At 42.2% G+C, this 144,179-nt stretch overlaps 2 protein-coding genes across 3 annotated transcripts; both read right to left on the minus strand.

Moving 5' to 3' along the window:
* Positions 1–22,061: 22,061 nt before the first annotated feature.
* LOC147447999 (uncharacterized) lies at positions 22,062–23,827 on the minus strand. The gene is made up of 4 exons (XM_086524470.1): positions 23,726–23,827; positions 23,587–23,641; positions 22,250–22,905; positions 22,062–22,148 (listed from the first exon to the last, which is right to left on the minus strand). Exons 1-4 carry the CDS (start codon positions 23,825–23,827, stop codon positions 22,062–22,064), a joined length of 900 nt encoding a protein of 299 aa, XP_086380596.1.
* Positions 23,828–36,784: 12,957 nt separating this feature from the next.
* Positions 36,785–83,518, minus strand: LOC147448000 (E3 ubiquitin-protein ligase XB3-like). Of its 2 annotated transcripts, XM_086523899.1 has the most exons (9): positions 83,254–83,518; positions 82,649–82,835; positions 82,484–82,543; positions 82,290–82,361; positions 82,016–82,137; positions 81,702–81,848; positions 80,853–80,963; positions 38,021–38,339; positions 36,785–37,356 (listed from the first exon to the last, which is right to left on the minus strand). In XM_086523899.1, the coding sequence occupies exons 3-9, from the start codon at positions 82,520–82,522 to the stop codon at positions 37,003–37,005; spliced, it is 1,164 nt and encodes a 387-aa protein (XP_086380025.1). In that variant the 5' UTR covers positions 82,523–82,543; positions 82,649–82,835; positions 83,254–83,518; the 3' UTR covers positions 36,785–37,002. The 2 variants fall into 2 exon arrangements, with proteins under 2 accessions (XP_086380025.1, XP_086380024.1); XM_086523898.1 differs by lacking the exon at positions 83,254–83,518 and having other exon boundaries at positions 82,649–83,247.
* Positions 83,519–144,179: the final 60,661 nt, after the last annotated feature.

The raw sequence follows: 144,179 nt of genomic DNA on the forward strand, positions 1-144,179 counted from the left end.
ATTTTTATACAGTCGGGACACAGTATCAGTCCCCATTTTTGTATACACATCCAACTGTAGCATGTATTAGGAACGGCCATCAAGCCAACCATCATGTTCACAACCATATACAAACATACACATACTGCCATATATTCACAAGAAGCTTTATGCGGAGATGAAGTCCTGCAACGTTTTAATTTCCGAGCCTTTTACTCCTTAGTGAGGCTACCCCCATTGCAAAACAACCATTGACCAACGTTTTCTATGCACAAGGAACCAAGGCCAGCCAAAATGTCAAGGCTTTAGCAAAATAACCATTCAAGCTCATGAGCCTGCAACAATTTATAAGAATTGACATATCTTTCAGTAAACTACAGAGGCGACCTATTCAGTCCGAGGTCAGGAGATGCTTTTATACAAGGTGGGGGTGCAATATTCCTAGGATTACCATATCAAGCTATTTGAAAGAACATCAACAGAAAATAACATTTGTACACAGTCTGTAAGAATGCCATGGCCGAAAAAGACTGCACAATATGTGTGCTAGTACCAAACAAAAGGTAGGACCACCTTCCTTAATTAAAGAACCTTTTAGTGTTTATAAAAAGTGCAGTAAACCAGCAAACTCAGCAAGGGTAATTTTGAACACCTGAGTCACCTCGGAGGAGAGCTCCATTCTTCTTGGTAGTCAAAAGCAGACAAGAGGTGTTTCACAAAATAACTCAACACACCCACAATGGCTACGTGAGGGGCAGAGATGCGCCCTCACCTGTTTTTATAGCAGGAGGAGTCAAATCTTGCTCGTGTGTTGTGCCACGATATCAAGAGAGCTAGGCCGCGCTCCACCATGAGTGTGAGATAGCATCGAGCTGCACACTTATGGCCTTCAATGGGGATCGATAGTCAGGGATGAGGGACGCCTTCACTTCGCCATGAGAGCAGACGACATTGATCATGCTCGACAGAGCATCATAATACATTCAAGGGCTTGGCCCCCCGGTAATAGTGGTCCACTTTTTCTTAAAATAGCCAATTTCTTAAGTTTGACCCAGTATGGTCCATGCAAAAGGAGCCTAAAGGGGGGGGGGGGGGGGGGGGGGGGGGGGGGGGGGGGGGGGGGGGGGGGTTGTTGTTTTTTTTTTAAGGTTTTTCTTTTTAAACAAATATAACTAATGAACAGTATACCACTGTGTGTGTGTGTGTGTGTGTGTGTGTGTGTGTGTGTGTGTGTGTGTGTGTGTGTGTGTGTGTGTGTGTGTGTGTGTGTGTGTGTGTGTGTGTGTGTGTGTGTGTGTGTGTGTGTGTGTGTGTGTGTGTGTGTGTGTGTGTGTGTGTGTATCCGCCCTAACCCAGGCACCACACACAATGGGTCGTTAGTAGGCCCATTTTGTATGGGCCTACTACCTAATGAGAGAGATGAGGCTCTCTTTTTGAAACAATAGTCCAGGCCAGTTATGCCAAATAAGGGCTTGTACGATGGTGTTCCTGATCTGATTCTGGTTAAATCCGTTCTAGCAGTATTTTTTAATTAGTACAGATATCTCTTCCCAGACCAAAGAGGGGGTAGATGAAGAGTAGAAAATTAAGTACAGAAGGCCAATACAGGAGCAAATAGAGGCTTTGTATGGCCTATTGCTATTTTTTTTAATGATTTCTATATGGGGAAGCTTAAGAAGATCCTTTCTCCAGATAAATCTAAGGTCATATCCACCTGTAGATGGGGAGTGAAGGGAAATTGAAAGGTTAAGAAATTGGGTTGATTTGCAAAAGTTCTCAATATCAGTCGAATTATCTGGGAGGGAGGTAGGCTCAATTTTTAGGCAGTGGGGGTAGATTTGATCAATCTCTTTAGAGAATATTTTGTTAGTAACAAGCAGCAGGTCATCCATATATCTAAAAGTATGATTCAATAAAGGAAGTATTTTATGGTTAGTCTCCATGTTCTTGAGACACCATTTGTATTCAAAAAAAGCTAGGTAAATGTTACACATAAGTGGTGAGCAAGAGAAGCCCATACGGATGCCAAGGCATTGGTTAAAGCAACAGCCGCTTGCAATATCAGTGCAATTATTTAGCAGCCAGAAGATATAGGAGCAGAGCTTTGTTTCATTGAAGTGTAGAGGATGTATGGAATGAGATGCTTGAATCCATCTAGGTTTCTTGGATAGAGAGTTTTAATGATACTTTCTCTTTTTATCATTGGAAAAGGCTAAATTAATAACCTTAGCTAAAATAGTCTTAAGGCCCAGATCTCCACTAAGTGGAATGTTTTCATAGCATTGTGTAATGTCAGCTGAAAAGATGTGGAAGATATGTTGAGGAAGGTAAAGTGTGACTTCTGCAGCGTTTTTTGTTAACCAGAAGGGATTGTATTGGATATTTAGGAAATCTTTGCAAATTCTTTGCTTCTCTGCACAAATGAATTCAAATTCTGTGAGAATAATATCAAGGCAAAGAGTAATGTCTTTGGTGATATCTGTGAAGATGCAGTTAGAGGCATCACATATCCATCTGAATTTATGTTTGTGGTACTTATATGTAGTAAATAGTACAAGTAGACTGGTGTTATTAAGAGAATAACCAAGTTGTCCTAGATGTATAGAGATTTTGTTAGAGATCTCTTGCGGCGTATTGTTAGTATGAAAGAATTCTTTACCTGACACTCGATCCCGAGTGGCTTTCCAAGCAAGGTATTTGCACATAATAGTAGGACAGTTGGCACTTTTTTCAAGCCCGACCAATGGCCATTTATATGAGATTATTTGAAAATCAAGAGCTAGTTGAGGAGTAAGCCAAGGGCTATCAGAAGAAAGCCACTTCCTAGGAAGCAGAGAAATTTTATGAAGGAAGCCTTCCTTCACTAATTCCTTTAAGTCCGGTAGGACTGTCATCTCCAATCGGAGAGCACTGACAAGGTCAGTGAGGCAGCTAAGTAAAGCTAATAGAGCAAGGTAAGGGTTTTTTGGATAGTTGGGTATGTGATTAAGCCCTTTGACAAGTAACTTACGTATTGTGACATTATCGATAATGCTAAGATCCTGAGTACAGACATGGTTACCAAATCCTTCAAACTTTCTGCAAAATGAGGTAGATTGAATGCATCTACAGTAAGGGATTGTTTCTTGTCTAAGAAAGTCATTATTTAAGACTAATCCTTTTATAGGATGATGGTATTTCCACCCTATGAGAATTTTGTCAAGCAGTTTATGATTACCAAAAAATAAGTCAAAGCACTCACAAAAAAGATTTTTTGGTAAGATCCAATCGAGAAGGATATTGTGAAACAGACAGTGTATGTAGATAGCACCACAATTCGAATCATCTTTGCTGAGAATTCTTCTTCCACATGGGTTTGTAGAGACCTGCAATATATTCATGGATTAGATTTCAGGGAAGTTTCTGATTGCAGCGAATCTGCCTCTCCCTCTTGTAAAACTATGGGATTTTCCTCGATTAGACGAGGAGCTAGGTGTAAAAAAGAAGGTGAAGGAGCTAGGAGTAGCCAAAGAGTTAGCTCTTTTTAGAGCTGGAGAATCATCATCTTCAATACAAGGTTTAAGCATATTAGTGATGAACTTGACCCCTTTGAAGTTAGCATAAGTGGTGAGGTATAGACCGGGCTCATCTTCTTTAAGCTCTTTCAGAATATCATGCATAAGACCACGGAAGATATTAAAGGCAATTTGTGCAATCACAATCTGCTTAGCCTGTCCACCAAGCCAAGAGCAGATAAGGGATAGATGAAAGTCGACTCGTTTCTCTGGGAATAACATATCCAAATGGTTGAGGATAAACCATATTGCATGATCAAACCACATAATGCATGATTCACAGGTAGCTTTGGGGTCAAGAAACCTGCAAGCACATTTCACATAGGGGCGGAAGATATTCCAGATAGACTCTGTGTAGAAATCTGGGTTGCTTTTTGCAAATTCCATACTACCTTTAGTACGTATGTATAATCCAGCATTTGAGGGGCATTTGGAGTGGTCGATGAGGTGAAGGTTAAAGGGTGCTTTAATCAGTTCTCCCTTGTCCAAGAACTGCCCACCTTTGAGAATTTTAAGTTTACAGTCTTCCACTGTTGAGGAAGGAAGATTGGCCAAGTACACCCAGGTTTCACTAAGAATAGGGGCTAGAAATGCTTTGTTCGGCAGAACCCACAATTGATGGTCAACTCCAAGAGATTCGATTTCTATTTGTCTTATTGGTAAGACAGGGAACACTTTAGAGATTTTTGGTACCATCTCAAGGAGGTTAACATCATTGGGGGAGCAAAGATTATTTTGGAATTCTTTTACTGCTTCTAGTGCTGCACTATCCCTACAGAAAATTCCACCGGTTGGAGGGATGGAGAGGGTATTTGGGGTGCAGACAAACAAGGGGTTAAGCCCATAGAGTTTCCTAAGGAAGTTTGACAGCTCAGCTCCAGAAGAGGAGAACTGGGCAAGCTCTTGCTGATATTGTGAAGCAAGGACAGGTAGTTGGGAGATATATTGGGTCAACGAGTTAACACCTTCTAGGGAGTCTTTGTCCAATGTAGCCAAAAAATTTACCCAGTCATTAAATGACAACATATGCAAGATACACATTTTTTTATCCGAGACAAGAGCTGAATCATGAATAAGCTGTGAAGCATCCAAACTGGTAATACATCTGAGGACAAGAGATGAGGCCATAGAGAGGGGCTCTGAGGTAAGTTCCAATCCTTGAGATAAGGCAAGAGTCTGCAAAAACAGTGAGGTCAGGTTTACTTTTTCTTGCCATAGTATGTAATACATAATTTGGCTTTCCTAGCAAGGAAAGGTCTAGTTCTAGTAGCCAAGGTATTCTTTGGTGTTTTGTTTTTTATGTAAAGCTTAATCTGATCAAGAATCTTTGCATGATTCTCAGGGTTGTGATTAGTGCTCATGCGAGCTGTCATTCTATAACGTGAGCAATCCTGAAATAGAAGTGACATAAAGATTAGCAAAGTGTCTAGATTGTAAAGTATACTTGGTCCTGCAACCCTTCAACCGGCAAAGTCAGAGACTATGGTAGCCGTGAGCAGGGAACCAGAAAAAGAGTCTAAAAGGGGCCACCTAACACCAGTCTACCCATGAAGGATTTACCGACTGTGGGTCCAATTTAGAGCTCCATTCCTAAGATAATTTCCTAGGCCAGCATCCCGGTTTCCCCCGGAAAGAAGAAACCTTATGTATAGGATGTGTGTGTAGCTGTTTAAATCTTAACTAATAAGACATAATTGAATTTTTACATTCAAACTAAAGTGCTTCGTTAGCCTACATAATCGGAAGTGGATAACAAACTGGTATAACGGTGCAAGCCGTCAAGGGGATTGCAATTAGAGAGATCTTCCCTTTGGTACCTGGATGTTTATGGATTTGGTACCTGGATGTTTATGGAAATGAATGGAGAGCAAGGGCACCATTGTAATTACTATTTTTTTTGCATCGAATCATTGAGGAAGAGTATACATTAGTAAAAAGAACATAGAAGTGGAAAGCTGAGAGAGAGAGAGAGAGAGAGAGAGAGGGAGTGTGTGAGTGAGCTTATTTTACTTTCGACAGATCTTGTGAGCGTTAGTGAGCAGAAGTCACTCATATATACAGGAATTTATATACTGTTTTGTTCTCATGCAAGCACTGAACAAGAGTATACATCCGTAAAGAAGATTGTAGAAATGAAAGGTGAGAGAGAGAGAGAGAGAGAGAGAGAGAGAGAGAGAGAGAGGGAGTCAGGGCTTTTTTTTTTAAGAGAGAGAGAGAGAGTGCTTATTGTTTGTTTTGCACAAATCTTGTTACGCTAAGTGAGTGTAAGTCACTGGAACGATTTGATGTAAATAGTATGGCAAAAAGTTGATGAATTAAGAACGGAACTAAGCAAACGAGAGTTGGTAAGACTTTGAATGTAGCATGCAATGACTTCTTCACAATGAAACGGATAGAACTTCTGTGGAGAAGAGGAGGACTAGGTAACAACACATATCAGTGGGAGATTTTGATGCAGGAAGTAAGGGCTATATCGGTAAGATGCTCTTCAAAGTTGCGTGTGTGGCTAACTGGTTGACAGGAAAATAGCGCGAAACAAATTGTTTAGCTGACTGAAGGTGGTTGGGGACCACGTTAGAGTAATTCACTTCTATAGTCTCGAGTAGGCCGAGCACGTCCGCAATCTACACGAACAACATACAATGGTGTTTTGTGGAGCAACTAGCCAGCACGGCGATGTCGATGGTGATTTGTCTTCGGAGGATTGCGCTTGTGCTGGCCAACGCGTTTATGGATGTTATTCGTAACTCCGATATATCTCCTATCGTTTTTTGTGCAGCGTATACAATAGACTATGTTTTCTTCCCGCGACGTTGCTTTTTCTGGGGTGGAAGGCCGATGCTTGTCTCTGGTTGTTGATGAGTGTCTAAATCTGCAGTCCATGCAGATTGGTTACGTCAATAAAAAATGACGGTGCTATCGAGAAATGAATGGAAGCTAGTGACACTTGTTATCCATACTTGCCTTGGTCTACTCCAACTGGCTCGTATGGAGAGGCTGGTTGGCCATAATTTATTGCCTTGTGTTCGTTGTAGTGCCATGCTACCTTCTGGATTGTGATAGGTGGATTAGTTGCATCGTGCGTGTGGTTTGCCAAAGTCATGAAATTTGTCAAGATAGCGGCACAGTTTTCTTGAGTAGCTTTTGAAAGTTCAGCCAAATCTATGTTGTAACCAAACCGCGGCTGCTCCATCGTGTACAATGTAATTCCTTCAGTTTTTTTGTCGAGGAGTTGTTGTGCTTCAACATTACGCAACATACTCTCGTCATCCTCGTGCTGGATATCAAGCTCTTCAAGTATTTCCTTCATGAGACCTGCAGGATGTAGGAGCAAGCTGGTTAGCGTAACAGACAGAAGGCATTACATTTTTCTTTTTTAATAGTACATGTTGTCATCCTGTCTGTGTTTGGTGTGGCCATCGTTTGGTTTAGAGCTTTATATCTTGCGTCGCACTTATTCATGAAGTTGCGACGCTCTTGCAAAGTATGGAACCCGTCAATATACGCATGGGGTTTCTCGCCTGCTGAGTTAGCCAATCTCATCTGCTTAGCCGTGAGGTAAAATCTCTTAGGTTGTATAATTGGTTGCATTTCCTTTGCATTGTTCGTGTATTGCTTGAAGAGATGCACAGTAAGATAAGTGATTGTTTCGCATGTGTATACATAGGCAGATGCAAGATCAGACAAGCGTGCAAAATGTACCGTGTTGTGATCCATTGTTTAATTCAATTTTTTGCACATAAAAATAATTATTTTGATAATCTCTTACAGTATTTTTGAAGCATAAGATCCGACAAACGTTTAAACACAAACGAATGAAGTGAAAAAGAGAAGAGCAGTAAATTTACAAAAGGTGGTAGGGAAGATGTCTTAGCAATACAACATGTTGAACATGACAAGTCAATAGAAGAGAAGAAAAGCAGTTGAACTAAAATTTTTCCTTTATATACAAGGTAGTTACAAGGCGACTCAATCAGTTTAACACAAAGAGGAATTGATATTGAAGAGGGGGTAGGAAATATTCACGTTTAGAAGGTCAAAAATCTAGATGGTGTGAACATCTCTGGCGTAGGGAGTTGTAGTAAATGTAGCTGGGTTCGCTCAGTGACGCGTGATAGCATCACGTTTAAAAGGCCAGGGGCGAATACTTCTTTTACAATGAGCAAGACGTTGGTGTTGATTGTTGCACCTTGGGACTTGTGTCCAGTCATAGCATAGGTGAGAGCTATTGGGAATGTGGATTTATGGTACCAGTGCCCATTGAATGTCCGCCTACTATGCTTTGACCATCAAAGTGTAAGTTCCTGTTTGGATGTGTCCAGTGTGACTTTGATTGCTTTGATGCCTCCTTCTTCATCTTCAAGGATTTCGTCTACGCGACATATTGATCCATTGGTTGCTCCAATTGTTAAGTCTATGTTCTCTGTTATCAGCGCCTTTGCTCCTTCTGCTATTCTGTCAATTGTGTAGAAGTCGGGATCTGCAAGCCATGCTTGGAGCTCAGGGACGTTGTGTGCATTCGTCTTGAGGCTGATTTAGATGATGTGACTATGCCAATGGAAGCGTTCCAAGAGAAGGTTATTATAATATCGAACGTCACTCTTGTGTGTGCAAATGATTTTCATATTCCTATCCATGTGTTGCTCTATTTGATCCTGCTTTATGATGCGGTCACCGAGCGCATCGTGGATCTCTTTCTTTGTGTGGAGCCTGACTCTTATTGTATTGAGGAACTCTATGAAAGAGATATCTTTTGCATGGCGCACTGAGTATGACATAACGTACGTAGTAGCAATGGACCAATAAGTGGAGCTTGTGATGTGGCATGAGTAGCACTGATCACTTTGATGCCTGCATACTGGCGGCAACTGTGCCAAATCACCGAACAAGAAGACCTTTTTATCTTTGAATGGGTCTAGCAGTGTGCCATTGGTGACATTCACAATTTGTCGTACTATGAGATCAAAAGTTTGCTTTGTCAACATAGAAATCTCGTTTATGATAATCGTGTCTGCTTCTTTAATACTGATGTATCTGCCATTAGTTTCGAGGATTGACAGGGGATATTGTTGTGTGCGCACTGGTATCTTGAATTGGTAATGGACAATTGTTGCGATGTTGCTTAACCTCGTGGCTGTTGCACCAGTCGAAGCAACGAGTGTGACAGGATTCCCTTGCATTATGAGTTGGCTTGTGATATATCTTATGAGGAAGCTTTTGCCACTCCCAGGAGTGCCTGTGATGATCACATGCAGTCCACCCTTTGCTGTTGTGAGCTGCTTGAAGATCTCTGCTTGTTCAGATGTCAGTGACGCATTTTGGACGTTTTGAAGCTCGTTTAGAAGGGCAAAGATACGAGAAGATGTGTCATGTTGCTCATAGTCTGTTTGCACATCTGGAGATTGAAATGAGGCAGCCTTTGTTGAGGATGTCTTCTGTAGTATCATGTTGTGAAATTGGTGTGTTTGATCTATCGTGAGCATATTTTGTTGTGTGTACTCTGTGATGTACATCTCAAGGTCCTCATCTGTCAGTATCAAATTTCTAAGTTTGCACTCAAGATAGTATGACGTGGATGTGTTCTCCGGTGAGAGCAATTGGGATTCAGTTCTGAAGGTGATTCTCTTTAGCATCACGTTGTAAAAGAAAGCCTCTGAATGATGCCCTGGGTGAAAGTCTGTGAAACGGACCAGTCGATGTTTTCGCTGCAGCGATTGGCCGTAGGTATTCTCCTCTGAAATAATTTTTTTCCTTTGTTTTCCCTTCGTCACTATGTAATTCTTGTGGAAGTCATAGAATGTAAGCTTCTCCAGAGTTTGTGGTCGTGCATAATACAGATCAACAGGGTGCAGCACGACATCATTGTTGTGAGAAATGATTCGTTGTCATAGTGTCGGGGGTGATGAGTCGATGTATTGGACGCTATCGCTCTTTGAAATGATTGGGATTTGCAAACAATTTAATGCCACTTCTGTTGCTGAGATAGGTTTCGACAGTAAAGAGGCTGATCAGCTTCAATTTTACAATGTCAAGGCCACCTACGCCTAAGGGCTCTGCATCTTCTGAGCGGATGTTCAGATGGCCCATTGGTTCAGTTTTGAGTACATACTTCAAGAGGTAGTAGGACAGCGATGAATTGGTAACCCGCTGTATATTCATATGTGCTCCCCATAGCAAAAGCAGTGTAGGGTGGTACGGTGCGACATTTTTGTCTTCATGTCGGGGCCTGAAGTGTTGCCATCTATGATTTTGTTCGTTGAGGACTGGGTTTGGATTTGGTTGTGCATGAAATGGAAACCCGTGTTTACATACTCCATCTCTTTGACCGTGGTAACAACTTGTACGGCACTTGTGAAGTTGTTTCCTGAGTACGAGTTCTCGGAGCCGGCTTACTTCTGGCAAAACCACAGAGCTAGTTTCTATTGGGATGTATGCAGCTATTTCAGCAGATAGTTGCTCTTTGTCTTCTTCATGCATCCACAGTATGACATGAGCATGCAATGATCCTCTGTTTTGGACCTCATATCTAACCAAGTGGTGTTGCACACTACCCAACACACCTTTTGCAAGTATATATTTGGACATAAGCATTTGGAACTTAGAGTGGAAGGTGAGGGCGCATTCGACTGGGCAGACTGTCCAAGTGAAGGAGGCGTTCAACTGACGTGCAATTAGCTCAATCGTGTCAATCTCAGGCCATCTTGTATCTGTGACCTCATCGGCAGTGAAAGTCAAGAAGAAATCAGGCATTCCCAATTCGTCCACCATTGCTATCAAGTCCTTTAGAACCTGGCATGCTCGAAGGGATGTTGTACCGAAGCACATGTCTCACAGTATCTTCGTCAGTTGCTGTACGATTAGCCCTCTTGTAGTTGTCAATGTCCCTCTGCAACAAGCTCGTGTGTGTATTGTTAGCCAACATAAGTGTCTGCTTTAGTTGGTACATTATGAGAAGGTATGGCTTGTATAGGGTGTAAACGGAGAACAGAGTCAATGCACGTATCTTTACATATATACTGAAGTTGATTTTACCATCACACTAGCCTTTCCCAAAAGGGAACAGGAATGGAAATGTTGCTGTCTCTATTGTGATGTCGTTCACAGAGCTTGATGTGGCAGGCATGCCGTTGGGCTTGAAAGTAACTGTTCTCTCAAGCAATTGTTGACAGCCACGGAGCTGCAGAGAAGCAAATTTGTAAGTATCGCTAGGGGTGAATGCTCTTCTCCTGGCTAGTTCAACGATGTTTTCAATGATACTGAACATCAAACTTGTGTCAAGCTGCGCCATCAGTGCAAACGGTGCATTGTCTTGTTGTTGTTGAATGATCTTGCTCACACTCTCTTGACTTAGTATGCAGATTCCAAGCTTCTTATTCGGTCGTTCCGCCATCGACATGTACTTCTGTAGTACAAAGTTGTTCTCAAGATTGAATGCAAGTATGTCTGCCACTTGTGATGTAGCTAGATCTTGCTCTGTGAAGGTTGTTCTATGCTCTTTACTCCATGATAGCAGAGGGTTATCTACTATTGAACGTCTGTCTAGTGCACCTCGTGCAATTGTTGTCACTCTTGAGATGGCATTGACAGATATGTCAATGAAGCTCAGTAGCTGTATGTGAAGCTGATTTCCGTTCAATATTCTTCTTGTGTAGTCTGGAAGTAAGGGCACACAATATCTGGAAGTAAGGGCACACAATATCTGCGACGTGCGCTTGAGTTCTCACAAGTGGAGCATTGCACCCATTGCGTTTCTATTTGTGTAGCCTCTAAGATGGATACCAATAGAGTGCTAGCAAACATTGCAATCGATGTCTTGTCTGGAGCTCGAGTACAATCAAAAGAGGCACTTCTTTGGATGAAAACTACACCACAAACAAAGCATATGCTTAAAGGTCTGAATATCGCTGCAACATTTGAACTCCATCAGTATACTAAATTGACGATATCAATCCATGATTGTGAGCATGGTAGAAATCTAGCCTTCTTCTTGATTGAAGTGCGATGTCTCGCTTTCGATCTGCTGAGGTGTATCCTATGCTTTCGGTGATGGTCCATTGAAGGCTTAAGTCGGACTCATTCTTAATGATTCCAATGCGATGAGAACCTGGTGATATTTACTTACTATTCACATCTAAGCAACAAATAGTTCAAGCGTTTGAAACCACCATGTGCCTGGTGCTGGATTGTGTTGTTGTGGGTTTCGTTTTGGGAAGAGGCAAGCAGCTGATTTCTTGAATGTCCCTTGCAAAGAATAAGTACGAAGCATTAGACAATTAATAGCACAATGTTGAAGGTTCTGAGAGTAATCTCATTATTTGTATGTGTTCTTTACTTCTTATGTTATAGAAAAAAAGAAAACGTGATGGTGTCCCTGCACGGGGGAGTTTGCACAGTCCTCCCCAATTTTTATAATACGAGGAAACGTGTCATTCCCACGGCAGCATGCAATTTTCAGTGTGTTCCTTTTTATTGTGTCCTTATTGTTCAAGATTTAAATGTGGCACTTCTTACTCACCGCACGCTAGAATATGTCGTTGCTGCAATGTAGAGGTGATGTGTCCAAGTTTCTCTTGATCTGTTTGCAGTGAAACACGGTAGAGTTAGTCCCAAAGTAGTTGCACCTTCAGAAACGAGCTGAGTAAGGTTGTTGAAGATGGACATGCACACGAAGCTGCTATGATTGCTACGTTGGGAAGGCGCAGAGGCTATACTGCAGATGAAGGTCAATTCCAATATGGCGACGAGGCAAACAGTGACATTGTCGACCTTCTACTGCTGGAATGAATAGGGAGGAGCTTGGCCTACAGAATCTATGATATTGAAGAATGGTCTCGCCATGTCGACGAGGTAGGCTTCTTTTCTACGAGCGAGAAGGCAAAGTTATTATCGTGAACACTACTGCCATTCCTTCCAGTGAGACCCCTTTATCCTCAGCATGGACACCCCCTACTCATGCATAATAACTCTCCCCTCCTAGACGTTGCACAAGGTGGACATGGTCTCAAAACATCAAATAAGTTATCCATGCAAGATGCACTAGCAAGTAATGAAGATCTACAGGACAATTGGCAGCATTGTGAAACGAGTAATCAGCAACAAGTAAACAAGTAGAGCTGATAAGAGGGATTTTCTAGTAGTGTTGTGCGCTGTGACTAGCCCTGGTCTGCTAATGCCATATGTGTACTCCATGGCCCTCAAGGTCCTCCAACTACTCGTATGGACAGCATGCAGTAGATCGTATTGCATCAACGCTACTACCACACCCTGCATCATCGCCACAAACCCTGGAGCATTGAATTGTATATAGTGATTCATACATGGTAGAATGAGCAATCATGTGTGCTAGCTAAAGGTCAATTCTCTATGAGGAACTAGAAAAGAAATCACTAAACGATGTGACCTTTACAAGCTATGTGTATTCTACTTTACAATTGTGGGAGTAGACCTTTAGGCAAATAGCACTTGTTTGTCAATACCTACATGAATAGAACGATGGCCTTGGAGGCTTGGCACTAGAGTTTGATGATAGGCCCGGACCTTCATGTTTAGAGCAGTTGTATACCTACATGAACAGAACCACAGCCTTGCAGGCTTGGCACTAGAGTTTGATGATAGGCCCGGACCTTCGTGTTTAAAGATAAAGGTCAATTCTCTGTGAGGAACTAGAAAAGAAATCACCAAACAATGTGATCTTTACAAGCTATGTGTATTCTACTTTACAATTGTGGGAGTAGACCTTTAGGCAAATAGCACTTGTCTGTCAATACCTACATGAACAGAACCATGGCCTTGGAGGCTTGGCACTAGAGTTTGATGATAGTCCCGGACCGTCATGTTTAGAGCAGTTGTATACCTACATGAATAGAACCATGGCCTTGCAGGCTTGGCACTAGAGTTTGATGATAGGCCCGGACCTTCATGTTTAGAGTAGTTGTATACCTACATGAACAAAACCATGGCCTTGCAGGCTTGGCACTAGAGTTTGATGATAGGCCCGGACCTTCTTGTTTAGAGCAGTCGTATATTGTTTGGAGAAATTGTGGATAAGGGAGAGAGAGAGAGAGAGAGAGAGAGAGAGAGAGAGAGAGAGAGAGAGAGAGAGAGAGAGAGAGAGAGAGAGATAGAGAGAGAGAGAGAACCTGCGAACTGCTTGTGGAGAAGATCGCGTGAACTGCTTGCTGCTCCAATCGAGGGAAGTGCTTCTGCTGTTAACGCTTAACGCTTCTGCTATTCACTTCGCTTCTGCTGTTAACGCTTTGTACTTCGTTATTTTAATTTGAACGAGCTTTTGACGGCGTAGCTTTTGGCAACTCGCTATTTTTCTTTTTAGCATTGACGGCGTAGCTTTTTGGCAAGGCTGGCCACGTGGGTGAATGCCAGGGGAGGGATCCAAAAATCGCCACTACGCTAACGAAGTAAAGACAGCTGGCCAAGGAATAATGAGCTGATATGTACAAAAATAACTCAGTATTAGAATTATTTAGGTACAAGACTATAGGAAAGAGATCCTCTTTCAGTAAGACTAGAAGTAAAAGAACTTCCCCGTTCCTCATGTCATTATAGAAATGATGCTTGCCAAAGAAAAGAAAGCCATCCAAGATAAGATAGAGTCCTTACCTGCATCCATCCAAACAAGACAACAATTCTGTTAGCCTTGGATGTGTTTTACAGGTATCAATGGACTATATCAAATGTTATCCATGTCCATCTTATAGGTTTTAATTACTTTAGACAAGCAAGTTTATTCATTAGATTTGGTATGTTTAGCAGTCTTTCATATTACTTTATAGTCTATGGTGAAGTCCATCAGAAGTAAAACTACGAGCCATAGCTCAATAGCTATGTATAAAAGAAACCCAGTAGAACCCATGGTACAAAAAGGTATTTATTTAGACAAAGAGATGTGAAATCCGACTTCTTTTTGTCAACCAAAGATCACAGATGAGGGTGGTGACAACCTTTATGTTTAAAACCAATAAGACAACCATGTAACTGATCAAGAGAGTAGTAAGACTGCCCCCCTTTTTTTGTGGAACCTCTTTTTTTGGCAAAAGCTTGGGAGCTATACCCAAGCCAAAACAAACCCGGCCATATACTTACCTTCATATCCATCAGTCATTAGCAGGTTTCAAGAACAGTAATGTCCGGCCCTACCAACCATAGCTTTTTTCCAAAGCCAAAAAAATGTGAGTTGTTGTATACTTACCTTCACAAATTGCCAGGCTTATCACGGACTGTTAATAACCAGTGATAACCAGTTAATCACAGAAAAAAACCCAACCATTTTTGAAAACTTCCAGTTAATTAGATGCCTCTGTCTCCTTAGAGAGAGAGGAAAAAAACAACCAGTTATAACAGCGACAACGACCAGTCAAAAGCCTCTTTATTTTTGCCAGAGTCAGAGCTAAGTGACCCATTGGTCATAACCCCATGTTGCCAATTTTTATACAGTCGGGACACAGTATCAGTCCCCATTTTTGTATACACATCCAACTGTAGCATGTATTAGGAATGGCCATCAAGCCAACCATCATGTTCACAACCATATACAAACATACACATACTACCATATATGCACAAGAAGCTTTATGCAGAGATGAAGTCCTGCATGGTTTTAATTTCCGAGCCTTTTACTCCTTACTGAGGCTACCCCAATTGCAAAACAACCACCGACCAATGTTTTCTATGCACAAGAGACCCAAGGCCAGCCAAAATGTCAAGGCTTTAGCAAAATAACCAGTCAAGCTCATGAACCTGAAACAATTTATAAGAATCGACATATCCTTCAGTAAACTACAGAGGCGACCTATTCAGTACAAGGTAGGGAGACGCTTTTATACAAGGCGGGGGTGCAATATTCCTAGGATTACCATATCAAGCTTTTTGAAAGAACATCAAAAAATAACATTTGTACACATTCTGTAAGAATGCCATGGCCAAAAAAGACTGCACAATATGTTTGCTTGTACCAAACAAAAGGTAGGACCACCTTCCTTAATTAAAGAACCTTTTAGTGTTTATAAAAAGTGCAGTAAACCAGCAAACTCAGTAGGGGTAAGTTTGAACACCTGAGTCACCTCGGAGGAGAGCTCCATTCTTCTTGGTAGTCAAAATCAGACAAGAGGTGTTTCACAAAATAACTCAACACACCCACAATGGCTAAGTGAGGGGCAAAGATGCGCCCTCACCTGTTTTTATAGCAGGAGGAGGCAAATCTTGCTCGTGTGCTGTGCCACGGTATCAAGAGAGCTAGGCCGCGCTCCACCATGAGTGTGAGATAGCATCGAGCTGCACACCTATGGCCTTCAATGGGGATCAACAGTCAGGGAGGAGGGCCGCCTTCACTTCGCCATGAGAGCAGACGACATTGATCACGCTCGACAGAGCATCATAATACATTCAAGGGCTTGGCCCCCCGGTAGTAGTGGTCCACTTTTCTTTTTTTTAGCCAATTTCTTAAGTTTGACCCAGTATGGTCCATGCAAAAGGAGCCTAAAGGGAGAGGGGGGGGGGGGGGGGGGGGTGTTGTTTTTTTTGAAGGTTTTTCTTTTTAAACAAATATAACTAATGAACAGTATACATGTGTGTGTGTGTGTGTGTGTGTGTGTGTGTGTGTGTGTGTGTGTGTGTGTGTGTGTGTGTGTGTGTGTGTGTGTGTGTGTGTGTGTGTGTGTGTGTGTGTGTGTGTGTGTGTGTGTTTTTACTTTTATTTTCCCAACTGTACAAAACTGTATAGTGAATTGCACCATTGAACATAAACAGTAGACTTCAAAGCATGACGCAATCATACTTAGACAATAAGAGAATATGATCATAAATTATTGAATTAATTTATCAAGTATGAAGTACAATTGGCCACTCAGGAGGAGTAGGTACTTCCTTTGGTAGGTGAAGGTGAGATCGGTACCTGCCACCATCCAAACATCAAAGCTTATTAAGCTACAATGAATGGGTAGACAGGTACCAAGTGACCTTTGCCACTTGTTATTGTTGTCACACCCCTATAACAACCCCTTACTACTATTCTGAATTATGATTTTTTACAATGGTAGGTTCAAAAACCACTTTAGCTCTTCTAGGCAAGAATTCCCTAGTCGTATAGGGTTCTACTGTAGGTGATTTAAGCTCCAATCTGGCCATTTGTATCTTATTATTAATTTCCTTCATGTCTCTGTGTTATTATTCACCCTAATTCGTGCAGTCCCAGACAAGCATTCATTTCTTTAGCATTGGCAATCATTGTACTAAAAATTTGAAAAAATTGACAGAGTTTTGTTTAATTTTCCAAGCAATTTTCAAAAAAAACCATAACTTTACCAAGGTTCCAACTATTCCAATTACCTTCCCGAATATGTTTTCCATGTATTGAGTAATATGTTTTCCCTGTCCTAAGTAATATGTGATTCAAAACTACTCAAAAAAACCAATCATTATAGTATTCTTTCTTAACAAGCAACCAGTTGTCTTCCAAAAACTTTAACATTCATATCTTTGCAGAATTACTTTATCAAGACCTGCATATGATCGGGTAAGCATAACCCAGTTTTATCAACCGAAAGAATTTATTAATCAGATTATGTCTTCAAGACTGCAACCACCAAGTTCTTCCTACAACTAAGTGACACTTGAGCAAGCATGTGTATTCAACCATCCTAGTTCCAAAAACCCATTTTAATTATAGAGTTTGTATTGTTTTTTTGGACCAGCTAAGCCATCCCTACTGTATGTCTCTTTTCCCAACTCTTTTCCTGTGATATACTTTTGGATCAGAGATTAGATTGTGAAAGGATACCCTAAGTTCTATATAATATGTGATTCAAAACTACTCAAAAAAAGCCAGACATTATACTATTCCTTCCCGACAAGCAACCAGCTGTCTTCCAAAAACTTTAATATTCATATCTTACCAGAACTATCTTATCTAGACCTGCATATGATCGGGTAAGCATAACCCAGTTTTATCAACAAAAAGATTTTATTTATCCACATGCATTTTCATTTGTGTGCTTAGGTAGAAACTGCAAATCTGAGAAGCGGCCGATCATCCTAAGTATCAATACAATTAATTATGACAATTGATCAAGCATGTGTATGCCCATCAATAATCCTGCTTAAATCCTACAAGTTCCCAAAATCCCCTTTTTTTCGCCTGATTTTATGTTGTTCTTTCGGAAATTTCATCTTATTTGATTATACCCAATAAGCAAGTACTCCATCGAATCTTATCTGACTATACCCATTAAGCAAACCTTATTGCATAGATATCTTTTCAAAATACCTAGAGTTATTTAGTTTTTTTTTATCAAATGCGCAAGTAAAGACCAGTACGGTTTATGCAAAAAAAAATGGTGTTCTTTTAGGCATTAGCCACCAGAAGAGCTCGCATATTCCAGTATCTATTATGACCACCCTTACCACGTTCTTTTTACATGATTGGGGTTTTTTAGGATAAGAGGCAAAAATTTCCATGCTAAAAGACATTCAAATCTATAGTTTGCCCATCAGATGAGACCGTACATCTTATGATTCGGACCATTATGACCTTCATCCTTTATTGCTACTTCCCCAAGTCTATAGGTTCATACTCAAACAAAAAACCACATATCTATTAGGTCAATAATCCCTAGTTCGTCAGATTCTTTTGTGTCTGCAGCCCAATATTCTGTTTTTATTTACTTACTCTGTTTTTCTTAAAAAATTTGAAAACAGTTTCATGCGTCTTCATGCTATGCAGATCAGTAAATAGTTTCATGCGTCTTTATGCTATGCAAATCAGTATGATACAGATGCTATGTGTGCTTAAATATGCAGACCCTTGTATGCATAATCATCCCATATTGCCCCAATATCTGAACCCGCGTTTGTACCTCAGCAAATTGTATCAAGACAATGCATTATACACATGTGTGTGTTTATCAAAGTGCTAAGCTTAGTAGATCAAAGCGTGGATCTACATGCGAGGTCGTCATCATCTTGTTCTGATGTGGGAGATGTAGCTTCAGGGAGTGCTTACATTGAGTATCTTCTCTCTCCTTGGTTCGGGCCAGACCCTAAATGTATTCGTGCTCAGATGAATGTGTGTGCACGATGGGCAAGGGTGCAGGTTTGATGCATACTACTACTCGCGCTGTGTGTTTTTTTATGTACTATCATAAGAGCTTCATATTTATCACGCTCCCTGTGATTAAAGTGAGCCTATGTGTCCGCCTCAGCTCGGAGATATTCCCCTATGTACTATCATAAGAGCTTCATATTTCTCACGCTCCCTGTGATTAAAGTGAGCCTATGTGTCCGCCTCAGCTCGGAGATATTCCCCTATGCTTAGTATTATTACTAACCAATTTTAAAACCATTCCAATTAAGGTGTTATTCTTCACAACTCCAGCACATCAGATCATTAACTGTTACCATGTGCCCTAAGTACATTAGAACTTCTTCCCATGAAAACCATTGAGTACACTTGTGTTATGGCATTAGGGTGAAATGATTTATTGTGTGACAAAAAAAACTATGGATACAACCATATGCAGAACCATCTCCGCAAGTATGGCACGAAATCTTCCCAAAATCTTTCCGGGAATTGTTTTATATTGTTCCTCCACTGCTACCTTTGCCTGACAGGGTATGTCTGATTGATTTTTGCATGAGTAAAAATTTATAAGCATATTAACATGGTTCCATTACATTCCTGTAATGTGTGTGTGTGTGTGTGTGTGTGTGTGTGTGTGTGTGTGTGTGTGTGTGTGTGTGTGTGTGTGTGTGTGTGTGTGTGTGTGTGTGTGTGTGTGTGTGTGAGAGAGAGAGAGAGAGAGAGAGAGAGAGAGAGAGAGACATGGATAGTGGGAGGGAGTATTGATGTTGTCATTAAGAATAGCGAGCGATTTGGAGTCTGGAGTTAGAGATGATACTTCTTGAGGCATCCAAAAGGCCTTCTTAATTAGTAGGCAAGTAGGCATGCAGCTTCTGCAAGGGGAAATATTCCACGCTCTGAGAAGAGATCGAGCCCTCCATAGGGTAAGGGAACCATATTAAGCACACTTAAAGTGGAGGCCCTATCAAAGCACATATTGTAGGGTTTCTATCAAAGTGTGTGCTCAAACAGGGTCGCTATAGGCCCTTCTGCATGTGGCAATTAAAAAAACTAGGTTATGGGCTCCATTTTCCCCTCTTTTTTCCAGTTTTTTGATTTATAGTGTTACAATTTTTGGTACCATTAAAGCTACAATATCCACCCCTGCCACGTGCCAAGGATAAGCCCTTTCTGATCCTAAAGCTGTCCAATCACCAAGTGTGGCTCTTCAGTGAGAATGGGTCAAAAAGTCTTTTCCAAAACGGGTCTTCGTCACGTACAACATGGCTTGTCACCAATTGAAGAACTGGTGATGCTCTGTATGAGCTCTCCCTCAGTCTAGATGTGAGCTACACACGCATCGTTTTCTGTGGGGAATTTCCTGTAGTTTGGAGCGGGCAGGAAAGGCGCCCCCTGTTTCACATTCGTCATCATCTCCAAACAGCTTCACAGGCATCATGGCCATCTCCAAGGGACTTGCACAGGCTCTCAGGCGGTGAGCTTTTCCTGGATGTAGCATTTGTAATATGTTGCATTCCTTGATTCTGTAATATGTTGCATTCCTTACTTCTGTAATATGTTTTTGTTTTTGTATTCCTTGCTTCTATAATATGTTGCAGAAGACGTGAGGACTATTTTCTGTGCTACAAAATGTAGAGGACGTTGCACGCATGCAAGTTGAGCTTCACCTGCGAGATCCCTCTACCCGCATACTTGCATGGCACGCGATATTCCCGTCGAGGTTAAGCACACTCAGCTCTTCGTTGGAGGCAGATTTGTCGACTCCATCTCGGGTAAGATTCTCTCTCTCTCTCTCTCTCTCTCTCTCTCTCTCTCTCTCTCTCTCTCTCTCTCTCACACACACACACACACACACACACACACACACACACACACACACACACACACACACACACACACACACACCGTTCTTCATCCTCTGCGCACAATGTTTGATGCTGGTGGCTTTACATGGCAGAGGTGGAAAGTACTCTGAGGATGGTTCTTGTTGTTGCAGATGAGAGGCTAAACAACATAGTTGAAGTGCTTATTACGTTGCTCCAGAAGTTCTACATAGATCCTATAGTATCAAAGCGGAGAGCATTGGAGTAATTACGTATATATTACTATGTGGCAGCCGCCCATTTTGGGCATGTACAGAATCTGGTATCTTTAGATTTGTTTTGAAGTCTGAGCCAAGTTTCGATGAAGCACCATGGCCCATCTTGTCACCTGAAGCAAGGGACTTTGTGAAGAGGCTTCTCACGACAGATCGCCACAAAAGAATGACAGTTGCTCAAGCCCTGAGTAAGTCATTGTGTATCCAAGTATGCAGGACTTCAGGCCACTGGTTGTAAATTTATGAATGCTTTCTTGAAGGGCCTAGGTGTCTAAGTAAGTGTGTTTGTTGTGTTCTATTTGTCAGCACATCCGTGGATACGTGGATCAGAATGGTGAAAACGGAGATCTAAAGTGTTGATGGTGTTGCTACTCTAGTCTTTTTCAGGTGAGATAGCTTCACTGCAATGGTTCTCACTCAGCAATCATGACTACTGCTCACTTAGCTATGTTTCAATACTTCAATTAAAGTTTGTAAGTCGCATGAGTTTGGCTCTTGTTTGGTCTCGATTCATATATGTTTGTTTTGTATGTCACATACTTGCAAAAAGTTGTTTGATGTCTGCATTGTTTGACTACATTTGTTTACTCACCACGCTAAGAAATTGAAAGAGAGGAAAAATTAACTCTATGAAGGTAAGAGCACTTAGGGTAGGTACACTTGTGGTTTCAAGATATTACAAAACATGGCATTGTTGTGGATATAAAGGGAAAAGTTGTAAAAAGAAGGCATTCCTAACAAAAAGTAGGGTGGGATAAGCAAGATCTGATGTTTTTGCTGATTCACAAAATGTCACACTGAGAGGCTTATTGCAATTTATGTCGAGATCTTTGTAGTTTCTCCAAGCACAACTTCCTTGCCAATGCTGATCTTGGTGAAGAGACTTGATGACGACACCTTCAAGTGAACCATTCTCCCAAAGTATGGACCGCAACCGCTTCTCAAAGAGCTGTTGTTGTATCTCCCAGTCCTTTCTAGTTAGCTTAGCCTTAGCTGCATATGCTGTCCGTTGACGGCGCTCCTCTTTCTCAGCAAGAGATTGTAGCCGCTTCTTATCCTTTTCTACTTTTCGCTCTTCTCTTGCTTTGCTGATCTCCTCTTTTTTTGCATTGTTTGCTTTCATGTTTTCAACATACTGAGATGATGTGATGATCAAACTGTTTGTGTAATCCACAAAGGCTTCTCGTGGTGCTCGCCTCACACATACTTCTGTCACATAGGCACTCTCAAGAGATTAATTATTCTGTTCTGCTCATCTGATGGTTGTGTGCATGAGGATGGATTCATGTTTTCTTGCTAAAAAGTCAATAATGCTAGATTGTTTGCTCCATTTGTATGTTCAGTTGTCCCTTGCATGTTGTTGCAGCCTTCTGTTCTTTGTGTGCTTTCTTGTCCTTGGCCTTTTGATGGGAATTGTAGTGAAAACCTGTCATCATTTATGGGATCATCAAAGCTGAAAAGTTCTTCTCGTGAAAAATTTAATATGATGTCTTCGCTTTCAACATCATCCACAGTAGGAATCTGAACCTGATTATCAGCTGCCATGGCCTTCAAAGCATCAACTGCCTCACCTTCCATAGTTGGCAATTCACCTTCAATAGAAGGTAAAGTATTTGCTACGATTGAAGCTGATGGTAAATTCTCTGGAATGTCTGAAGTTGGAGTGTTAGGTACTTGAGACTCATCACCCACCTCATTGATGTTCTCCTCGATTATTTCGATGTGATTGCATGGAATACCTTCAAAGGTCACTGCATTAGCATCAAGTGGCCATATTCCTGTGGCCCTAAATCTCGCCTTGATGTTCTCTGCTGTAAATGATAATGTCAAAGCTTTGGATGCGATTGTGGCAAGTTCACCTTTACTGGCCTGAGAGCTTGCTGTCTTCTGTTGCCATATAGCTCGCTCCTTACGAAAATTGGCCTTTAGAGACTTGAAGACCGACACATCTAAAGGTTGTAACTTATGAGACGTATGTGCAGGTAAAGTAACAATGTCAATACCTGAGTCATAAGCCTTGGCAACCACCTCCAAGGACACATGGCTTCCGTGTCCATCCAAAATCCGCAAATGTCTATGCTCAAATCCCATATGTTCATTGATTGACTTTATTAAGTGATCCAGCCATGCTTGAAATAGCTCTCCCGTCATCCATGCCTTCCGTTGCATTGACATTGCTGCACCTGGTTCACAATGTTGAATGTAATCGCTTCCGATTTTGCTGCCTTTGAAAATGTAGTATGATGGGATTGATTGTCCAGCAGCATTTACACAGCACAAAACAGTCAGGAGAAAAGTGCGATGAAATGCTAGCTGCAAAGCATCTCCACTTGCCTTGCCTCAGGTGCCTACCTTATAATCATGCTCCTATAAAATCCCCGTCTCACCAAGCGGTCGCAGGAATTATAGAACAAGCAACCTATGCTCTACAAATTCCATCTTACTTCTCGATAATCATGGTGAGAATCCACGATTCCCCCCAATTATGGATCCGAATTTTCAATATGAGTCGGCTGCGCTCTAAGCTTTAACTATTTTCAAAATTTTAGTAGCGCTTGCAGCACAATCTTCATGTTCTGTGAGTCGGACAAGCAGATGGGTGTGACAACTGCTCTTGGAGGATTAGATTTGTTGTAACCCTTGGAGGTGCTGGGCGGGATGGGGCTCTAAGTCCTCTTTCCTTGCACAATCAAGGTGCCATGGTGCACCTCCATAATAGGATGTGAACCATTCTCAGGCCCCCTACCCACCAACCTTTTCAACAATCTCACAAATAAATGCAGGAAGAACATGAAGCAACTAGCCTACTGTAGCGGCCAGTGAGATGAGAGAGAGAGAGAGAGAGAGAGAGGCCTAGGCCCTACCATATCTACACCTTGGATGGTCAACCCAGTTATTTGGAGCACATAATATGTGACTCTCACAAACAGTCGAGCCACCATTACCCGCCAACCCTTTAGGCTAGCCGCCATTCCTTTTCCACATTTATGTAGTTCCAATTACAGCGAATCCTGGCTTTGGAAAGGGAAAATCCAAGCAAAAGAAAAGGAATGGATTGGGGTGCATGGAGGAAGCCAGGCAAGCAGTCTTCGCAGAGCTTGACATGCATTCGATGGCTCAGCAAGGCCAGGTGAAAGTGCCATGGTGGAACCACCTGCAAGGGCTAAGACGGTGCTGCATTTTCAACAGCAACCATCTTTTTTTTCCGCTGCTTTTTTTTCCAACAGTTGAGGGGCCAAGGCGGCAGAGCCAGAGCGGGACGCACATGGAGGCAAGGGCTTAGAGTGGACAAGGGAGAATGGTGTAGGAACAGAGGGCTGGGGAGGGCGGAGAGCGCACAGCCAAATGGTAGCAAAGGGGGGACAGAGGAGACGACATGTACATAGGGCATGGAGGGGGGGTAGAGGTGACGTTTAATTTTTGGGGTCTCACAAAGATTCCACATCAGTATTTTAACAGGCTAAAATCCCGGCTAGATTTTGAGCTTGCCTTGAAGAAAACTGGAAAGTTTTCACAAATTTTAGTGTAATTACCGGCAAAAGCTTTTAATTTTGACCTAAAAACCGGGAGCATTTCAAGCTTGCCCTTATTTTCTTCGGTTAGGAAAAATGTATTTTTCTAACCCTGTTCCACATCATAAAATACAAAAGGGAGCCATCAATACAACCTGCAAGTGTCACAAGCCTCCAAGTTCATGACTTTTTTATCTTAATGTGTAATCGATGTCCACTACCTCTATCTACTAATAAAATAGTAGTAAATTTTTTGTATTTTTTATTTAAAAATCTTTCCTTTTTTGTCAGCAACAAAAAGGGGAGGCATCACTAAGGCGTGACCCTTTGGAGTAGGCCAAATAGTAACTTTGATTTTCTAAGAGGATGTCAAAGAGTCCAAACTATGAGAGTATGAATGTGGGCATTTGGCCTCTTTTGGGATTTTTGAATAGACAAATGAACACTTCTACCCACTTTTGAGCCTCTTAAATTTATTGTTTAAACTTAAGAAAAAAAATTCATGCACTTATAAAGTAGCATTCATCTTTTGGCATGTCCTTAGCCTTTAATGTTCTTCCTTGCATACCTCATTGTATTTCTACATGTGATTTCTTGTGCTTTCCCTTTCTAGTGTAATTCTTTGATCCCAAAAAAAATGTGTTCAAACCCTTACAAGATTCGATAGGCACTTGTAAAGGTAGCATCAACATTTTGGAAACGCAAGGTCCTATGTGGCACCTTTCTACCATAATTGTAGCCCTAAATCTTTCCGTCTATCTTATTTTTTCTTAAATAGAATGACAATTCTAATGAGAGAAAATCATTTAAGTAGACCAGAAGTTAAATTTTGTGACACCATAGCTAAGCTCGAAACACTAAAAGTTCCTCATATATTCCAAAATATATATAGTGCCATGGCTTGTTAGTATACCTACAATGTCCACCTATCAATTTTTTCTCGTAGAAAAAATTTTAGGGAAGATTTGTCGAAATATTTCTTTTCGTCGGAATATTTTGGTCGAACAACGGACAAAAAGAGATCGAAAAAGGGCCAATCACTCGGTGGTCTTTGGCCACCAATGGCAGGCATTCAGCATCCGGTGGCTAAGTTCTACTGGACTTGTTTACACAAGGGCGGCTACACATGAGCGCATGGACGGTTATCTCTCATGAGAGAGGATAGCCCATAAATGCTCCCTTACATCTATAAAAGAAGGCCATCTCCATGAGCCATTACACACACATCCTTATTGAAGGATAGCCAGTCCCTTGTATTCCTACTTACTGTAGTTGTCTTTTAAGCTCTACCTTGAGAGCACATGGGTGGATGACGCCATCACTTTGATGTGTTAATCAAAAAATTTGATTTGCCACTAATCTTCTTTGCATCTTATCTCTCTCTACTCTCCTTGCTGCAAGATCCTTTTTTGTCCTTCATTTCTTACATGGCTCACCACAAATGTTTCTTCTAACCATAGAAAAAAATCACACATATAAAAATCTTCCAATTATCAGGTCAACATTTGATGGATTCCTCGATTTTTTTACTAAAACTTGTAAGATTTTATTAGTTTTCTTCAAGGCAAGCTCATGATGTGGCAAATATTTTTATTTTATTTTTTGGACATACAATTGTGAGTGATAGAGTTGTATTATCACAGCAAAGAATGTACATTAAGCCTAAAGCACATTATGTTCCTTGAGGAGCCAAGAGATACAGAAGGGTGATTAAAATCTTTTGTTATCCTCTTCTATAGAGCTTACTACAGTTTGCACTTCCTCTCATTTCTAGAAGTGCTTGCTTCGACTCTTCATATTCTTTGTGTTTCTCAATAGAGAGAATCCATTCCCTACTCTGCTGTATGATCTCTTCATACTTAGTCGTCACATGGTTCATCGATTTCTAGGTTTGTTTGAGATAGCAAAAGCGGATAATCTAGATACAAACCAAAGTGGCATGGTCCTTGATAATCATTTCTCCTATAATCATGTCTCTCTTGTAGAAGCGGATCTTCCAAGTCTTTTGTACCCATTTTCACATTCTATCTACGAGGGCCTTGTTTGTCAGGCAGTCTTTGAATGGATGGAGGGGTTCTTTGATTACCATTTTACAACTTGACCATAAGTCTATGCCTATCCCTCCGGAATTTAGTGCCCCCCACAATGCCTTCTAAACGAGGAACTTTCTTATGCTAGGCCATGGAAGATCCCATATGTTACCTGCAACTACCGCCGATTTTGCCTTCAGCCATAGTAGCCTCCACTATTTGTTAAGTGATGAGAACCAATCTTCTTTGTAGCTAAGATTTTTTTTTTTTACTTGTTTACCATTGGTTAGTAGGAAGAGCTTATACATGCATGTGAATTTACAAGCAGACTTGCTATACAAATCACACCCACAAGAAGCCATGAAGTGGGAACAAGTCCCCCAATGGAGAAGTGGGTAACACCCATTGAGTGTGAGCCTCAAATCTCAACCTTGGGGTTACATCATGAAGACTCAACCAATTGAGCTACACTCTTTGGGGGGCAAAGATTTTTGCAATTTAACCATTCAAAAATACACTTTAGGTTGATTTTCCCAAACATTGTGTAATACAGGGACAATAAACTAATGGCTTTCGTGTCTATCTAGGTCATAAATAGCCTCCAAGCATCCAAACACGATACATGCATCTAACTATCCGCAGAAAAGCTTGTTTTAACATTAAGTGTGAGAGTACAATCTCCTAGAAATTTTATGTCACAATCCAATCTCACCCAATATGCAAAATATATTGAACAATTACTAAAGCTTTCGATATTCCACTTATGGATGTGGATATACTAAATGTTTTTTTGGTAATACTCACACAAAGTGATTGAGATATCGAAAGCACCCAAAAAGAATTACATAGGTACCATGCCCCAAGCCATGGAGTCAACAAGTTTTTAATGTGAGGCTTTACAAGGAGCCACCCCATATATGAAGATCGAATAAAAACCATAGGGCCGATCAAAAGGAGAGGGCCTATGAAGAGGAGCCACCACACATGGGAACCTGCCACCTTGAAGAGGAGCCACCACACATGGGAACCTGCCACCTTGCCCATGCATGCTCCCATCACATCCGAGAAGAAGTGATTGTCCAATGTTTGGTGTGATAGAGGGTCGAAATCCTTGAGGGGCCCACGCACTTATAGTTTAGGATGGCCATAGTGTTGAGATTGGTTGCTTATTTTCAAGACCTCAATTCACTAAAAGGCCTTGCCAAAACTCCCCATTTTCCTAGACACGATTGCTAAAAGGGATAGCATCTTGAAATGAGAAGAATCAAAAGTAGCATGGGATGAGGACTCAATCATTTGTTATCTTCCTTCCCCAAGTCTTGTCCAAATTCTTGGGGAAGGAAGATAACAAATGATGGATCATGGATGGCTTGCTAAACTCGTACATGAATCCACCTCTCAACTTTTTTACACACCACACACTAGTTGTTATCAAGGCCATGTCTATTTAGGCACATATAGCTAATGGTCAAATTGTAGGAACAAATGGGTAGCCATTGTATGAATTTGGACAAGACTGAGTACTTAAGGAAGGACCCTTGGAGAATTGACCGGCTAAATAATTCAAACAAAGTTGGAGCTTAAAGTAAACCTAATCTCCAAAGGCAACCTCTCAATTGTTTTAATCTAAGAGGCCCACAACGCCATGAGGACTTTAGATCCAATGTGAGGACAAGGGTACTCCTACAAGGGATGCAACAAGGGCCCATGTTTACCTTTAAATAGGGTTTGTATGGGAGAAGGGCCAGTCCATCTAGACCCTTGTCCTATCTCCGTTATTAGAGCAAAGGGAAGGAAATAGGCATGGATTTTTTACATGTCCATGCACACTTGAGCCGTTCTCTCTCTCTCTCTCTCTCTCTCTCTCTCTCTCTCTCTCTCTCTCTCTCTCTCTCTCTTTCTTTCAAGGAGTGTGGAAACATGCGTTGCACACAATATGTTTTGGTAGTAATCTGCACCAAATGTGGCAAGGCCAGGCTTGAGCACCTTGGGAGTGGCTACACTTCTCGTACCTAGCTTGACCCCATTAGGGGATTAGCATACACTATAAGCTCTCTCTCTCTCTCTCTCTCTCTCTCTCTCTCTCTCTCTCTCTCTCTCTCTCTCTCTCTCTCTCTCGTTCAAGGAGTGTGGAAACATGCCTTGCACACAATATGTTTTGGTAGTAATCTGCACCAAATGTAGCAAGGCCAGGCTTGAGCACCTTGGGAGTGGCTACACTTCTCGTACCTAGCTTGACCCCATTAGGGGATCAGCATACACTATAAGCTCTCTCTCTCTCTCTCTCTCTCTCTCTCTCTCTCTCTCTCTCTATATATATATATATATATATATATATATATATATATATATATATATATATATATATATATATATATATATATATATATATATATATATATATATATATATATATATATATATATATATATATATATATATATATATATATGGCCGCCATCGCTAGAACACTAGTGAGTTCATTTTTTTTAATACTAGACACCAAATTGATGCCCTACGACCACCTTAGGAGCCCTCCCACAGGGGGATTTGAAAATCGATTTTCCAAGGCTTTACACATGATTGTATTTTTTTAAAATTATGATTCTACAAATTTATTTCAGCACTTTTGCATAAGTGGATCAATGAATTTTGTTTTTAGTGTAGCATATTATCTACAATCACACTCCTTGGTTTATTAAAAAATATTTAAAAAAATCGATTTGGTTTACTCAAGGTATGGAGAAGTCCCACTACCAAGTAAGAACCAAGTTTTTCTAGAACACTAAACATGGTGGAGGAGCTCATAAAGCTAATAGCTTTTTTGAAATATTCGAGTGTTTTTACATACAAGTGTGGCATATGACGAGATCACAAGAAGCAAAAATACTATTAGACAACTTTGATATTCCTAAAGCTATACAGAGAACTATGCAAAAAAGGAAAGATGCATACAATAGATCATCTGCAAGTGAAAGATTTTTACAATGGCTTGCCACTAGAGAGAGGCAAGGAAGTAAATACAAGAATCAATTTGGCTCCTTGAGCCAAAGTCCTTTTTTTCAAAGTTTTCCCTTTCATTTCAAGTACTCTTGCTTCTTGTAACTTTGTAATTGCTTGCCTTACCTTACATACTCCTCCTTCTTGTAACTCTATACTTGCTTGCCTTACCTTCCATACTCTTGCTTCTTGTAACTCTCTACTCGCTTTCCTTACCTTCCATGCTCTTGCTTCTTGTAACTCTATAATTGCTTGCCTTACCTTCCATACTCCTGCTTCTTGTAACTCTATACTTGCTTGCCTTACCTTCCATTTCAAGTACTCCTGCTTCTTGTACCTATGCTTGCCCATGTCACTTGAAGAGGCAAAGACATTGGCCTGCCATAGTAAATCCTCGAGCAAAAACTCTCTCTAATACCCTCTTGCTTTTTTAGAAGTATGATTTTATCCACTCTTGGACATATTGAATGTGAGCCTATCACCCTTGAGAGACCAAATACTGCAAACATGGGAGAGTGGATGATTGCGAGAGCTTCTTGTGGTAAATAGCCTTTGTCTCCTTATTGAGTTTCCCAATGTAAGGGCCTAAATCCTGGTCTCTCTTCAAATTGCGGGAGCTTCTTGTGGTAGATAACTTTTGTCTCCTTATTGAGCTTCACAATGTAATGGCCCAAACTCTGATCTCTCTTTTTAGATATAAAGGCCTTGATCCCTTCCCTCTCCCCAAAAATGTATCAGTGTCTACAATGTCAATCTATGTAAAGAAACAAAAACTAGTTATATGCAATTAAGCTTCATTGGCTAAAATTTATTCTTGCAAAATGTATGTCTTACCTTAGATTTCTCATCATCTTCAAGAAGGTCCTCTTTCCAAAGGTCAATGGAAAATCTTGGTTTTTTCTCTTTACTTTCTCTTGGACCTTCTCTACCCATGTGATCTATTTTCAATATTTTTTGTATTTGATGGAACTCTTCCTCGTGCAAAGCCCATGCTCTTCAAACTTTTGGACAACATCTAGTATATGATTTTCAATACTAGATTGACCAATGAATTTATCAGCCTCTGTATCAATTATTGATAGGGCCTTAAACGTTGTCACATCCAAGCTCTCTTTGCTTTGGATTTTTTCCATTTCTTTAAGTGTCTCTTTAATCTTTGTATGTAAGGTCAATGTACACCTTTTGAAGGTCTAAGAGATCATTACCAAACCCTTCAAGGAAGCTCACCGTTGGAAGGGAATATTCAAGATTTTCTTGACTTAGGAAAACTTTAACAATTGATTCACTTGGTATAGTAGGTTCATCAATCTATCATCAACCTGTCTATTCAACCTCCTCAATGTCCATGCCTTCCGGAATCCTCCTGTCATAAGAATTTCTTTAAAAAAGTGAAGTCAAAATTAGTATAATACTAATTCCAGCCATCCACCATAGTCATCACACCATCCTCCATATCCATCTCACCATCTTCCATTGTTAACTCACAACAAAGTATAGTTTGTGAAAGGAGTCCCCCTTATGCAATTTTCATATGAACAGAGGGTCATTCGTTAACGCTAAAATCGTGTGAGGAGGACATCCTTGAAGTTGGAGGACATCAACTCAATGTTTCATAAATTTAAAAAAGACTGTTCTCCTAACGTGAATTTAGCTTGCACGGATTAGCATTGGTTTACTTTAATTTCACGTAAGAAGGAAACTATTGATGTTTGAGAAGATTCGAACAAGCTTTCATAAATTTGAAGAAAGGTGTCCTCCTTATGGGAATCTAGCATGCTTGGATGGGCCTTCGTGAACATGAAATCAAGTAAGGAGAACATCCTTTGTTTTTTGACGCTCTTTATCCCTCCTTACCCGCTCAAGCTATATTTTTAATTGAAATTGAAGTGATTTTTTTGTAGTGGTGGCTATAATCAACCAAACCTCATATCAAGAGGATTTCTATAATGTTATACAACATCTACACAACTCTATAGGCATATTTGGTAAGGATTTTCTTTTTGAAAGCATTTTCCTTTAATGGTGTCGTCTCTACATGAAAATAGCTTACAGCATTGGGTCTCCACTTAGTCTATTTTTTCACAAGGGCGACACCCTTTGGTGAGGCCTAGAAAATTTTAATATGTTGAAATTGGCCTCAAATTACTCTATTTTCATGCAAGAGCAAAAACCTTTAGCAAGCACAACTTTCTTTTGAGGGTGTCATCTCTACATGAATTAAGTATACTAGGAGAATCTCCCATGTGCTCTATTTTTGCATAAGAACGTCACTCTTTAGCAAGTAAAACTTTTTTTTAAAAAAATATCATCCTTACGCAAATTTAGAATGCATAGATAGACTTTTGATTACTCTATTTTCACGTAAGGAGACCACCCATTAGCACTTATTATTTGTTCGCTTCTACTTTGATTGATGATGCAGGGATTGAAATGAATTGATGTCAAGAACACAACAAATCGCTAAAAAGGTCTCTCGAGAAGAGGTTAAGAAGGAGCCACTTAATGAGTCAAAAGCAAACCAAAGAGAAAGCTTAAAGAAAAAAGACTGCAGGTTTTAAAAAACCACTTTAAAAAAAGAGTTGATATCAAGCTTCCACTTCCAAAGAAGAGAAGATTTTCTCATAAAGTAAAATGCTTGCAAGAAATTAGGAGATCATAGAAATCTCTCATCGTGATAATTTCTAAGCTACTTTTCCAGAGGCTTTGTAAGCAATCTACAGAAGAGCTCAAGATTAATATGAAATGGACAAACGGTGCCTTGAATTACATACAAGAAGTTGTAGGTAATTCAAGTAGTCACAGAAATCTCTCACTATGACATTTTCTAAGCTACCTTTCCAAAGGCTTTGCGAGCAAGTTGCAAATGAGCTCAAGATATGTATGAGGTGGACAAGGAGTGCCTTGAATTACATACAAGAAGTTGCATGTAATTCAAGGAAGTCACAAAAATCTCTCACTGTGACAATTTCTAAGGTACCTTTCCAGAGGCTTTGCAAGCAAGTTGCAGAACAGCTCAAGATATATGAGAGGTGGACAAGCAGTGCCTTGAATTACATGCAAGCAATTGCTGAATACTTTTTTATTGATCTCTTCCAGAATTTGTACATTTTTGGATCTCACTCTCATAAAATTACACTAATGGACAAAATTATCTTGAAGAGGCTAAAGTATAAATATAGCAAAATTCTTGAGTTAGTACCACTACAAAATGAGAAAAACTACAATATCCTTAACATAGCACCATCAAAAAAAATCCAAAGATCCTAAAGTGGTGATTGAAGAGATCATAGAGTAGGAGGAGGTGAAGGAAGGGGAGGAAATGAACATTGACAAGAAGGAGCTGAAAACCAGAGAAATTAGGGAGATTGAAGTAGAGCTCTTAACATTATTGATAAATGTGAACTCCAAAGGCTTTGTGGTGGCAACCTTTTTAGATAATGACCTCCTACAAAGGAAAGACAGTGTGGCAAGGACGAGTCAAGCCTACAAAGGAGAAAAAGAGGAAGCAGAAGAAAAAGACAAAGTCTAAGGAGGAGGAGAAGAAGGAACCAAATATTGAAGAGAAGGAGTTAAAGAGGATAAGAAAAAAGAAGAGGAAGAGAAAAAGGATCAAAACAAGAAGGAATTAACGTCAAAGGAGGAGAAGAAAAAAGCTAAAGAGGATAAAAAGAAGGAGGAAGAAGAGGTAAACAAGCAGAAGAAGAGGGAACACAGCATTCCAAGAAAGAGCCCAAGGAGAAATCAAAAGGCCACTCTAAGGAAGAGTCTTAAATCTTTTGGTAGATTTTAGGTGGAACATTTTGTAAAGAGCACAAAACATTTTGTTAAGAATGTATAGTATCTCTTCTTACAAATCAAACCATACATCCCTTGTAAATCAAACATTTTGATTATAAACTAAAAAGATAGAGTAAGTAAATTGAGCCAAAGGCTTGAGCCAAAGGCTTCCACTGTTATAATTTCATTGACTCCAACTCTTGTGTAACTCCCAATATAATCTTTCTATTTTAAGTCACAATTGTGGCAGTCCTTCCGTCTATCTCTACACATTTAGTCCAATCTGATTGTGTTGAAAGTATCATATCAAGCTGCAAACCGTAATCCATGCCATCTTTAAGCTCTATACCCTAAAGGGCTTGAATACTCTGCCATCCATGTTGAAAGTTGTTTAAGGTAATTTGTGATTAAGAAAATTGACTCTGAGTTTGGCTTTACCTTCTCCTCTACTTCTTCCTTTTCCTTCTTCTCCTCTTTAATGGTCTTTTGCTCATGAACTTTTCTCTCTTTTTCCTTCTGACTCTTGCTCACAAAACGTGAGGAGGAGGAAGATGCATTCTTAGCCATATTTCTATTAGAATGATTCCATTCACTGTTTTCTGAGCCTAACCTTCATCCACAAATTATAATATATCTCCTATGTTTAGACACTTAGTTGATATCATTGTTTTAGATAATTTCACATCTACTTTTGCAAAAAAAATCCATAAATACAAAATGGATACTCTACTTCGTTTCCTTACAATATTAGTATCTAAACGTTTCTAGATTTCATAAAAGATCTCGCACCTATAGCTTTCACTTGTTGTCGAACTTGGTAGTGGCCACTCTCCACTCCTAAAATTTGGCAATGCAAACTTGGAAACACTAACCCAATCCTTCTTGTATCTTGATGGAATATAGAAATGATCAGAAAAGAATACCCTCTTCTCTGCCAGAGATCCATGAGTTCTCCCATTGTAAACCTCCATCCAAATGGAGCCATACCAAACATCCAAAAATGTCAATAACACACTCTACTCGTTGTCATTCCTCTATGCTTGAGGGATACAGGTCTGTAAGGGCATAGTAGCACAAAACAAACACAAAAAATATACTAATCATAGGAGCATAGTAGCACAATTTAGGAAAAGCAAACTAGAAAGAACAATCAATAATCTAGTCTAAAGATATGAATCACTTACAGTTATCTATGTGCAAAGGAAGAGTGGAGCTATCGGGACACAAGTAAAGCTCTTTGTGCATATAAACATGTTGCACTAAAAGTTCATTCATTGTCTTCTTGACTCGAGAAAGTTTGAAATCTTTCACTCTTCCTTTCCAGCATGACAAGAATTCAATTTCTGGAGGAGGCTTTCCTTCTCTTGCTCTACTGCATGATTATCATGGTCACGGATATTGGGATCCATCAATCGTGTTTGTTTAATGTGGCATAGATGGTGACATTTTTAATGGATGTGCTAGGGCATTTCAACCGAGCAGACTCAATTTCTCGAAGAAGATGACACACAAAAGTGAAGGTAAAGAGAGGGTAGCAAGAAGAGGAGGGAGATTGAAGGTGGTAGGAAGAGGAGGAAGGTGGAATTTTTTTTATTTTGTTTTTTTAAAGAAGGCTCTAAGAAGATTCAAAAACTTCTTTTGATGGATGAAATAGATCTTTTTGAGATAAAAGGATCGCGTAATGAAAAGTTCCCAAATTTTCTCTTCAAACAAAAAACATTCAAAGAATTCAAAAGCAATTTTCAAAATGAAAATTTCGTAATAGAAGCTCGCCCCATTGACGTAGAGCACACTCTTTCTAAATGTTAAAAGACCCAAAAAAAAAAAGACTTCAAACTTTCCCTAATGCTTATAAAGGTTCGAAGAACCCTTCATAAGCATAGAATATTTGAAGAACCATCTTCAAATCTTCTATAAACTCTATAATTGCACACATGTATAAATTTGTCATGGAAAAAAATTCTAGTGGCCTCTATCGTCTCATTGTAAAATTCTAGTGGCCTCTATCGTCTCATTGTAAAAATTTCTAGTGGACTCTTATCGTCTCATTGTAAAAATATGTGGCCAATAGCAAAGAAGACATCCACAAACAGAAGAAGAAAAGTTTTTAATGTCATAGGAAAATTTCTTAAGAGAGTAGTATATCCATCCGACACGGCTTGAACTCAAGATCTACTCAAGAGGAAACACACACAACACTCACACACACATCGTTCGTGCGTGCGAGCTAGGACATCCAAAGCTCGTTGAATTTGCTATCATTGTCGATCCCTTCTCCACGGTGCATGCTACTCCATGTGCAACCAACGCCACTCGCCCTGTCGAAGCTGATGCACACAATATATCCCCCCTCCTCGTCTTCGTCCTTCCTACCTTCTACTATCTACTAGTCCTACAAATGTTTACCCCTTTCTATTAAGTCCTTTATTTTTTCTTAATTTTTCTTAGTTTCTATTGTATTTTGCTTGTGTATTTGCGTACAGGTTTCTTTTGTATGCCTATGTGTGATTGCATGTGATGCATGTGGTTTACTTGTGCTTGTGTACGCACGTGAGGGGGGTGTGTGTGCTGCTTGTTATGCTTATCTGTACTTGTCTTTGTTACTTTTCCATGTTTGGAGGATACAAAAGGTTGCAAGGGGTGTTGGGTTGGGGCACAAGGCTTGGCAGTTCGAGGTGGCTTTAGCCTCATCTTTTTGTTCATGTTTATACTTGCAAGTTGAAGACACCCATAGCCTTGTTGATGGATAACAAGGATGGTTCAGGTTGGATATTGATGTGGGGCAATTTTGCATGGTGGTACTTATTCTGCTAGATGCACCATACAGCTTTGGAGTGTCGGAGTTTGACACTGGAAATTCTTTGGTGGAGTTTTCTCCATATTTATAGTTGCAAGTTGAAGACACCCATGGCCTTGTTGGTGAATGCCAAGGATGGTTTGAGGTTGGATATTGATGTGGGGCAATTTTGCATGGTGGCACTTCTTCTGCTAGATGCACTGTGAAGGCTTTGGAAAACCGGAGTTCGATATTGGAGATTCTTTGGTAAAGTTTTCAACCTCTTAGTCAAAGTCTAAGTGGCCTATCTCCACTTCAACTCTCTGTTACTTTCTTCTATTTTCTTAGTCAAAGTCTTAGGGGCCTATTTCCACTTAAGCTCTCTACTACTTTCTTCCATTATCTGCCTTGTTCTTAGCTTTTGATCTTTTGCAACTCCACGATTTTGTACCAACGGTAGTTTTTCCCTATGGTTTGAGGTTGTTGAATATTCAAGGGGTTTTTCACTACCAAATACATTATATTATGTGTGCCTACAGAGTGTTGTAATGCCTTCAAGCCTGTAATTTTGATTACATAACACAAAAGGGTACCAAGCCTCTCTATAGAGAGAGAGAGAGAGAGAGAGAGAGAGCACCAACATTACTACAAGGGAATTATGAATAGTAGCCGTCGACGCTTCTCCTTCCAATTTGCTATGAGTTGGCCATACCTTGAGGCAATGGAACTTATTAACAACCTTGGCATCTCATCCTCAATCAAGATTTTCAGGAATTGATGAAAACTCTTTTAGCTCCTGTCCACTCAAAAACGTGTTACAAGGCAGCCTGAGAGCACTTATCAAACGTAAGTCACAAAAGCTGTTATCTTACAAGTTTAAATCCGGGTTAAATTATAGGTACAAAATACAACATGGAGGTCAACATTTAGTATGCCTGCACTTGTGGCATGTACATAATCCACCATGTTACCCCTCCCAAATGCATGTTAAAAAATGAGCTTACACTTAAGACTGAGCGAGTGAGTGAGAACTCACACAATTATACCTCTATGCCAAATGACAGTGAGACCTACTCCGTAAAAATTGTTCCTTTTTGACAGGTTCAATATGAACCATCAGCTACAGGTTATCATTTCGCTGACTAAACTTAATTGCACTCAAGTACAAAACAAACCATGAAAGCACTAGAGGTACAAAGCCAATGATGAATGCTGCTTTGATGGCATCGATAAAGCCCTCTCCAGGCTCTTGGATCTTCTACCAGATGAGTGTGAAGTACAACAATCAGAGGTGCTTGGCAGTGGGTTTACTTTCTTGATAGAGGGTGCTTTGGCAAGCTTTAAGCGCGCAATATCACGGCGGCAGAAAGGACAGGAAGGTGTCGCAGCGGATGATGAGGATGGAAGGTTCGGCTTGTTGAGGCAGCACAAAGCCATTGTGCAAGCAGCACACATTTGGTGACCGCACACATCTACCTCGATCATCTTATGACAGTTTTCAAAACAGATACAGCAAGTGAAACATCCGCTGCCCACATCCTGCACAAAAAAAGTTTACTATATGAAACATGTATAAAATTCCCAAGAAAAACCAAGGTGGAAAGTCACGATGGCCTACATGATAAGATGAGTAGTGTGTGGCCCACTACTCAATGTCCCTCTCTTTATAGAAATTGGAAAACTAATGTCAACTCTCTCTCACAGTGGCCGCCTACATATACATATGACAAATCCAACAGTCTAGAATTTCTCCAAAGAGTTCCATGCTTTACTAAGCCCTTATGTAGGCCCAAAACAATAAATGGTTTGACAAAATCGTGCATAGCTTACTAATCCCCCCAATGCCCTTGAGCTTTTACACTTAATATGCAGCATCTACTACACTATCATGGCTTGTCATATTAAAAAGTCTCAATCTGCCACAAAGCCTAGCTCAAGAAAGAGATCGGCCGTTTCATTCCCACTATTCTCTCCACACTGACAGTCATGAATGCTAACGACCTTCTAGAGGCTTGCTCCTCAAGCTTACTCAAGGCCCAAGAAACACCCGCTCAATCTATATGGGATAGCTTTAAAAAATGTGAAATGAAAATGGTCGTTCAGAATAGGGAAGACTGACTACGTAGTGAAGAGGTCTCATACAGAAAGAGATTTCAAAGTTGTCAGTAAGAGAAATGTGATCTGCATTTTGTGTAGATATTACCTCCAGCTTAAGGGATGTCGACCGTTGCACATCGTCCTCACTATGATCCTCATAAAACCCAGCCTTGTTGAAGTTCCCAAAGCAAAAGCTGGTTAAGAATACTGTCGATTTTCTCTTCTTGGCCGAAAGTTGTGCCGACGCATTACGTGCATGGTTAGCCTGAGCAAGGGCTGCTTGGAGTATGCTGCGTGTCTCCGGCTCTAGTTCCTGCATGAATTTAAGTGGCGAAGGCCACACCATAGGTTCGGCTGCACTTGGGTTCAAGATCGTAGCACATGCCAAGTTTCCACGATGTGCAGCTACCATGTAAGGGGTATTCCTGCCCATCAATCCCAATTCAGTAGGTGAATTGAGTGTATTGCAAACGGACAAGATGAAAGACATGTTCACTTCCTCATTAACTCACTGTCATAAAGATGATACTTAACATGGCAGCTCCCTCACCATAAATCTTCATCCTTTTACTCATCTTACTTCTAAGAGTCTAAATTTTGATTCCGCATGCTGTAACGTCATATATCATTCTGGTTGATAGACCATGCAGTTTGACACACACCCACAAGTGCCTGTCTAGTAAAACACAATCCACCCTATAGAAACTCCCTCTCTCTCTCTCTCTCTCTCTCTCTCTCTCTCTCTCTCTCTCTCTCTCTCTCTCTCTCTCTCTCTCTCTCTCTCTCTCTCTCTCTCTCTCTCTCTCTCTCTCTCTCTCTCTTGTATCTCTCTCTCTCTCTCTCTCTCTCTCTCTCTCTCTCTCTCTCTCTCTCTCTCTCTCTCTCTCTCTCTCTCTCTCTCTCTCTCTCTGCGCGCACGTGTGTGTGTGTGCACAAAAAAAGGGAGACTTGGTACAATTACAGGCCCAAAGCATTACATCAGCCCGTAGGGTCACAGAATATAACAGATCTGAAAGTGAAAAAACCCCCGAAATATCCAACCACCACAAACCATAGGGGCAAAACTACCAGAGATACAGAGTTACAAAAGATGGGTGATACTACAAAGGCTAGGAGCAAGGGTCCTACACAAAACTTGTCTCTGAAGCATGGATGGGATTGAGCATCAAGCACATACTGATCATGCGAGCAAAAATCGTATAAACAGAGGACATCAGCGTGATCGGTCTCCATTGTCGGAGGGACGACGTATCTCCTCCTTTTGATATAAGAGAAATAAGTCCCGAACACTTGAGGCAGGCATCTCTCATGTGTCAAATATGTGCTGTAAACCTGAAACTATAATGGGACTCGGAGCATCCCAAAACTGCAAAAAGAATTGTATAGTCAACCCATCCTCTCCAAGACAAGAGGCATCATCTAGGCCAACCATTGCGTCACGCATCTCCTGCATAGAGAAGGGAGCTAGTAACTTATGGCACATAGCATCTGTAACCACAAGTTGTACATGAGACCAAACCTCTTCTCTGGCACGCAAAATATCATCAGTAAGCTGATCGACAATAAACAAATGCTCAAAATAATTTGAAGCAATGTCAAGGGCCTCATTAGGATTCAGATATAGCCTGTCTGCAAAATCACGTAAGGCTCTAATGGAAGTCCCCTTGGGACGCTCTCGGAAGTGTGCAAAGAAATCCTTATTCATCCTATCTGCTTTGGATATCCATGTCGAGACCGAAGAATGATAGACGAATTCGGATTTCTATGTCTAAATGTGGCTAAGTGTCTCTCTGGTGCCAACCTCGTGCTCACCCAGGAACTCATCACCCAGAAACTCCTCAATGCAACTTCAACGGTCTTGTAACTCACGCTCCCTGCGTTCATCACCGCTCTGCAGCTGTCTGTTTGCAAGCCTCACAAGACATAGTGATGCATGTAACCAGATGGGACGCGGGATTTGCAAAACCAATGCGAGTCCAAACATCCTGAATCAACTGGGACAATGAAGCATCCTCTAACACCAAGTCAGGTATGCATGATATAATCGACCTGTACGCAGTAGAGGGCATTACTAATTCAATTACCTGTTAACTTTGCACAGAGCACTGAGAAGAAAAGAGAGCACAGATGCACCCAGCGACTAGAATGTCACTGCACACATGAAGACCGACACCATGTAGGCCCCAAAGACTAGCATCCCTTTCGGTATTTCTTTACTCAATTAAGAACAGACAATCCGAACACATAGATCAAAATCTCACAAAGCTATCCAAACCTGGCGAGGGCTGAAATTGCAGATTTTTTACCCAATTTCGGCAACATAACAACAGATTCTCTCACAATTTAGAAGCTTTCTAGTGAGCTGTAAGAGAATTTCAGTGTGCTATGATTCCTTGTTTTGTCACTGCCAGGTGCCCAAAGCCCTGTGTAAGCATCCCAAGACCTTCCTGAGACTCCCCTTGTGATTTCCTGCAACTTAGGTGCGAATCCCTAAACCTGCAGCAAAACACAGCAGGCTGTAATTCTCTGTTTTGGATCTTTTTGAGTGGAGCGAACACGTCTAGGCGTATCCCAGGAGCTCCCGCACACAATGGGATAGTCCTCCTGTGATTTGGAAGATTTTTCACGCGAGAAAACTCTCCAAATTCGCAATCTTTCGCAATGGAACTCTGCGTACCCATGGGGGATTAGCAATTAGCTAATCTAGTATCTGTTCATAAGGTTCTTGCCTTGGCAAACACGCATAAAACCCTCAAACTGAACATGATCATCCGACTAGCCCAACTAGTGGGGCATTACCATGTGTGCAAAGGGGAGAGAGAGATATGCGAGAGAAAATCATCGCGCTACATGAGACAAAGGAGAAGGCAAGCTTTCCATTAAAGCTGTGAAACTGCACCCACTACTCACACACACATTGTATGTCACTTAAGAATAAAATCAGCCTCCACTCTGTTTTTGGGCACCCCCTCTTGAGATGAGACTTCTGGAGAGATGAGTTGACCTGCAGGTTGCTCTCCTACTGCCATGTGTCTAGTTTACCCCTTTTGGTTATATTCTTGAAACCCATCAACTTATAAAGTTGTAACTTTCCAAGTGGCCCAAATTCCACTTCGGCGCATAGAAGCTTCCATACTCGAATTCAGTGCTAACTGGCCCGACCAATCCCAGACTGATCAATCCAGATTCCCGATGTGAGAAACCTGTTCGGCCGCAACCATTTCACATTGGCCATGCATGTCCACTTGCACCTTTTCAAGGGTTCCGAGGAAAACAAGTAAAAATAAAATAAATAAAAATATGTAGTACATATTTAAAGAAGGCAACACGAAAAATACACTTCCTAGAGACACACAATCCTCGTCTAGGCATAGAGGAAGTCTCAAATCTCAAATGCAAAGAACCTGAGACATGATCAGAGAGCACTATGCCAAGCCAAATCGTATTTGTCCCAACGTGAGTAGCTGCCTAGGCGCCCACATAAAAATCTATCTAATCGTTCTAGCAAACGACCTAACTACCTTATAAAACCCCACAAAAACTGCAATGACTGTGGAGTGCGAGCCACAGAGGAAGTCTGCCAAGCATCTATACCATTAACTACAAAAACGAATCTCGCCCAAGCATCTCTCTCACACAGTGCTACATATGGTAAAGATGGGGGACTGAATGGCTCGCCAATCCTCAGTGGTCTCTACATCGTTGAAATCACCGCCAACAACCCATGAATCCACAATAGGCAATACATTTACAATCTGCCGCCAAAACTCTGCTCTCTTGGGCTGAAGTGCAGGCATAGATGCACATCACACCAACCAGGGTAAATCTCTACAGTAATCCACATCGCTCTGCTATGTACTAAAGTACAATGGTCATGTACACAATGGCGCCGACGAGGTCCCACAAAAATGCATACACCACTGCTAGAATATTGTTGTCCAATCGCAGTTTCCCAACATGTATGAAAATCCCAAGTAACAACTTGCCATATCTACGATAACTATCGATACATAGCTTGTGCTCTTGCACAAGAAGTATATCCACATCTCGATCTACATGAGAGTGCAAATCTCTATGAAGCAAATTCTTTCGAGGATCACTGATGCTAGTGTGATGCAAGCTATTGACATTCCAAGTGACAATATGTAAATCCATGAGTCAACCAATGATGAATCTGAAACCTCAGAGGCGTACATCAATCGTGTCAAGGCTACAAGACTGAGCATCAATGTCGAGCTCTTTTGATCCTTAACCGAAGCCGTGGAACAAGAGCTAATAGAAGCCCATCCTCATCATGTGGTAGTGGTCGTAGGAGTTGTCATGGGGCAAAGGAGCGAGCAGTTGTAAACCAAGAACCGAAGTAGTCGAAAGAGCATCCCAGTGTGGAGACTACTGGCACCTCCGACCATACTCGCGTGGTTCCTCTCTTTGACAAGCTCCCAAGCTAATCTGACAAAAGTGAGGCCCTGGGCAAATTACAAGAGCCCCTAGCCAATCCAAAAGCACTTACATGAAAAGCTTCACTTCTAAAAGTTGTAGGACCAAAACTGACATCCCAAAAAGCCCTACAAATAACTACAAGAAAAACATGTCAACACATAGTGGCCCACTCCTCAAAGAAATTATGGAAATCTCCATGAACCACACGCAAAGGAATGGGCAGGCAAGATCATGGATATCGAAACATTTGCCGATGATGCAAGACCTACTAAATAATCAAACTCCTACCCAACTGAAGAGACTCGCTTTCTTGCTCACCCCCAATAGTGCCTGCTGTAAGAGGCTATAACAAATTGTTGACGTGTCAAAGCCTAAAGAATGGAGCCAACTTGCAGATGTCGACCGAGGGGCCTAAACCCTAAGAAGAACAAGTAACAGAAGAAGTCCTACCAACTTATGGGAACCCCATTCGATGGGGCCCCAAGTGACATAAAGGAAGAAAATAAAGCAAGATCCGTACACACGCCAAAAACTGATGACGGGGCAGATTCCGAAAATTGCATTGGGATGATGACATGGCAGGCTGTATAGATTTCCGCGTTTTGCGCTGGCTGATGACGTGGCAAGCTATACGGATTTTCGAAAATTACGCTGGCAGCTTTTGGCATTGCTTTTTGGACCAGAAGCTTTTGAGCTTTAAAAGATTTTTACTGTAACTGCTTTTCAGGCCACGGGCCTTTAAATATGAGGCTAGGGCTCATTCTTTGGCATGCTTCCTGGAGAAGGTGCAGAGTCTGGAGTACCGGCTTGTACTGTGTGATGCAATATAAAGAAATGCCGAAAGGGGCGCCAAGGTTTAGGGCCAATACTCCGCCACTCCGTGTCGCGTGTCATCTCTCTCTTTAAGTTCAGTTGTTATTGAAGTGCCAAAAGTCTGTTCAGTCTGCTCTTTTCTATTGGCACGTGGTGCCCGTCTTGTGACAGAGGCACCTATGACTAGATCTTCAAAGAGTCCACAAACTGTTGCACTCGCCTACCCTGGGGCACCTCAGGCTGGTCCTGAGCAACCTCTGACTGCTAGTCTGCATGCACTATCTATCTATCAAATTGCCTCCTGTTGATCCTCATCTGGTAACCTAGTCTATATGGGGGCTGCTCTGCCTCATCCAATCGATCTCTCACTACCCGTCTCTAAACAAGCATAAGCTATGCCTATCTGTCTCTCTCTTTGTGTCTGCTCATCACTATGTTGCTACTAAACATTGTTGCTGCTGACTCTGACCCCCTTAAGTCTCTATCATGCTGTCGCGCATAATCCTGCTGTTGTACAAAACTCTGTTGGGTCTACTGTGGCTGTGAGGACCATCTTCTCCTACACTGGTTTGGTTTTCCTATAACCACAATAACCTGAGTCAAAGCAACCGTACTTGCTTGGAAGAGCGCCTTCGACGGCCTTTGATATGGGCCCCTACTTAGCACGGAGCATAAATATATATGCTAGATACTCAGCCACATGTAGCTTGGGCCCATGGCAACGGGACCAACTTAGAGTTTTGGAGATAGGAAGCAGTTTTGCGGCATGCCTGAGGATGAGCAGGCTGATAGGTTGAGCCTCATTCGGGGAGGTTGGCTATGCGCCAGGATATACAATTGTCACTTTCGGTTGATAAGCATATGTCGTTCGAGCTGCAGGCCCGAGTGTGGATGGGCGCTTTTACACAATTGGAGATTGTTTGAGCGTGGGTGCTTTTTCTTCGAGGTGCATGCGGAGGGTCGACTCTCCTACGTTTGAAGTGAGGCAGTTGTGGTCTCAGAGTGCACTTTTTACAGGATTAGAGTGCGTGCTTCACATGGATGTCAGTGGTTGCTTGATCCGATCTAGCAAGTAAAGTCATTGGGAATTGGTGGTTATGGGCTTTTGAAGCTTCAGTCATTAGCTCAACTACAGTGAGATCCTCGCGAGTGGCTTTGGTGAGATCATTTTGGCTCTCGCCACCTTGGAGGCTCCCTCTTTTTCAAGTACGCAACTCGGTTTGGGAAACACAATTTGATGTCAAGTGACAGGCTATCCCAAATACACTAGAGCATTGGCAGCAAGGGATCGCGGATGAGTTCTTGATGGACATTTGGACTCAACTTTGGGCTGAACACCAAGCTTGGTCTACTATGTTTCAGTGGTTGACAGCACACAGAGGGGTTGCAATGCGGGTCTGGCTTGCATATGGTTTGACACCCCTCATCTTGCCTTGGGTGTGGACATCCTCGAGAGACTTAGCAGCACTCCTTTGGAACTACCCTCAAGCCTAGCAAATTTGGCTCAGGATATTGAGAGTGATTGCACCCCTTCTACCCGGGGATAACTTTTACATGGGGGGCAGTTGCATGGTCAGCATGTTCGAGGCCTGCCCTTGTATATGAGACAGAGCATGGCAGTCTTGGGTTTCAGTTCATGGCAGGTCAACCCCAGCAATGCCTGATGCTTGACTTCTTGTCAACAGTTTGGACACAGGAGAGAGACCTCAGATGGGAGCTGAAAAGTAGTCTCGACCAGTGGTTTATATGGCGAGTGTGTTTCTTTAGAGTGTTTTGAGGGTAAACAGGATCCCCCACCTGTGACAGTGCGTTCCTTCTGGTTGGAGCTCATACACACGCTCCAAGGGTAATACAACAAGATTCAGGGCAGCTTTGACAGCACAAAGAGAGCGCTATGCTTTCATAGAGCTGTGGCAGCCAGGGCCTTTCTTTACGGTGGGCCAAGGCATCTAGTGGCACTATTGTCGTCTTGTGTGGCTCTTACCTCCTCCCATTCTACGACTTGACTGTTGTATGTTTATCTGTCCTTATGTGAGTCTCCCTTCCTTGTTCTCGCATCGTGTACCCTCGTGGTAGGGAAGTTGTAGCCAACTGGGCAGTTTCAAAAAACTAATATAAGAATTTTATTTATGGCAAAAAAAAAACATGGAGAGCAACAGTGAGAAATTTTTATAACACTCTCGCAAAGGTACCATGCCGTGAGAGAGTGGATGTGCACAAATAATATGTACACCACGGTGACATGTATGAAGAATGTAATATGAACCATTGAGGAGGTGTGGTGTGTAATGTGCCCCTACTCCAGACTGAAGAAAACTGAAGTGCGGGCCCACTGCCTAAAAAAGACTCCGAGAAGCTCTCTTGCTGCCCTAGAAGAGCCTGTTGCTGTAACCCACTAACTACGTTAAGTGTGCTGACACATATTAATGTTGTGGCATTATCTCACCAACCCGGATCAATGGGGGGGGGGGGGGGAGAGAGAGAGAGAGACTACAGGCAGGCCGTGATTTGCGACTATTGACATGACAATGGGCCAAATGCTTTTTAGTGCCCTTATGAAAGCAGTTCACTCTTCCACTATTTAGGGCAACTGCTTTTTGACTCGCAGAGCTTTTTGGGCATAACATGCTTTTAGCAAATTTGCTTTTGGGCCTCAATGCCTTCCGATATGAGCCTGGGGGCTCAGTTCTGGCAGATCATTGCATGGAAGCACGATTGCAAACTTCCCTTCACCGGTTGTATCTGTGATTTATTGATGTAAAAATAAGTTTCGAAAGGGGTGCCTGACTCTTATTTTTAAAGGGGCGCCAGACTCGGGGTGGAAGTCGACCACTCCGTGTCTCCCATCAACAGTGTAATGTTGTCTCTTTCCAGTTCAAATGTTTGCTATAGAAGGCAGGAACAACTCTTAGTAAACGACTGAAGGGAAACTGCGCCAGAAGCTTCCAGAGACGGTAGCCAGAGAGTTACCACGGTAACTGACACTACACAATCGGTCAGACACCACTCCGAGGGACTATAAATAGGACCCACTATTTCATTTTGTCTCTCTCGATATCTCTAGCTCCTGGAGTAGATCTCTTGCTATTATCTAAACCTAACCCAAGCCTTGTAATCATATCTTGAGCCATTGGCTAATGTACTTTGTAATCTCATTGCGATGAAGCTCTTTCAATACTGCTTCCAGTGTACTTTGTGCAGTCTCTGAATAATATAATTCCAGTTCCAGTACATGCTTCCAATGTCATTTCATTCCAGTTTTCATTATGTCTTCCAGTACTCTGTAATCTGATATGAAGTCCTTAAGTCCAATATCAACTAACTCTAACGACCACTCTGGAATAGCTATTTGAACACGTCCAGCTCATTCCATTTTGGCGATCACGATGGCTTAAGCTAAATTGCTCTAGACCGGCGAACTCTCTCCTAGTGGTGTTAATACGAAGCAAACATGTTGCCCAAACGAGGTCGATAGCCATCAACTAGATTCATGGAGGAGCCCATTCCTGTTAGCCCAATTCTAGAAGAGTCACAGTGAGGCTCTAATACTGACCAGGAACCTAGAAATGAGACAGATGTGGGACCAGGGCCACGTACAGCTCAAGAATCAAGGGATTCTCAGCATTCTGCTCATTCCCGACGTAAACAAGAAGAGTGGGCTGAAAGAAGGAATAGTTCCCATGGATCTTAGAGGAGCCATAGACATATTGAGGAAAGTGAGAGTGAAAAAAGAAGCCATAGATCAACACGGAAGTCAGCCAAGGAGGACACGGCCTCAGAAATAGAAACAAAGACTGTGATGATGACACTAACCATTATAATGAGAAGAAACTCAAGAACAGGAGACCAGCGCATAAAACCAGAGCCAATCATATCACTGGGCATTCCAGCAATCTGAAAATATCTTTTTCAGTATTCAAAGGCGGAAAAAGGGATGATATGAACCCCAGTTCAGAGAAATGGCAGAGATTCTGTTCGAGGCACACATCAAATGTAATCAGCCATTGCCTCCAAGGTGGATGCACACTGCATCCTATTGCCACAAGCTAGCCAAGGCTAGACAAACAAAGGGTAAATGCACTTTGTATGATACTGACACCAAGATATGGAATCCATGGAATCCACTAACGCCCTATGAAGTAGAAATGAAGACAACTAGGAAGGAGCAACTGGAGCAAGAGGCCATACTGCAAATCTCAGTGCTCTTGAACCTTTCAAAGTACTTCACCGACCTCCCAGAAAGAAGGCACCCGACAAGAAGGTCCGCTGGACAGACACTGGTTAAACCACTGAAGTGTCCTGGCATGGACACCACATTGGAGTCCTATGCGACATTGGAGGACTTCACACTGGAGTCCTATGCTGACATAGCAGAGCTTGATGCACAAACACAAGAAATAAAAGGAAGCAGTGGAGCTACCTTTGACACCAGCACTTTCTAAAAAAATTGGTATTATACCAAAATTCAAGAAAGGGGAAGAGAAATGTAGAAGGCGGGGAAAACTCTTAGTAAACGACTGGCGGGCAACTACACCAAAAGCTTCCAGAGGCAGTAACCAGAGAGTTACCACGGCAACTGACACTACACAGTCGGTCAGACACCAATCTGAGGGACTATAAATAGGACCCACAATTTCATTTTCTCTCTCTCAATATCTCTAGCTCCTAGAGTAGATCTCTTGCTATTATCTAGACCTAACCCAGCCTTGTGATCATACCTTGAGCAATTGGCTAATATACTTGGTAATCTCATTGAGCTGAAGCTCTTTCAATACTGCTTCCAATGTACTTTGGGCAGTCTCTGAATAACATAGTTCCAGTTTTAGTGCATGCTTCCAGTGTCATTTCATTTCCAGTTTCAGTTCTATCTTCAAGTACTTTGTAATCTAATCTGAAGTACTTAAGTCTGATATCGACTAACTCTAACGACCACTCTGAATAGTTGTTTGAACACGTCTAGCTCATTCCAATGTCAGCCTCATACTCACCCAAAAAGTCATCCCCTAGAAAATCCTCAAGACATTTCAAGAGAGGTGGTCTCCTTTGAAATTTCAATTCTTCTTTGAAATTTGAGGCCTTCTTTGAAATTTCAGGTCGCCTTTGAAATTTGAGGCTTCTATGAAAATTCAAGCCTTCTGTAACAAACTTGGACAAGTCAAGATTCTACCGCGACACGATAGAGATTTACTTCAAATCAGTTCACAATTCACAATTGATTCGACACGGCCCGACGGAGTTCCGTGCCTAGAGATATTGGCCCCAAAGATTGGAGTCCCTTTCATTATTTCTTTTTGTATGAATCTATGTTCAAAGTACAAGAGAGTGGGAGGGTCTCAGACTCTGCATCCAGATGCTCTGCAAAGTGGGAGCCCTACCCACTTATTTATAAGTTAAGGAATGCCAAAAGCAGAGCCCCAAAAGCTGCCATCTTTTTAAAATAAAGCAAAGCTTAAAATAAAGCTTCTTATCAAGAGCCTCTCAAAATTAAAGCAAAGCCCAAAAGTGCCCCAAAAAATTGTGTAGGTTTTTTTCTTTCAGCTTTTTGCGTAGGATTTCCCCTACACCCTGCCAACGCTTTTTTGCCGTAAATTGCAGGGGTCCGTACGACAGTGCCACGTCAGTCATTTCTGCGGGAAATCCGGGAGTTGTCCATACCAAGGGGAGGGTGTGTGTGTATACGGATTGCCACATCACTGGTTTGTGACATCCCCCCTCTTGAAAGCATTGTAATCGCCCTCGATTACGCCTGCAAAACAGACAGAGGCCATAAACTGTCTTAGCAAACACCAACTGTTAGTACCGACGCAATAGGAAAACAATCTAGCACATGTACCAATCGACGACATCACAGGAGATCACTTGACATCACAGGACAAATCACGTTCAAAATTTGTTCGAATCTCAAAACATGATTAATTGGCAACGTATTTAGCAATCGCATCTAGATCCACTCGAGACCTCATAGATGCCCCATTAACTAATTCTTATTGCAATCACGTCTAACGAGATCTTTCAAACCGAAATGTTGCAATCATTTCGTCTATTAGTTCCTACACTTAGACAAGTCAAGAACAAACCAATGTCATATTATCAGGAATTCCAGTTCATAAAGTCATACAGCAGAATACTGTCAGCTCACAATATCCCTGAAACTCAAAAGAGACATCAATGACTTTAGTATAAAAAATCGGGGCAATCTGTTGACAAAGAAGTGGAGCGACTTTCCTCTTGTGCATACCCGTTGCACCAAATTCCGCCCAGCTGAGTTCGGGTTTCAATTTTGGAATAGACTATGCTAAACCAAATGCTTCAAGGTAAAGGTTCACAATCTGAGGAGTATCTGCAAAGTCCTCCTGCTCCATCCACTTCGCATCCAATGCGGGATAGTTCTTGAATTTAACCAAGAACCGCCTTATCATTTTACCTTTCTTTGTTTATGTGCCAAAATCTGTTCCGGAACGAGTACCTCCTCGTTTTCCTCCACTTTGGGTTGCTCATCAGAATCCCCATCATCGGACACATCGCCTTTAAAAGGCTTCAGGAGACTCGCATAAAAAGCATTGTGAATCCTCCAAGTATCAGGCAGCTTCAGTCTAAAGGAGACATCATTTATCTTTTCGGAAATCTGGAAAGGTCCATAGTATCTCATGCTAAGCTTTGGAAAAAGCCGCTCCTTTCCCTTTTTCTTTCTCAGGCGTGCCTTCTCAAAACATAAGAGCACCCAATGATTCTCCTTTAATTTCAAATCGCGACGATATCGATCTGCTGCCTTTTTGTGTGTTTCTTGAGATTTCTGCAAAGCCTCCAGAACCTTGGCAAAAGTCATGTCCAAGTCCCGTGTGTACTCGTTAGCTTCAAACATCTTATCTTTCGTGCTTAGAAAGGGTGGAACCTTCGTAGCACCTTCAATAATCTCAAATAGCGCCTTCCCCGTCGAAGAGTGAATTGTGTTATTGTAGGCAAATTTCACCAAAGGCAAATACTTTTCCCATTGAGTCTCATCCGAGATGTAAGACTTCAATAAATCCAATACGACTGAATTTGCAATTTCCGGTTGCCCATCTGTCTGCTAGTAAAAAGATGACGAGAACTGCAACCGCGTGCCAATGTTCTCCCAAATAGCCTTCCACAACAAACTCGTGAATCTGGGGTCTCTGTCGGAGACAATTGTCTCAGGCATGCCATGCAATCTAAAGATCTGGGCCACAAACAGTCTCGCTAAGTGATCCAGCTTGACTATTTTCTTCACTGGAATGAAATTAGCTTGCTTGCTAAATCTGTCAATAACAATTCAGATACCATCGTGCCCACTCTGTGTTCTCGGGAGATCAAAAATTAAATTTATTGCAATACTTTCCTAGGGTCGGGTGGGTATGGGTAAAGGCTGTAACAATACATGTGCTTTATGTCTGTCAAACTTGACCTTCTGGCACACCAAGCAACTGCGTACATAATCGTCCACGTTCCTCTTGAGTCTCGGCCAGAAGAAGTATCTCTCCATACCTTTCAAGGTGGTAGCAATGCGGCGGTGACCTGTAAAAGGTGGACACTGACATTCGGTTAGAACCTTTTCACTTAACGGATGTGTAACGCACAACATGGTTTTTCTTCATCAAGTAGCCATCCCGAATGGAATATCCCGCTACTACCTCCCCATTCCCTATCCGAGTGAAAATATCTGCAAAATTTGTATCTGTGGCATATTGATCGAACATATCCTCGAAGCTCCTATGATGTATTGCGAAAATAGCCAGAACCAACTGCTTCCGAGACAAAGCATTTGCCACCAAGTTCTTATGTCCCTGAACATGGACAATCTGGAGGTGAAATTGTGACAAGATGTTCGCCCACCGCATCTGCTTTTCCGATAACTGCTTCTGTGACAAGAAGTAGCGTAAACTCTGGTGATTTGTGAAGACCGTAAAATCGAGTAGGTAATGTCGCCACTGAGTAAGAGCATGGACGACCGCCAAAAGCTCTTTCTCGAATATCTGTGCTGTCGATTCCGGCCATGAGAACAATCGGCTCTCGTAGGCAATGACATGGCCTTCTTGCATTAAGACTATAACCGGCCCGTACAACGTAGAGGGCGGTACTATTTCAATTACCTGTTAACTTTACACAGAGCACTGAGAAGGGAAGAGAACACAGTTGCGTCCAGCGACTAGAATGTCACTGCGCACACGAGACCGACACCCTGTAGGCCCCAAAGACTGGCGCCCCTTTCGGTATTTCTTTATTCAAATTAAGGTAGACGATCCGACCACTTAGCACAAGCTTTCACAAAGCTGTCCAAAACCTGGCGAGGGCTGAAAACGCAGCTTTTCGACCGGATTTCGACAGCATAACGACGCAAAAACCCCTGTAGGTCAAAAACACATGTCTAGGACGGATTCCCTCGATATCTGGAAGCTTTCTGGTGAGCTGTCACAGAAATTCAGCGGGCTGTAATTCTCTGTTTTTCACTGCCGGGAGCCCAAAAGCCTGTACACGCATCCCAAGGCTCTCACGAGGCTCCCCCGATGTTCCCTTGCAGTTTAGGTGCGAAACCCTAAACCTGCAGAAAAACACAGCAGGCTGTAATTCCCTGTTTCGGATCGTTTTTAGCGGAGCGAACACGCCTACGCATGTCCCAAGGGCTCCCGCACGCAATGGGACAGTTCCCCTGTGAATTGGACGAGTTTTCACGCGAGAAAACTCTCCAAACTCGCAATCTTTCGTGATGGAACTGTGCGTACCTGTGGGGGATTAGCAATTAGCTAATCCGGTTCCTGTTCAGAAGGCTCTTGCCTTGGCAAACGCGCATAAACCCCCAGAACTGTACATAGGTCAAATGAGAAGCCCACTAGTGGGGCATAACATACTGTACGTAGGGGAGAAAGAGAGCAATATGTAGCGTGCGGGGCATCACTCCCGTCACCATACTGTGCATAGAGGGCAAGGTAAGCATTCCATAGCTTCTGTACCTGCTACAATCCACCTCAGGCTGAAAATGGCGCCCCCTTTGTTGATATGCAACTCGTTTTTGCCTCCCAAAGTGGCAGAATCGCTCACAGGCTGACACGTCGCCCAGTTTCCAAGTTTGGGCTTTCCCTGCTAAAAATATCTCAACTGGTGCGTCAGTTGACTTGGCAGCAGAGCAATAAAATGTTCCCCTTGTCATTCCAGAGCTAATGACGCGAACACATTTTCCGGTCAAAAATAGCAGTTCCCTAAATTTTAGGAGATGCTTCCATGGCGTCCCATCATTGAAGACTACCATTTGACCAACATCTACAATGTGGGTTAATTTACTGGCCCCTTTCAACTTATAAAGTTGCAGTGACTTGACGAGTGGCCCAAATTCCAGTTTGGCGCACACGAGCTTCCATACTCATCAGAATTCAGTGCTAATTGGCCCGGGCAGTCCCTGTCTGACCGACCTAGATCCCCGATGTGAGAAACCCATTTGGCTGCAGCCGTTTCACACTGGCCATGCAATGTCCACTTGCACCTTTTCAAGGGTTCCGAGACAAACAAGTAAAAATAAAATAAATATATCTAATACTTATTTACGGAAGGCAACAGGAAAAATACACCTCGTGGTGACAAAGACCGCACCCAGACTACGACCACAAGCATCACAATATACTTTGAATGACTTCTGCAAATCCGGCAAAGTCAAAACTGGTCCTGTAGTCAATTTCTCTTTCAATGTCTGAAAGGCAGTCACCTATGTGGGTCCTCACGAGAAAGGAACTCCTTTCCCTATCAAGATATGCATCTGGAAGTGAAACTGTGACAAGTGTGTTATCTTGGCCGGGTCCATCTGCACTCCTGATGCTGAGACAATGTGTCCCAAAAACTTGTGATCTCGCAATCACCTATGTGGGTCTCCACGAGAAAGGGACCCCTTTCTATGTCAAGATATGCAAAGGGGAAGCAACCTCTGCAAACTTTCTAATGAACCGCCGATAGTAAGAACATAAGCCCAAGAAGCTTCTAACTTCATGGACATTCTTCAAATCGGGCCAGTCACGGATAGTCTCTATCTTGGCCGGGTCCATCTACACTCCTGCTGCTAAGACAATGTGTCCCAAAAAGTATATCTTGGGTAGGAAAAATTCACTTTTCTTTGCATTAATCACCAACTTGTGATCTCGTAATGCCGAAAAGACCTGTAGCAAATGTTCTCTATGTTCTGCCTCATCCTTGGAGAAGACAATAATGTCATCAAAGAAAGTGCCCACAAAAGATTTGTACTCTCTGAAAATCCAATCCATCATTTGGTTAAAATTCGTTGGAGCATTGGTAAGCCCAAAAGGCATAACCAAAAACTTGAATAAACCGGAGATCGATTCGGATCTAATGATATCCGCTCTTCAAATCGATCCTCCTGAAACAAGAGGATCCATGTAGTTGGTCTAGAATATCATCGATCATGGGAATCAGAAATTTGTTCTTGATGGTGATTTTGTTGAGAGCTCTATAGTGACTAGTCAATGCACATTATCCAAGATCCGTCTTTCTTCAAAACCAACAATACCGGAGAGCAGTAAGGTGAAGTACTCGGCTGGATAAGACCCTTTTCCAATTCGGTGGTGTGCTTCCAGGTATCAGATCAATGGTATGAAAAGACAAACTGGTGGCAACTCGCCTGGCAGGCCCTTAGAAAAGCAATCGACATGAGTGTGGAGAAGATCTTGGCATTCTTTTTCTAGATCAGAATGAAGAGATTATGATCTCCGTAAGAAGTCCCAAGGTAAACCGCTCAATCTGTTCTTTAAACGAGATCTTCTTAAATGAAGAAGCCGATAGAAAAGAGCTCCAAAATTTCTCGCTCAATCTGTTCTTTAAACGAGATCTTCTTAAATGAAGAAGCGAGTAGAAAAGAGCTCCAAAATTTCTCGCAATAAGGCTCGGATCATCCATCCATGATTTATATCAATTGGCCATTTTCCTTTTTGATAAAATCTCTTTAACATAAGGTTAATCTTTGACCCATGATCTATCAACGCAATATATGGCTCTTCTAAGTCTCCCACTTTTACCAGGGTCTCAGTAGTTGCTCTTGCCCAATGACTCTTAGAGAAATAACTCTTGTGAGTGGCCTCGAATTCATCTTCATCATCCAAGAAGTGAACCTGTTTTGCTCCTCCCCTAGACTTGTAGCATCCAACAATAGTTTGATCACCTTGCTCACCATAGACCTGTACTCCTTGTGCATTTAAAGTCTCTTCTTCACCATGTACATGGATAGATTCAGTAAGAGACTGTCACTTCCTCTTGATGATATCAATTATCTCTTCATGGAACTCCCTCTTTGCTATTCCAAGGACCTCACCCAATGTAAATTCCACCTTACTATTCAAAATCCTCTCTTCCAAAACCTTTTTGAGATCTGTTGCCACCTCTATGTCAGATTGGAGCTTGTAGGCCGGACCCTTTGCTTTAGCTTTTGTTGCGTCCTTCTTCTTTTCTTTAGAGGCTTCTTGCATAGGCACTTCGGGGACAGGCATCTGTTTTGCAGGGAAGGTGATCTACGAGGCACTGTGTCATTCTTGCCCCCACTCCTCGTCGCCCGTTTTGAAGGCCCTTCATCCCCATTCTCACGCCTACGTTTCTCTTCGACAACGGCCTCATTGGCTTGACATTTGGCAATGTATGCATGCACTAACAAAGAGTCTACACGGTCATTCCAACATGTTTCTAGCCGAATGCAATCTCCAGCTTCATGTAAGACCTCTTTAGTCATTTTACCCTTCATAGAAGATTCTATTGCACATGGCCATAGCTCTCCAATCCCATAAGATTCCTCTTCTCCAGTCTTGAATCGTCCCTTTTGCTTAATAGGCTCCACCTTCAGTCCATAGGCGACTGCTTCAACCATTGAAATAGCATGGCTAATAGCCATGTCCTCAACTAGCTTCTTCATCCCGCCTTTGCCAAAGTTTGTTCCCAAGAGCTTACCTCTTTCACTTGAGTGAATCTTGCCATCATAAAAGAAAACAAGCTCCTTTGTCAAAGCATCTTTGGAACTTTCACAATCCCTCCTTCCATGGTCGGTACTATCACACCATATGCATCTATTTACAATCCTTCTCTGTTTTGAGGTCTTCGCCCTATAGATTGGCTTGACGGTTGTCCCTTTTCTTCTAGCCTTGCAAGCTTTAACTTCAATTCTTGCATTCCCTTAACAATATCATCGAGGATCGATTTGTCACTCTTTGGAACCACAATAATTGGCTTTATAGGACTCTCGGGAACACTTGGGGCTTGAGTAGAATTGACTATCATCTTGTCTCTTCGTCGTTGTCTCTTAGTTAGCAGTGAAATGGCATCTTCGACCTCATTCCAATCAATCTTTAAGCCTTGTTCCGCATCCTTATCCTCAAGTAGTAACTCTAGCTTCTCTTGAATCTCTTTACCTGCTGCCTGCAGAAATAGCTTTGTCTTCTCCGAGTTAAGGGTAGCCTTTTCAGTCCTTGAAAGTTGATTATAACGGCGTTCAAATTCCCTTAGCAGTTCGGTAGGGGAAAGTCCCTCTTTTGGCCGAACTACCCACTCTAAAAAAGTCCTCTTTGTCACCCTTTCGGAGTCTTCCATGAAATACTCTTCTTTCAAGGCTAATTTGAATGGTTCCCAAGTTGCCCCATGCTCATTTCTAGTTCCCTTTACATACTCTCCGATCTCGCGAACCACTGCTAGTTCAAAACTTTGCACCATCTCTGCTTCGGGTACTCGATGAAGCTCCATCTCCTTTACATATCCACAAAGATACTTTGTTACACTTTACCTTTAAATTGGTCCATTTTCTTCACCACAGATTGAAGCGCTTTGATTGAGGAAAGCTCCCTCCTTTCCGCAGCTTGCTGTTGCTGCATAAACACCGCAAAAGCTTGAAACATTTGCATTGTGACTGGATCAAACCGAACCCCCTGTTGCTCTTGTAACCTTTTTTTTGATACCTTCAATGAAGCTTTTGAACCCTCACCCTAGCCTTCTTCGCGTCGGGTTCACCAAACTTGTGTCAAGAAGTGCGGAGTGCGGCTAGGAAAGCACCGGGCCTCTGACTGTGAGAGTTCGCAGTAAAATCAAGCAAGTCGTAGAAGATTTGAGGCTAAAACCACACTCAAAAAGAACAAAACTACAGCCATGAAAGCTTCCCTTTTGAAAAAGAAACAAGATAAACTCAAAACTCTTGTGTGTGTGATGATTTGGTGTAGCCTCACTGCCAATTACAGAGTTGCAGTGCTCTTTCGGCTTGATAAAACCCCTACACAAACGCTTCAATTCTCCGTCATAGTCATTTCATGGAAGCTTCATAACTTTATTAGTCATTCCCAAGTAGGTATTTGAACAGGAGAAAAGCCTAATTGGTGGCCTCACAGCCTCGAATACAGGGTTGAAACAGCACGTGACTACACTAGAACCTTAGGTGCAGGCTTTGTATCCCTTTACAGAGAGGCTTATAATGCTAAGATATTGTACTTCTAAAATGTTCCCTCACTCCTCATAGTCATGTCACCATGAGTGATGTGGCATTTTGTGCCATTTTTTACCAATTTTTGGTCATTTTTTACCATTTCATGACCATTTTTGATCATTTTTAGCCCAAAACTGCCCTTTTTTGCCCGTAGAAAGCCCAAACGAGCTAGGAAAATCCCTAAAATTGTGAAAAAATCCCATCAGGCTTAAATTTCATCTTGAATCTCATTTTACCACTTGGCAAGCACTCTGGATGCATCTCTTCCGTCCACGCATGAAACCTGCTATTTTTGGCCGAGATCACCCACATTGAACTTTCTAGACAAAACAAGCGTGCCACTTCGATACACTTGAAATTTGTACATCCCTAAAGCAATTTAGGCATATATTTATGTGAAAAAAAAACATGCCGTAGTGCCATGTTGAGGGCCTTGCTGTCCCCGCAAGGTATATACAGAGCTGCAACCGTGGCATCTATTTTCGCATATATCACACTATGTACATCATAGCATTTGGTCCCACATAGCAAAAGCATTGAGAGTGAAGTAGATAATTTAGTTTCAAATTATGCACGTGCCACAGCACGACAATGTAAGTTGTTTCTGTGTTTTTCTAAGGCACACATGTAAAAGCCTTCAAGTTTTATTATCTTGGGTACATGTTAAGTGACCCTAGGGGTGGTTCACACCTAAAGTGTAAAAGAATAAAAAATATGTATGAGAGGTGCCCAAAAGGGCCTTTAGACCCAACACATTTGGCATCAAGGGCTGAATAATTAAACTTCATCAAGAATTTCCTGATAATCTTGCCTTTGGACCCTTTCTTTTCTTTGTGAAATACAATCTGTTTTGGTTGTTGCACTTCAATAGATTCTTCATGTGGTTCTTTTCCATGGTAGGACTTCAAAAAACTCACATGAAAAGCATTGTAAATTTTCCAATGAGGCGGCAATTCAAGTCGAATTGCTACTTCATTGATCATTTGTTTAATTTTGAAGGGTCCATAATACCTGATACCTGTTTGAGAGCTTGATTTAATGGCAATAGATGTGGTTGCCCATAGATCGCTCCAAAGTTGCTTTTCCTGTATAGCAGAATATACAGTATTGTTATATGCAAACTTAAGAAGAGATAGGTACTTTTCCCAAGTGATCTTCTGCTTAGCACAAAAGCACTTCAATAAATCCAAGATTTGAAGATTGACATTTTCACTTTGTTTGTATGTTTGAGGATGATAAGAAGCTGAGAAATTCAGCTTAGTGCCGATATTTTCAAATAGTGCTCTCCAAAATAGGCTTATCGTTCTAGGATCTCTGTCTCCCATTATAGACTTTGGAAGCCCATGGTGCTTGAATACTTGAGATGGATAAATGGCTTCCATTTGTTTTGCTCCCATTGTCTTCTTTACTGGAATGAAGTGTGCCATCTTGCTAAACCTATCCACAATGGTCCATATAGCATCATTTCCCTTTTGGGGCTATGGAAAACTTGTAATAAAATTCATTGCGATGCTTTCCCATGGTCTGCGTGGAATAGGCAATGACTATAATAAACCTTGTGATTTTCCTAGATCAAATTTTACCTTCTGACATGTTATGCATTGTTGAACAAATGCATCAATGTCCTTTCGTAAAGTTGGCCAATAGAAATATCTTTCAACCATTTGAGTAGTTCAAAGAATACGCATGTGTCCCGCAAATGGAGGTGCATGACATTTCTCCATAACTGGTTGCCTTACTTGCTTCACAACACAAAGTTGATCCTTCATCGTCAAGAAACCTTCTCATATTGAGTATGGCATCTTAATGTCTCCTCACTGCAAACAATACCATGCTTGAGCAAAGTCTTTATCTACTTGCATAAATCACACATGGCTGTGAATCAGTGTGATATCCAATAGTGATGGCTCCAATTTGAGGTCTTCTTGACAAAGCATCGGCCACCATGTTGTCTTTACCCTTCATGTTTTCAAGAGTGAAATGAAAAGTAGATAAGAAATTCGCCCACCGCATTTGCATTGGTGACAACTTCTTTTGTGTGAAGAAATACTTTAAGCTTTGGTGATTGCTTTTGACCACAAAAGTAGTGCCCAAAAGATAGTGCTTCCATATGGTTAATGCATGAACCACAGCAAGAAATTCCTATTGATAGGTGGAGTGATTCTTCTCTCCATCCCGCAACTTCCGACTCTCATAAGCAATTGGCCTTCTATCATGCATCAATACAACACCAATGCCTACACCTGAAGTGTCACGGGGACGTGGCAACTGTTGACTATGTCACGAGGACGTGGCAACTGCTAACTTTAGTTTTTGGGTTCTTTCCAATGGGCTTTGTTTTATTTTTGAGACCCTCTTCTTGAAGTAGCAAACGGTCGGACATTGTATGGCCAATGTCACTACAACACTAAATGAAGATATCGACGTGCCTATATCGACGGCCATGCCTTTCCACGCGTATATCGACGACATTAGCGGGCGTCGCTATACACGCGTATATCGACAACATTAGCGGGCGTCGCTATACGCGTCGCAATGTGCGTCGATATACGCGTGGAAAGGCTTTATTTGCCACGCGCATAGCGACGCGTATATCGACGCCAAAAAAATTGGTGGAAAAAAGCGAAACCCGCGCGCAGGAGCCATTTTCGCCTGCTCGGGTCTTGGCCGAAACCTGCTGCGCAAGTATTATGTCCATCTCCACCCTCTCTCTCTCTCTCTCTCTCTCTCTCTCTCTCTACATCGTGTGTGTATAGGAAAGAGAGAGAGAGAGAGAGAGAGAGAGAGAGAGAGAGAGGTGTGTGTGTAGGAAAGAGAGAGAGAGAGAGAGAGAGAGAGAAATGTGTGTGTGTGTGTGTGTAGGAAAGAGAGAGAGAGAGAGAGAGAGAGAGAGAGAGAGAGAGAGAGAGAAATGTGTGTGTGTGTGTGTGTGTAGGAAAGAGAGAGAGAGAGAGAGAGAGAGAGAGAGAGAGAGAGAGAGAGAGAGATGTGTGTGTGTGTAGGAAAGAGAGAGAGAGAGAGAGAGAGAGAGAGAGAGAGAGAGAGAGAGAGAGAGAGAGAGAGAGAGAAATGTGTGTGTAGGTAATCAAAGAGAGAGAGAGAGAGAGAGAGAGAGAATTAATGTATGCTTAGGAAACTAAAACTAAAGAAAAAAAATTAAAGAGAAATGAAATGAAATGTTATATTAACGTCTTCGAAAGGCCAAAGTGACCTATGAGACATGAGACAAGAAAGTTACAATGTGATGAATCTGATACAAAGTCAGAGTAAGAAGATGACAAAATAAAATATTATGGAATCCTAAACTGCTGGGTGTGGACTAAACGGCTAAACGAGCTAGTTGGGATAGGTAGATCTCCTCCATGGTCAGTACTCTGACCGGACGTTGTGCATGTCGAGCCAAAGTGACCTAGCTAGATCCTCTGATACAGCCTCTGTCGATGTTGTGTAGTCCGCAGCAGTCGTGGACGTCTAGATCTCCCTAGATACGTCGCTCGTTCGATCATTAGAGAGATAGGGAAGTAGAGAGCGAGAGAGAGAGAGAGAGGTAAGTAGAGAGAGAGAGAGAGAGAGAGAGATAGGAAATAGAGAGATAGAGAAAGAGAGTTATATATATATATATATATATATAGAGAGAGAGAGAGAGAGAGAGAGACAGAGAGAGAGAGAGATAGGGAAGTGGAGCTCCAGGAGTTATGGCAGAGAAATAGGAAAATAGAGAAATAGAGAGCGATAGGAAAATAGAGAAAGAGAGATAGCGAGAGCGAGATCGAGAGAGAGAGAGAGAGAGAGAGAGAGAGAGAGAGAGAGAGAGAGAGAGAGAAAGAAAGAAAGATAGCGAGAGCGAGATCGAGAGAGAAAGAACGAGAGATAGGGTACGTAGACAGAGAAGAAACTATGGAACTAAAAGAGGCAAAGGGGTTTTGCCTGCTACATGCATTGCCATGTACACCTGGGAGTGCACGTATGTGTCTACCCATATAGGATTTGACCAATAAAGACGAGATTTTGACCCGGTGGTCCTGATCTCCGTACACCTCTGGACCGAGGTGTACGGAGATTGGGCAAGACTAGAGAATGCGAGGTAGTTTACATTGTGAGGAGTATATATATATATATATATATATATATATATATATATATATATATATATATATATATATATATATATATATAATATATATATATATATTAAAACAACATTCATAATCATTGTAGATGGCAACGTCATCAACTAACATGGAGGAAAAGATTGCATGCTCGTGCACGCTCTGCAAGTATCAAATCCTGCGCAAGCGTAGGATATGTAATGAGCATGTGCACAAGTACGGAGAGTTTGCTAGAGAAACCGTACAGAATCTGCGATACAACTCCTACGGAACGGGCATTGATTTCCGTGACATAGCACCTACATCTGAGAGAGAAAAAAGATTATGCGTGAAGGTCCGACCAATATAGAGCCACGGATGGAAGCAGAAAAGGGCTTACAGACAGAAGACGACGGCATGGAGGAGATGCTGGATGCCTTCTTCCAGACAAGCGAGGAGAACGCGAACGAAGCAGCACCAGAAGCCGTGCGCCTATCTCCTGAAGACATGTTGAGAAAGTTGGCACGTCAACCAATCTATGAAGGCGCCAAAATATTTGTGCTTCGTACTTGTCTGGCGTTTTTGAATCTTCAGTAAGTGTACGGGTGGTCAGATGCAAGCGTCACTGCTTTGTTTAGATACGTAATTTACAAAAGAGATTTTCTGATTACAACGGTGATGTGCTCGGAGAGCTTTAATTTTAATTTAATGTGGCTTAAACAGGTTATTGCGGGAGCAACTTCTCCCGGCTGGCAATGAAATGTCCCCCTCCACGCCAGACGCAAAGCAACTTCTGACCTCAGTTGGCTTGGACTACAACAAGATTCATGCATGTCCAAATGATTGCATTCTTTTTCGCAATGAATTCGCAGATTGTCTGTCGTGTCCCAAGTGCGGAGCAATGCGCTACAAACAAGATGCAGTTGGCGAGACAGTGCCAGCTAAAGTGTTGCGGCATTTCCCTATTATTCCTAGGATAAAAAGCATGTTTCGTTGTGGTTCCATTGCAAAGTTGATGCGGTGGCATTCTACGAATAGATCCAATGACGCAACATTTAGGGTGCCCGCTAATTCGAAGGCTTGGAGGCACATTGAAGATACCTGGCCACATTTTAAGAGTGAACCACGCAATTTGCGTTTGGGCATTGGCAATGGATGGAGTCAATCCATTTGGCTTGAGAAGCTCGTCATGGAGCACTTGGCTTGTGTGCCTTATCAATTACAACCTCCTGCCGTGGCTTGCTATCAAGAAGGGTCATTTGATTTTAAGCTTGATTGTACCTGGTAAGTTCAAAGCAAAAAACATGGATGTTTATCTAGCTCCACTAGTTGACGAGCTCCAGGAGTTATGGCATGGGATTGACATAGCAAATGCGGTTGAACCAGTAGGACAACAACATGCAAGGATCCATGGACTTCTTATGTGGACTATGCATGATTGGCCAGGATACGGAGAAGCTTCTGGTAATGGTTATTGATTTACAAAATTCTCGCTATTCGCAAGCCCTTTGCCTTGGCCTGATTCATGATTTGATATATGCAGGACTAACAACTTCGGGATACAATGCATGTCCAATTTGCGGACAGTCTTTGGATGTGCGCTATTCTACCTCTCTTCGAAAGACAATTTATCAAGGCCACCACCGTTATCTTCCTGATGGCCATCACTTGCGCGAAGGCCAACTTGGTCGCGTCGAATGTCGTCCTATGCATGTACAAGAGTGGCGTCGCCGATGGGAGCAACATGAGGGGCAACCTGTTCCAGGAATGAAACGTTTGTCCATTCTCCATACGTTGCCGTACTGGGGTGATCTACTAATTAACCATTTGCTGGATCCAATGCATATATTCAAGAATGTGGGAAAGCTCCCTTGGAAGACAATCATGGGAATGAAAGACAATCGAGCTTCACGAGATGATTTGCAGTCGGTTGGAAAGATGCCAGAGCTGTGGCCTTTCACCAATGCAGCTGGTCAAACAAAACTTCCAAGAGCGCCATGGGTATTGCTAAAAAACGAAGAGCGACAAGTGAAAAGGGTGATTTCAGAGTTCAGGACGCCAACAGGATATATGCGATGTCCCAAGACAGCATTCACCCGTGACGATCAACTGTCAGGGTTGAAATCGCACGACTGACATAAGTTGTTGCAATTCATTCTTCCAATTGCGATCAAGGGGTGTTAAACGGAGGAAGTGCGGACCTGCATATACAAGATTTCAGAGCTAGTGCGGTGGATCTCTTCCAAGGAGATACGGGAGGAATCTATTGCAGTCGCAAGGGCTAACTCCATTGAGGCAGTTTGCATGATTGAGAAGTATCTACCCATGAGCTGCCTAACTATCCAAATGCACTTGCTCGTCCATGTAGTAGATGAGGTTGCAGTGGCAGGTACAGTCCACAGCCGTTGGATGTTCTTTCTAGAGCGGTTCATGAAAACACTTAAGGGTTTTGTTCACCAAAAAGCGCGTCCAGAAGAGAGCATGGCAGAAGGATGGTTGGTGCAAGAGTCTCTTGTATTGACGACCGAATTTCTATCCGTTTCTGACCCAGAAATGCCTCGACTGTGGAGCGATGAGGAGGATGCAAGACTGGTGGGAGAGGAGCCGTAAGGGCAAGGGGTACCGAAGAAAATGAACCTAGCCATGCGAGAAAAGATCATGAAGTTTTGTATACTAAATTCAGCGCCGATGCAAAAATGGCTTGAAAGGTACGAAGAAGAGAAAGAGAGACGCAATCTAGAGCGACAGGATTTCAGGTGAAGTCAAACGACTAGAGGCTTACCCTTGCCAAACTATCTCGCTCCTCTACCTGAATTCCCTACAATGGCATGGTTGGACAAGACAGTGAGAGCAGCTCGACAGATCGGAGAACCCATATCTCTAGAAGAGGAAGAGCTGGCTATTGGATGTGACTGGAAGTATCATACATACATGGCACTGTGGTCGCATGGAAAGCATTTCAGAACACAACAAATTGACAGCAGAAGAAACACGTTTGACAGTGGGGTAATGGTTAGTTTCATGCAAAAGAGCAAGGCCAGTGCTAGAGACACGAATGAGAGCACTAGCAACCTGGATTACTGTGGTCTGGTGTCAGATATCTTGAAAGTAAGCTTCAGGCGGTTTGAGATGTTTTTGTTGGATGTGAAGTGGTTCAAGGTGATTACTTATGGTCGCAATGCAACGGTACGCAGAGATGGAAACAAACTTGTGCAAATAGATTCTACAAAGACTTGGACAGATGAGAGCAACACATTTGCTCTCCCCGAACATTGCGAGCAAGTGGTCTTTGTACCGGACCCTTGAGAGCGACAATGGTGGTTTGTGGTTCAGGTTGCTCCAAGAAATAAACAAGTATTTGAAGGGCAAGATCTCCTGAAGGAAAGTCAGTCAGACGACGTCCATACTACTATGACATTAGATGAGATGGACGAAGGTATGGCAGAGGAAGCTGACAGATATACGAGGGATGACGCAGACGAGCCAGAATTGACACTTGTAGATGAAGATGCAATGGATGAAGACAATCTGTCAGAACGAGTTGGGACAGAGTTATGTTTGCAATTAGAGGTAGACGATGATACGGTGCAAGATCTTATCGATGATGCCTCACTCGTCGAGCCTAGGCCTGTAAGTGTTTGTGTGAAGACTTTGATTTAAAATTAAGCTTAAAGTTAATTTAAACAACTGTGTTCTAACGCTTTATTTTACTTTCTTTGTGCAGGACTTTAGTATGGCAGACGAGATTCCAGATCCCGCTTCCATGAGTGCAGATGCATTCATGGGCTTCGTTACACGGATGACGCCTGATCAGATGGCAGAGGCTTCTCAGTACTGGGTAGCCAGAGGCACGGGTACTATGCCTCCGGGCTTCACACCTGAGGGTCCGACGCCTAGGGGGGGGGACGCCTACGGGGTTCAAGACGCCTATGGGTACGACGCCTTCTTCTCCCATCACGGCCGCTTCGACACCTAGGGGTGGGGCAGAGGCGGGTACGTCCTCATCTCCGCAGCACAGGCGCACTCGCCGATCTTGGCGATCGTCAGGTGGAGGTGGTGGTTGCTATGGAGGAGGATCCACAGATGCTTCGACCCCTCCTCGCTCACGACCCCCGTCTTACCCAGGCACACCTCTCGACACACCTCTTGGCACACCTCGGACACCTTGGGAGGCACACGATCCTAGTGCCTCCAAGCTCTATACTATACGGGGAGATGGTTCTGTTGATATAGATAGAGTTGGGACTGAGATGCGACAACGGATTCGCCAGCTCATGGAGCTGCAGTTTTCAACCAGCATTCTGACGTCTTGGGATCAGCAAGAAAAGGAAAAAGTCACTTACATAGTGGAGACCATCCTGAGAGAGTACCAGCCTGCTCCGGGTTCTTCCGTTGTTTCGGCGCGGTGAATCAAGGGTGTTGCACGGGACACCATCAAACATCGACGAGATGCAGCCGAAGCCTTCGGGCATCCCACACGAGACGTGGCTGCAGATCAGGGAGGATGAGCGGACAGCGGCCACGCGGTTCAGACAGCAGCGTGAGGCCGGGCAGGTACGACAGATGACTAGGGGGACATCTCATCTTGGTAGCGGAGGCTTCGACACCTTTCGCTATGAGTTTGTGAGTTTCTAATCCAATCTTAACTATGGCGTTTTTTAAAACGCGATGAATCATGTATTCTTATTACTTTGATTTTTGTATAAACGCAGAATCTTGCGATGCATCAAGCTCCATCACGTGAGGAGGAATCAAATGGATATCGCAGAGGTATCTATGAAGTACCGAATGATCTTGAAGCTTCAGGAGAGCCTGTAGACTGGGAGGCCTTACAATCTCGCTGATCGCTTGAGGTGAGACGTTAATATGTGTGAGTTGATTTAATTAAGTCAGTATATGTGAAGTAATATCAATACTAATTTTGTGAGTTGTCCTATGTGCAGGTTGCGACGCCTAGTCATTAGTGGACCAGATTTCATCTATATGCTTTGTGAGACACAGACACGCTTCTGTGTCTCTTTTTTGTACTAACAGTTAGTGTTCAGACAGTTATTGTTTCCCTTATGGTTATGATTATTGTCATTGTCATTGTATAGACAGTTATTGTTTCTCTTTCTGGTTATGCTTATGGTTATTGTTAATTTTGTTTATGGTTATGGTTATCTGCATTATGGTTTTGATCAAAGTGGTTATAGCCGGTTATGGTTTTAAGTTATGGTTATGCTTTTAAGTTATGGTTATGCTTCGTTATGGTTATGCTTTTAAGTTATGGTTATGCTTTTAAGTTATGGCTATGCTTTTCAGTTGGTACGGTTGTCTTTCATTGGCCTTAAATCTCATGTGAGATCCTACATGGATAGCATGTAGGAGGCGTATACATGATATGGTTTTTTTGGAAAAGTTGATGTAAAAACAAAGGGAACTCTGCCGAAATTTCGGCGCGCAGGAGCATGGTTGATATTTTGGTGCTGCTCGCTTTCTTGGGCAGAGGACAGGAAGTCTGGTTGTGGCTGTGTCCATCTTTTAACTGGGCACAGGCCAGGCTACCTGCCCTCTGTCTAGGAAAAAAAATTTCTGCTATGGTCGTCTCTATGTGCGTCGCTATGCGCGTCGCTAATAGCGACTGGTTTCACAGCGACGCGGATAGCGACGCGCATAGCGACGATATCTGCGTCGATAACACGTTTTTTTGTTGTAGTGTGTGAACGGTAGTTTCACCCGCAAATGGGTAGTGGTCGGCACTGGAATTCGTATGGTAAGAGGATATCTACGCTCAGAGCAAGATCATACAGGTCCCCCCGTCGCACTTAGCAAGGTGGTGGATACTAGGAAGTGAACTCAATAAAGGCCTAAAGTCAAGGTGTGACTACCAACAGAAAGTATCCGACTGTTGGGCCACATTGCCCTTTTGGATGCGGTCCCAATGAGGATAGATGGTCAGATGACCACAGGGAGCCCAACAGAATCATTTCCTAAAATTTAGGGAACTGCTATTTTGGGTCACGAAATGTGTTCGCGTCATTACCTCCAGTATGACTAGGGGAACACTTTACAACTCTGTCGCGAAGTCAACTGGGCGACCAGTCGTGATGTTTTTAAGCGGCAAATGCAAAACGGGCAAAGGCTTGTAAATGCGCCAAGTGTCATTTTTTCATTACCCTGCCTCATACAGAAAAAAGGGCGCTGAATTTTATGCAGGGAAGGGCCTTCATTTGCAATCTGCCACCACAGGTTAAGAGCTATGGAGTGCTTCCTTTCCCCCTTATGTACAGTGCGGTGTCAGGAGTGATGCCCTGCACGCTACGCACTGCTCTCTCTCCCCTACGAGCACTATGTTATGCCCCACTAGTGGGCTTTTCATTTGACCAATGTACAGTTATGTGGGTTCATGCGCGATTGCCGAGGCAAGAGCCTCTTGCACAGGTACTGGATTGGCTAGTGGCTAATCCCCCGCAGGTACAAGTGAATTCGGAGAGGTTTCACGTCAGAAATCTCGTCCGATTCAAAGGGCAAGTAGCCCTACACGTGCGGGACCTCAAGGTCTTGCTACAGATGCGATCGGCATGCAAAACAAAGCCCAAAACAGGGAATTACAGCCTGCTGTGTATTTTTGCAGATTTAGGGTTTCGGCCCTAAACAGGCCCTAACACCCCCAGGAGGTGAGGGGACGCGAGGGGACCGTTGTACAGGTGAACTGGTGCATTTTCAGGGCAGAAAACAGAGAATTCAGCATGCTGCGGATTTTCGCCAGGTTTTGCAAGGTGTCCGTATGCGTCGAGAAAGTCACCTATTGCGTGGGGATACTGACTGTGAAGCGTCCTAGTACAGTTATGGTGCCGAAATCGGGCGAGAACAGGTGTTTCTTAGCCTAGATTGTGCGGGGCAGCTTGTAGGAGATCACAGGTTTTATTCCCTCTGTTAAAGAATAAAGAAATAACGAAAGGGGCGCCAATTTTGGGGCCTACATGTTGTCGGCATCTGCTCGGAGCATTCTAGCTTCCGAGCCGTGTGTGTACTTAGGTGTTAATCCCCGTTATAGGTTACCTTTGCAAAGTACTTTGTGTGTGTCTAAAGTGAAGAATTTCGGGTGATAGCCAACGCCTACCGCCCCACGGGCCGGTTTCATGGTTCCATTGCCGGGATATCAATCACTTTTTCCTTAAAGAGTGAGCCTGGATTGTTTTGGGTAAAGACACAGAGTGCAGGAACGCGGGATTACACTATGGCCGACAAGGGGAAGGGCATTATGGAAGAGGGTTCCTCTTCAAAGGACAGGCAGGAGATCCCTATGGTTTTCGAGATTGGCAAGAGCTCACGGCCACGTCAGTCTGTACCTCCTATCAACGTGAATGTCCCTCCAGTAGTACAGGGCTTTATGACTGGGCAACTTGAGGATGATGCGTTCAAGACTCAGTTAGTTACCGCGGTGAATATCTTTTCGCAGCTGGTGCAAAATCCAAGGTTTATGGAGTTCTTGCAAGCGCCACCGGTGCAACAGCAAAATAGGCAACCTACACCGCGTACGGAGCTTGTTGATGCTCAGGCCCAGGTACTTCATGCAGCTCAAGAGAAAAGGGAACACTCGCATGTTGCGGAGTCAGGGGCTCCAAAACAAGTTCCTCCTGTGCTTGAACAGGTGGCTAGAGCGCCTATTCCACGGGTTATGCCAGTTCAGCCCGCCACCTTTCAGAGCCAGCATGCTGTCTTGAATGGACAAGGAACTGGATACCAGGCTATGCACTCAGTTTTTCCACCACCCACGGTACATCCGGGGGTGGATCAGTGTTCCAAAGTATGGCTGGTTATGCGCCTGGAAGTCAGCCGTACATGCCAGGAACAGTGTTTGGGGGTATGCAAGGCATCATGCCAAACCCCATGTATGGTAGTATCGACATGCAGCAAGGTTTTCACTGCAACCGGGGCCAGTTTGGGGTGCCACAGGGTCATTTTGGCATGGCTGGTTTTTCTGGACAGCAGCCAGATATCGCACCTCTGACGCAAAATGTGAATGGCCAAGATGTGCTCATCATGCCTACTATAGTGCCCATGTTGCAGACCATCCCTTATGACAACTTGGGGGCACTAGAGAAGCCGAAGGCTTACAAAGAAGGTGGTGCAGCTGTAAAGTTCAGTACCTTGGGTGGTTTCGAGGATAAGACAAAGGCCCTCACTTTCCTCCAACAGTTTGATACAGCTTATGCGGGAGGGAATTTTACAGAGGCCTCGAAGGTCAGGAAAGCTGCCACTTTCTTAAAGGACAATGCGCTTACATGGTGGACGACATTGTTAATGTAAGGACAGGCACCTGCCACTTGGGTTTACTTCAAGCACATGTTTGCATCTGCGTGGCTATCAAATGAATTTGAAGCCGACGTCATGACAGATTGGCACCAGCTTACTTCAGCTTCGTGCAAGAGCTTGCTGGAGTATAATAGGAGGTTTGTAAAGCGTTACTCTCAGTGACCTCCTACACATTTGTGCCATTGACAGAGCAGATAGAGAAGTACTGTTGTGGGCTGCCTTAAGAGCTTCGCGATTACTGTACAAAGAACAGAGTGGCTACCCTCACTCAGCTTATGGAAGTTGTGAACACTGGTCTTGCCTTGTTGAAAGGAGAGGACAGTGGATTTTCGAGCAACGACAAAGGAGGGCAGCAAAAGAAAAATTCAGCGAAGAAGCCCTTTGTGAAAACGGCTCATGATGCGTCATAGGGGTCAGAAAAGGCCACCAAAGACAAGGATTCAGCCGGGACTTCTGGAGCGCAGGCAAAGAAACAGAAAAGGAAGCCTTTTGTGCGCAAGTCGCTCGAGGAAAAGAAGGTCCTAATGGCTGAGAACAAATGCTTTATATGCGAGAAGCCTGGTCACTTTTCTATCAATTGTCCACCAAGGAAGAGACCAGCTAACTCAGAGGATAAAGAAGACCAGAAAGGCAAGAAGCCTAAACCCACGGAAGGTTTAGTGCCAGACATGGTGGGTGACAGGCCCAGCACAGATGCCAGTGAGTTATGCAGGGCATGGGGTAAAGTTAGGGATCAGACGACACTCGTCTTCTTTGATCAAGGTGCCAAAGCCAACTTATCTCACCAGAGTTAGCTATGAAGCTGGGCATCAGAGCTAAAGAGATGGGGTACACAGCAGAGGCAGGGTTGGCATGTCCCGGCCACTCAGAGTGTGTTACTCCCATCATTGGAAAGCTGCGTCTGCATATCCAGTCATATGTGGACACAAAGAGTTCTACATCATGCCGTTGGAAGGATGTGACGCCTTATTGGGGATCCCGTGGATGTTCCGAGTGCATGGAGTCTTGGATGCCTACAACAAAAAGATCACTGTACAGCATAGGGACAAAACTCACATCTTGGATGTAAAGCTTAAAGGAGAGTCAGTCCCTATTGTATCTCCTTCTGCTATCACTTCTGTAATAAAGAATCATCTTTCTGTGTACTTGATTTTTGCACGTGATATCTCAGATAGTGATCAGTCAAATTTATAATTGTTAGATAAAGAAAGGTCAGCATTTTTGCAAAAGTTTAGTGACTGTTTTTGTGATTCATTACCGCCGCAATTGCCGCCAGAGAGACCTGAGGACCATCAGATAGATTTGGCACCAGGGTGTAGCCCACCAAATAGACCTCCCTACAAGGTTAGTGCGGCGCAGCAGAGAGAGATTATAGGCCAGGTTGAGGAGTTATTAGAGAAGGGGCTGATTCAGCCTAGTTCTTCACCCTTTTGCTCCCCAGTGCTCCTAGTGCAGAAGAAGGATGGCTCATGGCGCATGTGTATTGATTATCATGCGTTGAATAAGAATACCATCAAGAATAGGTTTCCTATTCCTAGAATTAATGATATTCTCGATCGTTTAGAGGGTGCTGCAATTTTCAGCAGGATAGACCTTAAGAGTGGGTACCATCAGATTCGTATAAGGCCAAAGGATGTGCACAAGACTGCGTTTAGAACAACATTTGGTCTTTATGAGTTTCTAGTGATGCCGTTTGGGCTAACAAATGCTCCTGCCACGTTCAACAGAATGATGGACCGGATTTTCCACTCGCATCAACAGTTTGTTGGGACGTTCTTCGATGACATGATAGTGTATTCGAAGAATGAAGAGGAGCATAGGCGTCACTTGACCATTGTGTTCGAAGAGCTGCGTAGTCACAGGTTACTTGTCAATCCTAAGAAAAGTGAATTCTTCCTCGAAGAGATCCACTTTCTGGGCCACATAGTCTCAAAGGATGGTGTTAGAATGGATCCCGTAAAGGTCGAAGCTATCAAGACATGGCCAGACTTGAAGACTGTGCGATGTCAGAAGCTTCTTGGGATTGTGTTCCTACTATAGAAGGTTTATCAGAAATTTTGCAGAGATAGCATCGCCTCTTCACGCTTTGCAAAAGAAAGAGGTCACTTTCAGATGGACCCAAAAAGAGATTTCAGCTTTTAGTCTCTTAAAGGAAAAGTTGAATTCAAATCCAGTTATTGTTTTGCCAGATCTCAGGAAGTCATTTGTGGTCCAGTGTGACGCGTGTGGCAATAGCATCGGAGTAGTGCTAATGCAAGATGGACGGGTAGTAGCTTATGAAAGCCGAATTTTGCAAGGGCCAGAGAGGACTATGCAAGTCTATGAGAAAGAGCTCTTGGCCGTGATTCATGCGCTTTCCAGCTGGGAGCACTACCTCTTAGGTGCTGATTTTGTTGTGCAAACAGATCATCGAACCTTGCGATACTTCTTGACACAGTCAAAGTTATCCGAAAAGCATATGCAATGGGCAAACATTCTTTCCATGTTCCACTTCCAGATTATGCATGTGGAAGGCAAGAAGAATGTTGTGGCTGATGCGTTATCAAGAAAGCCACAAATTTCAGCTATGTCAATTCCTTATCATCATGAGTTAGATGACATGAAGGAACAATATACAAGAGGGGCAACATCACAAGCACTACCTCCTCAGAGATGGGTTTATGATGATGCATGGCAGACTGTCACTAGGCCACTGCAACATAAGGTCATGGAAGAGAGTCATGTCCCACCATATGCAGAGCATCGTTGCATTGATGCGACAGTTAAAGCGGTAGAGACATTCTTCTATTGGCCTACCTTGAGGAGAGATATGGATGCCTTTGTGCGAGCATGCATAGTTTGCCAAAAGGTCAAGTTTGACAAGCAAAAGGCACCAGGGTTGTTACAACCACTGCCGATTCCGGATAAGCCATGGGGAAGCATTGCTATGGACTTTATCTTTGATCTTCCAAGGACGCCAACAGGGAATGATGGTATATGGACCATTATCTGCAGGTTCAGCAAGCAGGCCATTTTATCCCTGTCAGGAAGAAGATAAAATCTGATCAGATGGCACGCTTGTTCATGTACAATGTGTTTAAGTACCATGGTATGCCACAATCGATTATCAATGATCGTGATCCTCGCATGACCAGTTTGTTCTGGAGAGGATTGTTTGAGAACATGGACACTACGCTCAAGTTCTCGTCTTCGTTTCATCCACAAACTGATGGACAGTCAGAAGAGGCTAATTCTACAGTCTTAGATCTGCTGAAATGCTATGTGTCAGATAATAAGGGCAAGTGGGAACGGTATTTGCCTATGCTTGAGTATGCGTACAATAATACAATGCATTCGTCTACTGGCAACGCACCTTTTGAGATTGTTGAAGGCGGCAAAAAAGTTCCTCCGATTCTGCATACAAAGGACAAGATCTTTGAGGCAAATCAATATGTTGATAACATGGATGAGATGTATAAGAAAATTAAAGTTGCCTTGGAGAAGACTCAGGCAGAGCAGAAAAAGGTTGCTGATCGTCATCGTCGTGTATTGATGTTATCACCTGGTGATTGGGTTCGGTTAAGGTCCGAAAAGGCAAGGTTAAAGAAGATGAAGGGCAAGGAACGGCTCTTTCCTAAGCTCAGCATGCGTTACTATGGGCCTTTTCAAGTGCTTGACAAGATCAGCAATGTGGCTTACAGGCTGAAATTGCCTGATGCGTGGAAGATTCATAATGCATTTCACGTGAGTCTTCTAAGACCCTTCGTGGGTGATGTGCCAGAAGATATGCCAGATGAGGATCAACCAGAAGTTGAGGAACTTGATGAGATCCTGGTACCTGAGCAAATTTTGGCACATAAGGACAGAAAAGTTAAAGGACAAGTTGCAAGACGCTATTTGGTGAAGTTCAAGAACTATCCGCCTATGGATGCAAAGTGGATGGAAGAGCATGAACTGTCAGAGTCACCAAATGTATTGTAGCTTTACCTTGAAGCCTTTGGGTTACAACCTACTTATGCCCCAACCCAACGTGTGCAAAGGAAGGGTAATGATAGAGCTAGTACATCAAATGTACATATGAATTCATTGTAATAGATAGAAATGACAAAAGTATGAAGGTCTCATTAAGTCATTTGTATCTATGTGTTATGACCTTTCTTGCGGATACATGCAATGATAAAAGAGTGTTAATAGCACAAGATCATCAGTGGCGTGTATTTATGGTATGCAATCGAGGACGTTTGTGATTTCAAGAGGGGGGTATGTCACGAGGACGTGGCAACTGTTAACTATGTCACGAGGACGTGGCAACTGCTAACTTTAGTTGTTGGTTTCTTTCCAATGGGTTTTGTTTTATTTTTGGGACCCTCTTCTTGAAGTAGCAAACGGTCGGACATTGTATGGCCAATGTGAACAGTAGTTTCACCCGCAGATGGGTAGTGGTCGGCACTGGAATTCGTATGGTAAGAGGATGTCTAAGCTCAGAGCAAGATCATACAGGTCCTCCCGTTGCACTTAGCAAGGTAGTGGATACTAGGAAGTGAACTCAATAAAGGCCTAAAGTGAATGTGTGACTACCAACAGCAAGTATCCGACTGTTGGGCCACATTGCACTTTTGGATGCGGTCCTAATGAGGATAGATGGTCAAATGACCACAGGGAGCCCAACGGAATCATTTCCTAAAATTTAGGGAACTGCTATTTTGGGCCACGAAATGTGTTCGCGTCATTACCTCCGGTATGACTAGGGGAACACTTTACAACTCTGCCACGAAGTCAACTGGGCGACCGGTCGGGATATTTTTAAGCGGCAAACCCGAAACGGGCAAATGCTTGTAAACGCGCCTAAGTGTCATTTTTTCATGAACCTGCCTCATACAGAAAAAAGGGCGCTGAATTTTATGCAGGGAAGGGCCTTCATTTGCAATCTGCCACAGGTTAAGAGCTATGGAGTGCTTCCTTTCCCCCTTATGTACAGTGCGGTGTCAGGAGTGATGCCCTGCACGCTACGCACTGCTCTCTCTCCCCTACGAGCACTATGTTATGCCCCACTAGTGGGCTTTTCATTTGACCAAAGTACAGTAATGTGGGTTCATGCGCGATTGCCGAGGCAAGAGCCTTTTGCACAGGTACTGGATTAGCTAGCGGCTAATCCCCCGCAGGTACAGGTGAATTCGGAGAGGTTTCACGTCAGAAATCTCGTCAGATTCAAAGGGCAAGTAGCCCTACATGTGCGGGACCTCGAGGTCTTGCTACAGATGCGACCGGCACGCAAAACGAAGCCCAAAACAGGGAATTACAGTCTGCTGTGTATTTTTGCAGGTTTAGGGTTTCGGCCCTAAACAGACCCTAATACCCCCAGGAGGTTCGGGGACGTGAGGGGACCGTTGTACAGGTGAACTGGCACATTTTCGGGGCAGAAAACAAAGAATTCAGCGTGCTGCAGATTCTCGCCAGGTTTTGCAAAGTGTCCGTATGCGTCGGGAAAGTCACCTATTGCATGGGGATACTGACTGTGAAGCATCCTAGTACAGTTATGCTTCCGAAATCGGGCAAGAACAGGTGTTTCTTAGCCTAGATTGTGCGGGGCAGCTTGTAGGAGATCACATGTTTTATTCCCTCTGTTAAAGAATAAAGAAAGACCGAAAGGGACGCCAATTTTGGGGCCTACAGGTTGTCGGCATCTGCTCGGAGCATTCTAGCTTCTGAGCCGTGTGTGTACTTAGGTGTTAATCCCCGTTACAGGTTACCTTTGCAAAGTACTTTGTGTGTGTCTAAAGTAAAGAATTTCGGGTGAAAGCCAACGCCTACCGCCAAGCATCACAATGTATTACAAAATCTTTGTTTAAATCAGGAGCCCTATGCAATAGCCTCTTCGCATCATTCATCAACGGAGCTACGTGCAAAGGAAATATTCAAATCAGAAAATAAGAAGAATAAGAAAGAAACCTGCAAGCTTGGAGACGAGTGTAAAACTTCCTTACTTTGATGGAAAGGGCATGGACATTGCAAAGGCGCTTGCCTTCATCAGAGAATTTGATTTAGCCTTCAAGAATCGTACGTTCTCTAAAGAATCTATGCTTCATCAAGTCTCTGTGCATCTTAAAGAAGTTGCTAGTAATTGGTATCTAACCCATGTAACCAAGAACACAAGTCCTAAAACTTGGGAGGAATTTAAAGAGATCTTTACATCTCAATTTCTGTCTACAAACTTCAAGAAGGACGTATGCACAGACTGGGATAAGCTGGATCAAAAAGAGGATAATGTGCAAGGGTATATTGACCGCTTTTGGGATACATACCTCAAGGTACCCAATATATCAATGTAAGTGACGATGAAGTTATCTGCAAGTTTGAAGGCCGTCTACATCCACTTTTGAAGCCTCTTATGCATATCTCTAGAAAGGACACTCTGAAAGATTGCATGGAATCAGCATTGATTGCAGAAGCTCGTGATATGAAGTGGATGTTGAAGAGAAAAAGTTCTTCAACAAATGAAGGGCCACTGAAGATTGAGGAGAATCAAGGAAAGAAGTCTTTAGAATCTTTACCATCAAGTTCTAAAGATCAACCCAAGCAAGAAAGACCAACCTACAACAAACTGTCAAAAGAAGAAATGGAGAGACGACTCAAGGAAGAAAGGTGTTTCAAATGCGATGGCAAAGGACACATGGCATCGGAGTGTAAGAAGAAGAATGGTGACAAGAAAATTACAGAAGAGTCAACCAAACCCAACGTTGCTACCATTACAGACGTCCAAGCTCCTGAATGTAGTATTGATGCTAAAGCAAGGCAACCATGGCAAGCTTTTGGAAAGCTGAGAGACCTACCTGTTGTAATTATGATTGACTCTAAATCAACTCATAATTTCATCTTTGAGGAAGCAGCCAAATCTATTGGTCTCACTAATCAAGACAAAGGTATGCTAACAATTGTTGACACTCTCTTTGGACAGCAACAAGCACAATTCACATTGGGGGGATATTTAGATCATGTGGACTTTCTAATAGGTCCTACTCAAGGCTGCGATGTAATGCTAGGCATGCCTTGGATGCGCAAAGTAAGGCAATTCCTATTTATGACAAAGATACAAACAAATGTAAGCTCACACAAAGGCAAGAATCTTGTGATTGATGTGAAGATACAAACAAACGTAAGCTCACACAAAGGCAAGAATCTTGTGATTGATGTAGGGGTTCAAGGTAACTCCATTCCTCTTGTTGCTCATGTACAAATCAAGAAAGATATAGATGCATAGAAGTGTATGGAACGGATGGAATCTACCTAAGACGCACGCACAGTGAAACGTGCATGATGGAAAATGCATGAGTCTTATGTATTCTGCTCGAAAAGAGCTTTCATTAGATACCCCATATTGATACTTCATGATAGTTAACAATTTTCCACCAAACGGCCACAATGGCCTCGATGCCAGATTGCTAGTCAAAGGGTAGTTGCCGCCACTAGCTTCAACCAAAGAGAGGCCTGTGAGTGGCAGAGAGGGGCAAACAGTGCTCCGTATAATTAATTTGGACCCTTGTGTTGGAGTTCAAGTTATCGGTGATTAGACCCGTAGGTCCGAGTTCAAGGCACATGCATCTGGCAGAGAACCAATCAAACGTATCTAAAACACTATGGATGAGTGCACCATAGTTACCCGAAACACGGAACGGGAACGACGACAGGCCTCCTTGCGGAACGGGGGAACAGCAAGGAGTACAAAACAGGAACGGCGCGGAACGGGAGGCATAAATAACACCCAAATACTGAAATTTTTAGCGTTATGTGTTTGAATACAAGTAGTACTAGAATCCTTTGACTCTAATACCCACAAAAAACACGATTTGAATACCATTCAACCTTATTATGATTGCGGTCATACAATGTACACAATAGACACAATGCCCAAACACAATAACGCATGCAAGTACAAATAGAGCTCTCAAATAATTGCAAGGGGTAGAAGAAGAGGCCATGAATTATCCGAGAAATAGAGAGAGCTTGATCCTTAAGGGTTTGAGAGAGAGCGCTTGAGAGAGGGGGCTTGAGAGAGTGTTGCTAAATTGGCTTTATCTATCAGAAAAATAATTCTAAACGAATTATTGGATTTATAAGTGAGGGTTTTCTCGCTTGGAACAAAAGGAAAAATAATTCTAAATGAATTATTGGAATTTTAAGTGAGAGGGTTTTTCTCACTGGAGACATCCGAGTACAGAGTATTCCTGGTGCGTCATTCAAAGTAATGACGGGAGCACTGTGAACGAGAATATCTGTAAGGCCACCAAGAACGGGTACTTCTAATGCGTCACATTGGATGGGTGACAGGGAGCATCGGAAAGATGTATCCGACCATCCGGGAACGGACATCTCTGATGCGTCATAGGATGGGTGACATAGAGCATCGTGAAGGAGATTGTACCGTAAGTTCGGTAGGAAAGGACTAGGTGATGGGTATTCCTGATGCGTCACAAGGTGGGTGACGGGTACATCGGAAAGGGACTATCCATAGTCGGGAGGAAATTCCGAACTGTGTTAGAATTGTGCACAAGGAAAAGCAAGCACTTGAATGAAGATGGGTTCAGAGGAAACTTTGAGGAAAAACAGATGCTTTTTGAGAAAGCGGGATTGCTTTTCGGGAAAGCAGATGCTTTCCAGCGAGGAAGTTTATGTTTGCATTGCAATTGTGCGTGTGATTGCATCCAGGGACGCCTGGGAAGTGCTATAAAAGCATTGTTTTTAACTTATAAGGTTTTATTGAGTTTTTGGGCAGGTTCAGACTATTTTTAAAATACGCCGGCCGCCCACTTAATAAGTGGGCAGCCATCTGATAAATAAGGCAACAGATCAGCCAGCGTTTTCTCTCTCTCTTTTTCTGGCAGAACGGGAAAAAAAACATGAAGAAAAAAAATTTATTAAAAAAAAAAAAAACCGGCCGCGATCTCTACGCAAGCAGCTATTCGTGCCCGTGGCTAGGAGCTATAAAAGCATCACATGCCCTCACTCAGAGGGGAGGACCAATCTTTGCAAGGAGGAGATGCTACTGCAGATTTCAACCGTAAAGAAGACGTTGCCGGTGATGCCCATGGCTGCCCCAAGTGTACCAGATGTCGCCAAGACCCAGTGCGCGAGTTCCCTCGCGAAGAAGTGCCTACGAAGCGTGTTTCCATCGCGACAAGTTGCTGTTTTTCTCTGTTTTCAGCCCATAAACGTCGTAGACGGGGCTGATTTACGAGAAGGAACCCGAGAACACACCTCTTTTGTGTGTAGGATTGGAAGAGAGGATTTTTCTATGTAAAGATCTCTTTTGGGGAATTGCTTTTCGAGAACGGAGTTGCGTTTCGAGCGTCGAGACTTTGAAGGTAACATTTTTCATGTTATGATCTTTGAGTATTTGATTGCAGGTGTACTTCCTCTTCGTGAGGGAGTAGGAGCAGAGGAAGGCATGAGCCTCTGCAGGAGAAAAGCGCTCTGAGGAACTAGAGCCAGATCAGCCCAAGGGTTTCGTACCCGAGTTTGGGAAGTAGATCCATGGATCGGAGAGAGGTAGTCTCTCAAGTTGTGATATGGAAGTTGGGATTCCCAAGTAAGGACTTCGTGTCCGGGAAAGGAGAGTTGTTCTGCGGGAAGAGGACTCTGAAAAGAGAGTTGCAGGGATGTCATGCCCTGAGTCTGGAAGGTGAGATCCAGAGGCGAGAACCTTGATTCTCGAGGAATTGGAATAAGGAACGGAAGTTCCTTGGAATAGGGTTTTGCCCTAGGAATCGGAAGTTGAGGCTTCTGGGAACCATCAAGTCTTATTCTAGAACGAACGTGGTAATACGTTCGGTTCAAGTGCTTGTATAGACTTCTCCTCAGTAATAAAGATACTATTACGAGGGGGGGACCAGCCCATCTTCTGGTCCCCAGTACTGTGTCGATCTTCTCACTCTCTATCTCTCTCTCTATTTATTTCTCTCTATATCCTCTGGCTTCAATAATAAGTGATAAATCCTATTTATCCGAATGTATTTTATATTGTTATGCGCTCCCGTTTGTGACAGAGAGAGGCTTGACTCCTTGAGAGATTGAGATAGAGAGCTTGAGAAAGTGGCTTCACTTTTGGAGACTAAGAGGGAGAGAGCTTGAGGGCAAGCCCAACGGAGAGAGCTTGAGAGCTTGAGGGTAGAGCTTGAGAGCAAGGGAGAGAGAGAGAGAGAGCTTGAGTGCTTGAGGGTAGAGCTTGAGAACAAGGGAGAGATAGAGAGCCTTGAGGCTTGTTGCAACTGTGAAGGAAAGGGGTGAGGGGGGAGCATTTTATAACGGTTGCCAAGAAACAAAACCCCCCAGAATCTGCCCCTTTGTGACCATTGGAGCTTGGGAAAATCTGCCCATTTTCTACCGTTCCGGCCGTCCCACCCCGTTCCGGTCCAAACGTTCCGGTCCAAGCTTGTCATCTGGAACGCCCTATCGTTCCGAGACGTTCTCTGCAACTTTGACCGGCCAGAACGCCATTCCAACGTTCCAGATCCAATGGAGTGTACCAATCCATTGTTGTTGGTCGGATCATGGACAGGATGTGTTCCACAGTTCATTATCTAGGAAAAAAGTATTATATTTCGAACGTGATGTGCTCACAGTTCACAAATAGGGATTCTTGGACGTAGTGTGGTCTACAGTTCAAAGTTTCTATAAAGGCAACTGATGTTCAAGATGGTATTCTCGAGTACAAAGTTGAGGGTAGCGAATCCGAGGTGTATCCAGCATTACCGGTGTTGCTGGGGTGTCCATGGTAGCTTCTTCATCGACTTGGTCTCACTATTGATGAAGGTGTTAGAATTTTGGCATCTCAAGTGAACTGCCCAATGCAATCCCATTATTTCGTTTGGCTTTTAGATATTTATTTTACTTATTTGTCAAAGTCTAGGTAGGGCAATTTACTAAGGTTGCTATATAAGCAACCCCTTGCCTCCATTGTATACACATTCAGTAATTCATTGCCAAGGTTGATTGGTTCAAGAGACTCTCCTTGGTCTCTACGCTTCCGCATCGTCGACTTTGACAGTTGTGGCTCAAGAGGTGACGAGGAGGGTAGGAAGGGCAGTCTCTCACCATGTGATGGCACATGAGACATTGATCCAAGCGACCAATAACCACCACCCTCTGTAGACAAACCTACTTGTGGTGGGATCGCGGAGTCGTACTATATTCGAGAAATAGGTGTCTCCAGATGTATAGACCTGTATCCATGGTGTGCTGATCATTGTAGCCAATGAACCTGGTATAGCCAAGCCCCACCTAGCGGCTACACCAATAACACATAGACCGTGAGCAATGGGAAGGAGAGAGTGACCGGAAAACGAGGGATCCCTTGCTAGCGATCAAACTTCTCAACATTGAAGTCTGGTGTCCATCGCTCTAAAACCAATAGCTGGTTTCTTGCGACGATAGTAGAACGACTGTAGAGAGACTCGACACAATGATCGTCTGAAAGTTGCACCTGAAGATGCCACGGCCCACCATGATGAGCTCCAAGATGCTACCTTCGGAGCCACCGAGGGCTGTGCCGCGTAAAGGGGAGAGGCCCACCATGCCATCAACAAGTGTTCAGCCCAAGTAATGTCTAGTGGCCGCCGCGATATTGGCTAGGTCCTCCGTAGTCAGGTCATATGTCCAGGTGAAGGGTGCAAGGGCAGTCGTCCCGACACTTGATGAAGGTGTGGTGACCACCATGGAGAAAGAACTGATTAACGGTAGAAGTCCAAGATGTCGAAGACTCGAAGCCCTCTCTCTCTCTCTCTCTCTCTCTCTCACACACACACACACACACACACACACACACACAAATTCTTTGATAAGCAAACTCAGTTATTTACCCCATAATATCCTGCCGAGTCCTGTCTGCACCCCATGCTAGAAGCTCCTCCACACAACTTAAGGATCCGCTCTTTGCAGCGCAATGCAAAGGTGTGCTTCCATGTCCAGGGCTGCTCAGGCATCATGACAACATGTTTTCAGTCACAATCAACTTCTTTCCCTCCCTATTTTCTAGATCATGTTACAATGAAAAGTCAAAGAGAAAACCAATCACACATGCACTTACACACACGCACGCACACAGTTTCTTTATGCATAAGCCACTTACATTGCAGAAATGAGAACATAAAACGTCACCCGTAAATTGAACAACTGGTCAGTCATGTTGCTGCTTATATGTCATGTTTTGAGAACCCAGTGTCAAGCAGAGATTTGCACAAACTTATTTAGATAATGCATTACAAAATAGTCAAGCTCAATTGTGGTAGCTCTCAATTGTCTGCGCACAACATTGTGACCCCATCTACAAGCCGAGGGAATCATACATTCTTCTCAGAATCAGATGGTACACAAACGGGAACAGGCATTGCCTGTTGGATGAAGAAGATTGACAACCCTTAAAAAAGAAGTTCTTCATTATGATTCCAAACTACAGACTTGATCTTCCTGTTTGCCAACATCTGAACCAGCGCCCCATTCACCTCTTCGCTAAGAGATACTCAGTTTTTAATGGTTAATTATTCTTGACGTTGAAAAAGACAACCTCTTCAACACTTGAAAGGCATACTCATACTGAAGAGCTTATTACATGATGTTGCTTCATGTTAAAGTACCATTTGCAACATGAGGAGAGAATAATCTTAAGCCATGTGTCAAGTAAGGAGGATGGACATGTAACTAGGACTCACCCATAAGTAGAGGTACAAGTAACAGCAGATATCAATGCACCGTGATTTAGAAGCAGCCTAACAATCTCTGCATGACCAGCCCGAGCTGCCATGTGCAAAGGAATTGCACCATTCTGATCTCTCACATTAACAAAACTGGTGAATCCCCTGCATGAAACCAAAATAAGGTGGTGTTTTGTATTCAAAAGCAGCATCAACTACTAACATGCACTAACACATAGTTCCCATCCACTGAATACAGATGAGATCAGATACTCAATCTTCATCCACTGGATACAGATGAGATCAGGTATGCATTCTTCAAGGTAATTCACCATGTTGCGCTGATGGGGCCATTCCGTGCTGCTTCCAAGACCTTCACAACACATTCATGATGACCTTGCCGGCATGCAATGTGCAAGCATGTCCGCCCACTCACCGCTTCAAATGCCAAAGCCTATAATATTTTGAAATAAAGAAAGTACGAATCATTACATCTTCATATCCAATAGCCCTTGGTCATATTTGATATGGCTTTTCTATATTCACAAGCATGAACATGTGACATGCACACACACAACATATCAACTAGCTTAAGGACAAACTCACATCTGCACTATGATGTAAAAGTTGTTCCACACAAAGCGCATTGCCCCCTTTACAAGCGAACATTAGTGGAGTCTGCAAGCAATAAACTGACCAAATGCATCATCACCAAAAACTCAACAGAGCAGACTCAAAAGAGGTTACTGTCCAAAACGTCACAGTCAAAGCCTGAAAATTGGCACTAAATGTGAGCCCACCTGCCCATAGGCGTTGCGAGCATTAGACTCTGCGCCCATTTCAAGTAGAAGCGTAAGCACCTGGACAACAAATTTGGTGATTTGCATCCTCACATGAAAACAATATGTAAATCGCAATTTGAGTATGCAGAAACTTTTGTTTTGGCAGCACTTCCAAAAGCTTACATCAACATTTCCAAGATATGCTGCAATTTGTAGGGGTGAAGTTTTCTGATACAAGTATCCCTGGTTGACAGAATAATTTACGGATTTGGTCAACTCCAAAGCCCTCCTCACATTATCGATGTCTCCTCTCTTTATAGCCTCATACAGCTGATGTTCCTCATCGTGCCTTGCCGAACCACAAGTGACTCTGCAAAATAAGCTCGTTCCATTACCCATATCTTCAACGGCTCTCCCACAAGGCTAAACCTTCATAGGGGAGTAAAACTGTCTCAACAAAAGCTACATTTGATCGCAGTTGTATACACATAGCGTTGGTGTTAGGCTTTTCCTTCTTATATATCTGCCGCGTGCAGAGTATTTAAGCATAATAAGTAATGGGCGGCTTAACACAAAGAAAACTACTGTACAGAATGATGATCGAGTCCATGTGTCTGTGCAAGAAGATTAAACACACAGATGTTCAAATAGAACTCAAGCTTCGTTATACAACTGGTAGTTTTCAGAGCCCTCGACAGACTTCAAAGCTTCTTTGAATTCAATTCAAGAAACGAAAGTGTCAATTCTGAACAAGAAACCAGCAGAGATTTGGGTGAAGAGGTACTTACAAGTAACAAGATATTGAATGGACAAGTGGCCCGAAAAAGGGAATAAAAAGGCGCTGGTTGAAATTTCGTGTTGAGGGGAGTGTGGGGCAGAGCAGCAGGGCATGATTGTCACGCAGATCGGGCCAAGTGGAGACTTGGGTAGGTAGGCGTGTCGAAACCCACACGTTACCTCATGTACCCTCGCCCGCCGCTGCTACAGCTCCTAGAAAGCAAGCTCATCTCGTGCGTGCCCACTTGTGTGCGCGTACGCGTGTGTGTGTGTGTGTGTGTTGGGGGGGGGGGGGGGGGGGGGGGGGGAGAGAGCGCGCGAGTGTGTGGGCTCACTTGCTAGGATTTGAGACCAGGAAGAATTCCCACGTCTTTGGGTTCAATCAAATGAAGGTGTCATGTGCCTTCAGTGTGTGGGTTCTAACGTCTGAGGGTCACTGGATCGTGACGGAGAGAGCGAAAGCAAAACTTTCGACGACTTGACTTTGACCTCCACCTCTCACAGTGACTCACACCACACTACCTACCTACACTTTTGGCTTGAGCCTTGCACAAACTCACATCCTTAGGAGTAGTAGGTTGTTATCATTCAATACCCCTCGTTTCAGTTGGTATCTACCACGCACGATTCTCAGACCAGGTAAGCTCTAGAATTCTTTTCAAGCAAAAAGAAAACGTGGGCTCCATTCCGGTCCCAAGCTTATACTCGAGGACATTACTCTATCATTACGCTTTCATGGTGTCGTGTTGCTTCACGTCTATGGGGTGAACTAGCAAGGAAAGTAACGCTTATTGTACTCTAAATCGGTAGAGTTTTGGTCGAAGTGTATGCCTAATGTGGTGTTTGCATGGAAGCTCAAAAGGTACCTGAGGAACATCTTGAATCAAATGAAGGTGTCATGTTACTTCATTGTGTGGGTTCTAACATCTATGGGCCACTAAATTGTGACCTAGAGAGCGGAAGAAGAACTTTCAGGTCCCACTATCCCACTTGCTTACGTTATGACTTGACTTTTCACCTCCACCTTTCACACCACACTACCCACCTACACTTTTGGTTGTCATCGGGAGGTGCAGGCTGTTATCATTTGACACTCCTCGTTTTAGTTGGGGTTGACACCCCACGATTCTCGTTGGCGAGGTAAGCTGTGGAATTCTTTTCAAGAATAAAGAAAATGCGAGCTCAATTCTTGTCCCAACCTCACTCTCGAGCGCATTGCTCTACCATTAAGCTTTCGCGTTGTCATGTCACTTCGCTTCCACGAATTTGCCTCGTAGTACGACAAAAGTCCAATACATTGTAAACACTTGCAAACTAAGGGTATCTTGCCCTGGGTTGCAATGATCACTTTTGATTTTACAGGTGATTTTGATACCACAGTGAGATAAAAACTCATCATGAATGGCAAATGATCGTGCTGAGAAGCTATATCTGGGAAATTTCTTTTCTCAAAATATACACAAATCCCTTCTCGATGACAATTCTTAATGGGAAATTTTGTAAAAGAAACTTTATATTTTTACATATTTACACTAGTTTCAATCAAAAACAAATTGGATATTTTCCTCCTCTTGCATCGCACAATTGGTTATTATGAATTCATAATTGGCTCAAGGCTAAGCTAAGAATAGTGTTGCTATGGATGTCGGTGCAAAAAGAAATAAGCAGAGCTCCAAGATAATATAAAGAATTGCTCTTCTTCACAAGGGCATCAACCTTGAGAACTTGAGTTGTTCAATGTTTACCTAGGGATTGTTGCACGTGTCATGAAACATGGATATTTTGTGCAGCTTGTGCATTGCGTGATTGAAAGGACAGAGTTGAGTACTTGTCAAAAATTGCCACAGGCCGATGATTGCTAAGGCAAAAGATGATCTAAAGAGAGATCAAGAGGTAACATGAGTTTTTTTATGACAGGTAATGGAATTAGCATAAGGTATGTGGACCAAACGACAGCGCAAGATCTTCTACCACTAAAAGGGAGGAGTCGAGGGTGTTATATGATTAAAAATTAAGAAATTTTGGGAGTGAAAGACGGGTCGAGTGTGGCACATGAAATTTTGGGAGGAAAGACGGCACTATTGAAGTTGTGTGTGGTTTGAGGTAGTTGGATGCCACCTCATCCCTCTTTTTGTGGTTTCTAGTTCAGTAATGCACACAACATTTGGGTGGGAAATGCGGCACTATGGCATGCCTAAAAAATTGTGTGAGGGGTTGTAGCTTGCATGCAATATTTGGTGGTTGGCGTGGCGTCGCGCCTAGTGCATTGCATGACAAGGATTGGCTATTGTTGGATGGCAGTGACAATTGTTGTACTCTCACCTTTACACCATTTGTTGATGTGGAAATTGAACGGTGGCTATCTGACCTCTTATTGTTGCTTGCTAACGATGGTAGCTTACGTGCCCTCTTCTCACATGATTTGCTATGGTAGGGAGCATGATATTTGAGACGCAACAAGGTCCTTGCCATGGCTTTTCCAATAGTTGGTGGCTCCCTTTCAGGATGCTTCATCAACCATTGCTCTCACTATGTGTCATTCAAGAAATAATTACATACATGCTTCATCAACCATTGCTCTCACTATGTGTCATTCAAGAAATAATTTTAAAGGGTCGTGAAGTGTGTGGTCTCGATTTCCAACATTGCATGGGCACGCTATTTCTAGCGGCTCTCTTCATGGCCATGAGATAAAAGAAGACCTAAATTTATAATAGTGACCCCCCCAAAAAAACACGAGTGCACATGTGATATGATAGTAAAACTAGAGTTCACAGTGATAGGGAATGCGAGCTTTCAAGAGTAGGCATGAGCAATCAAGGAAGTGTGGGTTGTACAGCACACACTAAAGCCGAAAAGTAGGGGAGGGGAGCAAGGCAGTTGGAGCTTTACACTCAAAGATTTTATTTTTTATTTTTTGGGTGTTCCAAAAAATAGTGAGGGAGAAAGAAGGTGCATTCACAGCTTTGCATGGTGGGCTACCATGCATGGGTGGGGAAGAGTTGCATGGCGATTTGAGGTGGAGCTTAGGATAGGTTGTGCGTGAGTGGTCGGGTGAGGAGTTGGTGCACGTCAGAGGTGGCCAATAGTATTGGTGGTGAGAAGGGTCTCTCCTTTGTAGTTGACTGTGTGTTCGATGTGTCTGTGGGGTTGAAAGTGCACGCATGAGCTACCATGCACTATTGGTCCTATTGCCCACGTGTGGCTCAACATGGTAGTGGTAGGTGAGTTTTCATGGTGAAAGTTTAGTGCTCCTAGCTAGCTACGGTAGGCCCACGACGTCTCGGCAAGCCCTTCACAAGGATGCCCACCTACTTCTATTGCGTGTTGTAGTAAGCCAAGCCCACGGTAAAAAGGAAATTGTATGTTAAATTCCAAAGCTTTGTATGATCATGTTGGGGTTGGTTCCAATGCCGACAGAAGTTCACCTCTTCTTTCAATGTAACTTCATGTGCAAGCTCCTTTTGCACATCTTTGATCCTCCCTATAATGTTACATCTTATTCTTTTTCTACGAATAAGTCATTGGCACTAAGTTGGTAGAGAGATCAAGGGATTATTTCAAAATACAATGCTCAAATTTGGATATCAAGCCTTTGAATAATGTGATTAGCAAACCTAAGTTGTCTCTTGGAGAGGTCTCTAAATCGTCCCTTGGAGAGAAGTGAAGGTTCAAGCCCATCAATTATTTCCTACGACTCTAAAGCTTGCAGGATATACCTCCTACGAGGTCTTCTTCTTCTTTTTTGAGAGGGTGTTCCGAATTGAACTTAGAAACTCTTGAAGATTGACTCTCTCAGTCATAACTATATTTACATTCACAACATATGTCCTTCTAATCACATAGTAATCACATTCTTAGTGTTTTAACAAAGATAATTTGCTCTTCTTCCTACACTCAGAATTCAACGTCACCTTCTTGCGTCTAACCTGAAAGGGCGGTGGTAATGCGTGTGCTAGTCTCTACCCAACCGTGCTATCTTATAGCCTCCTCTTAGCGTACACACTGTCTGGCCGTGCCGGTGGCCTTGCCCGTAGGACCCATGTCCTTACATTACCCCCCCCCCTTTGGAGAATCGTTTTCATCCTCGAAAATGAATGTAGGAAAATGTTTCTTAAGTGCGGAGACATTCTCCCATGTAGAACCTTCTGCATGTCTATCTAGCCATTTTACCAACACTTGTCGTCTGGCATGATGTTTGGTGCAAAGCTCATGAGAATCTAAAATCTTTTCGGGCTCACGAGGGGTGCTTGGCGGTTCGATAAGGTCAACTAACACACCTGTGTCAATGACATTATCATTCTGTCCTAGCTGTTTTCGTAAACGGCTAACATGAAAAACAAGATGAACTCGTGAGTGTTATGGAAGAGCTTACTTATAGGTCACTTGACCTATACGTTTGAGAATGGTAAATGATCCACAATAGCGTGGTGAAAGTTTAGTAACTTTTCCCGTCTCTTCAGACTTTCTAAATGCTCTGGAACCTTGAGGAAAACCTTGTCTCCTTCTTCGGAAGTAGCAAGACGATGATGCTCATTTGCGTACTTCTTATATCGATCTTGAGCTTGCTTAACATTCTATCTAGCAACTCGAAGCATGTCAAAATGGTCTTGGAGAAAATCCTTTGCTTGTTGTATCTTCTCCTTAGCCAACCACACCGTAACAGGTGATCTAGGTTGAAATCCATATAAAAGCATAAATGGACTAAACCTTGTAGTCACATGCTTTGAATTATTATAAGCAAATTCCAATATATGTAAGTATTCTTCCCAATTGGTTTGCTTCTTGCTAATGTACGCTCATAGCATATACTTTAGCACTTGATTAACTCTTTCGATTTGACCATGTCATAATAATCATATCTAATTCTCCTAAATGATTTTCTCATGTTAAACTGATCATTTAATATGGGGAACTGCCAGGGGAGAAAAAGCTAGAATATTGGTTAAGCTAGCAGACCGGCCACAATAGGGATCCAAAGGAGGGAAAATAGGGATCCAAAGGGGGGGGGCCATCTGCAAAAGAGCCATGTGCAACAATGGGCTAAAAAGACCCTAAGGTTCAGCCCATTAAGACTTCCAAAATGCTAAGGTTCCAAAATTCAAAGGTTGTGTCCAAAGGTCAACCATGGGGGGAATTGGATGCTTTGTGTGTGTCCCAAAAGTCTTTTCAAATCCCTATATAGGAGGGGGCGAGCCTAGCTTGTAGGGGATGAGAGAGAAAGTCACACACACACACAAGCTCCCTTTACACAAAGGGAATGAGGGACACATGACAACTCCCTAGCCCAGATGCCCACAAGGTGTACCCAATTCCTATTGGATGGCCTTGGAGGTGGACCAATGAGAATTAGGCTAGAGTAAATCTAGTTTAATTAATTTAAAAACACTTAATGAAAGAACCAATGAGAATTAAGTCCTCTAGAAGACTATTGGACAGTCTCCCAAGGGGTCCAATGAGCATTCAACAGCCCAATGGCTTGCCTGATTCCTATTGGCCAGGAGGCAAAGGGGTCCAATGAGAGTTTAGTTGAATTATTAAATTACCTAAAGCTCTCACAAAAGAGGAAAGGGGGACACATGTCAGAAGGCTATCACTTATGATGCTTAATTGTCATTGGCTAGCCCTAGGGAGGTCCAATGAGAGGATAGCAAGAGCAAATAGCAAGAGGGGTCGCCCAAGAGAGACAGGGGGCTGATTTTTGCAAGGATTATCACACACACACTCACACAATCTCATGTGTGAAGTAAAGAAGACTCTCTCTCCTTCTCACGCTTTAATGGAAAGCTTACCACCTACTCCAAGCTTGTGAGAAGGGAGGCCTACACTAACAACTCTTGGCTTTGTGATGCAAATCCAACCAAGAGCCGAGATTCAATGCATGCTCATCTCCTCTACCATGCTAATTACTAAGATAAGCTATGCTAATATGAGTGATTATGTGAGGAGGTGTACATCTTTCTCGTAAGAATACTCCTTTTTCCTCTCATTCTACTCTCATATCCTGCTAGTTCTCACCATCTTTGAAGGTGTGTGAGGTCTTGGGTCTGAGACCGGAGATAATTGATGTTGTGTTTGCTAAGTGTTTTTCTTAGTGCATGTGTTTGCTAAGTGTTTTGCTTAGTGCATGAAGCTTTCATCTTCATTGCACTAGCTAGTATTGAAGGAACACAAAGAATTGTATTGTATAATGTCTCTCTTGATGGGAGAAACCATAATACAAAACCTTTTGGAGGGGGGACCGGCTCCATGCAAATCCGGTCCTCAACTGTTGTCAATAGCTTAATTTCTCTCTCTTTTGAAAGTATTGTTCATGCTATCTAACTAGGTGTTATGCTTTTTGTTGCTCTCTCCACCCAAGCACTCTTGTAATTCTCATTAAGAATCTATTCTAATGAAATGCCCACTATGTTCATGCTAATTTCCGCTACACACAAGTTTTTAGGCCATTAAATGTTACATTGGTATCAGAGCACAAGGTTTCTCTTTTCTTGCTCAAGAAGGGAGGTACTCAAGCTAGCTATGAATGGTTGGTATTATTAGTTGCCTATGAGTAAGTAGAATAGGGATTTTTCAGCCTTGCAGTGCGCCTACCTTCGTGCAGTTAACGGGGCATCACCGTTGAGAGCTATGGTCTTAATAGTGGAGTCGTACGGGGCTTGCCTACGGCTTTTGCCTACGGCTTAACCACTATTGAGCTATTAGAAGCTTGACAGGAGCCGGTGCTGTTTTGGTGTTGAATGACCCTCTCTTCTATTCCTTGCAATTAATGATATTCGAGCCATGGGTACAATAGCTTGAGTGGTTTTTCTGAAGGGGTAAAGAGGAGTAGCAACTAGGGCTTGAAGTGCCAAAGTACACCTAAAAAGTTTACACCTAAAAGTTGTTAGAATGGCTGACAATAGCAAAGAGAGTGAAATTAATGTTGATAACTTTGATTTTGCTAATGAGAAAGCTACTAATGATGCTCCGATGCTTGTTAAGTATCTTGTTTCTAGGCTTCAACAAGCCATGGGCAATACATCTCTCCAAAGTGAAGTGCAACGGCAGCTCCGTGCTCATGGGATTCTCCAAGCTCACCACCATGACGAGAGAACACCTAGGAAGCCTCCTTGTGAGACTTCCAAAAGAGGTCTCTCTTCGATTCGGGAAGAAGAGGAGAATCCATACGAATGGCTCAAGAATTTACTTCTTGATGATGCATCTCCTTCCAAAAGGAGAACTCAAGAGCCTCCATCGAAGGAACAAGAAAGAAGTGAGTCTCCTGCCACCTCGGCGGAGATGGCTCCAGGAAGACGGCAGGCTAAACGCTCTCCATCACCACCAAAGCGGAGAAGACCATCGCACCCTTCTCCACACCATAATTCAAAGAGGGATGATAAAAAGCAAGAGAAGAAAAAGGCGAGAAAGAGGACACCCTCTTCTCCATCTTCTTCATCCTCTTCCTCTTATGAAAGTGATGGTGAAGATGACGAAGATCAAGACAAGAAAAAGGCAAGAAAGACGTCACCCTCTTCTCCACCTTCTTCAAATTCTTCACCTTCTAAAGAAAGTGATGGTGCAACCTTTGAACCATCAAAAAGAAGAGGCCATAGAAAATCCTATGCCGCATGGAAGAGGTCATCCAAGCTCAAGAAGTTCAAAGAGGGAGGGAAGAGCATCTCTTTCCTTACCTATGATGGCACCTTTGGTGCTACGGACAAAGTCTTGTTGGCCTTTATCCAACAATTTGATGCGGCGTTTGGAGATGAGGGCTTCACGGAGTCCTCTAAGCTACGCCATGTAGCTATGCACTTTCAAAAGTCCGCCAGGCAATGGTGGTCTAGCCTACGAGCCAACGGTGAAGCTCCGCGAACATGGAAAGCTTGAAGAGCTTCCATTATGAAGCAGTTTTTGGCCATCGATGCCAAAGACAAAGTACTCACCGAATGGCGAAGCTTAAAGCTCTCTCCATATGAATCCATCCACAAATATGTAGACAAGTTTTGGGACCTACAACTGAAAGCCACTCTCTTCAAAAATTTGGATTTTGGAGAGCAAAAGCAACAATTTTGTGCGGACTTTAACCGAAGAAATTGTAGACATGTAGTAGTGTTAGTGTGTATACGCGCTTCACCAGGGGCACTTTTCTCCCACTGGGTTTTTCCCCCTGGACATCCGGTGTGAAAGGACACCTTATCTCTTAGGGTTTCATATAAGCTTTGTAGCTCTGAGTTTGTATACATTATTATTCCAATACAGAGAGAGAGACTACAGAGATCTCGTACGCAAGCTCTGTGTCTTCTCCTTCTCCATCTTCTTCCTACTCTGAGTTGCTGTCTTCCTTCTGTTTCCTGTTTCATCATCTTCAACAATTGGTATCAGAGATTGTTGAAGATGATGAAACAGGAAACAGAAGGAAGACAGCAACTCAGAGTAGGAAGAAGATGGAGAAGGAGAAGACACAGAGCTTGTGTACGAGATCTCTGTGTCTTCTCCTTCTCCATCTTCTTCCTACTCTGAGTTGCTGTCTTCCTTCTGTTTCCTGTTTCATCATCTTCAACAATTGGTATCAGAGCCAGGTTATTTCCAGAGCCTCTACTTGCGTTTTCGCGTCCGCGCGCGCAATCGCAGTTTTCAGGCAGTTTTCGAAAAATTTGCTCGTGGGAGCATCCTCGACGTTCTGGGAGTATTCTGAGTAGGCGACCTGGGGTTTTACCCCCCTTTCGAAGCCGTTCGAGCCCTCAGAATTTTGTTCTGAGCAGCGTAGCAGAAGTTACTTTTCGGAGGCGTTTAGATCAAGAGGGTGTGCTTTTTGACAGATTTTCTTCAGGTAAACAGTTCTTTTGGGAAGCAGCTTGTCTTAGCTTTGTGCTGAGATTTTGTGTAGAGTTTTTCTTGGATTGGAGAGGAGATTTGTGAATCTCTTGGAGGTTCTTTTGCTCTCTTGTGTGCATCTACAGTATGGCTCAATCTACGGAGAAAGAGATTTTTGGTGCGTTTACATCCGAAGACAAATTGGATGGTACCAACTATTCTCTTTGGTCTTTTATGGCCAAAAATGTTTTGGTTGGTAAAGGATTGTGGGATTATGTATCTAGAGATGAAGTTCGTCCAGGTAGCATTGCACCTGCCACGCCTGGTCGTGGTGCAGCTGTTGGTGCAGGACCCTCACTAGTCACTCCAGAGCAAAAGAGATGGGATACTAAAGATGCACAAGCTATGGCTGTGATTGCCTTAACCATAAAGAGGACAATCACACCACATATCAGATCTTGCAGAACTTCTGAGGATGCTTGGAACACTCTGCAAGCTATGTTTGGAGGAAGAAACGCTGCCAGAATAGAGTTTTTGAAGAAACAACTTGACAAAATATAGATGGACGAAGGTGACGATATTGTCGAGCATCTTACAAAAATCAGGGATCTTAAAGAGCAATTGCTTAGCATTGATGAAGTGATTCCAGAGAAGGACTTGGTTTCCAAAACACTCAATTCACTACCACCATCTTATTTGACTTTTCAGACTTCTTTGCTCTGTCTTTGCGAGCTAATCCTGACCCTCTTCATTTTGAAGAGTTAGTGGCTTTGCTATTGCAGGAGGATCAATCACGTAAGAACAAGTCTTTACAGGTGGATGGTATGGATCATGCTCTTGTTGTACAGAACAAAAACAAGGGTAAAGAGAGTGCTCATCACTCCAAGTCTCAGTCTTCAGAGAAGTTTAAAGGTGATTCCGACAACTCCAAGAAGAAAGGTAAATGTCACTACTGCAAGAAACCTGGTCACTACATTAGTGAGTGTAAAAAGCGAATTGCTAAAGAAAAGAAGAAAGAGTCAAGTTTTGGTTGTTTCAGCTTCTGGTGATTCTTCTACAGCTAAAGAAGAGTCTGCAAACTTTGTGCAGGATTCTTATGCTTTTGTAGTATGTTCAGATTTTTCTGCTTACAGTGTTGACAAGACACAAATGATTTGGTACTTTGATAGTGGTGCATCCAGGCATATTACTTCAAGGAAGGATTTGTTTTGTTCATTGGATGCAGTTCCAGCAGGAAAGAAGGTGACATGTGCAAATAATGCTTCTTATCCAATCAAAGGCGTTGGTAAGATTTTGATTACCATTTCAGATGGTTCAGATTTATGCTTGCCAGATGTCTTATATGTTCCAGGGATCAAGAAGAATTTGTTGTCTGTATCTTCTCTTGCAAAAAATGGTCTTCGGGTCATTTTTTAGGATGACAGATGTGTTGTACGAGATCGAGAGAATGGTTATTCTCTTATCACTACAGGTACGCTGGAAAATGGACTATTTGTGCTAGATCGTTATGGAAAGCAGATTCAGGTATGTATTGCAGAAACAAAGACTCAGGCCATGCAGGATGCTGAGTTGTGGCATGCTAGATTTGGGCATGTTAGTTATGGCAGTTTGATGACTTTACAACGTCATAATATGGTGCATGATTTGTCTTTATTGGAGATGCCACCAAGACATGTATGTGAAGGTTGCGTTCTTGGAAAGATGCACAGATTTGCATTTTCGCAGGATGGTTCAGTTAGAGCGACACGAAAGTTGCAGCTTGTACACAGTGATGTATGTGGTCCTATGAGGACGCCATCTATAGGAAACAGCCTTTATTTTGTGACCTTCATTGATGACTTTTCCAGGTTTTGTTGGGTGTATCCACTCAAAGCAAAGTCAGATGTGTTTGCAGTTTTTCAACATTATGTCGCCATGGTTGAAAATGAAACAGGTTGCAAAGTACACTCTTCGTACAGATCGAGGAGGTGAATACATGTCAGGTGCATTTAAGGATTTTTTGGGAAAGAAAGGCATTAAACACCAATGCACTATGCCATACACACCACAACAGAATGGTGTTGCAGAAAGGAAGAACAGGTCTTTAATGGAGACGGCTACATGTATGCTCAAGGCTAAGAGTTTGCCTCATAAGCTATGGATGGAGGCAGTTGCTTGTGCAGCACATGTTTTGAACAGGTGTCCTACTCGTGCCTTGAAGACCATTACTGCATATGAAGCTTGGTATGACAAAAAACCTTCAGTCAGTTATCTTCGTGTTTTTGGTTGTCTTGCTTATGCTCACATCCCTCAGCAGTTACGTGGGAAGCTTGATGATAAGGCAATCAAATGTATATTTGTGGGGTACAGTAGTGGAAGTAAAGGTTATAGACTTTACAATCCTGCTACAAACAAGATTTTTGAAAGTCGTGATGTAATTTTTGCAGAAACTACTGCTCAACCTATGGTTGCTTTTGATGTACCTCATATGCAGACACATGATGTATTTGAAGGTTTGCTTCCTTCTTTTGTGGAGAATCAAGAATCACAACAGGTTGATAATCTTGATCAATCTTTTGATCAGCATGTGACACCTCATGATGTAGAGGAAATTGTGCGTGAAGAGCAAGAAGTTCTCAGGGAAGAAAGAACCTTGCCTAAATGGGTTCAGAAAACTTTGCAGGATAGCAAGTTGGATGCACCGTTGCCACGAAAAACACGTGCTGGTACTACTTTTGGCAGAGAGCAAGTAGATTTGGCTTGCTTTAGCACTCTTTGTGATGCAGATGAGCCTGATTCATTTGAACAAGCTTTAGAGTGTGTTCAGTGGAAAGATGCTATGCAGCAAGAAATTGATTCTATTCATAAGAATCATACATGGGATCTAGTGGACTTGCCTACAGGTAAAAAGCCTATTGGTACAAAGTGGGTTTTTAAGGTAAAAAGGAAACAAGATGGTATTGTTGACAGGTACAAAGCAAGGCTTGTGGCAAAAGGCTATGCGCAACAGAAAGGCATAGATTATGATGAAACCTTTGCTCCTACTTCTCGTGCATCCACAGTTAGATCACTAGTTGCAATTGCTGCTCATCATGGTTGGAAAGTGCATCAGTTGGATATCAAAACTGCTTTTTTGAATGGTGATTTGCAAGAAGAAGTTTATGTAAGTCAACCAAGTGGTTTTGTTGTAAAAGGTCAAGAGCAAAAGGTATGTAGATTGCGTAAAGCTTTGTATGGTCTCAAACAGGCTCCAAGAGCATGGTATGAGAAGATACATACTTATTTGATTGGCCAGGGATTTCAGAATAGTCCAGCAGAAAGTACTTTGTATGTCAAAAAGAGAGATGGAGTTCTCATTATGCTAACACTTTATGTGGATGATATGCTTCTTACAGGCAATAGTGCAGATGAAATTGAAGCGTTTAAAGATGCTTTGAGAAAAACCTTTGAGATGTCTGATCTTGGTTTGCTACATTATTACTTGGGTATTCAGTTTGTGCAATCAGAGGATGGCATATACATGTTGCAGGCAAAATATTTGCATAAAATTTTGGACAAGTTTGGTATGCAAAATTGTAAGCCCCCCGGTAGAAACTGGATCAAAGTTGAGCATGCATGATGCTGGAGAAACTTTTGATGTACATACTTATGCAGCAGCGGTTGGTTGCTTGATATATTTGGCAGGCAACACTCGTCCAGACATTCAATTTGGGGTTTCACAAGCAAACAGATTTATGCACAGCCCAGGTATGCATCATTGGCAAGCTGTGAAGCGCATACTTCGTTACCTTTCAGGTACCCCTAATCTTGCCATGTTCTTTCCAAGGGGGGATATGTATGGAAAGCACAGTTCTATGCAGCTTCTTGGTTACAGCGATTCAGATTGGGCTGGTGATTTTGACACACGACATTCCACAAGTGGCAATTGTTTTTTCTTGGGAAATGCATGTATATCTTGGCTAAGCAAGAAGCAACCCACAGTGGCTACATCAACTTGTGAAGCTGAGTACAGGGCAGCTTTCATGGCAACAGTTGATTGTGTATGGATACGCAGGTTATTGGCAGATCTTTGTGAGTGTCAACAGGCACCCACTACCATTTTCACTGACAGTCAGAGTGCTATGGCAGTTGCAAGGAATCCAGTATTTCATGCAAGAACAAAGCACATAGAGGTTCACTACCACTATGTCAGGGAAAGGCTACATGCAAGGGAGATCACACTAACTTACTGTCCTACACAGGATAACATTGCAGATCTATTTACGAACGCGTTATCACGAGAAAAGTTTGAAGCTTTCCGAAAAGCTTTGGGCTTACTCTCATACACATGATGATCTGCTACCTTGTACGGATTCACACTATCACTACAGGGGGGATTTGTAGACATGTAGTAGTGTTAGTGTGTATACGCGCTTCACCAGGGGCACTTTTCTCCCACTGGGTTTTTCCCCCTGGACATCCGGTGTGAAAGGACACCTTATCTCTTAGGGTTTCATATAAGCTTTGTAGCTCTGAGTTTGTATACATTATTATTCCAATACAAAGAGAGAGACTACAGAGATCTCGTACGCAAGCTCTGTGTCTTCTCCTTCTCCATCTTCTTCCTACTCTGAGTTGCTGTCTTCCTTCTGTTTCCTGTTTCATCATCTTCAAAAGAAATGGCGGAGTATGTTAACTCCCAAAGGCCACGTACCATATCGGCGGTAATACACCATACTATGGTGGCCTCTCGAATCAATTTCCAAACGGGGGCTAAAAGAAATAATAAGCCCACGGAAAACAAGGGTTCCAACGAGCCTAAGGGGAAGGACAATGTCCAAAAGTCTCCTAAGGGCAACTCCAACAAAGCTAAAGAGAAGGGAGTTTACAAAGGTAAAAACAAACTCTCTCCCGAAGAGCTTGAGCGTCATCGCAAGGATAACCGGTGTTTCAAGTGCGCCGAACAAGGGCATGCGTACCGTGCTTGTCCCCAAAAGAACAACCGCCAAGATCCTCCTAGAGCTACCTTGGTTGAAATCCAAGAGGAGGAGACTCACCAAACTCACCACAAAGGATCTCTTCTATGCCATGCTTGGGGAAAGGTAAGAGAACATGATGCTTTTATTCTCTTTGACCCCGGTTCTACTCACAATTTTACATCTATAGAGTTGGCCACCAAGCTAGGCATACAAGCCTACGAGATGGGAGATGTCCTACCCACAGAGAGTGCTTTCAAGGGGCAAGAAGCTTCAATCACTCCCTTAATCGGGAAATTGAGGCTTCATGTCCAAAGCTATGTGGACAAAGAGGACTTCTTTATCTCTCTCTTAAGCATGAGGATGTAATCCTAGGGGCACCATGGTTTGATCGCCTGGCTGCCAATGTTAAATTCCCTGAAAGGAGAATCTCCTTTAAGTTCAGGGAAAAAGACATGTATATAGATGCTAAGGAAATGGGTAACACTATCCCCATTGTACATACACCAGCTTTCAACAAGTCAGTAAAGAGCTCTATTTCCGTGTACATGATTTTTGTTAAAGATTCTCAAAATGAACCTAATGCTTTAGCAAAAGAAAATAAAAGCAACCAACAGGAATTAGAGTTATCCAAATTTCTCAAGGGGTTTCGAGATGTCTTTATTGACGACATCCCTTGTGAGTTACCTCCTAAACGAGGTAATGATGACCATGCAATTGAACTTCTTCCAGGAAGTTCACCGCCTAACAAACCTCCTTATAGAGTTTCTCAAGCTCAACAAGAGGAGATTATGCGGCAAGTGCATGAGTTAGTTGAGAAGGGCATGGTTAGGCCTAGCTCATCTCCATTTTGCTCACCTATGCTATTAGTGCAAAAGAAAGATGGCACATATCGTATGCGTGTCGACTATAGAGCACTAAATAGGATCACTATCAAGAATAGGTTTCCTGTTCCACGGGTAGAAGACCTATTTGATAAGCTACAAGGATCGACCTACTTTAGTAGGATTGACCTAAAAAGTGGCTATCATCAAATAAGGATAGTTGATCAAGACATAGTAAAGACCGCATTTCGGACCACATTTGGTCTTTACGAATACATTGTCATGCCTAGTGTCTGAGTCCTTTGGCACACATACACTACCCTTGTGGAGTAAGTAGCCATCATGAATGGAAAAATTCTTCCATCGCTTAAGCTCTTCCTGAGTAGGGGTGGAGCTCTGTGCGTTGGAGTTTTTATTTGCACCGGTAGAGACATGTTGATCTGGCTATACAGAGACATGTCAGTGTGAGGGATCCCTTTTGAAAACTGCACTCCACACTTTAGAATATGATTGATCTTGTGCACACTTGCCATGTAATGACTTTAAAAATTCACTCTTTATTTTTGTGAAAGCAAGTGAATTAATCCGAGGCATCCGACTTAGTGCATCCGCTACTACATTATATCGCCCCTTGCAATCTTGTAGCTTATAATCATAATCTTGATGGATTTTTGCCCATCTAGCTTTACGGCCCTTCAAGTCCGTTTGAGTAGTAAACCATTTGATACACTCATGGTCAAAAACTACTTCAAACTTGTCGCCATATAAATAGTGTCGCCACTTTCGTAAAGCGTGAAATATGGCATAGAGCTCTCTCTCATAGACATAATAATTCTGTTGAGCTCTATCTAACTTTTTATTTTCAAAGGCTATAGGTCTTCCCTCATGGAGAAGTACCACACCAATTGCTTTATCACTAGCATCAGTCTTTACCACAAATGGCTTAAGTGGGTCAACGATTGCTAGGATGGGAGCAGTGACTATAGCGACCTTCATAGGAACAACGATTTTGACACAATCACGGATATAATGTTGATAAAATCCAGCCATGCCTAAGAATGTTTGAAGCTCCTCAACCATGTTAGGATGTGGCCATCGAAGAATGGCATCGACCTTGTCCGTGTCCATCTTGATGCCAAAATAAAAGCTCACATGATCGAGGTAATGTATCTCTGTTTTAAAGAAATCGCACTTGCTTTGCTTAGCATACAGAGCATGAGCTCGTAGCTGTTCAAACATTTAATCGTAAGTGTTCTATGTGTTCATCTTCAGTCTTATTATAAATGAGAATGTCATCAAGGAAAACCACAAGAAATTTTCCAAGATAGGGACGTAAGACACTATCCATGAGTGTCATAAATGTAGCTGGAGCATTGGTTAAACCAAAAGGCATAATCAAAAAGTCAAAATGCCCGAATCGTGTTCTAAAAGCAGTTTTGGAAAGGATATGCACTTGGTGGTATCCTGAACGATCTTTGTATAGCATCTTGCCCCATGAAGTTGATCAAACAACTCATCCACTCTAGGCAGAGGATACTTGTTCTTGATGGTTATGGCGTTTAATCCCCGATAATCTACACACATGCGCATAATACCATCTTTCTTTTTTACCAATAGAATTGGTGATGCCCAAGGCGACGTGCTAGGTCTAATGAAACCACGGGCGAGGTAGTCAGCCAACTGACTCTCAACCTCCTTGGATTCCTAGCACTCATATGATGATAAGGTGGTTTACTCACCGGTTTAGTGCCTGGCAGGACATCTAGGCCATGCTGCACGCTATGTATAAGGGGTAAACCTGACGGTAAATCACTTGAGAATACATCACTATACTCTGTGAGTAAGTGAGTCAGCTTTTGCCGTGCAAAAGGAGAACGTAAACTAGAGTTGTGCTGGATGGAGAAACTTGTAATTCTTGTAATGTTTGTTTTACAACAGTTGCACGTTGCTCAATAGAAAAAAGTTGAGATAACTTTGCTTGTTAGATTTTTTAACGCTTTGCTTATCATTAGAATTCATTGCATTTTGCATACCATTACTAGAATTCACAACACATTGCTCTTGAGAATTCATAATACTTGGAGACAAGCAATAACACAAAAAGACTTCATCTATTAAAATTTCTTTTTGTAAAATAGAAATCTTGGTTGTACATATAAGAGGTGTAGATGGTATATTTTTATCACCAAGAAAAATCACATGTTTACCATTGGCCATAAAGGATAAGGAGTTGTGTTCATAACTAGTTTGCAATGTGTTTCCTAAAGCATGCAGCCACTCCCATCCTAAAACTACATCAGCATGGTCCGTGTGCATAACTTGAAAGTCAAGGGTCATCGTATGATCTTGAACAATAAGCTCAACCCCTTGATCTACCATGACCCATACTTCTTTATCATTCCCATACATCTACTCTACCACATACTTGTGGGAGCAGGGAGTCTATGTGAGCTTCAATTTCTTGACTAGCTTATAGTTCAGGAAGTTATGAGTTGCACCATCATCCACTAAAATACGAACACGTTGTCCGTTAATAGTGCCATGCATGCGAATCAAATCATGGGGGCCAAAGGTGGGCTGCCACATTGAAGCAGGCACACAACACTTATGCTTTTCTTCCATATGAAGACCCTCTACAACACAATATTTAGGAGATGAATCTAATGTGAGGCATTGCACTGTGTGCATGGCCTTTTCTTTGCCTTGCAAAAGAGGACATTCCTTCTTGTTATGTTGATCCGAAAGACATTTGAAACATAAATTGTGTTTCTTTGCACGCTCAAAATCAGCAGTGCTCACAGACCCACGTGGAGTATCTCGTGATTGCTTAGGCTTCTTAGCCTCTTGTGGGCGTGGAGAGGTAGATTGTCTCTTATTCCTCTTGGAACGTGTGGGAGATCTACCTTGCCATTGGCTCTTAGACACATTGCTCTTAGCAGAATTATTCTTAGAGTAGGGAACATTTCCCTTCCTCTCTTGGTCATCATCATATCTTTGGGCATGACTGATGGCTTCTTCCAAAGTTTTTGGATGGTGGGTCTTGACATGAAGACGATAGTCTTTGTCAAGACCCCTATTAAATTGCCCTATCTTTTGGAATTCATCTAGACCTTCTACTTTTTGGGTTCTTTTATCCATATCTATTTAGGATAGCTTAACTTTGTCGTTGAAGACTTTGAATTGTTTGAGTCCTCACACGTTCATTTTCGGGTTCAATCGGTATGTGATGCTTTCTTTTAATAATATCAATGATTTCCCCATGAAATTCCTCCTTCTTTATACCCAAAATCTGACCTAAAGTGAATTTCACTTTGTTATTAAGGGTCCTTTCTTCCAACACCTTCTTTGGAGCTAAGCTAGTTCAATGTTAGACTTTAATTTATAAGCAATTTGATTAGATTTACCCTACTTTTTCTCCTTCTGAAATCTTCCATCATGAATTTAAGCAAATATCTTGTGAATTGTTTCTCCTCTCTGTGTTTCCTCTTCGCTGCTATTGCTTTGTTGTTTTGCCTATTTGCAATATAGGCATAAATTGAGAGAATCAATAGGATCCTCCCAACACAGTGTCTTCTTAATACAATTGCCCACTTGACATAGTGTTTGATAAGCAACCTTTCCTTTTTCAGTAGTTCACGTAGCGTAACCTATTAAAACAAAATCTTCCTTAATACAATCTATCGCTAACCATAAGTAGATGCTTCAACAAAGTTATTGTTACTAGCCATCATCTCTTGCATAAGCTTTTTCATGCTCCCTTTTTTGAAGTTCATTTTGAAAGGTAAGCATGTTTCCCTGTAGTGAGGTAGGCTCTGCGAGAGAGAGAGAGAGAGAGAGAGAGAGAGAGAGAGAGAGAGAGAGAGAGAGAGAGAGAGAGAGAGAGAGAGAGAGAGAGAGAGAGAGAGAGAGAGAGAGAGAGAGAGAGAGAGAGAGAGAGAGAGAGAGAGAGAGAGAGAGAGAGAGAGAGAGTTTCAAGTGGAGGTACGTCATGGGCTTATAAGATGTGGTCTATGCATCATGGATGGCATGTATGCCTCATGAGAGAAGAGTAGAGGTCAATCCAAAGGATGGCATGTTTGCCTCGTGAGAGAAGAGTAGAGGGCAATCTAATGGCTAGGGCTTATCGTGCAATCTCATCAAGGGGCAAAGGTAAATCATCCCTTGAAAGTTGTCAAACAGCTTGAAATCGGGCTAATGAGACTTACAACATTTATGGATTAGAAATTGGATTTTCCATTAAAACAAACCTCAAAAGAGATGAATAAGAAGAAATGAGTAGACCATCTTCAAAAGTAGCAAACCAAGGTACACTAGAAAATATAAATATTATGTGTCATCATGTCAATAAGAGTGGAAGGTTGAAATGGGCTTAAAGATTTTTAAATACTTCAATTTTCACAAGTTGCTTAGGACTAACACAAGGAGAACACAAGCTTGCAGCTAAAGACTAGCCTTGAAGCAAAACTCATGACATCCTTTTTTAGTAGACACTTGCTACAAATATGATCACCCATGTGATCGTTTTGCATCATCTTTGATAAGAAGGTCCTCAAGCACTTGTCATGTTTGAAGGGTATTAAAATTGACATACACGTCCCCATTTTTTTTTCAACGTCTTACGAGCAATGTTTTCATCAATTTTGTAACCTATGTCAATGTCTTGCATAATGATATAATGCTTTTCACTTGGGCATCTCCCCAAATTACAAAACATAGTACTTTTTATCTTAGCATATTATAGATAACCCTTATGTTGGATGTTCTTTTTTGAACGATTTATGCATACGATTGAGCAATTGCACTTCAATATACCAAACACGTGGCTAGGTCAAGTGTGGTGATATGTGTGCTTCATGGTGGGTTAGGAACACTCAGAGTGTGTGGACATGCCAAATGCAATTCGCCATTGAAGCTCTTAGACCTACAACATAAGAGTTTTTCAAGGTGGTTGTTGGTGCGCTTCATCCATAAAGATCACACAATGCCAAAAAAAACAATCAAATTGCAATGTACCTCATACAACAGGTTTTTGTAAAAGAGATATTGAGACAGGGTGGATTGGGCAAGAAAACCACACGATGCAGGTGTGGGTTTGGAAAGGGCCAAGGAAAGGTCCCAACAATGAAGAGAAGATGCACTAGTTAGAGTTCATGCATCTCTTTGGAGTCGGTTCACGTTTCTCCGAGGAAGGTCTTAGGGAGTGAGTTGTTTTGTGGCTTTGCCCGAACAGTGTGAGGTTGTTTTCTCATGTCCGGATATGTCTAGCCATGTTTAGCCTTGAGTTTTGGCTTGGTTCCATGGACATTGTGTCTTCTACAATCTTAGGGTATTTATACCTAGGTGCCCATTTTTCTCTTAGAGCCCTAGGGGCTATCTAGCCCATTTCCCCAACCTTTCCCTATTTTGCCATGTCATGGAGGTATAGAGCTGGGTCGGGTAGGGTGGATTTGGGCCTATATATGTAGGGGGGTGCCCTCCCTTAGGTGCCCCAAGTGGGCTTATAGCATGTATAAGGAAGCCAATGTTTTGTTGTAGATCAGCCCAAGTTTGTGCTCAGTAGATCAGCCCCATTGTTTTTCATGGGCAGTATAGCTGAAGTGCTTCGAGATCATCTCTATGGTGTGTAGCGTCTCCTCAAGGTGGCTTTTAATAGGCCTTGTGATCATGTAGTGGCACGGTTTCTCATCCGAGATCCAGATCCAAATCTAGGTCTACTAGCTAGGAGGAGGTGCACTAGATCTATGTTCTCAGAGCAAGTTGGGGGTATGTGGAGATCGTGTCAATGGTCTCATGTGTAGGATCAATTGTGTGTACCTTAGGTCTATCCATTGGGAATGATAGTTTTATGTTGGACCACCCTTGGTCACACTTGTATGAGAAGCTTATAATGAGCATGGAGAGCTAGATCTCTCTCTCTCTCTCTCTCTCTCTCTCTCTACGGAGTAGCGGACACCTGGTTTGCCAGAGTAGCTAGGTTCTTTTTGGACCCTGATGACTTCTTTGGTAAACATGCTCCTCAGGTGATGACCTTTAAGGTATTCCTATTCTTAGCACTCTGAGTTTATTGATGGTGTGATTATCTTTGTTCCTTGAAATTCAGTTACAAAGGAAGCAATTTTACTCCAAGTTGTCTCATATTTCTTTTAGTGGTACTTATTCTCTTTTCCCAAGTTTGTTGTTGCCTTAGAGTGTACTTTTGAGGATACTTCTCTTTCAGAGAAGGCTTCCATGCTATTATCTTTCATTGACTACTAGTGCTCCATTCAGTGGAGTACCCATGCACAATGTCTTCTAGTCTTGAAGTACACCATCCAAATCCATTTCTAGTGGCTTTGGTGGTGTGCTTTAGCCCACAATGCAATATCTTGGAAGATTTTTTTCTTTAGCCATTTTGGTGGTTGCTTTGTCTTTTGGATTTGTGGTGTGTTGGTTGCTCTTCTTAGTGCATCCAAGGAGTCATTCCTATGCCTTACCTTCCAAATTGATCCCTAGAGATTGTACCATTCAAGACACACCTACTTCTCTTATCCTTAGACTGGCATGTTGTTTCATATAGGTGGATAGTTGTCCTTCTTGGACTAGGAACCAGTTACAATTAGCCAACATTCTTCAAAGTGGGGAGATGCTCTTCTCAATTATCCCAAGTTTAGTTCCAAGTTCCACAAATATATTTTCTTTTGGATTCACCTACCTTGGGTGATCCAGTTACACGAGTAGATACTGTTGGAGAATTGTGGCAGCTATCTGGCCGGAGTGTTCTCCCTTCAAAGGGGGATGTGGCAAGCTTGGGAGTCAGTTTTCGCAAACTACTTCCTTTCAGTTCTAGTGGTTCCATGTGCAATAGATAGGATTGACAGTCTATTTGGTGGATTTCTATTGCACCTTGTTCTTCTCTTGTAGAGCTTGGGTGTAGGGTCTCTTGACCTTGCTATATTAGCTGCAATCTCAATATTGATGTCTGTTCTTTTCTATTGGATGTTTGTTCCCAATTCACTCTAAGAGTGGGGTGATATTCTCTTGGGATGCGTTCTGGATAATGAAAATCAAATTTAGCTTCATTCTCAGTTCCAATAAAGTTCCAATGAAGTTCCTTTAGATACAGTATGCAATTCATCATTGTATATGGTGGTTGGTGGAGTTCCTCGGTTCTTCGCCATCGAACAATTGATTTCTCAGTAGATTTGGTTGTCCCATTCTTTGGACTTTCCATAGTAGCTTGGAGATTTTGGCATGTGGTATATGATCGGAGGTGTAGGTTTTTGACCCTTTTCTTGAGGGTAGAGCACTTGAGAGTTGGGAAATGATTTGGATATCAATAGTTTATGCCTTTATCCTTAGTTTTGGTGCATTCTCTTGAAGTGATCAACAACAATACCTTTTGCAGATGCTAGTTTTGCGACTTGTGGGTCTATTAAGTTGAGAAGATTCTTGATAGAGCTGGATTTACTTTTAGTGGATAGCATGTTACTTCTCAGACGTCTTTTGGGGGGTAGTGGTTGGATAGTATATCGGCCAGGTACTCTTTGACCTTTGTAGCGAACATCCTCGTCCATGAAACCATCTCTTTACAATTGCTAATTGTTCACTCCAGCTTCCTGGTCCGTGTTCCCTTCTAGGATTTGAGAGGGAGAGTTAGAGTTTAGGCATCTCTCTAGATTCATCTATTTTAATTTGTCCCAGTTTCTTCCAGGGATAGGTGTTAGAGAGTGAGGGTTGTTTTGAGGCTGTGCTCGACCGATGTGAGGTTTTTTTCTCATGTCAAGTTGTCTTTAGCCATGTTTAGCTTGGGGTTTTGGATTTGTTCCATGGCCATCAGGTTGGGAATATTTTTCCCAGCCTTGCCTTTTTTTCGCATGGCCCCATTAAGCCATTGGTACCCATTTCTCTGCTTCCCCCCCCTTTTTTTAAGGTCATGGTTGTTGGTGGAGCAGTTGGCAGTGTCAATAGCAGCCACAATTGTGTACCTTGGGTCTATCCATTGGGTATGTCAAGATTTATGCCACACCACCCTTGGTCACTTGTATGAGAAACTTGTTATCAGCATGGAGAGCCTTTTCCAGATCTCTCCCTCCCTCTCTCATTCTCAAATTTCCTATCTCTTTCTACCTCAGTTATCTCTCTTCTCCACAGGTGCCTTGTTCATGTATGTGGCATTGGAGGAGTTCTAGATCACAGTTGAGGTATCCACCGGATCTTCTTGTCTTCATAGCATCTTCCACTGCCACCTTTGACATGTCCGTGGATTCGTCTAGTCGATCATAGTTTCTCCCAGGGAAAAGTGTTAGGGAGTGAGGGCTGTTTTGTGGTTGTGCCCGAACAATGTGAGGTTGTTTTCTCATGGGATATGTCCAACCCATGTTTAGCCTTGGGTTTTGGCTTGGTTCCATGGCCATTGTATCTTTTGCAGTCTTAGGGTATTTATACTCAGTGGCTCATTTTTTCCCCAGAGCCCTAGGGTCTATCTAGCCCCATTTCCCATATTTTCTCCATTTTTTCTAGGTCGTAGAGATACAGGGCTGGGTCGGGCAACGGGGGAAGGGATGTGATGGAAATGGCCTATGAACTTTGAGAATAGCGGAATTAAGAGAATTAGAGTGAGATCACTTTGAGAACATAGAGGGTGAACTTAATTGATGGTAGAAACATGAACATAGTACTTATTTAACTTGGCATGAATAATACTTTTGCAAGAGAGAGAGTATTAGAGAACATGACAATAGTTGAGGACCGGATTTACTTGGAGCCGGCGGGTCCCCCCTCAAAAGGTGTTTGTATTATAGATTCTCCCATCAAGAGAGACTTGGTACAATACAATCTTTGTGTTCCTTGTGACTAGGTGATGCAATGAATATGGAATGCTTCATGCATCACAAACATAACATAAAATTTGCAAAAAACATTAACTATCCCAAGCCTCAATCCAAGGCCTCAAACACCTTCAAAGGTGGAGAGAGCTGGCAGGGGATGAGGGTAGGGAAGAGGAAGAACAATCATTCATGGGAGAAAGAAATAGTTCCTCACTTATCATCACTCTTCTTGCTTAGCATAGCATAATAGCATGGTAACGAAGATGAAGAAGATTGCAAGCTTAAGCATTGAAGCGTGGCTCTTGGTTGGATTTGCATTCCATAGCCAAGATTGTTAGTGTAGGCTCTCAACTTCTCCACAAGCTTGGAGAAGGAGATGGAGCTCTTGCACTTTGCACTCCACACAATGAGAGAATATGTGTGTATGTGTGTGTGTGGGAGAGTATACCCCCCTCTCATGCTTGGTCCACACCTCTCTCTCTCTCTCTCTCTCTCTCTCTCTCTCTCTCTTGCATTAACTATCCCAAGCCTCAGTCCCAAGGCCTCAAACACCTTTAAAGGTGGAGAGAGCTAGCGGAGAATGAGGGTAGGAAAGAAGAAGAAGAATCATTCATAGGAGAAAGAAATAGTTCCTCACTTATCCTCACTCTTCTTGCCTAGCATAGCATAATAGCATAGTAATGAAGATGAAGAAGATGACAAGCTTAAGCATTGAAGCATGACTCTTGGTTTGATTTGCATTCCATAGCCAAGATTGTTGGTGTAGGCTCTCAACTTCTCCACAAGCTTGGAGAAGAAGATGGAGCTCTTGCACTTTGCACTCCACACAATGAGAGAATGTGTGTGTGTATGTGTGTGTGGGAGAGTATACCCCCCGCTCATGTTTGGTTCACCTCTCTCTCTCTCTCTCTCTCTCTCTCTCTCTCTCTCTCTCTCTCTCGTATTATTTCATTTTTGGACATGTGTCCTCTTTTTCCTCTTTGAGAGAAACCCTAATTATTCATGTTTATATAATTAAATTCTCATTGAAAACCTATCCAATAGCATTCAAGCACATCATGAAGGCCACATGTGGAGGATCATTTGAACATGTGTCTTTATGCTTATTAAGTCATTTGGTTTGAATTGATTACTTCAAGCACTTGATCAAACAAGCATGGAAATGTTTTATGCCTCTTGAGAGTTTACCTTTGAATTGAACACTTCAAGAACCTTGGTCATTTAAGCATAAAAACCACCTCAAGCTTTGGGCAAGGTTCCCACAACCACTTTAAGCATCTTAGCATCTCATGCTTGGGTAGGATTTCCACCTAAGGTCAAAGGATTTTTTAACACTAACTTTTGGGGGTCTTTAATGAAGCTAACCCTAAGGTCTTTTAAGCTCCATTAGATGCACGTTGCTCTTTGATAGACTACCTCCTTTTGGACCCCTATTGAGATGTAAGCATCTCTCCTCTTGGTCCCTTGCTGAGGTAAACCTAGAAGCACTTATTGCACATTGCTCTTTGGGTAGACCGTCTCCTTTTGGACCCCTATGCAACCATTTCTCCTTTTGTTCCCTTGTTGAGATAGGTCTAGAAACACATATCTATATCCTAACTCTTGTTCCCCTTTTATCTTCCCATATTAAATGATTAAGTTAATATGAGAAAATCATTTGGTAAAGTTATATATTATATTTTATGACAAGGGGTCACCTCTTACAACATGTAGTAGGTCCTAGAGGGGTGTGCCCTCACCTGGGTGCCACGCGGGGGCTTGTAGTAGGTGCAAGGTAGCCAACATTTTGCTTCATATTAGGCAATGTTTGTTGTAGATGAGGCCACTATTTTTTCTCAATAGATTTGCCCCATCCTTTTTCATGGGCAGCGAATGCATCACTTGGAGATCATCTCTATGGTGCAACATCTCCTTAGGGCTCCTTTCATAGGCCTTGTGACCATGTAGTGGTAGGTTTTCTCATGCGAGATCTAAATCTAGATCTAGATTTAGCCTAGAGGAGGTGCACTAGATCTATGTTCTCAAAGCATGTTGGAGGTGGTACCCATGTGGAGACCGTGTTAGTGGTCTCACATGCAAGAGTAGTTGGTAGTGTCAGTAGTAATTGCACTTGTGTGTACCTCGGATCTATCCATTGGGCATGTCACAGTCCTTGGTCACTTGTGTGAGCAGCATGTATAAACATGGAGAGATTTTCCCCGATTCCTTCTCTCTCTCTCTCTCTCTCTCTGTCTCTCTCATTCTTAGATGTCATGTCTCTTTTTACCTCAGTGATCTCTCTTCATGTATGTGGCATTGCAGGTGGTCTAGATCAAAGTCGAGGTGTCTATTGTTTATCTTGTGCCTTATCTTTCATGTTGCAATGTGCTATTAGGCTAAGTCCTTCACATTGACAATTTGTGTTTGTGTGCACTATTCAATTTGAAGATTTAACAAAACAAAGAGTGCTCAATGTTTCTATTAGAAAAAGCGGGAACATGCCGTTATAAAGATTAGGGTATGTCACTCTTGAAACCCATCTATTGTAGGCACTAGATCATCGATGTCATCTTGGTTGAAATTATGTGATGCCACTACCCAATCCCTTTCATCATCACTCCCTTATTTTGAGGCAAGGCTTTCATGGGTCTGTGATGGGTGGAAGTAGTCATGCGTTGCCCTAACTGAAATTGATGAAGGGGCATGAATTAAACACATGTTGCAAAAACCATACATGATATCTCTGGCATGCTCAAAAGCTCGAATATGTCTATGCTTGCAGTGAATGAAATTATAGGTAGACCGATTGCGTTCACAACTGCCATTGGAAGCAGCAATCTATAAAACTCGAGTGGCCACTTGCTAGAGTTCCACTTTGTCTCCCGCATATTCACTCCACCACATTGGAGCAAAGTGTTTCTTGATTGCTTCAATGCACCATAAATCTCCAAAGCTACCTTCTCTATTAGCATAATCAACACGTTGGTGGAAAGATTCTCTACCCTCGTTGCCTCAAAGAAACTATTTGCATACCTTTTTGAAGTCTTGCATGACATCTCTGTGTTGAAATTTGGGATCCAAAACAAATGCCTCTCCATGAAAACATGTATGCATGAAGGCCTGTGAGATCACAAGGGATCCTGCTAACCATAAGGAACAAAAGATATTCCTTCATCAATTGTCGTCTTTAAGTGATTTTTCAGACATGATCAATCAACTCTTAATATCAAACTGTACAATTTATCAAGCAATAATAATTTATCAAACAATGATAATTTATCAAAATAATCTTTCACTATTCTACAAAATCATATGCTTGTTTCTTGTGATACAATCACGTTTCTTGGGTGGGCTAAGGGGAATTCCTATACTTGACTTACCAGGTCAGCATGTATAATGATGCATAATTATAAATTTGTCTTACCGGATTAGGAACTTGTTCGACTACCTTCCGTGTTGGAGGTTGGGCGGCTTCAACTTCTTCCTCAATTGATACCTCTACTTGAGCTAGGATTGGAGTGTTGATAACATTCTTTGTACCTTCCTTGGAGATGAAATTATAGGGGCATCTTTGGAGCTTTGTGTCACTCGCTTTGGGGCCATCGTATCGTGATAAAGAAGAGGGAAAGCTTTGTCGTGAAAAGTGGAGTTATGGCTTCCTTGCTTGTTGAGAATATGGCAAGAGAGAGAGAGAAAAAGAACTCAACAATCCAAGGGACAACACGATGGTGGTAGAGAAGCTTGTCTAATTTGAGAAGGAGAAGAAAAGAAGCTTTATTCTTGACTTACTTCTTTAAAAATACTCTTTCTTAACTAAAAGTACTCCTTATTTCCTAAAAACATTCTTTCTTTCTTAAGGGTCAACTAGTCTTAAAGCTTAAATTTTCCATAGCAACCTATTGTTTGTAAATGAGTAAGGGCCATAACTAATAATTCCAGAGTCCGATTTTTGATCCGATTGTTCCGTTAAAACTATCTATGACTTAACAAAAATGTGACCTCAAATACTTTTGCAAAGTAGCTGAAATAATTTTTCTATTGATAAATGTTGGGTATGGTACAATCTCCCCAACTTAGGGATTTGAGATGTTGTCATCTTGAGAAAAAGTGAGGGTAATCCTACTCTCGTCGCCAGCTTGTCCATTGTTATGTTAAAAAAGGGTGATGTCCTTAGTCAACTTTTGTTGCTACTGCTACTCTATTAGTTAGACACAGGAAACTCTTTCAATAATGTCCCAACTCTCCACATTCAAAGCATCAAACATCTAAATGTGGAGAATTTTACGCATTAGCAGCATAAGCTCTTTATGGTGTCTATCATTGAAGCCCTGATTGTGTTCAACTCTTTGTCTAATTTCTTTGTTTTTCAATAAAGGTTTGGCTCGAGTAAGGCATCTTGTACAGTAGTAGGTTTTAGGGCTTCCAATTGCGAGCTAGTTGGTTCTCTCAAACCTTGGTAGAAACGGGCTACTTGCTGCTCTATAGTCATTGGCGGTGTGTAACGTCTAAGCCTTACAAAATTTGAGTAGGACTCTTCCAAGGATAAGCTATATTGTTTCAAGCTAAAGAACTCGTTCATTTTTATTGCTTCTCATGGGCAAAAGGTAAGTATCTTTCCTTCACTGCTTGCTTAATTTCCCTCCAACTTCAGGAGTTCTCCAATACTCCTATGTCATGACAATGTTGTTTCCACCATAATTTTGTCTCCCCTAAGAGGCAAAGCATCTCTAGCATCGCTTGGTTTGTAGGTGTGGTCCTTGCAGTAGAGATGTAATTATACATAGCTTCAATCCATATTTCCACATCCTTCTCAATATCATCACCTTCTCCTTTAAAAGAAGGTGGTTGCATTTTCTTGAGCAACAACGAATTTTTGTGTAGATAGCATCGTACTAAGGGTTTTCCAATATAGAAGCAATTTGAGGGTTCCCTTGAGTGTAAGCATATATTAACATCACTATTTCTAATTACTCAAAATGTTCTAGACTTATCAAGTCCACTAAAAGCTCGATCATAGGACTTAACCAACCATGACTTATCCAATCCATTAAAACTCAATTACATGACTTAACCAGTCATAACTTATTTCAATCACATGACTTAACCAATCATAACTTATCTCAATCACATGACTTAACCAATCATGACTTATCCAATCCACTCAATCACATGCCTGAACCAATCAAACAAATTTTTTTATTTTTATTTTGAAGAGAAAACAACTTAATCTTCTATTCATAAAATTATCTAAAAGTCATATAGGGGTCTACAAAAGATGTCTCCATGAGGAAACATAATAGACGTTTCAACCATTATTGTGATACATATTGGCTGGCATGTCGTAATATTTTGGTGGTTTATGATATGGGTAGAAAACGATACACACGTGGAAGCTTGACGTAGCCAGTGAAAACTTTTTTTTCAAGGTCGGTCGAGTGTAATTCTTGATAACAAATCCAAGAATAGACCAGACTATTATAAGTCCAAAATTTTAACCTAAGGCTCTGATTCCAATTGTGAGGTCCTCAATTCGGAATATTGGGACGACTTGATAGATGGCCTTCCTTTATTCTCAAGCTCCATTGACTACACCCTGCTCCAATTCCATGAAGCAAGGATACGAGCAACAAAAGAGAGGAAATCCTCTATCCATTGTGATCGTGGTTATAAGGGTCATACAACACCACAAGCCAGGTCGATAAATTAAAGGATTCTAATGGAAGCTAATTTCTATATCATAAAGACAAAATCTCATTGACATACCTAGGATCTATAAACAACACCCTTTTTCCCACATTTCAGAGGCACGATCGCCATTCACAAATCTTAAATGTGATATGAGGCTTATTCTTAACTACTAGTAGTTTTGTGAAAAGTACCCAACTAATTGGGTCCACCCATCCGTAGACATAGGTCCGTTTGGATACTAGTCTCCCACTTTCCACACCACACTCACCCGTTTCTCTTGTTTTTTAATTACTACTGAGGTGGTCCGGGGCGGGCAACAAGAGAGGCGACCTCTAAACATGCGACCTCTAAACACCCCTCAAGGCTCTCGTGCTGCTCAATTGGGGCTGGGGCAACCACAAGTAAGAAACAACAACAACAAATCCACATCCAAAAAAGTGAAGGGGCACCACCTAGTTATGGTATGCGAACTAGGACGCAAGAAGAGAGAATTTGTCACACCCAAGAAGATGTGCCACAAAACACACACAAGCAATCTCACACCAAGACACACACCAAATGGAGCAGAGAGAGCTAGAGAAAAGGGAAGAGATAGAGAGAGAAATGGAACTTGTGTAATACCTTGTTTGTGACTTGAAAATGGAGATGGTTTGTTATGATGCTATCGTAGAGCTTGTACAAAGCTAACTCAATGTTTAGTGAATGCTAAACATTGTCAACATACACACTGTCTTACGGTGTGGGAGAGATCTCACCACAATACCCTCTTACAATGGACACAAAATCGGCAATCAAAACACACCAAAACACCTTCTCAAACAAGATCAAATGATAGAAACTTAAATACACGAGTCACCTTGAATTCACCAAACTGTATTGCACAAGTGGAAGGAAGAAGATTTGAATGTCGAATCACGCATTTGATGTACCAAACCTCAATTTATTGATGATGGAGGAACATATCAATAGTGGTTTTGAGTTTTTGAACTCACGCTCTTTCACTTGCAATGTGTAGCTTGAAAGCTTCTCTTACACCAAAAGTGAAGCTCACAAAGTGGTTGCTACGCCTAAGTTTCTCCTCACGCATAGAGTATTGGGGTGTTATGTGAGATATTGGGGGATACTCACAAGAATGAGAGGGACCTATTTATAGGTTGGAGACCTCTCATTAAGATTATTGAAAGCCCTAATTTACGAGCTAATAAATCAAGATTATGAATGTCATAAAATATAATATATAACTTAACCAAATGATTTTCTCATATTAAATTGATCATTTAATGTGGGAGAATAAACGGGAACAAGAGTTAGAATAGAGATATGTGCTTCTAGACCTATCTCAACACGGGACCAAAAGGAGAGATGGTTGCATCTCAATAGGGGTCCAAAAGGAGATGGTCTATCAAAGAGCAATGTGCAATAAGTGCTTCTAGACTTACCTCAGCAGGGGACCACGAGGAGAGATGGTTACATCTCAATAAGGGTCCAAAAAGAGGTAGTCTATCAAAGAGTAATGTGCATCTAATGGAGCTTAAAAGACCTTAGGGTTACCTTCATTAAAGACCTCCAATGGTTAGTGTTAAAAGTCCTTTGACCTTAGGCAAGCTAGGACTGAGCTTGAGGTGGGAACCCGACCTAAGCTTGAGGTGCTTGTCAGGATTGATGACTAAGGTGCATGCTTGATGACTAAGGTGCTTGTCATGCTTGATGACTAAGGTACTTGAGGTGCTTGTTGTACTTAATGGGGGGTAAGGTGCTTGAGTCAAAAAGAGACCCTACAAACTTAATGAGGAAGGTGCTTAAGAAGCTTCCCATACATGGGAGGTAAGGTGCTTGAGTCAAAAAGAGACCCTACAACTTAATGAGGAAGGTAGCAAGCAAGGGGGGTGATGGGGGGATATACACCACACACACACACACACACACACTCATTTTGTGGATCCATTCTCACTTGGTGAAAGTTGAGGAACTGCACCTCCTTCTCCAAGCTTGTGAGAAGTGAGAGCCTACACCAACACTCTTGGCTATGGAATGCAAATCCAACCAAGAGCCATGCTTCAATGCTTAAGCTTGCCATCTTCTCCATCTTCATTACTATGCTATTATGTATGCTAGCAAGAAGAGTGATGATAAGTGAGGAAGTATTTCTTTCTCCTATGGAATGTTTCTTCTTCCTCTTCCCTATCCTCATTCCCCGCTAGCTCTCTCCACCTTCGAAGGTGTTTGAGGCCTTGGGAATGAGGCTTGGGCTAGTTAATGCTTTCTACAAAGTTTATGTTATGCTTGTGATGCATGAATCTTTCCATCTTCATTGCATCACCAAGGTCACAAGGAACACAAAGATTGTATTGTACCAAGTTTTTCTTGATGGGAGAAACTATGATACAAATGCTTATTGGAGGGGGGACCGGCTCCGTATGAATCCGGTTCTCAACTATTGTCATGTTCTCTAAATTCTCTCTCTTGCAAAAGTATTGTTCATGCCAAGTTAACTAAGTACCATGTTTATGTTGCTACCATCTATTAAGTTCACCCGGTATGCTCACAAAGTAATCTCACAAAAGTGCTTCATCTAATTTCCTAATTCCGTTACTCTCAAAGTTCATAGGCCATTTTCATTACATTGGGTATCAGAGCATTTGGTTTCTCTTTTCTTGCTTAAGAAGAGAGGTCCTCAAGTATCTTATTAATGGTTGTTTTTGTTAATTATATTAGGGTAAGTGGGACTGGGATCTATTATCGGTTTTGTTGAGCCCACTATGTGGGATATGGTACACACCTTGGGAGCTTTGGTTTTAATAATGGAGTCTTTTTAGACTTGCCTACAGCTTTACCATTATTGAGCCATAAGAAGTCCGAAAGGAGCTATCCCTCAGCAACTTCGCTATGTTAGACTCACTCCACTACTCTCTATAATTAACTAATTCCAGCCGTGGGTGTAGATACTTAAGTGCCTATTTTCAAAGGCTAAGAGGAGTAGCAACTAAGGTTTTGAATTGCCAAAGCATACACTAAGTAAACACATAAGTTTAATTAACATGGCTGACAATAACCAAGAGAGTAGAATGAACATTGATAACTTTGATTTTGCACCTGAAGGTGCTAATGATGATGCCCCCATGTTTGTTAGTTATCTTTTTACTAGGTTGCAACAAGCTATGGGCAACCTTGCTTTGCAAGCCGAAGTTACTTAACAACTTCGTGCTTATGGGATTTGTTAGCAGCAAGCTAACACGGACACCATTTTTCGGAGTTCTCTTTGTAAACATTTATTATTTTGATAAATTGGGAATATTATAACTCCTATTTTCTCGGATAAACTTTGTAATTAATGAGCCAGGGCTACAAGCTTCCAAATTGTATCAGCCAGTCATTTCCCAGCTTTGGTAGAACTCCAGATTATTAGTTTTGACCACCCAAAAACCTTGGCTAAGGTATAAAAGCCAATTTTTGTAAGTTTTTTATAAGTTTTGGATAAGAAATACACAACGTGAGCTAACGACGCTCACTTCTCTCCTTCTCGCGCTTCCTACTCTCTCTCCGGTTGTCACATTGCGATTGCGTTGTTGCATTGCAACCGCAGGTAAGAGCTCTACGCATTGACATGTAAGAGCTCTACGCATTGACGTAAGCCATTCAGAGTATTTCGTAGCTTTTGGCATCGTCGAGACCCGCGGCCTAATTTCATCATAACTAGGAATTTACACTTCTAAATCGAAAACTAAGCATAGGCGGGGTATTGGGGGATCATTGCTAAGCATTTAGATGCATTCTGGGTCGAAAAGGACTAGGTCAAAAATCCACTGCTGTTAATAATCACGATTTTGGAACTTGACCTAAAGTGGTGTTCGAGACCATAAGCATGTGTGCTTAGGTCTTATAAACTTGTCCTAGAAGTTTCGTTACGTCTGGATGTCATTTGATGCTGTAACGGATGTGATTTGCTTGCCGATGAGTTATTGACTTTTGGTGATTTCAGTCACTTGAGTGTAGCTTGAGTTAGATGTGAGTTGTTAGTTGTTTTTCGAGAGATTGACAACCTCTTGTAGCCTCTATGCACTAGTCGAGTCAGCTTCGTCCCATGGTTTGACAAATTAATCGTGGTTCTCGCTAATACTATAATAAGATAGGATGGTGAGGTTAGACATGCATCCCACATTTGGCGCCGCTGTCGGGGATCGAATAGACCTAAACTAGGAAAAACACGAGTGTCTTGTGTAGTTGTCCATTAACTTCCTCTAGGTTCGCTTAGAGTTCAAAACTTTTTTTTAGAAACCGCATAGCTTAAGATTGTCGTCTTTTGCTGTGTAGAGGTAGCTTGGAGGTAAGTTGTACTTGCCGAGTACCTTTAGGATTGTAGGATTGTAGAGATAGAGTAGGATTTTGAGAATGATTGGTAGACGAAACAAGTCTTAAGATTAGGGCTCTGAAAAACATAAAAAAACACAAGAAAAGGAGTGTTTGTGGACACTTTCCACAACCCCATTGCATGAGAATCTAGGAGTAGGGTAAGTAGGATCTGAGGTGGAATTCAGAACATTGTTCTCTCTCAAAGAATCAAGTGTGAGTTGTTATTGGAAGTTGCAGAATTTCATGTCTACGGCTAGAAATAGCTCGAAAAGACTCAAAACCACTCAATCTGACTGGAGAGTAAGCTTAAGAGTTGTCTGAACTAGTTGGTAAGCTCAAAGATACTTCGAGGTAAAAATTTCAAGAGTTGGTCAAAACTCAGATTATTTACTTTTTCTTGACATTTTAAGCCAAATTAAGTTTTGACTTGATTCATAGGCTTAAAATAGCTCATATAAAGACTGTCTTTGAGAAAATTGCAAAATAGTGTTCATTTTAAGCCTAAAGTTAATAATTGCGATTATTAACTTTCTACTCTAAATTGGCTAAGGTTCATACCATTGACTGATTGCATGTATATAAACAACTTTTGTAAAGGCCCAAGCGATTCGGTTCACTAAACTGACAAAAAACTGGGTAAAAACTAAAGTTTGTACTGACTTTTTAAATCTTGAGTATAAATTGGGGGAAAAAATTATCCACACTTGTTGAAATTTGATTCATAGGCTTACGTTGATGTGATAAACATATGTACATACTCAGTTGACCAAAAATTTGTCAGAAGTAAATAATCGCGATTATTTACATTTGCCCAAATTTTTAACTTTCTTGACCAAGTCAGCATACCACTAGTTTCACCATGTTGTAATAAGCCCACCAATTAAATTTGGTAAGATTTGGATCACTGGATTGAAATTTGTGACTAAAATTGCAAAGTTAGTCTGCGGACAGATAATTGATGACCATTTGACCAAAAATTGTCCAAACTTGTTGAAAATTGGCTAGTGACCTTAACTTAAGGTGCTTAACATATCTGTGTCATAATATATAGTTGGAGTAAATAATCGTGATTATTTACATCTGCTTCAAAACTTGATGATGTTGCAAATTTGAGTATACCACAAGGTCAAGCACATCAAGTAGACCTCACAAATCAATTTTGGTGAAATTTGGATCCCAAAAGTGAGACAAGCCAAATTCTCGAAATCAGAGTCTGCGGACACCAAACAGTTGATAAACTTGATCATATTTTGTCCAAACTTGTTGAAACTTGTCCAGGACTCTAACAAGTTGTATACTTGCCAAACCAATAAAAAAAGTGTAAAAAATTGATAAAAATAAATAATTGTGATTATTTACTTCTGCTATCCAGAGACATCAATTTTGACTTTTGAAATTATACAATAATAGACCAACATAATATAAAGCCACATGGCAATTTTGGGTTCAATCGGATCAAAATTGATACATGTACACTCCGTTTACAGGTTGCAGATTAGACCTTTGATTTTTGCTAAAGTCGAATTTGAAAGTCAAATTTTGACTCTCATAGCTCGATTTGAAGTGATACACAAAAACCAATCACGAGAATAGCAAAAACTCTATTGTCTTTATAGAAGAATAGCTAACTTGATCAAATTTGTACAGGAATCAGGTTACAGACGAGGAATCAGTGGCTTGATAGAAAGTTGCAATTGAATCAGGTAGAAATTGCCGACAAGTCAATCCAAAGGTGAGTACTCTATCCAGGGCTTCAGAAGTCTATATGAACCTTAGATCTGGTTGTGTACTAGGAACTCAGGGCATACTCGGAGAAACCTCCACTAGAGTATTTACCGAAGAAAGCGTGAATCAAGGCAATTCCTTGCACACAATTCCTGAAGAAGTCTCAAACACTTTTTCATATTCAACATCCGAAATGTCTTCTTACTCGACTCACTCGAAAACCAGAACGACAGTGTGCTATAAGCATATACTATCTTTTTACAAGACTAACCGTCATGGAGCCCATGTTTACTTGGACCCTAACGAGGAGTATACTATTCGCATTGATGACCATGGCATTGAGTTTGAAGAAGAGGTTAGGGCAAACAAACAAGAAAAAATGTACATGGATCGAAATGGAACTCAATATTTACAGGTCGAAAACCCTGACGTGATAGACAAATGGGGTTTAGAAGTAAACACCATAATCCTAGATATGTCAGCAAAAGAAGGACCACCAACTTTAGAATTTGAGGGATATGATCAAGTAGACTTGAAACCTTTGAAACGGCTTAGTACAGATAATCCTAGGATCGGAGTCTATTGTTGGGAAGATAGAAACATAAAAGATCTTTTGTGGACTTCTCATGCCAAACCAGGACAATTAACGGTCGCGAAGATCATCTATATCTTTAAGATCAAAGATAAGGGATCAATAGATCTACCAACCTACCTGTTTAGAGATTATTATAAAAATAACTTTGTTATGATGACTCTTGAGGAGGTAGAACAAACCAAATACCAAAGGTATTCCATACGGGATTGGATTTGGGGCAAGGACCATAAAAAATTCCAAGGGATGAACACCGTGAGAGATCATCTGAGAGTAATGTGAAGAAACCAGAAACCACCTCATCACGCAGAAAACCGTGTGATACTAAGGCCAGTCCAGGGCTACATGAGTCACTATTTCCAACAGACTGGTTTGAAGGACTTGGAATATGACCAACTCCCAGAAGACCCGGAGTTGAACCAAACAGACGCGTCGGACCAGTTGATTTTCAAAAATGGATAAGAAAATACAGTGGATCAGGGGATCCATACGACCACTTAGCAAGCTTTAAGCAAGTACTAAGAGCAGAGCGTATATTCGATTTCCATACTCAATTTGAGGGTTTTGGAATGACAGTAGAAGGAAAAGCATTGACATGGTTCCAAAACATTCCACAGAGATCAATCATGGACTTGAACACATTAGCTTAAGGATTTGTAGCTACTTGTTCCAAAATGGGAATTAAATATAATACGGTAGCTCAAATCTGCAGCTTTAAACAGAAACATGGTGAATCTATTAGGGATTGTGCAACTCAAATGAAACAATACATTGCCAAATGCCCAGAGATGGAGATACCTGCAGAAGAACGACTTGTATCTTTGTTTCTGGAGGGATTGCTAAACAAAGAACTTCATGCTATACTCTATAGTAAAAACCATACAACCCTAGAAGCGTGCATGTCTGATGCTATTGACCTAGGAGACAATTGTGAGATTTTCAACGAAAAAGATGTCCTTAAGGATAACCAAAGCGAGAAGACAACATCCACTAAACCAGCACAAGTGGGAACGGCTGCTGCAGCACCACTCTCAACCATAGTAGATATGCTAAACAGGATGAACGACATGATGAACAACATGCAAAAAGCACCTATGAGAGGACCAGGACAAGGGATACCTCCACAGGGACAACCAATTAGGCCATAGAAATGGTGTGCAATCGAGGGTAAATGGACCAACCATGAGATCCATGAGTGCTGCTTCAGACCAAAGTATGATGGGAATGTTCAGTACGTGCCCATGAGGCCACAAGGACAACCCATGTACAGATATCAGCCTAATATAGCCCAAGCTCAAAGACCACCAATGGGTATGGAAAGAACTCGACCTGTGTTGGGAAAACAACCTCAGTATCTAGGACATAATGCAGTGCCTGTAAAGTACATGCACTCTGAAGGAGTCATAGATGAACAAGCATTAGTGTCTGTTACAACCTATGCAAAGCCTAGTCCATCTACAATAATGGTAGAAGGAGATTGGTATAATCCACATCCACCACCAATGGAAGAAACCGTGACTTATGCTCCACTAGAGCTAGTACCAATGTATTATATAGCTAATCAAGGTGTCAGACCTCCCATGAGAAGCCCATGATGAATCCGAGAACAGAAAACTGTCATAACTGTGGTGCTGATGACCATTGGAAAAACGAATGTCCAGAGCCTGACAAAGACCTCAAACCAATTGAAGGCTATTGCATACAATGTTGCAAAAAGGGAGGACACTTTTCGGAAGATTTTCCTAAAAATCCTTTGAACAAGGGAAAAACCGTAGTAAACATAGTCCAAGTGATGCCTAGTAGCTCATCAGAGAGTGAACCGAGTGTTCCAATCAAGGTAATCACTAGAGCCCGGGCAAAGAAAAAGAAACACAACTTCTCTGATGATTCGGAAAATACGAAAGTTTCTTCTCAAAGAATCAAATGGAGCAGAAGCAAAAGATATGAGATGAGAAAACAAAAACAATGGGTTGAAATCGAAGAGAAAGCAAAGAAGTTGGCCCAGGACAAGTTGAAAGAAACTGGCAGTGAATTCAAGGAAACAACCGTGAAATCTGGAGGATCCATTCTGGTTGATAAAATTTTTGAGCCTATTAATGTCGCCTTGGAAGCCTACCAAGCAGGACTTGAAGCAGGCCAAAACATGGAAAACAAATGAAAAAACTACCCATCTCCAGACATGGAACCAGCTAAGTTGGAAGCTTATCAAAATTTGGTAAGAATCACGCAAGAAATGCTGGAAAAACAAAAACCCAAGCTTGAGGTATTGCAACACCTGAAGAGCTTGCGGTAGAAGAAATGAAAGCAAAATCTGATGTGGTGGCAAAACCCCACCTTGAAACAAATGAACCACAGCTTATAGTGCTGGACATCGAAGATGCCTTAGACGGAATTCCATTTGTAGAGGAAGACTGGCCATGCCACTTATGGGAAAAAGTGAGAGAGATCAATGATGGGAGCCTAACTCTAAAGTCAGCTCCTATAGAGGAAGTCTGGTTGGATAACCTATCTTTTGATATGAACATGGATTTACAATCCTTGTACGGGGATTGCGGATCACAAGCTTCAGGAATGTCGAAACCATTGACATTAAAAACATTACCTTCTTACTTGGGAGATAACGAAGATGAATCCATCGTGTGCAAGACCACTCAAATAAAAGATCTGAACATACCCTAGAAGTAGACAACATTCATTCAGTCATGTCTAAACCCATCCAATGCACTCTTACCTTGGGAGAACTGTTAAAACTCAGACCATACTTGTGGAATGATTTACAAGAAACCCTAGAGAGGGTGGGGATAACGGGATTAATCTCGAAGAATTTGGAAAAATTGAAACACGAAATGGAAAACAGAGAGATTTGATCAGTTCCTATGAACAAGGTTGGAGAATATTATGAAGGGGAAGAAGGAAACACCACCCTCCCAGTGAAATATAATGACATTGAAACCATGGAGATACTGGATAGTGGAGCTGACATAGCCATAGACACTAAAGCAGTATGGGAATCCTGGGGACGGCCAGCCTCGAATGAAATTGTAGTTGGCTGACGGATACATTGAGAGACCATTAGGGATGCTTGAAAAAGTGATAGTCAATTCCTATGGAATTGAATATCAACACACTTTTGCCATAGTAGACTTTGGGAAAAAACTCAACTATGAAATCATATTGGGAAGACCTTTCATGTGACAGGTACAGCTTATCCAAGATTGGGGAAACAGCTATTTGTACTTGAAGCAAGTGGGATCTATAACAAGAGTCAATCTAAAAGATCACACTTATAGAGATGTCTTAAAAATACCCATCCAAGAGTTTGATTCAGTCTCTTCGGCTGAAACCAAACTCCCATCTTGGTTAAACAAAGACACTCGTATTTGGATGTGTGGAGCTTCAGAAAATGGAAGCTTAAGACGACAAGAATGTATCCTAGAAAGGGACTGCATAGACGAAGCCTACGTACCTGAACCCTTTGCAGAACATTTATTTGAGCCATTTGAGTGGACTCAAATTTTAGCGACAATGGATGTATGTGTGAATACGTCTATGCCTACTCAATTTTGCAATGAGGATGGCTATGACATAATTCCCATCCAAATAATTTCAATCCTCAACATTGAAAACAAAGATGAGGAACCCAAGGACTTAATGAAAGCTCAACAAGTCTTTTCAGACCTCTATTATTATGCAACTGGTGAGTTAGATGAACACTCAGCTAAATTACTCTTAAAAGGAAGGGAGGAAAAGTTTTTTGACTTTCCAAACCAGAAATCAAGAAGACAAAAGTGGCATAGACGAAAGAGAGACCAAAATTGTGAAAACACAACCTATGCCATCAGTCTCCAGTAAAACACAATTCCTAATGCAGATAGATGCTAATGGTTGTGTCAAGGACAAAATAACTGGCATATATCCTTCAAACAAAAACTCAGAAATGTCTCAGACATCGAGAAAAACAAGGAAAGATACTCAAGAAAAATCACAGGATAAGAAACCACTCATGACCAGAGTCGACCAGAGTCGAGTGGAAAAAGAAATATCAAGAGTTGAAAAAAGCTCTAAAGGAGATATACACAACCGAAATGGAAACCACGGAAGAGGATGATGGTAAGGATGTAATGCATGTTCCATCCCATTACAAAAAGTATACTCTCCAAGATCGGAAAATCATAGTTGAATAACCTGTTAGGGAACTACGAAAACAGGGCGAGTCTTATGAAGGGCCTGAAAATGCTAAAAGAATAGACTTGGTTGAACCAGGAGAAGAGCCTAAACCGGCTTACATTGCGAATGACCTAACATAAGAAGAAGAAAAGCTTTTGCTAAGCTTGTTAAAATAATACCGAGATATCTTCGCTTGGTCTTACAAGGATCTCAAGGGTGTTGATCAAGAAATCTATCAACATACTATACCCATGAGAGATGACACGAAACCAAGTAGACAGAGACCATACACGTATAACGAAACATTTGCCAGGAAGATCAAAGAAGAGATTGAAAAACTAAAGGAAGCCGAATTTATTTACAAAATTGAACACACAGATTTGGTGTCTCCAATTGTGGTAGTACCCAAGAAGAATGGAAAATTACGAGTATGTGTTAATCTCAAAAAGGTGAATGCAGCTACCATCAAAGACAACTTTCCTCTTTAGATAACTGAGCATGTTTTAGAACGAGTTGTAGAAAAATAAGCTTGCAACTTCTTAGACGGATTTTCAGGATACAATCTACATTTGGTTGACCCAAAAGATCAGTATAAAATCACTTTTGCAACAGAATGGGGTATATTTGCCTATCGGGTTATGCCGTTTGGGTTAACTAATGCTCTAGGCACGTTTCAAAGGTTGATGAGCCATTCTTTTAAAGAGTATCTTAGGAAATTCTTAGAAGTATATATGGATGATCTATGCGTACATTCATCAATCTAAGCTAATCATTTTGAAACCTCAAAAAGGTATTCGAAAAATGTAGAGTTTATAGGATTTGCTTAAATCCTGAAAAGTGGACATTCATGGGTAGACAAGGAAAAAGTCTTGGACATATAGTGTCTAAAAATGGCATAACTACCGATATTGAGAAGACTCATGTCATTGCAGATTTGCCTAGACCAACAAAAGTCAAGGGAGTACAAGCCTTCATGGGGCATTGTGGATATTACCGATGGTTCATCTACATATACGCTATAATTGCAAAACACATGTATAGCTTGATTACGCACTTTGAATGGACCGAGGCCTGTGAAGAATCCTTCATGAAGCTTAAGCAAGCTCTCACCTCAGCTTCAATATTGAAAGCACCAGATTAGGATAAGGTATTCCACGTAAATGTAGATGCTTCTAATTTTGCTATTGGTTGTATACTAGCTCATCAACCAGGAGATGGAAAAATTGACTTTCCTATTTCTTATGCTAGTTGGCAATTGAACATGGAAGAAAAGAATTACACCACCACTAAGAATTACACCACCACCGAAAGAGAAGGAGTAGGAATGATTTATGCCGTTAAAAAGTTTAGACATTACCTATTAGCTAACAAGTTTGTGTTCTTTGTGGACCACCAAGCTTTGTTGTATTTGGTTAACAAGCCATGCAACACAGGGAGAATAGTGAGATGATTCATCATTCTCCTCGAATTTGATTTCACTGTGGTTGTAAAAAAAGGCACTACACATCAACGAGCAGATCATTTGTCAAGGATTGTTTCAAGAGAATTACCTAAAGGGGTAGACGATGATCCACCATATGCCTATTTGTTATCCGTAAAAATGATACCTAGATGGTCGAAAAACATTGTGTCATTAATGACAATAGCTGAAGTGGATTCATAGATACCACTTCCTATCACAATCGGATTAATCGAGCAATCGGCTATGTATCAATTACTAGCTAAAAGGCTATACAAAAGAAATAGGGACGGAGTATTGCTCTTATGCATTAACCCTGAAGAAAAAGAACATTACCTATGTCAAGCACATGTTACCATAGTAGGACTTCACTTTGTGGAAGACCAAACTATGCAACGAACCTTGAGACTTGGAGTATTTTGGTCGACTATGAGGAGAGATGTTAGATCGTTTGTAAAGGATTGCCCTCAATGTCAAAAACAAACACCCATTCCTCATGCAACATTGTTTCAAATGTCACCTGTTTCTAAGTGGAGTAATTATCTGCTTACTTACTTATCGAGCCGAACATTTCCTGAGGATATGAGTAAACGCCGTCAGAGAGCAATTGAAACTAAAGCAAGAAACTATGCTCTTGGGAACCAATTGTATCTGTGAGGTAAAGATCAACATTTGCGTCTTTATGCAAATGAAAACGAGTATATTCCGATTATAGAACAAGCACATGCTAGATTAGCTGGAGGTCAGTTTTCTAGTGAGACCACCGTAAGAGCAATATTGATGGTAGGCATATGGTGGCCAACACTTTTTGGAGATGCTAAAGAATATGTTTGAAGATGTGATGCTTGTCAACGAGCAAAAATGCCAACACGAGTAGATAGCATGCCCTTAAGACCAATGATGGGGGCTTGTTTGGCGGCTAAGTCAACAATGGCCAAACGGACCAGTCAAAGATGCTATTTACTATTTTTAGTAACTGCTAACGAGTCCAAATGATGCGGATGTGAAGTAAAGATGAAGATGAAGCAAATACAAGCAACAGATGCAGAGAAGAGTTGGAATTGATGACTATCTATGGAGTTACGGTCACAATTGACGGTCACTTAAGTTTTAGGATTTTCCGTCAAATGACCGCAAAGGCGGGTTGTAATTATGTTTTGGGCTCATCAGAGTTCCAAGTTGTAAACATTGAGCTATATTTAGATCCTAAGCAGTGCAGATAGCAGATTAAGTGAGTTTGGCCATTTGGGTGCCCGGCCACTTCTAAAAACCCTAGTGAGTATATAACTCAAAACACACAATGTGAAAGGGGATTCTTACTCACTTGACATAAGCTTTGTGAAGAAGGAGATGGCTATGGAGTTCTTGAGCTTTCTACGCACGTACATGGACGATTCGGCCTCATGCCAATAGCTAAACTCTAAACTCTTCTCTCTCATTTGCTCATGGTGTAACCAATGCTTGATCAATCAAAGATTAGTGGCTGATTTGTTGATTAATCTCTCTTTTTTTCATATTTCCCTCTTGTTTAAGCATGCTACTAAGTGTGTGTAGGCTTGTGTAGAGTGTTGGTGCCCGGTGTGGTCATTCTATGCTATTCTATGCTCATTGTGTTCTTGATTAGAGTTGGATTAGTGATTGATTAGAGAGTAGTGAGTGATTACACTTGTGTGTGAGAGATTAGGCCGAATGGTAGAGTAAGTAGTGTGCTCACTCCTCGTAGCAACATCATACCCACTCCGTAGCTTTCTTTGTGTGTAGGCTTCACCTTCTAATCCTCCATTTGGCACGCACAAGCCACTTGTGTGTTTCCATGGCCTAGCCGGATCCTACTCCTCGGATTGACATTATGTTGATGTCCTCTCTATGCTAGGATGACATCCCAACATTGGCGCCGCTGCCGGGGATCGATAGCCTAAGCTAGAGGTGTCATTGGTGTGATTAGGAGACACTAATTTCCCTAATTTTTTGTTAATTTTGTTAGTTTTTAGATTAGGTGTGTTGATTAATTGAGTGGTTTTTAGTGTGATTAGTGCTTGAGTTAACATTGATTATACTTAGAACATCACAAAACAACCCACACACATCATTAGTTCTTGATTTTGATCACTAATTTTGACCATCAAATTCACTAATTTTCCCTAACTTTGATGCTAATTTCCCGTTGATTGATAAGTGTTTTTTGTGCTACACACAAGTAGAAAGTGAGTTGGGTGTATGGACAACATGCCTATGTGATCCACACACTCATATCCTACTCCATTTGTGCGCAAATCGTAGCCGAAATCACCTATTAATCACTAATCTTCACTAATTTCATTCACTAATTTTTCACTAATTATTTGGGCATTTTGCAAGTGCTAATTTGTATTGATTATTTGATGCATGTTCATGATGATTATGTGTTTACATTCATGCTAAACGATGCTACACATTGATTTTTGTGTTGGTTGTGTGTAGGTGATTTTACGGGATCGACACACACACACACTAGTGTGTTGGGCACTAATCAAGTGCTTAATCGCTGAGTTTGTGGCTAATTAAGGTGCTGAAATTAATGCTAATTTCCTGATTTTATGTGAAGGTTTGGTTCATAAACTATGTGCATTCGTAAAATGCAAAACTAGGTGCGGTTTATGCCCGCTTGCGTATAGGTGAAAGTGCCTAGTTTGGGGCTGTTTTGGAGTCAAATTTGCTTATGAGAAGCATATGATTGCTTATGGTCGTCAACGAGTTATGGCTATGTTTTTCTAATTCCATTGTGACGCCGAAATGCTGCCGAAATTCGGTCAAATTTGGTTATGTATGCTTATGTGCATGATTTGATGCAAAAACCGTGTTAATGATTGATTAAACTTGAGATTTGGATGCTCGAATTGATGTTTAATTGATGCAAAATGTTGTTTTCAGTGCGATTAGTCATCGTGCAAGAGAGGGCGATTTTTGTGATTTTTTATTTATTTATATTTGTGTATTTTATCATTTTTTTGTGTTTTTCTATGTTTTGTTTGTGTTTTTGTGATTGTTTTGTGTCTTTTTTTCTTATTTTTGTGTGTTTTTTGGGTATTTTCTTTATTTATTATATTTTAATTGTGGTTTTTAGTAATTTTGTGCATGTTTTGATTTTTTTGTGTGTGTTTTTTAGAATTATTTGTGTTTTTATTTATTATTTGTGTTCATTTTTATATTTTTGTAAGTGTTTTTGATTTTTTGTGTATTTTATTATTTATTTTGTGAGTTTTTTGAATTTTTGTATGATTTTTGAAAATTTTAATGTATTTTTTGTAATTATTTTTTGATTTATGTGTGTTTTTTTTAATTTATTTGTGTGATTTTTTTTATTATTTTTGGTTTTTTTAATAATAATAATAATAAAAAACTCACCTGTCTCGCGGCGATCCGAGCTGACCCGGCGACTGTCTCGCCGTGATTCACGATAAGCCCGGCCTTGCCTTGCTTTCACAGTTGGCCCAAGTCTTCCTACGCGCTCACTGCTCACGGCCCTTGACATCGTTCGCGCCCTTGACTTCCTACGCGTTCTGAGCTCCCGACCCTGCCGTGACATCCTACGCGCCCTTGACTTCCTACGCGTTCTGAGCTCCTGACCCTGCCTTGACATCCTACGCGCCCAAGACATCCTACGCCCTCAGCACACAACACTCTCTCTCTAGCGGCCAGAGTGGGCCCCACAGCTGGCGACCCCACCTGCCAACTTCCAAGCTTGGCGTGTAGCTCACACACACATGCACGCAGTACGAGGACTGGCTTGGCCCGAGTTGGCTTGGCGCTCGCAACACACACACAGGGTTTTGAGAAAACGTCAAATCCGGCCCATCCTACTCGGCTGCAGTTCTCCTTGAGAGTCTTCATACTCACACACACACACACAGCGGGCCTGCTATTGGTGCATCGATATGCTTACACCTACCTTCCCTACCCACACTAATCCAAGCTCTCAATCCTCGCCTCTGCTGCCAATTCAGCACCACCTGTAGTGCTGGCCAGTACACGCCAATCTCGTTTTCCCTGACATGCACACACATGCTGCTCTAGCTGGCTGGGATTCGCCATTAAAGACAAGCACACCCCCCCGGATCCGCTGCAGCCTGCTGACTTTGCGCTGCCATAAACCCACACACACACACAACCCTTGAGCATGCTGTGAGCTGCCGCTTTGCTGTGGACATGTGGTGACCACAACACATACACACTGTAGCATATATATATATATATATAAATAATAAGAGCACATTCACACACTCACACACACTACACAAACTCCCTCTCCCCAGTCCCGCCTGTGGGCACCGCACGCACGCAACATACACACACAAACACACAACACATACACACTCACCATCTTCGAAGATGTGTGAGGTCTTGGGTCTGAGACCGTGAGGGAATTGATGTTGTGTTTTAAAGTGTTTGCTTAGTGCTTGAAGCTTCCATCTTCATTGCACTAGCTAGTTATTGAAGGAACACAAATAATTGTATTGTAAAATGTCTCCCTTGAGGGAAACCTATAATACAAAGCCTTTTGGAGGGGAGACCGGCTGCATGTAAATCCAATCCTCAAATGTTGTCAATAGTAATATTTCTCTCTCTGTACAAGTATTATTCGTGCCTATCTAACTAGGTGTTATGCTTTTTGTTGCTCTCTCCACCCAAGCACTCTTGCTATGCTCATTAGGAATCTCTTCTTAATGAAATGCTCACTATGTCTATGCTATTTTCCGCTACACACAAGTTACTAGGCCATTAAATGTTACATTGGTATCAGAGCACAAGGTTTCTCTTTTCTTGCTCAAGAAGGGAGGTCCTCAAGCTAGCTATAAATGGCCGGTATTATTAATTGCAATTGAGTAAGTGGAATGGGATTTTTCAGCCTTGTAGTGCCCCTGCCTTCGTGCAGATAACGAGGCATCACCGTTGAGAGCTATGGTCTTAATGGTGGAGTCCTATGGGGCTTGCCTATGGCACTATTGAGCTATTAAAAGCTTAACAAGAGCCAATGTTGTTTTGGTGTTGAAAGACCCTCTCTTCTATTCCTTTCAACTAATGATATTCGAGCCACAGGTACAGTAGCTTGAGTGCTTTTTCTAAAGGGGTAAAGAGGAGCAGCAGCTAGGGCTTGAACTGCCAAAGTACACCTAAAAATTGTGAGAATGGCTGACAATAGTAAAGAGATTGAAATTAATGTTGATAGCTTTGATTTTGCTAATGATCAGACTATTAATGATGTCCCAATGCTTGTTAACTACCTTGTTTCTAGGCTTCAACAAACCATGGGCAATCCATCCCTCCAAAGTGAAGTGCAACAGTAGCTACGTTCTCATGGGATTCTCCAAACTCCCCACCATGACAAGAGAGTACCTAGGAAGCCTCCTTGCGAGACTTCCAAAAGCGTATTTAGGTCACATTATCTCTCAAGATGGCATAGAAATGGATCCATCAAAGCTAGAGGTAATAAAAGGATGGCCTAATCCAAGGAATCTTCATGAACTCAGAAGCTTTATAGGTATATGTGCATACTATAGAAGCTTCATAGAAAAGTTCTCACAAATTGTAGGACCATTACATGACCTAACAAAGAAAAGCGTTAGGTATACATGGTCTGCCAAGGAGAACAATGCTTTTGAAAAGTTTAGCTCTCAACCTATGCTTACACTGCCGGATCTCTCAAAGCCATTTGAGGTCCAATGTGATGCTTGTGGTGATAGCCTGTGAAAGTCGAAGGCTCGACCCTGTTGAGCAAGCTCTAGGCATATATGTAAAGGAACTCCTCGTAGTTCTACATGCCTTAGACTCATGGAAGTACTATTTACTGGGGACTCCTTTTATTCTGCGGGACGGATCACCAAAGCCTTAAGTACTTCATGATGCATACCAAGCTCTCCGACAAACAAATGAGGTGGGAAAATTTCCTTTTGATATTTCATTACCATATTGCTCTCATTGCTGGCGCCGATGTACTCTCAAGACCGCCAAGAGTAAATGCGGTTTCCATATTAACTCACAATGATCTATCTTCTATGATAGATGAGTATGCTAGATGAGTATGCTATTGATCCCGATTTTAGAGATGTGATTTCAGCCCTTGCACTAGGGAAGAAAGAGGAACCATTTACCATACAAGATGTTTATATTCTCTATGGCAATAGACTATGTGTTACTAACTCACTACGTGAAAAAGTAATGTATGAATCTCATGCTTCTGATTATGTGGGGCATAGAGGGATTCAGTCTACCCTAAAAGGGATTGAAACATATTTCTATTGGCCTACCATGAAAGCAAACATACAAGAATATGTTTCTGAATGTTTGGTATGCCAAAAGACAAAGTTTGATAGAGGGAAGCAACCTGAATTGCTTCAACCTTTGCCAATCCCTAATTCACCATGGGAGAGCATATCTATGGATTTATCTTTGGATTGCCTAAGTCTATCCGGGAATATGGACGATAGTAGACAGGTTCAACAAACAAGCTCATTTTATACCTGTCAAAAATACTATCAAAGCCCATCAAATGGCGACCCTCTTCATATCACAAATCATCAAGTACCATGGCTTGCCGATGTCCATAGTGTCGGACAGAGATCCTAGAATGACCAGTAATTTCCTTGAAGGGTCTCTTTGAGAATTTAGGGACAAGGTTAAACTTCTCTTTGGCCTATCACCCGCAAACCGATGGCCAAAGTGAAATAGCTAACCTAACAATTCTTGATCTACTAAAAGCCTATGTAATGAAAGTAGATCAAAGGTCCCAATGGGAGAAGTACTTACCCTTAATGGAGTATGCTTACAATAACATTGTACATACTTCCAAGGGAAAAGCACCTTTTGAGGTAATCGAGGGACGATCTAAAAGTCCCGTGCTACTTAAGGTACACGGAAAGATCTTCGATGCAGATGAGTATAGCCCAGACCTAAAAGAATCTTTCCAAAAGATTAAGGATGCTATCTCTATCTCACAGCAAAGGCAAAAGGCTGCTGCTGATAAGCACAGAAGAGTCCAAGCCTTTAAAGAAAATGATTGGGTCTTGCTTAAATTTCCCAAGGCTCGATTAAGGCACACCACGGGCAAGAATCCTACAGGACACCAAAAGTACTATGCTAAGTTAGCAAAAAGGTACTATGGTCCCTTCCAGATTCCTCGACCAATCAATGAGATGGACTACCAACTCAAGTTTCCCAGCCATTGGCTCATACACAATGCTTTTCATGTGAACCTACTAAAGCCTTACAAAGGAGAGCCACCTCAAGAACCAACTATTGAAGACCCACCGGAGATCGAGGACCAAGAAGAGGTGATGCAGCTTGAGTCCATTCTCCGACATGAAGACAAGGTATTAACAGGTGGTAAGACTATCCAACGGTATCTTATTAAGTTTAAGAGTTATCCTTTTGAAGATGCTAGATGGATGCAAGGCATACAATTAAAGGATAACCTAAACCTTGTCAATGCTTACAATGCTTTCCTAGAGTAAGCAAATGTACAAATGTTTAAAATGAACAAAGTTTTTGTCTTATAAGACTCTCTTTTTCTTTATTGTGCACAAATATTAAGTAGTATGCATGCTTAGAATCAAGTTTCTGGAGATGACGTCTTCCAAACACCAAGTAGAGCTTGCCACTCTACTATGGAAGATTGATAGGACTAATATGCACACATGCTTGCGGTACCCTTAGGCTCTCAAGATCCAAATGGATTAGTTGTCCATTCTGGAACGTTGTCGTACGGTAAGATAGGGATCCTCTACCGCTAGAAAAAGGACTAATGAGTAGGCTTTATCTTCTCTAACCCAGAGGACGACTATGATATCAAGAGAGAGGTAATGTCATAATAACTAGTATATAATTCTCCTAAATGATTTTCTCATGTTAAACTGATCATTTAATATGGGGAAGTACTAGGGGAGAAAAGACTAGAATGTTGGCTAAGCTGGCAGACCGGCCACATTAGGGATCCAAAGGAGGGAAAATAGGGATCCAAAGGGGGGGCCATTTGCAAAAGATCAATGTGCAACAATGGGCTTTAAAGACCCTAAGGTTCAGCCCATTAAGACTTCCAAAATGCTAAGGTTCCAAAATTCAAAGGTAAGTCCAAATGGTCAAGTTTAGTGGAATTGGATACTTTGTGAGTGTACACAAAAGTCTTCAAGACTCCTACATTTGAGGGGGCGAGTCCTAAAGGTAAGGGAAGAGAGAGAAAAGGTGATAGAATACACACACACACACACACACACACACACACACACACACACACACACACTCCAAAGCTTCCCTTTACACAAAGGGCATAATGAACACATGTCAGTTCCCTAGCCCAATTGCCCACAAGGTGCACTCAAATCCTATTGGATGGCTATAGAGATGGACCAATGAGAATAAGGCTAGAGTAAATCTAGTTTAATTCATTTAAAAACACTTAATCGAAGAACCAATAAGAATTAAGCTCTCTAGAAGACTATTGGCCACTCTCCCAAGGGATCCAATGAGAATTCAGCAGCCCAATGGTCTAAGGTGTACTTTTTGTACTCATCACCAGAGCAGGTATCGTAGCTGTAGCGTCTCCAAGAGACATATGAGCTAGATTTGGAAAAGTAAAACTACCACTTATGGGTTCAGACTGTACCGAAACTCCAGGTGACACAATATATGAAGGGTCCATTAGACTCATTGAAGGAGTTTCCATCTGTGATAGTGTTGGTTGTCTGGCCTTGCCCGTATCCAAGAATCTCATAAGCCCATTGAAGGAATGTTAATCTCTTGGTTTTGCCTCTCCGATTGGATGATTCTATGGATGACATTGGAGACCATTTGATGCCGCTCATCTAAACTTGTGGTGCTAGAAGTAGATTGTACAACTTCTAGCCAACCTATATGGTATGTGTAACCCGTGTACAGGTCAGTCAAGGTTTCAGTTTCTAGGTCATATTCCAGTTTTTGTTGAGAAATAACCTTTCTAGGCCCGGCATACTAGAGGTTTCCCTTGAGGTGGAAGCATTGTTGTTCCCCACAGTTTGACCCACATTGCCTACTAACTCAGGAGCACTCGATTACTCGATTGCTATGCGTGTTGTCCCAGGGGTCTTTCCCTTCATGGCTCGACGTTGTTCTAGGAAACTCTCCATTTCCCTCTCCCTAACTGCTTGCATATAGCGCTCAACTTCTTGCACCTCTGCAAGACTCCTACCATTGGCGGGTAGTAGAACTTCGGGAGGTGATTTCTTTGCATACCAGAGGGTAGGATATCAACGTGGACACTCTTGGGGAGTATATGCTCCCCTTGAGATACCAAAGGCGAATCTACCTCTCCCTCACCTTCATTAAGTTCACTAGCCGCAGGTTCAAAGCAAGTAGCTCTACTAAAGGTTTCTATAAAGCAACTAAATACACTAGATCCAGGCTTTGAGGCCTAGAAAGGTACGTTTTTGTTTACTTCCTCGGGGTTTGGTGTAGGATGAACTTTGATAATATCGTAGTTAGATGAAGAGTCACTAGCCACTATGTTTGGTCTTGGATTGTACTACCTTGGGTCCCCGCTGAGGGCCCGGAACCTAAGGTAGGTGGGTATCACCCGGAACCTAAGGTAGGTGGATATTGAGAACCCGCGTAAGTCAAAGTGCTCGCTAGTTGCTCGGTCTCTAGCACACGACTACAGCGCAGAGGCATGTGCCTTTGGCACCCTACAAGCGTTGGCGAATACCCTTGAAGGTTAACCGCTTGATTTTTTGGGCCATCTGCAAAATAGTGCTATTTTTTGGGTCATCTGCAAAAGAGCAACGTGAAACAATGGGCTTTAAAGACCCTAAGGTTCATCCCATTAAGACTTCCAAAATGCTAAGGTTCCAAAATTCAAAGGTAAGTCCAAATGATCAAGCTTAGTGCAATTGGATACTTTGTGAGTGTACACAAAAGTCTTCAAGACTCCTACATAGGAGGGGGTGAGCCCTAAAGGTAGGGGAAGAGAGAGAAAAGGTGAGAGAACGCACACACACACACACACTCAAAAGCTTCCCTTCCCACAAGGGGCATAATGGACACATGTCAGCTAGCCCAATTGCCCACAAGGTGCACTCAAATCCTATTGGATGGCCACAGAGGTGGACCAATGAGAATAGGCTAGAGTAAATCTAGTTTAATTCATTTAAAAACACTTAATAAAAGAACCAATAAGAATTAAGCTCTCTACAAGACTATTGGCCAGTCTCCCAAGGGGTCCAATGAGCATTCAACAATCCAATGCCTTGCCTTATTCCTATTGGCCAAAAGACAAAGGGATTCAATGAGAGTTTAGTTACATTATTTAATTACCTAGAGCTTTCACAAAAGGGGAAAGGGAGACACATGTTACAAGATTATCACTTATGCTTCTCAATTTTCATTGGCTAAGCTTTGCAGGGTCCAATGGGGTGCCAGGATGAGTATTTTGCAAGAGGGGTCGACCAAGAGAGAGACGGGGCTGATTTTGGCAAGGCATTAACACACACACACTCACACAATCTCATGTGTGAAGCAAGAAGACTCTCTCTCTCTCTCTCTCTCTCTCTCTCTCTCTCTCTCTCTCTCTCTCTCTCTCTCCTTCTCAAGCTTTAATGGAAATCTCATCATCTACTCCAAGCTTGTGAGAAGGGAGGCCTAGACCAACAACTCTTGGCTTTGTGATGCAAATCCAATCAAGAGCCAAGCTTCAAAATATGCTCATCTCCTCTACCATGCTAATTACTAAGCTATGCTAAGCTGTTATGAGTGATTATGTGAGGAGATATACTTCTTTCTCGTAAGACTACTCCTACTTCCTCTCAATCTACTCTCATACCCCGCTAGCTCTCACCTTCTTTGAAGGTGTGTGAGGTCTTGGGTCTTGGGTCTGATGTAAAGAATGAGGATGCAAGAGAGCTACACAAGACAAGCACAAAACACACAGAGATGGAAAGCTTCTTCTTCTTCTTCGCTAAGAAAAGAGAGTACAAAATGACTAAGTGCTAAAGCTGAAAAGTAGCACATATGTACATGCGGTTACTAAGTGTGAACTCGCTAGAAGCGTACTAGGCTGGCACTATAAGTGTAGTCCAGCTGTAGAATCACTGATAGAGATCCTCCGTGTCGGTCACCTAACGCGCCAGTGAGTAAATGTCGTAAGCGGCCAAGACCCGTAGTGGATGCCAGCTCAAGATGTAGAGCTCGACATCTCAACACTCCCCCTCGAGCTCTGCATGTCGCAGAGTCCAAGCATAGTCCGGAAACGTCGAAGCTTCTCAGCTCCAAGGGCCTTGGTAAAGATATCCGCTATCTGCTCCTCTATGCTGACGTAGACCAAGTCGATGTCGCCCGCCAGCACTCGCTCTCGAATGTAGTGGTAATGGACCTCTATGTGCTTGGTCCTGGCATGGAACACTGGGTTCCTAGCCAACTGCATGCTGCTGAGGTTGTCACAATGGATGAAAATCTGGTGGTCCACCTGCACTCCCAAGTCCTCAAGTAATGTGCGTAGCCAAGCTACCTCGCACGCCGCAACTGTTGCACCTCTGTACGCGGCCTCTGTGCTCGATAAAGCAACCATAGGCTGCTTTTTGCTGCTCCAAGTAACAGCAACACTCCCAAAAGAGAACATGAAGCCACTCGTAGATCTCCTATCAACAATGCTACCTGCCCAATCTGCATCTGTATACCCATACAATGCTAATGGCGCATCTCCTGCATAGAAGAATGCGTAGTCAAGAGTCCCTTGCACGTACCGAAGTGTGCGTCGTACTCCATCCAAATGTGGCTTCCTCGGAAGCTGCATGAACTGACTCTCCAAGCCTACCGTGTAGCTAAAGTCTGGCCTCGTGATAGTTAAGTAGATTAGACTACCCACAATCTTCTTGTACATGTTGACATCCTCAACAACATCACCCTTCTCTGCACTCAGCTTTGCATTCACATCCAAGGGAATAGAAATTGGCTTACAATCAGCCATACCATACTTTGACAACATGTCCAAAGCATATTGTCTCTGTGACAGCCATACACCATGTGGAGTCTTGATCACCTCAATGCCAAGAAAGTAGCGCAACTCGCCCAAATCTTTCATTTCAAACTCCTGTTTGAGAAGACCCTTCACATGGTCAATCTCCATAGCATTGTCACCCACAATAATAAGGTCATCTACATATATGGTAATGACCACAATCCCCATATCACTCTCACATACATAGAGTGAATGATCAGCATGAGCTCTCCTAAAACCAATACTAACAAGATACTTGGCAATCCTGTCATACCATGCTCTAGAGCCGTGCTTCAAACCATACAAAGCTTTGAGAAATTTGTATACATAATCTGGGTAACCTGGATTGACATAACCAGGTGGCTGATCCATATACACTTCCTCTTGCAACTCACCATTCAAGAAGGCATTCTTTACATCCATTTGATGCATAATCCATCCTCTAGATGCAGCCACTGCTATTACAGCTCTCATAGTCGTCATCTTTGCCACTGGAGCAAAGGTCTCCTCATAGTGTATGCCATACGTCTGTGCATAACCCTTTGCGACCAGCCTTGCCTTGTGACGCTCCATGTTACCATCAGCCTTATGCTTGGTTTTATACACCCATTTACAGCCAATAGCTTTCTTGCCACTTGGCAATGGCACCAACTCCCATGTGTCGTTTGCTTCCAATGCATCCATCTCTTCATTCATTGCATCATCCCAATGCACATTTCCAACTGCATCCTCAAAACATGTGGGCTCCACATCCTGTATCACCTTAGCCATGTAGGCTTGGTGATGCGCTAGATACCCATCATAAGTCAATTTCTAAACTGGATTTTTGACTCTGTTAGATCTACGCGGTCCTGGGTCACTCCTTTGCCCTCTAGCATCTTCTTGTACTTTCCTTACACCAGGTGTCTTGACAGAGCCGGAATTCCAAATTCCTCATCAAGACTTTGTTCAGAACCATCTGAACAAAGCTTGACAGAGTCAGAATTCCAAATTCCTCATCAAGACTTTGTTCAGAACCATCTGAATCCATGTCTACATGTGAAAAACCTGATGATGCATCAGCCATAAAGGGAGGTTTATCAACCTTTTCCTTTCCTTTTCGTGATACATTCCCTGTACCTGCTGGTGGAGTAACCTGCGTACGTAGTCTACCATTCCATGGCTTCTCAATAGAGCCACGAGAAGAGGACTCTTGTGGTCCACTCAAAACCTGTGACTGTGGCCTCACATTTTGTACAACCACATCATCTTTTACATCAGTCCCAATAGTGCCATGTGCATTATTGTACCAGCTGCTCATCTCATCAAAGACTACATCTCTGCTCACTCGTAATTCTCGTGTAGTAGGATTGTAGCACCTGTACCCCTTTTGTTCAAGGGAATATCCCACAAGAATACATTTCTCTGCTTTAGGATCCAATTTCCTACGCAACTCATCTGGTACATGCACGTAAGCTATGCAGCCAAACACTTTCAAGTGTGCCAAATTAGGCTTTGTACCTGTAAACTTTTCCTCAGGTGTTACATCATGCACCGCAGCTGTAGGTGTCCTGTTCATAATGTACACAGCTGTATTTACAGCTTCAGCCCAAAAATGATGAGGCATGTTCTTCTCATTCATCAATGCCCGTGCAACCTCTGCAATGTGCATGTTTTTCCTTTCTGCGACCCCATTCTGTTGTAGAGTATATCTGTATGTAAACTGCCGGCATATACCATGCATTCACAGAAAATCTAAAAAATCATTGGAGAAGTACTCTCCCCCTCCATCTGACCTCAATGTATTGATTTGCATATCTGTATCCTTCTCAATCATGACTTTGATGTCCTGAAAGTGACCAAACACTTCACTTTTGTTACGCATGAAGTAGACCCATACTTTCCTTGTATGGTCATCAATGAAAGAGACATAATACGTGCAACCATGTATACTTGCAGTATTGGTTGGACCCTAAACATCTGTGTGCACCACCTCAAGTGGCTTTTTACATACATTGCGCTCATGTGGAAATGAGCCCTTTGACTGTTTTCCAAACTGGCATGCTGCACACACTTTATGCATACCATCCACCTTGAATTTGGGCAAACCTTTTAGAATCTGTTTTGATTGCATGCTGCACAATCTCTGCTCATTGACATGGCCAATGCGTTGTGCCCAATGTCAACATCAGCCACAACACCTGTGCTTTGTGTAAATAATGCAGCTTTTACCTCATGCATGTCTACATTCAACGTAAACATTTTGTCCACACATTTTCCCTCTGTGATCAGCTTAAAACCATTCTGGAAATCTTCTACATAACAGCCATTCGGATTGAAGCAAACCTACAAACCCTGCTCAACCATTTGTCCAACAGAAACAAGATTCTTTGTAATGTTTGGGACATGAAGTACATGTGCTAAGTACTTTGATTTCCCACTCTTTGTATTTAGAGGTATGTCCCCTACATGAGCAATGGGGTGACCTGTGTCATCTCCTGTCTGCACATAGCCTGACACATCTGGTTTGCACATATCTCTAAACCACTCTCCACGAGACATCATGTGATTAGAGGCACCTGAATCCACATACCAAACATTATCTTTGGTGGAATTCTCTGTAGTCGTTGTATTCATTACATGCGGCATAACAAACATGCGCTCGCTTCTGCTGTCATCTGCATCTCTGCTAGTAGATGCATAGTTGCCCTGTTCTCTCTTTCCACTTGCTTTTCCCTTTGGACAGTCACGTGACATGTGACCTTTTTCACCACAAGTCCAACATTCTCTGCTATCTGCAGTATGTTGCTGCCTCCTTGATCCTGCACCACGACCTCTTTGACTCCCCCTGCCTTGAGACTAGTTTCCCCTGCCACCTATATTGTTTTGATTTGATTGACCTTCTCAAAATTGGCCCCTGCAACCACTTGGGCCTCGACCACGACCTCTACCTCTGTTGGAGTTAGAATAGAAGGCCTGTTCAGACCTATTTCTGCCACAAGAAGAAGATGTGTCAAGACCAAGGTTCTTCTCCTCAAGAATAAGCATAGAAATCAAATCTTGGAACACGAGGATGTCGTCTCTTGTATTCATGGAAGACCTGAAATGTACATACTCATCTCCTAGACCATCCAAGCATGCACGGACAATGTCATTGTCTTCCACTGAGACTTTAATAGATCCAAGAGCTTCAATGATACTCTTGATCTTCAAAGCATAATCATTGATGGAGAGGTTGTTCCTCTTAACTTGATTTAGCTCTGACTTTAGTTGAATCTTCCTGGCCTTGGTGTTCACCTCGAACACTCTGCCTAAGTTTTTCCATGCAATGGCGGGGGTTTCAGCATCCTGTAGATAGCCCATCATGCCATCTGTGATGCTCATAGAAAGCCAATACATCACTTTTCTCTGGCCTTGTTGCCAGTCCCTCAAAGCTTTTCTTTGCTCTGCCGTAGCATTTGCCTCAGGAATCTCTAGTTCCTTTTCATTGTCTCCTTCTACATAGTCCCGATAACCTTTCCCTTTTAGGAAATTAGTTATTCTGAACTTCCATGCAGGGTAGTTATTTTTCTCAAGCTTCTCAGTGACAATATGACTGAAACCGTTAGATATCTTGAAGCACTAAGACAAAATAGTTGCAATCTGCAAAAACCTGCAAATCTGTTGAACCTGCTATCGTGGTACCTGTAACGCTTTCTACACTCAACGAGTGTCCACAATCAAGCGTACATACAACCACTGTACTTGTACAGTAAATCTTTGTGTACTGCACTTTGGAGACCTCTTCAGAAACTTGTACGAGAAAATTGTACGGCATCTGGTACGTGGATTGCGAACGAAGAGATTGTGATGCTCTTGCTCTCTTAGCCTCTCTTGCCTGCACCAGGATCTGATACCATGTAAAGAATGAGGATGCAAGAGAGCTACACAAGACAAGCACAAAACACACAGAGATGGAAAGCTTCTTCTTCTTCTTTGCTAAGAAAAGAGAGTACAAAATGACTAAGTGCTAAAGCTGAAAAGTAGCACATATGTACATGCGGTCACTAAGTGTGAACTCGCTAGAAGCGTACAAGGCTGGCACTATAAGTGTAGTCCAATTGTAGAATCACTGGCAGAGATCCTCCATGTTGGTCACCTAACGTACCAGTGAGTAAATGTCATAAGCGGCCAAGACCCGTAGTGGATGCCAGCTCAAGATGTAGAGCTTGACATCTCAACATCTGAGACCTTGAGGGAATTGATGTTGTGTTTGAAATTTTTTTCTTAGTGCTTGAAGCTTCCATCTTCATTGCACCAGCTAGTTATTGAAGGAACACAAAGAATTGTATTGTAAAATGTCTCCCTTAATGGGGGAAACATATATTACAAAGCCTTTTGGAGGGGGGACCGGGTCCATGTAAATCCGGTCCTCAACTATTGTCAATAGCTTAATTTCTCTCTCTTTTGAAGTATTGTTCATGCCTATCTAACTAGGTGTTATGATTTTCGTTGCTCTCTTTATCCAAGCACTCTTGCTATGGTCATTAGGAATCTTTTCTAATGAAATGCTCACTATGTCTACGCTATTTTTCGCTACACACAAGTTACTAGGCCATTAAATGTTACAAAACCACTCTCTATGCGGTGTGACATGAAAACTTGCACCAAAATCAAGAATCCAATTTTGTGCATAACCCTCATCCTGTGCAACCAAAGCATCTGGAGTGAGATCTGAAGTGAAAATGAGAACATTTGAAGGATCTGTTGTCACCTCTAGATGAATCTCTGTTGGCATAATGTTAATCACTTGAGAAGGAGCATCCTCTACTGTAGTGGTAGGTATGGGAGACTCAACCACATTGAGGTCCTCAATCTTCACTGTACTTTTGCCTTTGCCAGAATTATCTTTTGGCATGTTTTCTTGATCTCTTAGAAAACTGCAAGAATCCTTTTTGTGATGGCCCTTCTTATGGCAATAGTAACACTCAACATTTTTGGCACTGAGGTCTCTACTTGAGTTCCTGTGGCTGCTAGGACTACGAGGATTTTTCTCTCTACTTTTACTTTTATATTTGTGCATGTCACGGCCTCTTGCCTTCGTTGAACTGCCAGCCATATATGCATCTCCATGACTAGCACCGTCAAGAGATTTACGTCAAATTTCTTCAGTGAGCAATGCATTGTGATGTCATTGAACACTAACTTGCCATTCAGAGCCGAATTGCTAATGGTTGTGCAAAAGATGTCCCATGAATTGGGCAGAGAGCATAACAAGAATATATACAGACTTGAGTTCATCATCAAACTCCTTAAGTCCCTAAGATGTCAACTGATTGAACAAGGAGTTGAGCTTTAAGTGACCAGAAACTGTGATATGTTCTTTCATGTTGAGCTCCATAAGATTTTTCATGAGAAAAACTTTGTTGGATGCACTTTTGCTCTCCAATGCTGAACATAAGATATCCCAAAGTTCCTTGGTTGTTTTCTTCCCTATGATAGTGAAGAACACTGACTCGGCTAGATGCAAACTTATTGTAGCCATGGCTCTTGCATCCAAAAGCTCCCACTGAGCTTGTGTATCGTCATCATCCTCTTCACGATCTTTCAACGATTCTGATAGGCCTTTGTTTGTCAAAACATTTTTCATGCGCTCTTTCCACATGGTGAAGTTGCTTCCATCGAACTTGCGAATGAAATACTCCTCCTTTTCTGAAGAAGAAGCCATCACTGACAAGAGGGTTTTAGAGGTGCTGAACTATGGCGAGAAGCTGCAAAAATTTGGGTAGAGTAACCTTTGTATCGAGAGTAAAATATCAACCGAAATAGGGTCAAAAGGTGTCAACAATGAAATTCACGAGTCGGGGGAAGGAAAACTGGCAGATTCTTCTTTGTATGAGGAGTCAAAACTCAACTCAAAATATGCATAAATGTGCCAGCTACACTAACTGGGCATCAAAAAATTGATACTTTCACTGCCAATGTAATCGCCAACTCGGTGTCAAAAGCATATGAATTTGTCTAGGTACATTTCCTATGGCGAGGGTACCGAAAGTGGAGAACTTCAGCTACCTGTATCATCGAAGGTGTCTCAACATTCAAGCACATCCCAAATCAAAGAAAACATCACGCTATCAACTCTCCAAAGGATAATGCAGACAAAAATGGACTAGCCACAGTCTCAAAAAGGGCTCTTCCAGTCCAAGTCTCAAAAACAACCGGGAAAAACTGCCAAACTAGCCAAAAAATGGCTCCACATGTAGAACAGTGGGCAGTGTCTGCAAGTCAACATACATGAGTGAACCGCACTCAAACAGGTGCCAAGAACTATTGCATGCAGTAAAAGTGTTCCCTGTGGGGATATTTTGTCTCAAAAGAGATCAATAGCATCAGATGTGCTCACACAAAAATGCATATGTCAATGAATCAGTCCGTAGAGAAACTGTTGTCAAAAAGACTACTAAATCGCCTGTGAAAGCGTTGTTTCTGGAAACCTCAAGAATCTATGTATAAATTGGCTAAAAAGTCCCCCTGTAACTTGTAACCTACGTATTGGTGTCGCTATGTGCCGATTTTTGCCGCCGGGTGGAAATGCGCTAGTCAATTAGCCACCAACGGTGTCATAGCCAAAAACTGTGCCGTAGAGCGCGATCGGTGCACTCGATGTAGATGCGGGGTGTCACTCCTCTATGGTAGAGGTACCTCACCCATGCATGTGGCAAACACATCTATCGACCGCGGGAAAAGTCGTTCGCATGAAACCCGTGTCGGGTCGAATGTCGAGAAATCCGCTGCAATGTGTAAGGATGTCGATCCGATGCGCTAGAAATGGTGTCGAGACATCAAGGTTGTCGATGCTCAAAAGCTGAGTCGAGCTATGTACAAAAGAGCATGCTCGCTCTCACTGGCTTCCTTTCTCTCTCACTCGATTTTTGTCGCTTACTTTCGCTTTATCTCTCAATCTTTCCCATGGTGAGAGAATCGTTCTCTATCTCTATCTCTACTTTGATGCCGAGAAGTCGAGGCTCAAAACCAAAACCAATGTCGGTCGAGAGAGTGGAGGATGTGTGTGGGTGTGTTCTCTACTGTTGCGGGAAGAGGTGTGGGTGAGCGGGGTCAGAGGCCGGTGTGTCAAGCATTTGGTGGTGGGAGCAACCCCTTGCACACAGAGTTTATTTTTTTTAAAAAAAATTGATTTGTCTGTTAAGACTGATGAGCTGCTTGCAGAATGATTGACGGGGGGGGGGGTGTTTGTGTGTGCGCACGCGGGCTTGATTACACCTTGCGGCCCTCAATTCCCTTTCTCCCCAAGCCCTGCTCTGCTCACTGCAGATCTGCCTGTTGACTTGCTTAGCTTTGACCAGCATTGCCTACAACTTCTACAATGTGTGTGTGTTAGAGAGAGAGATCACACACACATTCCCAAACTCTCAGAATCCCTCTTGCCCGGCTTTGCTTCCAGCTTGATCTTGATTACTTCAAGGGGTTGTTTTTTTGCTCGGTTTATTGCCGAATTTCACTATTACGGTCTTGCTTTAGGACTTGAATGCCTTCAAGGCTTGCAATGCTTCTTTGTTGCTGATCTGCCAAGATCTTCCTGTTTGCAGCTCTCACGTTTGAGAAGAGCTCGATTCCTTGCAAGCCTAGCTTAGCACTATTTCAA

This window comes from Adiantum capillus-veneris, chromosome 11 (genome assembly GCF_014529385.1).
Source record: "Adiantum capillus-veneris isolate H3 chromosome 11, ASM1452938v2, whole genome shotgun sequence".
In the NCBI taxonomy this organism is placed as follows: domain Eukaryota; kingdom Viridiplantae; phylum Streptophyta; class Polypodiopsida; order Polypodiales; family Pteridaceae; genus Adiantum; species Adiantum capillus-veneris.

Excerpts from the sequence above, each read along its gene's own strand:
- LOC147447999 (XM_086524470.1), bottom strand. The coding sequence starts at position 23,827 with ATGTCAAGCTCTGCGAAGACTGCTTGCCTGGCTTCCTCCATGCACCCC. Across the intron at positions 22,906-23,586 it reads CCATCCAAGGTGTAGATATG|GTGCAGCAATGTCAATGCAA; the intron begins GTAGGGCCTAGG and ends ATTGTGAACCAG. Across the intron at positions 22,149-22,249 it reads CCATGGCAGCTGATAATCAG|GTTTTCACTACAATTCCCAT; the intron begins GTTCAGATTCCT and ends AAATGATGACAG.
- LOC147448000 (XM_086523898.1), bottom strand. The coding sequence starts at position 82,864 with ATGGGTAATGGAACGAGCTTATTTTGCAGAGTCACTTGTGGTTCGGCA. Across the intron at positions 82,362-82,483 it reads CTCGCAACGCCTATGGGCAG|ACTCCACTAATGTTCGCTTG; the intron begins GTGGGCTCACAT and ends TATTGCTTGCAG. Across the intron at positions 37,357-38,020 it reads CGACATCCCTTAAGCTGGAG|GATGTGGGCAGCGGATGTTT; the intron begins GTAATATCTACA and ends TTTTTTGTGCAG.